The 144,179-nt window shown below is 41.4% G+C and overlaps 1 protein-coding gene across 1 annotated transcript; it reads right to left on the reverse strand.

Annotated features, from left to right (window-relative positions):
- Positions 1-12,092: 12,092 nt before the first annotated feature.
- On the reverse strand, positions 12,093-121,068 carry QRFPR (pyroglutamylated RFamide peptide receptor). The gene is made up of 6 exons (XM_033947373.1): positions 120,726-121,068; positions 46,569-46,727; positions 42,355-42,416; positions 26,072-26,307; positions 25,022-25,119; positions 12,093-12,900 (listed from the first exon to the last, which is right to left on the reverse strand). Exons 1-6 carry the CDS (start codon positions 121,066-121,068, stop codon positions 12,494-12,496), a joined length of 1,305 nt encoding a protein of 434 aa, XP_033803264.1. The 3' UTR covers positions 12,093-12,493.
- Between the last annotated feature and the right edge of the window lie 23,111 nt (positions 121,069-144,179).

The following is a 144,179-nucleotide window of genomic DNA, read 5'->3' on the forward strand; positions in this document are numbered from 1 at the left end:
CCTCTCTCTCCCTTGTGTGTAACCAATCCATAACCCTACTCCCCACTGCCCACCAACCTAGCCAGCTAATTAACCATTCCCCTTAACTGTATCCATGACATCCTGTTTGTCTGCCTTGCCTGTTTAGATTGTAAGCTCCTGAGCAGGGGCTGTCTTCTTCGTGACTCTGTACAGCGCAGCGTACATCTGGTAGCGCTATAGAATAGTAGTAACCAGATGGCCTTCTTTAGGATTTCCAGACAGGCTAAAATACTGAGTACTCCAGCAAAATAGGAGGGTTAAGATCCCTGTTAGGAGAAGAGAGAATATATTCCTCTAGGGACCTTAAATAAGCATGACAGTTAATAATGATGATTTGGACCACTAGAGATCTTGTTTTGGCTGGGGGGAGGGGGCAGGCAGGGGGGGTCAAGGGGTCTGTGGCACAGTGGTTAAAGATACAGCCTCAGCACCCTGGGGTTGTGGGTTCAACTTGTTTTTAAGATACTTTTTTATTTTGTACACCGCTTAGAAATTTATTAAAATATTTTTTTATACCGCTTAATCAAACTTGAAACTTCAAACCCACGCTGCTCCTTGTGACCCTGAGTAAGTCACTTAATCTCCCCATTGCCCCACTGGGACAGACAGGGAAAAATGCTTGAGTACCTGAATAAACTCATGTAAACCATTCTGAGCTCTCCTGGGAGAACAGTATAGAAAATTGAATAAATAAATCTGCTGGACCACTAGGGATCTTTTGGGTCTGGGGGAAGGATCGGGAGGGGGCAGGCAGGGGGGTCAAGAGGTCTGCTGGACCATTAGGGATCTTTTTTGGCTGGGGGAAGGTCCGGGAGGGGGAGGCAGAATGGGTCAAGGGGTCAGATCACCAGAGATCTTTTTTGGCTGGGGAGGGTTCGGGAGGGGGCAGGTAGGGGGGGGGTCAAGCGGTCTGATGGACTACCAGGGTTCTTTATTGACTGGGGGAGGGTTCAGGAGGGGACATGCAGGAGGGGGATTTTTTGTGGGTCTGAGCTCTCATATAGCCTTACTTTCCTGCACACACATGTTCAGTGTTAATGACATACATATCTATGTGCACACATAGGCATCTAAATGCCAACATTCTGTTTCAGTGCTATTCTGCAAAGCGTACTGACATAGCACATTTTTGCAAGGGGAGTGCATAGGCATTGAGCATGGACAGGACACAGGTCCTCTTATGTGCATATCTTGCACAATATTCTAAGTTACATGCATTCCTGCTGCATTTAGGCTGGACAGGTACTTAGGTCCAGATTCTTAAAACTTAAGGTTGCCTTTAACGCGGTCGCTAAACCGGGATCCAGCCGGTTTAGCGTGCATGTATTTTAGCAGCGGATTATCAAAACAGCTTACAGTAGCCTTTTCCGAGCTTCCTAGAAGTCTCCGATTCTGCCATGCAAATGGACTCATCAATATTTAAACGAGCACTCCAGCGGATTATTCAACATCGCTGAGTGATTTTCCAAGCACGGTGTTGGCTGTGAGTAAAATCAGCGACTAGTCCGAGGATGCCAGTACTGTGCCAGCACTCTGAAAAGTGCAACTGTGGCGTGTGTTATGACTGTAGCTAATGAAACAAAATAAAAATGACAATTCACATAAATTATATAGTCTTTTTTGGGGGGAGGGGGGAGTAGACAAAAGCACGCTGCTTGGGTGTATTATAGCCGTGTCATATGTGTTTCTGGCTGAGGTTCATGATTAAATTTTACATTAAAAACAAATTACAAGGTTTACATGAATTACAGTAGTTTTTTTTATCTGTTTTTGCGACATGAGCGCCCAACGGCTACAGCCGCATATGTCGTGCGCCTATGACATGTGTCTATATTATGCTCAAATACGACACACAGGCGATACGTGTGCTTACGGCGTTGCTTTTCCCGGCACATGCGCACATTTACGCCTCTTTCGCGGTGTAGTCTGCATGCGTGCCGATCACTTTCCCCGGCGACTCATCTCATGTAAATTTAGCGAACCTTCACTACTCTCCGCCAACATCATTTGCGTGCGTGGTTTTTATGAGAATGACTCGCCCTTTTGAAATTGCTACAGTCATGGCTGCGACAGCGGACCATCGGTTTTTACCACAAAGTTTTGAGAATCTAGCCCTTGGAGTTTAGGCATGTCGATACTGGATTACACTAGGCTCCTACTGTGTAGCCTCAGGGTGCCTACATGAAGATATCCAGTTATAGAAATGGCACACCGACAAATGCGCGCACGAAAATGGTGCGCCGTCATAGAAACATAGAAACATAGAAGATGACGGCAGAAAAAGGGCTATAGCCCATCAAGTCTGCCCACCGTACTGTCCCTTCCTCTTAAGTCTATACCCAGTGACTATTTATTCAGATTGACTCTCTTAGGGATCCCCTCTTTCCTCCTCTGACCCTCGTAGGGATCCATTCTTTCCTCCACTGACCCTCGTAGGGATCCCACATATGTATCCCATTTATTCTTGAAGTCCAACACGCTATTGGCCTCGATCACCTGCGCTGGAAGCTCATTCCAACGGTCAACCACTCTTTCTGTGAAGAAGTACTTCCTTATGTCTCCACGAAATTTCCCGCCCCTGAGTTTGAGCGGATGCCCTCTGGTGGCAGAGGGTCCCCTGAGAATGAAGATATCATCTTCCACCTCGATACGTCCTGTGATGTATTTAAATGTCTCAATCATGTCTCCCCTCTCCCTACGTTCTTCTAGAGTGTAAAGCTGTAGTTTGTTTAGTCTCTCCTCGTATGAGAGACCTTTGAGACCCAAGATCCTCCTGGTGGCCATCCATTGAACCGACTCGATTCTGAGCACATCTTTACGGTAATGAGGTCTCCAGAATTGTACACAGTATTCCAGATGAGGTCTCACCATGGTTCTGTACAATGGCATTATGACTTCAGGCTTCTTGCTGACAATCGCAATCGGAACCCTTTAGAGTTCCCATAATCCTCATCTTAACCTTACCCTAATATTAGATACCAAGTGAATATTATAAGTGTAATAGGGGGGGGGGTTCCCCCCCTCCTCAAAAAAGAGGGTGACTTTGTAACCCTCAAAAAGGCAAAATATTATCCGCTGTATGGAACATATTTGTCAGGGCACCACTGTCGTGCACGCACTTGTCGGTGCGTGCATTTGATGGGGCGCATTTATCGGGGCATCATTGTCATGCGCACATTTGACGGGTCTCGATAGAAATTGCCTCCATAGAAGGTAATTATATAAGTGCACCCAGGATAACAGGGTAAGCAAATGCCCGTTTCAAACCCATTTTATACAGAAAAGTAGGCACCTACTTTTCTTTATGGAATACTAGTGCAAGTGTCAGAAAACTTGCTTTTGTTTAAGGCGTGATCACGCGCATCAGCCCTATGGCTAGTGTAAAAGCTCTCGTCTAGATATTAGCCAGGCTACGTCAAAATTATAAAGTACTCTAATTTACATGTATATTTATGCTTAAGAATGCCTGACCTGGGATCACAGCTCTCAGATATGTCACATCCCATTGCATTAGGACAAATGGGCATGAGAATAGTCTCTACCTGTCTTACCAAGAAAACATTTTACATTTTTGCTGTGCTTTTCTATCAAAAAAAAAAACACAAGACATTAAATAAGTCTAGAGGTGGATTGCTAAGCAGAGCAGCAAATTTTTTAATAGGTTGTCCACTCAGTCCTCCCTCAGGATAACTCTTGACATTCAAAAGGCATTAGCTTCTGATGCACTTCCAAATGAGACACCACATTAACTAGCAGGAGTCTGTTTTTCTTCTGGCACCCCACTGACCCTGTTTTTAACAGTGGTTTATCCAAGGTGATACAGTTAGTTCACCCTTTATACCTTGTATCAAAAAAGGTTTCAATGCCAGTCTTTTAGCCCTCAGAGACGCCACCAGAAGATCACATTATCATATCTTCTGGCTTTACGCACCTGATCGTCATTGGGTCAATATATGGTGTGTATATCAATTTCTTATTTTTTAATTAATTTAATTTATTTTAAAATAATAAATAGTTTTAAAGAATATTTTATATGAATTTTAAGACTTAGATTGGGTGGTCATGTCGTGAAGAATCGGTACTAAAAAGGGATAGTAGTCCTGAGGAAACCCCCTCTACGGGTGAAACATGTTGGCTCATTAATCCCTTGCTAACCACCAACCAATTTAATTCATATAAAATATTCTTTAAAACTATTTATTGTTTTAAAATAAATTAAATTAATTAAAAAATAAGAAATTGATATACACACCATATATTGACCCAATGACGATCAGGTGCGTAAAGCCAGAAGATATGATAATGTGATCTTCTGGTGGCGTCTCTGAGGGCTAAAAGACTGGCATTGAAACCTTTTTTGATACAAGGTATAAAGGGTGAACTAACTGTATCACCTTGGATAAACCATTGGTATTCTTTTCCTTGTAAAAAATTTTTTTCGTTCTATATAAGCCAGATACACCAACCTATTTTTAACAGAACATATGGGGCCAGACTTCAGCACAGAAAATGAGTCGTTATGACAAGAATATGGTTCCTTAGATAGGAATGAATCATTTCTATCATTAAGCCAACCGGATGCATGACTTTCAGCTCAGTATCGTCACAGTTAAAGGGCTGCGGGCTGAGCTGAGGATGTCAGCCTGGGGTTCAATGGGAATGCCCACAACCTACCCATTCTTTCTCTTGTTTCTCTTTTAAGAACACAAGCATTGCCATACCGAGTCAGACCAAAAGGTCCATCAAGCCCAGTATCCTGTTTCTCCATGTAGCGCCCCCTCGTGGGCATCCTTGATCCTGAGGCTGACCCGGCAACAGTTCTCCTCTGCCAGTCGCTGAATGCATATACTGAAATTCAAACAACAGCAAACGGATCACCTTCTAAATTATCCAACCCACAAGATATTATTGATCAGAGAAAAGGGGGTATAAAGGATAATTTATACAATACCTCCTTTAAGAATTTTTTTTACTCATTAGTGTCTATCTTCTCTTTTATAATTAATAAGCCACTTCTATTAACCCACTATTTTTATCATTCAAATGAAACCCCGTTATAACAACAAACTCAACCTCCCCTCACACATAAATTAAGAGGTTGAAGTATCATAAAAAATGTATTATTCTCAGTAAAGAGACCTCATAACATAGATGTTATTTCAAATCTTCATCCTGAGTACATATAATGTTAATAATTTACTTTGAAACCTCCTTCCTAACCATCCCTTTATTGTTTATTTAATATAAAAACTAAAAATTTCTTAATCATTCTCTAGCACCTCAGGCAGCTTCTCACGAAAAAGAATTTTGATCTTTATTGCTTACTGCTGTTTCCTATAAACACTTTAGAAAGCTCTTTTCTAAATATTTGACTACTTGATTCATTTAATTCCTAATGATGTTTATTGTTTATAATTTTTTGTAAACCGCGTAGAACTTTTTGGTAACGCGGTCTATAAGCACAATATTATGTTATGTAGAAGAAGAAGTATAGGGGAGCAGCTTGCTGAAGGTAGTTCAGATGAAAAGGAAGGTTTTTACTGCTGTTCAGAAGCTCATCAGTGATCTGATCTGGGCAGGCAGCTAGTTCCATAGGCGGACAAAATGGCTATAGGAGCACTTACGAGCAGTTTCCATCTGGAGAGATCTCCCTGGGGGGGGGGATGCATAGCCGCATTTCTGCTTCGGAGCGGAGGGGGCGGGCAGGGGGTGTACTACTGAAGTTTGGAGGTGATGTAGGCTGGTGTAGTGAGATGGAGTCATTTGTGAGCTATTACCAGGGCCTTGAATGTGCAGCGTTTGTACATAACACAGGCCTACCACATGGTACATAGATTCCAGACATGTATGAGCTTTGTTGCCTACTCCACAGGGGTCATGCCTCTGCTAAATAATTCTTTGCCTTTCTGTACATTCAGTGCCAAAGTTCTCTGCTGCTCCTTGAACTCTTCTTCTAAGAAACTTAGGGCTCCTTTTACGAAGGTGCGCAAGAGGAGGCAGTAGCGGCTAGTGCGCGTGGCATTTTTGCGTGCGCTATTCCGCGCGTTAAGGCCTAGCGCGCCTTCGTAAAAGGAGCCCTTATTATCCCACCTTTACAAAAGTTTTTTTAAAAAATCCTACTTCCCTACTCTACAGTATTAGGACCGATGTGGTAAGAAATTGGATTTTCCTTTTCACTTTACTCTAAATTATTTACCCAGAAATTAAAATGATAATATTGTCCCTATCTGTCCTGCCCAAATAGTAATCCCACACTGCTTCTATTTCATACCTTGAGAGATCAACAAATATCAAATGTGATTGACCTCTGCCTTTAATAGCAGTTAATATTTGCCCTTCCTTGCACTACTTTTAATTTTCTAGGCAGTTTGATAAAACTACATCAAACATGTTTTTTAAAGCTTAAAGATAAGAGTCTTCTATATAAAGAAGGCACAGCCCTTGTCTGCTTTAATAAATTTTAAGTAATTTTTTTTCTCTCTTTGAAGCAGTTCAGCTTTGAAGTTCTTCCCCCTGAAAAATATAATTATTCCCTTTTCAATTCAGTGAATCAGAGAATGCAAGAATACTACAATCGGTCTATATTAGTACAATTACCTTTCTGTAAACTGACAGTTGTTTTAAATTATCGCCAAATCATTCCTGTCACCTTAATCCACATTCAGTCAACGTAACGTACTCTGTCAATTACCCTGGCAAAGTTGTCAATTTTGTCTTTATTAAATTTTCTACTTTGCTGTTTCTCTACTCTCATACAACATACACTTTGAGCCAATAAAACCTGTAGGGCTCAGTCATTAATTAATCATTTATACACCCAATTTCCACACCATATCCTGTAATATTTTTCTTTAAAAGATTGTGAACCCACTAGGGACAGAGAAAACATCTGCATATAATGTGTACAGTGCTGTGTGATTTCAGTAGTGTTCTTGAAATGATTAGTAATTAATAGTAAGTTCTTCACACAAACCATCTACAGGCAGGCACAACCCATAATATGTCTGTCTTCAGCCATCAAACTCTCTCATCTACCTAACTCAGCAGTTTAGAATCCTGAGATCTTGCTGCTGGCTTGCCATGCCAAGAGGCTGCTAACATAAGCTATTGCACGTATTTCCCCATATATAGGCCGCGGCTTATACATGGGTTTTACAAACCTATGTAGTGGATGTTCCCTTTTTGACTAATATTATAAGAATGTATCCAGATGTCTGTCGTTCTACCCAGGAGAGAAGGAAACAATTTCTCTTTTTCAGATCCCAGGCAGTTCAGTTAGGGGCAACTTTTGTACTAACTAAGATATCCCTGCAAGTGCGTTTTGACACATAAAGATAATAGATATGTTTTCTTTGAACCGCAGCAATTGTCTAAGTTTATTTCAGATAGCGAGCAATCTGTACCTTCTATATGAGTTCTGCTGTTTTCAAATAGCTCAGAAAAGAAATGTTCATGGGCACTCAGGGCTCCTTTTACAAAGGCGCGTTAGGGCCTTAACGCGGAGAATAGCGCACGCTAGCCACTACCGCCTCCTCTTGAGCAGATGGTAGTTTTTCGGGTAGCGCGCGCTAATCTGGTGCGTGCGCTAAAAACGCTAGCGCACCTTTGTAAAAGGAGCCCTCAGTTCTTCTTGATATATTTCCTAGGTTTTATTTCAGTTTATCTTCAGCTACCTCCCCGAGATATATTGTGGACTAACTATACTTTGTAATAAGGTGTTACCTTTTAAATAATTTGGAGTTCTATTTTCATTTTACATTGTATTTTTTCTTTTTTTTTACTTGTAAAGATTGTCAAATGTTGAAACTTATAAATAAAGAATTTAAAAAACCCCAAAAACCTTGCATAACTAGCTATCAACATGCCTACAATTTAAGCACTTGGGCTTGTGCCAGCCATAGAGCTGGTATAAATGCATGTGATTAACCCCCTCTTCTATTAAACTGTGCTAGCAGTTTTTATCACAGAGAGCCGCGCTGAATGGCCCTTGCTGTTCCCGACGCTCATAGGAACTCTACTTTTTCTACCACTTTAGCAACAAACATTGATTTGGCTTATAATTGGGGGGCTTAGAAAAGTCTGCTGTTGTAGATTTCAAGACCAGATGAACAACCATACGTTTTCAACTGCCAGACATAATTTCTATGGCCAAATATGAAGTAGTAAGGGCAGTAGCCTGTGTCTAGGGAATTTAATCCAATTAGAAGGTATGGAGTCTAATTGACAATTAGTCTTTTTCATGGAAGAGAGCAAGTTAGTTAAAGAGGTCAAAGAGCACAGCTGAAAAAATGCCATTGAGCCATGGCCTCATTTTAAGTTCTTCATCTCCAGACTCACTAGATGGGGATGTCTCCTCAACTGACATACAAGAGACATCTGATGATTTATCATCTACGAGCAAGATGATGTGTAGAGGTATTGACGCTCTTCCTTCAAAGGAGGTCTGTGGAATGGCTACCTTAGAATGAAAATGATTTGCTTACAAATCAACAGAAGGCGCAAAAGCATTGGCAGATAAATCTCTTATCACAAATTTTTTTTTTTTTTTTAAATGAGATTTGTTTGCGCTCTCATTTACAAATCTGGAATAATATGTTCTCTTAGCTAATTTTAATTGCTGGTCATAAAATCTTGTTCGTGAAGATCCATAGACCTACACTTTTGCCAAAGGCACTCAGCCAGCCTAAGCTGTTTTTTTCAACCGTCTAAAACCTTCATAGTACCATTTACTTTATCTTGCCCAGTCTGATGACAGACCCTCCTCCAAACAGGTGCAATTTCGTTCAATTTTTGCCTCAGAATAAGATCCCAAGTGCGAGCCTGGTCTTCCAGAGATCTTGTGAGAAAATCTCCTAGGGACATGATGAAGAAAGGGATTTATTCTGTACAAACTTCTTGTGGATTCAACACCGATCACCAGTTTTATAGTAGCTTTTGACAAGCCTAATATAAATGAGGAGTCATATGAAAATTAGTCAAACCCACCTTCTGACGGTCTATAAAAATTAAATCATTGAGAGTTGATGTTTGTGGTATGTTTATAGAAGAGGGGCATAAATCTGTTTCATGTGCAACAGGAAATTAATGCTTGTTAATGCCAATTAATTATGCTACATGCATAACTGGCCCTATTCTATAAATTTCCAAGTTTATTAAAAATTTGCTATCCTGCTATATTGTTATATCCATCTAAGCGGCTTACAGTCTAACATAAAATTATACGACTTGAGAATAGTGTTTCAATACATTCCAAAAAAGTGGGGATCAGGGAAAGAACTACAATATCAAATAGTAAAGATAGGGAAGGGAAACACATTAGGTGCACTAAGAGTTTTAGCGTGGATTTAGCGAACGCTAAATCAACATGTGCGCTAACCGCTAACACATCCATAGGATAACATGCACGTGTTAGCGTATAGCACTTTAGTGCATGCTAAAAAGCTTTTTCGCACCTTTGTAAAAGAGGGTGTATATGTCTTCGAGAGTTGTCCAGCTTATTAATTAGTAAGTTCTATTTTAACTAAAAGCATCATTATATTAAAAAGTGTTCAGATCTGTCTTAAATGTATCTAAAGATGATTGCAGTCTAATAGACATTTGAAGTGAGTTCCATAGAGAAGGACCCTGTACTGAAAAAATTGACCATCAAATATGTTCATAAATAATTATTTGATAAGATGGCACATGTAATTGATTTTGATTGATTGATTGATTGATCTAAAGGTTCATGTAGGACTATATGGTATTAATAATGAGCTAAATAGATTGGTTCATCAAATTTAAAAACTTTATACACCAGAAAAAGTATCTTATAAGTAATTCAAAATGATAGGGGAAGCCAGTGCTCTTCTTTCAGTACAGGAGTTACATGATATTTCTGAGCATTATGAATCAAACATAGAGTAGTATTTTGTATTAATTGTAATCTACGTAAATCTTTTTGTGGAAGACCATTATAAAGTGAATTACAGTAGTCAATCTGTTGGATTACCAGTGAATGAATAAAAATAGTAAGGGCAGATGGAAAAAAAAGATCTAATAATACGTAATTTGTAAAAAGATCGTATGACTACTTGATCAATTTGTTGTTTAAATTTAAGTTGAGAATCTCAGATGACGCCTAAAACGCAAACAGTATTTACTCTTGAAATTTTTACATTTTGTAACTATTTGCCCAATTGCATGCTTATCTTGGGGGCCATTTATAGAATTTGGGGGTATATGTTGCCATTGGGCAGTGATACATGATGATTATGACTCTCCATTCCCCCTCTATCAGAGGTTGTGACCAGGAATCTAATCCAGGCCCCTTGTATAACAGTGCACAGCAGTTGAACTGAGCCATCAAACCAGCCCTCTTCTATGTTCAAGTACAACCAAATTCTCAGGCATCTACTTATGTGTCTCTTAATACGTGCATGAAGCCTGTAGTGAAATGAGTGTTATATTTTCACCTGTTCTCCACAAGGAGATTAAAACTATCACCCAAGATGAATATTCCTAGCTTTATATCTTCAAAATACACCAACTTTCAAAAGCTGTTAGTGTCGAGAGAGATTTGAAATGGCAGTCATTTCCAAAGTTAGATGGAGCTGATATAGACTTAGATTTGACATCCCTTCTACAATTCATAAAAGAACTGTGTAATTTGTATCATATAGTTGATAACATATCAAAACATCTAATTGATTTGACTGAGAAATAGATCTCATTGCTTTGATGCTGGGACAAATTTGTCCCTGTCCCCGCAGGAACTTAATTTCCCCGTCCTGTCCCCATGAGTTTTGTCGCTGTCCCTGCCCCATTCCTGTAAGTTCTGCCTTAACTGCATAAGCCTCAAACACTTATGATTTTAAAGAGTTTGAGGCATGTACAGATGAGGACAGAGCTTGCAGGAATTGGGCAGGGGCATGGACAGAGTCCGCAGGGACAGGACGGGGAAAAATGTATCCCCATGTTATTCTCTACTCAGGAGTCCCGTTAAATACTGCTCATACCGTTAGTGACTGCTCATGTTCAATCTTATAGAATCGTGAGCAGGAAAAAAAACAAGTTGCACTGAGACATCTGAACTATAATGCTCTACTTTTTTGTATTTTATTAAAGTTTTCATTAAGTTTTTATTTTATTCCTGGTTCCGTCTTGGCATTTGTAGTTTTTTTCCACTTTTTTACGTTTCTGTCTGGACATTTGTATGGTTTGCCACCCTTTTTGGGGGTTTTTTTTAGTATGGTTTGCCACCCTCTTTGGTTTTTTTTATGCGCTAATGTGAGCATTAATCTATGATCTACAAAAAAATAAAAGACTAAAATATATGCCTTGGTAAATCTGGGTTTAGGGAGCTCTAATGCAGGAAAGTCCTACCCAGATTTTTGTAAAAGGGCTTCTTAGGGTACCTTTTTGTTTATCAACTTTCTATTTAAGTGCTCCATAATCTTTTATTGGGAGTCTAAGAAAAGAACTTCAAGTGCCAAGTGATGTTTGATGTTATGATGGGAAGGCAGTTGGATAGCTATGATTGAGCTGTGGTTTTTCATCATTAAACTGCGTGATTGCATTAGCCTGAGAGGTCAAACCGTGACTCCTCCCACTCAACAAAAGTTTCTAGTTTCAAATACTTCTGCCTAATGACTACGGTTCATAGACAACGGCGCGAAAGATAAAGGCGCGCCCAGACAATTGAGCGCAGCGTGGAGGCGCGCGCCGCTCAAAATTACTGTTTTTAGGAGCTCCGCCGGGGGTTTTTGTTGGGGAACCCCCCCCCACTTTACTTAATAGACATCGCGCCGGCGTTATGGGGGGTTTGGGGGATTGTAACCCTCCACATTTTACTGTAAACTTAACTTTTTCCCTAAAAACAGGGAAAAAGTTAAGTTTTCAGTAAAATGTGTGGGGGGGGTTACAACCCCCCACACCCCCCACAACACCCCCACAACGCAGCGCGATGTCTATTAAGTAAAGTGGGGGGGGTCCCCCCCACACACCCCCGTCGGAGCCCTAAAAACATTAATTTTGAGCGGTGTGCGCCTCCGCGCTGTGCTCAATTGTCTGGGCACGCCTTTGTCCCGGCGCGCTTTTCACCTGACACCAATGACTACAGTGGCCAAAATGCATTCTGAGTTTGTAAAACTGGAAATAACTGATCTGTCACATTGAAAAAGTTATATTGAATTTAAAAAAATTGAATGCAGAGAATTTCAAAAGCATCCATTTCCAAGGCCAGACAATTCCTCATTTTCATGCACATCAATTGAACATCAGCAGGATGAACAATATAAAAGGGCATCTGGAAGCTGTCAAGAATTGACAGAAAAGTCAAAATGCCCAAAAGTAAAGCCATTACAATGAATGTATGAAAACAAATCCCAGTGGCAACCCTCGAGGTTCAACCAACACTGAAGGAAAATTAATACTTTAGTGCAAAATTAATCTCTCTGTTCTGTGAAAAACAGGCTTTTTAAATAAGTGGTTTTCATGCCGTCTGTCCATTGGGAAGCCTGTCTTTATGGGTGTTCACCATAGGGTAAATGGCTACTGTTGATGAATGAACGGATTCCAGTTTTGCTGCTGGTAATGGGTCACAGAGTCTCAACTCCAGGTTTTCTGCACTTAAGTGTCCGTGTAAACCTCTGCCTTCCTTCCTTTTTACATGATTTGACGGTCCAAATTTTGGTCGCCCAGACTGCTGGCTCTCCCATTTTTCAGGCTGCTCAGCATTCCAAAATTTGCACAAGAGAATGGCCGCAAAGCTCTTCTTGAAATTCTCGTTCATAAAGGTATATACCACTGGATTGTTGAAGGAGTTGAAGAACCCAACTGCTTGGACAATGGCAAAGATCATTTTCACGGTGACGTCATCATACTCTTCTTCCAAATCATCTGAAAATGCATATTTAAATTAGAATGAGTAAACAGGGACTCACATGCACAGTGAATTCAAGTTTATTATTGTTTGATATGTCAGCTATCAGATGGCCAGCTAAGAGTTTACAGTAAAAAAAAATATATAAAGGAAAAACAGAAATAGAAAAAAATAACAGCCACAAAAAGTTATAACATAATAATTTTGTTCAAAATCAAAACAAAACAAAATACAAAAGTATGTTTATGTTTATTAAAAACTTTATATACCGCATAATAGCCAAAAAAGGATCCAAGCGGTTTACAATATATATTACAAAACAATTTAGAAAAGAACTCCATTCAAGATGATATCCATGTTGTAATATCATCCTTTGATTTCCTGTATTTTTTGCTCCATAAAACACACTTTTTCCACCCCCAAAAAGGGGGTGGAAAAGTGGATGCGTCTTATGGAGTGAATACACCTTCCCCCCCAGTACCTTTTTAAAGCTGTGGTGGTCCATCATGCTCTCCTGCTGGATGGCTGGCTTTGGAGCAGAGCATCGCAACGCAGGAGCATGACCTTTGCACTTCCTGCCTGATCCTGTGCCGCTTAGTGATTGGCTGATGTCAGTTCTCGATGAGTGGTGCGGGACCAGGCAAGAAGCGCAAAGGTCGTGCTCCTGTGTTGCGCCGCTCTGCTACCAAAGCCATCTGTCCTGCAGGAGAGCGCGCTGGACCACTACAACTTTAAAAAGGTACCAGGAGATGGGCTGCGGGCGGCTTTGGGCTGTGGGTGGGCTGCTTTGTCTGCAAGCGGCTTCGTGCTCTGGGCTGTAGGCGGGCTGCATCGTGCTTCCCAGCACCAGACGCACCAGACCACAAGACACACCCCCCGGTAGAGGAGGAAATTTTTTTTCCTTGGTTTTTCCTCATCTACCAGGGGTTGCGTCTAATGGACGGGTGCGTCTTATAGAACGAAAAATATGGTATAACTTCAGCAGTTTTGTTATCATGTATCCGTTAATGCATTCCTATGCTAATGCCTTTCTAATTTACAGATATAATTCTCTGGAATATTCTTTTTTTTTTTTCCATTATATTTTTATTTTCAAATTTTACAAAAAGTGTACATAATAATAAAATACATTTGATATATGCATGGTATCACTTTTATATCTAACACAATGTATGTCTGAATTTGATTTTCCCCTTCACCCTCCCCCCACCCTTTTATTGCCTTAATATAATATTTTCAAATTTTATAAAAGTATACAACATATTGGAATACAATTGATAATTATTCAATAACATATTTATATCTACTACAATATATTCTGGATAAATTTCCCTCCCCCCACCCTTCTATTATTTTTTAATCATTTGTTACATTTTGTATCATATATTATAATATATTATATATAAATTGTTTTCCTTATCCCCCCTATATGTGTGTCATAAAAAAAAAAGAAAATCTCTAAAAGAAGAAAAGAAGAAAAAGTATTCTATTATTTAATCATTGCAGTATTTTGTCAATGGCCCCCATATTTTTATAAATTTATTATATGTCCCCTTTTGTACTGCTATTGTTCTTTCCATTTTAAAAACATGGCATATTGTATTCCACCAAAATGTGTAGTTTAGGTTGTTGTAATTTTTCCAATTATTAGTTATATGTTGAATGGCAACCCCTGTCATAATTAATAAAAGTTTATTATTTTCTGGTGAAATTTGACTTTTTTTTCTCATCATTGTTCCAAATAAAATTGTATCATATGATATTGCAATATGATTTTCCATTAATTTATTAATTTGTGGCCAAATTGAATTCCAAAAAATTTTAATATAAGGACAATGATATAATAAATGATCTAATGTCCCTGGTTCTAGATTACAGTGCCAGCATCTATTAGACTTAGAACTGTCTAGTTTTTGTAAACGAGTAGGGGTCCAAAAAGCTCTATGTAATAAAAAGAACCATGTTTGTCTCATAGACGCTGACACTGTACATCCCATTCTCCAAGACCAAATTAGTGGCCATTGAGATGCATTAATTTGATGTCCAATCTCAATGCTCCAAATGTCTCTTAGACCATTTTTTGGTTTTTTATTCAAATATCCAGATATTAATTTATACCACAATGCGGCTTGATGTCCTAGGAAGTCTGCTTTAAAGCATAAGAACTTTAAACTATATTGATTGTTTAATGATTTCCATTCAGGGAACCCAACCTGAATGGCCTGCTTCAATTGCAACCATTTAAAACTTTGTGTTTTATTAAGACCAAATCTATGTTGCAATTGTGAAAAATCCAGCAGTTTACCTTCTGAAATAATATCATCTAGAGATCTGATTCCTGCAATAATCCAGTTCTTCCAAAGGATTTGAGCTCCGCCTACTTTGATCTTGGAGTTTATCCATATGGATTGATTAGTTGATTTATATATTGGGATGGGTGTTAATTTATCAATAAATCTCAATGTTTTCCAAGTATCCATTATTATTTTATTTTCTCTGTATCTTTTAGGTATATTAATACTTGGTAAATGAACTAAATTTAGGGGAAACATAAGGCGCCATTCCAAATATAACCAATCTGGTGCATTATCTATAAGTTCTGGGAGGATCCAATACATACCCTGACGTAGAATATAGGCTTGATGGTACCTATAGAAATTTGGAAAATTTACCCCTCCCTCCTTAATTGATTTTTGTAAGGTTACTAAAGCTATTCTAGGTGTTTTACCAAGCCAAAGAAATTTTGTTAAAATTCTATTAAGCTTCTTATAAAAGGACCCCTGAAAATAAATAGGTATCATACTCATTTGGTAGCAAACCACAGGCAACATCATCATTTTAATAGTTTGAACTCTGCCCCACCAAGATATATGTAATGGGTTCCATTGTTCACATAACTCCGTTACTTTTTTTAATACATATTTTTCATTTTCTTTTACAGTATCTTCAATTGTTTTTTTAACTTGAATGCCTAGATATTTAAATCCTTCTTCTTTCCATATGAATGGAAAAATATCAAATAATCCTTTTACACAGTAAACATTCAAGGGTATAATTTCAGATTTATTCCAATTAATTTTATAACCTGAAAATTTGCCAAACTTATCAATTAATTCCAATAAAGAAGATAAGGTAGACTCTGGATTTCTCAAATAAAGCAAAATATCATCAGCATAAGCCGAAATTTTATATTCCATATCTGAATATGGAATTCCTTGTATCTCCCTCGTTTGCTGTATTGCTAACAATAAGGGTTCTAATACAACATCAAATAACAAAGGAGATAAAGGACAACCTTGTCTAACTCCCCTTTGCAATTGAAAACCATCAGATATCTTATTATTAATATTTAATCTTGCAATCGGGAAGCTATACAATGTTTTTACCATTTGTATAAATCCAGAACCTATACCAAACCATTCTAAAGCCTGATACATAAAATTCCATTCTACCCTATCAAATGCTTTCTCAGCATCTAATGAAACTGTAAATGCCGGTTCATCCATTTTTTTTGACAAGTTTAGCATGTGAAATAATAGTCTAGAGTTATTGGAGGAATGTCTTTTAGCAACGAAACCCGTTTGATGCATATCTATAATATGTGGGAGAGCTTTGGCTAATCTCAAAGCCAAAATTTTCGCCAAAAGTTTATTATCAACGTTTATCAAAGATATAGGCCTGTAGTTTGAAACCAAAGTAGGATCTTTATTTGGCTTAGGCAAAACAATTATTATTGATTCAGCCATAGTACCTTTTATATTACCTTTTATAAGTTGTGTCTGATATAATTTTAATAAATGTGGGGAGAGGATATTTTGAAATGTTTTATAAAATTCTACTGTGTAACCATCACCACCTGGAGCGGATCCAACTCTAAGAGATCTCAATGCTGTTTCTAATTCTTTTAATGATATAGGTTCTTCTAAACTTCGTTTTATATGATCAGGAATCTTAGGTCCATTTATTAAATCTAAAAATTTTTTTCCATCTTTTTGTTTCTCCAAATAAGGTTCGGAAGAATATAGATCCTTATAAAAATTTAAAAATTGTTTTAATATTATATTTGTTTGATTTGTTATTATACCATTATCATCTTTTATTCCATTAATATTAGTTCTCCTTTTTTTTGTCTTAAGATAATTTGCTAATAATTTTCCCGCCTTATTAGAATTTCCATAATACATCGTTTGTTTGGAAAACAAATCTTTTCTTATCATTTTTGAAGTTAATTCATTATATTTACCTTTTACTTTCAAAAGAGCTTGCAAAACTTCATATTCCCATTTACTTATCAATTTAGCTTCTAATATTTTTATTTCTTTTTCTAATTCTATATATTGTTTTTTAATTTGTTTCCTAATAAAAGCTGAATATGATATGATATTACCCCTCATAGTTGCTTTAAATGCATCCCATACATTCTCTATAGATGTATCTTCCACTAAATTTATTTGAAAAAATTCATTAATTTGTGTTTTAAAATTTTCCAAAAATTTGTCATCCACAAGCAATGCATTATCAAATCTCCAAAGAGGTCTATTATTTTCTAATTGATCTAATTGTAATTCTATCCATATTCCCGCATGATCCGAAATAATAATAGGATCAATGGAGGCTTTAATCACTTGTTGCACTTTATTTGTTGAAACAAAAATATAATCTATTCTTGAAAATGATTTATGAACCTGTGAACAAAATGAATACTCCTGATCATTAAAATGAAGAATACGCCATATATCTTTCAAATCACATGATCGAACTAAATTATCTAGACCTAAAGATTTAATATTTTTACCTGGTTTTTTATCCAATAATGGATCCATTACAGCATTAAAATCTCCAGCCACCACTAAATTAGAGGCAGCCAGTGGTAATAACATATTTTGTAGCTTTTTGAAAAATTCTGATTGATTCGAATTAGGGGCATATATATTAAATAACGTCAGGGTATCATTTCCCATACCTATATCGATATGTATCCATCTACCATGTGGATCTGAATTTTTTACCTTTATATTGGCCATACATTTTTTGTTTATAAGGATTGCAACTCCTGCTTTTTTGCCCACTGCTGGAGCAAAAAAACATTCTTTTATCCATCCACCTGATAATTTCTGTGATTCCTTCATATTAAGATGGGTCTCTTGCAGACAGTAAATATCTGCATTTTGTTTTTTTAAAAATGTTAATATTTTTTTCCTTTTAATTACGTGATTCAGGCCATTGACATTAATAGAATATATTTTAAAAGACATTATATATTTTAATACTTTTCATTATCTTATTCTTCCTCTCCTCTTTCATATTTAATATCCAAAAAATTTTCTTCATGACGCACATATTTAACCCTAATGTATCTCCCTTAATTATTCTAATAAATATTCTCCTTATTCCTCCCTTTCCCACCCAATATATTGGCTGCTTAAGGATACACATTGGAACTGTAATCCTAACATTCTCCCCATTCCAGGCAATCAATATTCAATTGTTTAAACAAATTTCCCTTCTATCTATCTATATTGATCTTTTATGTATATTTAATCATTTTCCATAACATTTTATTAATGTATCATTTTCCATTTAACAATATGTTAATTTGTATTTCCTTAGTATTATGATTTCAACATATAATTATTTTAAACATATATGCAGTGTATTATTTAATAATTTTCCTATATTCTGTTCTTTCTTTCATATAATTATTATTGTCTTTTCTTTGTATTGTTTTCCTCCATTTCTTCAAATATTTCGATATGTTATATTTTCTAATTTTTCATAGAGTCTTCAAAACCATCTTAATATATTATGTTAATATATCATAGGTTCTGGTTTAGAGAAAAACTCTTTTAGTTTTTCGGGATCCTCAAAATATAAGGACTTGTCTCCAGATGACACTCTCATTTTCGCCGGGTAGTATAGACCATATTTAAATCCTTTTTCTTTGAGTAGAGGTCTCATGTCTAGTAGTTTTTTCCTTTTAGTTGCTGTGTTTTTGGCGAAGTCTGGTAAAAACCATAATCTTGATCCTTTATAATTTAAGTTTTTATCTTTTTTTGCAGCATTTAGTATCTCTAGTGCTTGTTGGTATCTCAACATTTTGAAAATGATTGGTCTTGGTCTGTTTTTATTTTCTAGATTTTTTGTTGGGATTCTATGCGCCCTTTCAATTTCAATTGGTTGTTTCAAGTCTAATTGTAGAATTTTTGGAATTAAATTTTCAAGGAAAAGGATAGTATTTTTTCCCTCTAGATTTTCTTGTATTCCAAAGAGTTTGATGTTCTTTCTTCTTCCTCTATTCTCGTAATCCTCCAGTTGATCTTTTAATTTATTTAATTCCAGGCTGTCGTTTTTACATCTTTTTGATTCACATTCTATATTTTCCATTTTTGATTCTAGTTCAGTTGTTCTTTTGTTGTTAACTTCCATTTGTCTATGTATATTTAAAATTTCTTCTTTCATTTCAGACATATTAGTTATAGTTTCTTTAAGCATTTGTTTGATTTGTTTTAATTCTTCCATGACTTCAGCTTTGCTTAATGTGTCTGACTCTTCGATAGGAAGTGGTATTTTGCTTGGTGTTATTTGTTCTTGTTTCTGTCTTTTTGCAGATGTACCAGCCTCATTTTTGTTTTGTCTGGTACTTGTCATGTTGTTGTTTTCTTTTTCTTTGTTATTCTTATTTCTTGTATTTAGTCTTTTAGATTTGGTATTCTTAGGTTTTTAATCTCTTTTCTTCCAAGATTTTGTTCTATCTTTTGAAGTAGATATTTTTCTTTTTAAGCTCTTTTCTTTTTCCTTTACCTATGTCAGTTTGAAAATTCTTTTCTCACTTTCACTTTTTCATTGAAGTAGGGGAACTCTTTTTTTCTCCTCTCACAAGCCCAATCGCAGCCCTGATTGAGGAGAGCAACACTTTTTTAGAGTTATTTTTCCTATTTTGACCAACTTTAAGCAATTTTCTTCTGTTTTTTTCTCAGCGTCTCTCAATTTCCTCAATGTCTTACTGTTCCAGTTTTTTAAAGTTCCGTTGAACCTTTTCTCTGTCTCCTCTCTCACAAGCCCAATCGCAGCTTTGTCAGAGGAAATTAATATTCAATTCAGTATTTATTTTAGTAAGCTGATATTTATTTGTCTTCAGTGCTTCAGCACTTAATTATTGAGAGAAAATGCAAGTATTCCTCTTTCTTAAATTTTTTTTTTTTTTTAATCCCCTTTTTTTTATCAAAGAATAATCTTTTTCCTTTTTTTTTTGGTTTCAATATAGCTGGTCAGAATACAAAATTCTTTCACAATTTTTCCAATCAAACTGTTTGATCTCTCACTTGTACTTCGCGTTTTCAGCGCTGTATTCAAGTTTAATGAAACTACCAAAGATACAAATGGTTCTCTGCCTTCCCGTTTCTTGTCTGCACTTTTCTCACTTCAACTGTAGTAATTCAATTTTTTTTTTTTTTTTTTTGGTTATATCTGATCTGAACACAATCTTTCTTCACAATTTCCCAATCAGATTATATAGTCTTTCACATTCATCTCGCAGTATCAGTACTGCTTTCAAGTCTCTTGAATCCGTTGAAAACACAGACAGCACTCAGCTTTCCTGACTCTTACCAGCTTTTTTTCTGTTTCAGTTATATTTGTTCAGAATATAAACTTTTTCCTATTTTTTTCACAATTTCGCCAAACTGTTTAATCACATCTACTTCGCGGTTTCAGCGCTGCATTCAAACTTCAATAAACCGCCAGTACAAACGGTTCTCTGCCTTCCCGACTCTTATCAGCATGTATCACGCTTCAACTATAGTAATTCGGCTTTTTTTTTTTTTTTTTAGTTATATCTTGTCAGAACACAACCTTTCTTTACATTTTCTCAATCAAACATACAACTCGCAGTCTCTTGAAATCGCCGAAAACACAGACAGCTCTCTGCTTCCCGACTCTTATCAGCTTTTTTTTTTTTTTCAGTTCACGTTCATCTCGTAGTCTCAGCACTGCTTTCAAGCCTCTTAAAACCTCCGAAAACACAGACTGCTTTCCCGACTCTTATCAGTTTTTTGTTATATCTGATCGGAATATAAACATATACTTCAGCGCTGTATTTAATTTTATGTAACCGCCAACACAAACGGCTCTCTGCTTTCCCGATGCAGTGCTGTATAGGGAGTTATTTCCCGACTCTTGTCAGCACATACCTCTCTTTAAATGCCGCAATTTAGGATTTTATCTTGTATCTTTTGTTCAGCTTTTTATATATATATTTTCTATATAATTATTTTGAAGGAAAAATAATTTTTTTTTTATTTCATTGCCTGGATGGTGAGGAGCTTCACGATCACACCTCCATCCGTGCTCGCGTTAAGCCACGCACACCTTCTCTGGAATATTCTGATAGGAACTTAATATTTAATGTTCTTTTGCATTTCTAATTGTTGAAACTTGACCTGATCATGCTTGTATATGACTTCTTGTATATGACATGCTTGTATATGACTTCTACTATGTGAGGGATGATAAAACTGTTCGTTCAGTTATGTTTGTGATACAAGTGTGGTGATCGTAGGGAGTGCAGGATAATATGCATGTAATATATAAACCACATAGTTGTATACAGTATATAAATTTTTAAATAAATAAATGTACCACATAGCTTTACCAACAGGACAGAATTAAAGTGGCATTGTAAGAGGGTCAGTACAGATAAGTGATGAAAGCACAGACAAGTTCTATGCTGCCTGTTGATCCAAGCTCCAACCCCTCCTCTCATTGTTAGTAGAAAATTTTCAAAGCCATGGATAAATGAACATTTACCCATATACCCCAGATTCTATCCCCACCCCCCCTCTTTTACTAAGCCTCAGTAGAGGTTTCTACCGCAGCCTGGAGCGCTAAATGCTCCAAGACATCCATACTATAAACTCATGGCCTGAAAGCTGCTCTTCTCCAAACCACCTAAAATAATACCATGCATAGGTTTAATTGCATTTGGATGGGATCACAAAATAATGCGCTTGGATTGTATTTTCATTAATACGCATTATTTCCGATGAAAGATTTACCCATACCAGAAGCAGAAAATCGGAGTGCTTTGCAGCAAAACCAAAACTTTGAAGGGAAAATATGCACGCATTTTCCTCTTGAAATCTGGTGAACAATCCATGGGCTCATTTGAAAATTTCTCCAGTACTTCATAACTATGAACAAGATATACTGTATGTTTCCCAGTAACCTGTGCCTGCCTCTATATTTCTAGTTATGTTATTGAATCCCAAGGCTGGAAGAATCCTCAAGAGGTCATCTCTGTTATCCCCTACCTACAGCCTGTACCTATAATATCCCAGATAAATATTTCCTCACCTGCTCATTAACTCCTAAGAACATAAGAAATGCGGCTGCTGGGTTAGACCAGTGGTCCATCATGCCCAGTAGTCCGCTTACACGGCAGCCCTCAGGTCAAAGACCAGTGCTCTAAATGAGTCCAGCCTCACCTGCGTACGTTCCAGTTTAGCAGGAACTTGTCCAACTTTGTCTTGAATCCCTTGAGGGTGTTTTCCCCTATAGCACACTCCGGAAGAGCGTTCCAGTTTTCTACCACTCTCTGGGTGAAGAAGAACTTCCTTACGTTTGTACGGAATCTATCCCCTTTCAACTTTAGAAATTGCCCTCTCTTTGGAGAGGGTGAACAATCTGTCTTTGATATATGGATTAATAACTTATTTTTAGTGCACTTTAGTATAAGAGAACTTATAAATGAAAATGAGGAAGCAATTGAATAGCAAACTAGTGCTATTCAGTATTACACTTAAAAAAAATATCTATAATTTACAGTTTATTACACAAGATATACTCCATTTAAGGCCAAACTCATTCTGCGGTTTACATAATAAAAACAGTAAAACCCCAAAAAGGAACTACATAAATAAAACCCCCAAAATACATACCTTAAAATTCCAATATACGCATTCTCTGCCTTCACAACTTTCATCATGCATCACTCTGACCATCTAATCCAGTTTGTTCCCGAAAGCCAACCGAAAGTACTCGTAATAAGCTATCAAATGTTTTCTAAACCAAACTGCAGGCGATTCTTCCCTTAACTCTTGGGGAAGATTATTTCACCAGATAGGAGCTAAATAATAAAAGGTAGCATTACAAGTACAAGTCAGATGAGCCTCTTCTACTGCTGGCACCTGAAGCAAAGAGGCCCAACTCAAACATAGCGTACGGGACGGAACATATCTTATAGGGCCGCATTGGACCTTCCCTCAGTTTGAGTGAACTGGTACTGTTTAATGGAAGTGTCGCTGGGAAGATAGACAGATGATCAGAATGATTTACTATTGTAATGTTTTTGTACCGTGTTAAAAAAAACACTAAAAATAACTTCTGATGTATACATAGGACAAGAGCTGCATTTAGTTGCCTTTTGGATATGAAAACAGTATAAAACGTCTTAATGCTTATGTAATGCTTCTTTAGGCACTATTGTAGATACTGTCATAAAAGTAGTAGTCAAGTTAAGAGGGACTGTATAAAAATGTCTCCATGATGTGCATACTAAGATGATTGTTATACTGCTTACTGCTCATTTATCTTTGTTATTGTAATGTAATGTAATGTAATTTATTTCTTATATACCGCTACATCCGTTAGGTTCTAAGCGGTTTACAGAAAATATACATTAAGATTAGAAATAAGAAAGGTACTTGAAAAATTCCCTTACTGTCCCGAAGGCTCACAATCTAACTAAAGTACCTGGAGGGTAATAGAGAAGTGAAAAGTAGAGTTAGAGGAAAAATAAAAATAAAATAAACATTTTAACAAGACAGCATTGATCTAAATACTTTGGAAGGTAGAAGAGAGGAGAGAAAGGAATAGAAGCAGAAGGGGGAGCCGTTGAACAGTAGAATTCTGGAGAAATTTAAATGATAGAAATAGAACAAAACAAAGACAAAAGGCAAAACAATAGATAAGATTAAAGATAAATCATAAGCTGGAAAGAAAAATAAAATAAAACTTTGTCTTCAATCCACGGTTTCAGCGTCAGTGATGAAGTGGAGCAAGTAAGTTTAAGAGGAGCGATTGACGTTTCCAGAAAGGGCTTCTTCAGGGAAGAGACTTGGCAGACAGTCCCAGGATGCCTATGTCTCCTCCCCTGCGATGTTCTCCCATCCATGCATTCCCTCCCAGACACACTGCCCGTGCCCCAGCCGTTCCAAGGAGGCTGCCCCAGATGAGGCCCTTCTCATTTTGTAATTGGATATACTGGATGGGTGTCATCACCCGGTTTATAACTTGTGCTTCCATGGAAGCTCTTCTATTTTGTTTCTATGTTTTCATGCTTTCTAAAACCAATAAAATTTTCTTGAACTAAAAAAAAAAAAAAAAAAGAAACATGAGAATGCACCAGGAAATTGTCCTTGTACAATCCATCATCCTATCCAAACTCGATTATTGTAACCATCTACTTAGGCCTAACGAAAAAAAGTCTTCGCAGACTCCAGCTTATCCAGAACACTGCGGCTAAGCTGATTTTTGCTAAACGCAAATATGACCACGTCTCCCCTCTACTTACCAATCTTCACTGGCTCCCAGTACTTTCCAGAATTCATTTCAAATGCTCCTGCCTGGCTTTCAAGATCATTCACGAAATCCTTCCGCCCCTAATCCCTCTATCCTTCTTCGCCCCGACACCAACTACCACCAGATCTGCCCACAGACATAAACTATCCTTCCCCTCTCTACACGGCATCCTCCACGCAGGTAAACTGGGTAGATCCCTCCTCTCCAAAATCATCGGCCTCTGGAACGACCTCACTGTCCCGCTGCGGAACCTGGACTCCCTCCAACTATTCCGAAAACAACTGAATACCTGGCTTTTCTCTAGCATATAATAATCTCTTCTCCTGATTACATCCCCTCTTTTTATGCTTTGTAAACTCATTCTCTTCTCGCTTCCCATATTTTTTAAACTCTGTAAACCGTGTCGAGCTCCACTTCAGTGGAGAAGATGCGGTATATAAACCTAAGGCTTAGTTTAGTTTAGTTTAGAAATGGGCCTGTCAGAACAATATTATTAAATGGGGGCCAATCAGGCCGGTCCTGGCTGATACGCCGCTTTAAGACTAACTTGTATCCACTTACTGTATTCAAACAAAATGTGAACAACATGGAAGGGTGCCCAGCAGGCGGCGAAGAAGGTCACCACAATTACCATCATCATGACAGCCCGTTTCTTCTTCCTACAGATGTTATGGAAAGAAAGATGAGAAAATGGCTTCCATGGACATGCCAGAAGGTAGACTAGTTAGATCATTTCAGTGAGTCAGAGTTGCAATATTGGCACCAAGGTAATTAAAGGAGGGTTTACCTTGTTTAGAAAACTTCAAACCAGTTACTCCCTCATTGTAAAGTATAACAGCGTACTTAAATTTAGAGAAAACTAGCACTTATGTGATTACCGTATTTTTTGCTTCATAAGACACAGTTTTTTCTCCAAAAAAGTGGGTGGAAATGTAGGTGCATCTTATGGAGCAAATTTAATCCCCCCGGTACTTTTAAATTCTGCTGGTCCAATGGTGTATCGGCAGGAGCAAACTTTCAGCGCTCATGCCCCTCCCTCCCTGGATGGCTGCCTCATTATGTCGGGGCCACGCTCCAGCCTGGGCCTGCGCCACTCCCTGAATGGCTGGCATCAGTTCTTGCGGGACTCGTGGACCCGCTATTACATTTGCAGGGCTGCCTTTTCATGTCCTGAAAATATGCTATGGCAGGTTTGCTATCTTTAATGACAGTATTTGTATTCCTTCACAATGTGCCCATCAGTAGAGGTAGTTCCTGCCAGCTGTCTTAGGACATAGTACCAATGACAAAGGAAACTCTGGAGGTTCTGGAAGTCAAATGCAGGCTTTTAGGTAGAAAGTTGAAAATCAGAACCTCCAGGGTATCTTTCTCAGAAATGCTGCCTGTTCCATGTGCAGGACCCAAGAGATAAGCAGCGTTCCAGAATCTGAATGCAAGAATGAGATAACTAAAGTATAGGGAAGAAGGATTTAGATTTGTTAGGAGATGACCAACATTCTGGGAAGGGGGGGAGCTTATTTTGAAAGATTAACCCGCACACAAACACACATTAGTTTGCAAACGGAGGAAGGAGAAACACGTCATTGTGTCACTCTGCACAAGTGTACTCACCTGGTTATTTTTGCCATCTCGTTGCGGCTGAGCGTATTGAGCACTGAAGAGTCTCCGATACGTTTTTTGATCCAGAGTTCGTAGCCAATCTTGGAGTAGAGAAGTAGTATAGCAGTAAGAGGGACCAGGAAGAGGGCCACCAAGATAAAGATTGCATAAGCACGGCGGAGTGCGATATTGCTCCAAGACTCTAGACAGCAGACATGGTGAAGATTATATAGAAAGTCAAATTTTACCTAGTAAGGAGGAAAAAAGTAGCACGATCAGTGCATACACCAGTGATGCTTAATTTCAGAAAACAAACAGAGAGAAGCCGTGATGTGCTGCCATTTTGCAATAATATCAAACCCTCGGCATTATGCTGTTATGGTACGTGCCATTTCCTACCTAAAATAACACAAACGTCTAGCAAAGTTTTGTACTAAGTATGTGCGCTGTGAAAGAGTACACACAATTCAGGGGTGTAGCCATGAGGCAGGCCTCACCTGCCCAGTTTGGGTTCAGGTCTGGCTACCTAGCAGTCACAGGCTGCTGGCAGTGGTTACTACATGTTGCTGGCGGCTGACCTAGAAGCCTTCCCTCTGATGCATTTGCATTTTGTGTCACAGGAAAGACTTCTGGGTCATCTGCCAGCAGCGTGTAGGAACTGCTGCTGGCCATCTGAAGAGAACAGAAATGTTACTCGGGTAAGGGGGTGGGAAGGGAGGGAAAGAAAGAGAGAGGCTGCATGGGCTGGGAGAGAGGGGGGGGCATGGGAAGGAAGGAAAAGAGAGAGAGTTGCCTGCCCACTTTGGACTCAGGCCCACTCAAAATTGGCTGTCTGGCTATGCCACTGACACTGACACACATGGTATAAAACATCAAATGAACAAAATATTATACAAAAGAAATCAAAATGCTAAAAAGTTCAAAAATAGAGACTGATATAACAGTATGAAAACAAACGTTCCTTCCATGCATATCCCTACTGATCACCTCCAAAAGCGTTAATGGGCATACTCCACCAGGCAGTCTCTTTGGTATGTAGTGCAATTGTTTGTGTGCTACAAAGCACTGGAGCATTGATGTTACTGGAACACATTTTTTAAAAGATCTATACAGTCCACTACATTTTAATCATTTTTAAATCTTTTTTAAAATAAATTTAAGGTTATTTTTATAACATTTTAGGTGGTTAAGTAGATTACTGAACATCTCAGGATCCATTTTTTTTTTTTTTTGAACTTTTAATTAATGTATTTTGTGTAGTTTTTAATATAAGCATCTTATTATCTCACTCCTTAGAGCAGTGGTTCTTAACCTTGTTGGAGGTACTGAACCCCACCAGTTTCATATGCGTGTTCACCGAACCCTTCTTTATTGGAAAAATAAAATATGATTTTTACAAATTCAAAACATAGGTATACAGTGAGGGGAAAAATAATATCAATTTTGAAAACAAAAAAGTTCTCCTATATTTCGAATAATAATAACATAATAATGAAATTTACTGCAAATCAGTGTGACTTCTGCTGTTGCCTCTCAGAGACCAGTTCAGAAATGTGCGGCTTTACCTTGGCAAGTGCCACTCTCATGTCATTTTCGCAACAAAGTCTGTTCCTTTTCTTCGTTTTTATATCCAGCATCCTTGAAAAGGATTGCTCACAAAGATATGTTGTAACAAACGGTATGAAAATTTCCAGAGCTTTCTTAGCAATAACAGGGTACGTTACCAATTGTTGACACCAAAACGTTGAGAGCGTTGTTGTTCTGAAGAGTTGCTATTGAACCTGGCTCTGCTGAATTTCAATGATTTCATCGAGGTATTCATCATTGACATCTGTTGTCTCAACACTAAACGTGAACGGCTGTCTTACCCATGCTGGATATGACTCTCTTGTAGGGAAGTATCCGTCGAGAGACTTTGCAAGCTCATCTAAGTGCATGGCAATAGTTTGCTTCAGTTCCGCGGGTACAGAAATGTCTCCGATTCCAGATACATCTTCAATCTTACTTACACAGTTGTCTAGCAGGGGAAAGTTTGCGAAGTTATCGTTTTCTGTTCGTCGTTTCCATAATGGTAGCTTTTTTTGGAAAGCTTTCAGGTTTTCTTCCGCTTCGATGATGTTGACTCCACCACCCTGCATCCGCTTATTGAGATGATTGAGAGCTGCAAAGATATCAGCCATGTACGCTAAAATGAGAATGAACTCAGAATTTTTGAAGCAATCTGCATGACAATGTGCTGCTCACTGAATAACTGATAGATGATTGAACATGACCGAAGCGCTATATGAGTCGGAGGTGTGTTTTGACCTCCGCCGAACCCGCGAGACTGACTCACCGAACCCCTGGGGTTCGGTCGAACCCAGGTTAAGAACCACTGCCTTAGAGGATGCTCTTATTGTTTGATCCTCTTTTTACTTTTTTAATTGATTTTCCACCCTGTTTTTAAGAGCTGCACCATTTTTTATTGTTTTCAAATCAGTATTATTCATCACATCAAGCTTCCACTATTTAAGCTTGATTGCACGCACATGTTTGCCTGTTTATCAGTGCGTACCTTCTCTACTTTATTAAACCATGTGGATTTTTTTTATCCATTGTGTTGGAGGTTTTTGCTTTTACCGAGTAGACCTTAATGGTGCATCCCCTAATTAATGAGTATTTTTGATAGATTTTTGATATTGAAGTGAGTTTTGCTGGTTTTTATTGCGGGTAGAAGCTATTTATGATACCAGCAAGGAAAGACATCTTTCTTTGGCTTTTAATTTGTGTGGATTTGTTTCTCAGTTAAAGTGCTTATATTGTTTTTAGTATTTTCCAGCCAGTGCGACAACCATCATTTTAAGCAAGCACTCACCAAAAAGACTTACAATTTTTTTGAATGCCTGTTACTACATTCTTCTTTTAACTATTAAAATTAAGACCTTCCACCTCCCTATCTTCCTCGACAAATATCTCATTCCACATACCCCTTCTAGGGTCCTTAGATCTGCGAATCAAAACTTATTGACAGTACCTTCATTCAAGGACCTATATTATACTAGAAATTCCATCTTTTCTGTAGTCGCACCCTCGTTCTGGAATTCAATGCCTCTCTATCTCCGCAACGAAAACTCCCTAAATAAATTTAAAACGAATCTTAAAACATTTCTTTTTAGAGATGCCTATCAATAAGCGGGGGGGAGGGAAAAAAATTTATTTTATAAGAAATGCCATCCCTATTTTCCTCTCGTTATTCCCTACCCTTCTATCCTTCCTTTTATTTTTATTTATATATTGTAGTTAAAACTTCCCTATCCTTCAGTACCTCTCGTCTCTAATAAGTCTTAATATGTCATAGTATTAGTTTTACCCTTCTTATTTTATTTTAATTAAATTTTTAAATTAGCAGATTCAATTAATTTTTAAAATTGTAAAGCGTCCAGATACATGTGATGGTCGGTATATCAAGCTATAAATAAACTTGAATAAACTTGAAACTTGAAGTACCCCTGAGGAAGGTTTTACAAAGCTGAAACACGGCCTGTGTAGGGTCTGGCTACTATTCATGCAGTGGACTTATTTTGTGTCAATTTGCCTTTTAACATATTGTGATATTTTTGAATTGTTTTTTGTATTAATAAACTTTATAATTTTATACTCTTGGAAGCCCAGGAACTGGTTCCACATTTTGTTTTTAGTATCACCCGATCTTTGTGGTACCCAGGTCCATTTCTGTGGTTGGGATGACCGTTCTTGGGACGCAGACCACCCCACAGCATCGTTTTGTAATTGGAGTATATTATTATTAAATCAGCATTTTGCATAGTGCTTTGCTGTCACAGTTACTCGCCCCTGGAGCAATCTTGTTGATGAAACACATTGGGCATTGTTACTGGGAGCACTCTGAATAAATGTGAATGTATCTCCAGATTGTCTACTGTTTCTTCTGTTCCAAGTTGGCTTCCTTGGTGAAACATTTCTTTCTTGTTTCCTATACCTTTCTCAAGACATATAATTCAGAACATGTTAAATCTGCCAGTGATCTAAAGTATTAACGTTTTGATGTAGAAAAGGTACAGAGTATTATATACAATTAATAACTAAGCTTATGCAAATGTTGGCACACAGCCCTTCCACCCCCCCCTTTCCCTTCCTTGTGCTTTGTTTCGTTGTGTTACTGTGTTGTTTTTCAAATCTGGTTGTAAAGACAAAGCCCTTCATTTTAATGAGATGTAGAAATCCATATCCTGTTAATTCTTTTAAAGCACGTCTATCTTAGACACAAATAGCTTCCCCACTGTGCAAAATTTCTGTTTATGTGAAGCACACATTAAAGGTAGGTACGAGGTTTGGTAAAAAAAAAAAGCAAGTTCAAAAATGTAGTCTACATCAAGGGCTACACTTAGGGGTCGTTTTACTAAGGTGTGCTAACCAATTTAGCATGCTAATCGATTTAGAACACACTAAATGCTAAGGCGCCCATAGAATATAATGGATGCCTTATCATTTAACATGCGCTAAATCAATTAGCACACACTAAATCGGTTGGCACACCTTAGTACAAGGACCCCTTAGTCTAGCAAGTTTCCAGTTTAGTCTAGCAAGTTTCCAGAAAACTGGAAGCTTGCTGAACTAAGTGTCTAGCCCTCGATGGAGACTACGGGCTAGATTCACGAAGCCTACCTTTGCTGGGCGATCCGTGGCCGATCCGTTTGCAAGTCTTCTTGGGCGATCGATTCAGCAAGCCTCCTCATGCAAATTAATGCAATTGAAGGCACGCCCACACAGCCACTGAACGGATCACTGCAGAGCGATCGGGACGCACGCGCGAACCATCTTATTTTCCCGTAGATAGTCCGAGCATGTGTTGGCTCTCAGCACAAGCGTGGGAGGGAGAGGGGGGATCGGGGAGGCTAGAACTGTCAGTATAAGACGTGAAAGAGATCAGCTGGGGCTGGTAGCGAGAAGTGCAGCCCCGCTTTAAAAAAATCTGCGGGTTAAAACCGTGGGTTAAAAACACGTGCTCGCAGAGGGGCATGGCCAAAGAGAGCAGGGCGGCAGAGCGGAATAGGGCAGAGAGGCAAGGGGAGAAGAGAGCAGGGCAGCATGGTGGATGAGAGGAGAGCGGCAGAGAACTGGACGCTTTTTTGATAGTTTCAGGGCTGCAGGACTGGATTTCAGGCAGAGAGCAGGACAGTCGGAAAGGAGGTGAGCGACCGGTCCCCAGCAGTCGCTTCTTTTGATCGGCCAGCCCAATCGGTGTTCCTGAAGTTTTCTTTTGTGAATCGCTCCCTTCCTATATTTGCATGCAATTCCCCCTCATTTGCATGCGCAGATCGGATCGGGCAGGAATCGGATCGGGAGTAAGGTTAGTGAATGGGAGCGGGGTCGCAAAGTGATCGCAAACCGATCAGTACATGATCGGTTTGCTTTGTGAATCTAGCCCTACGTCGTTTTACTTGCTTTTTTACCAGCCTTTTCATACCACCCTCATAGTATCGGCATGACTGCAAAGTTCCCACAGCGCTCAGTAAAAAAGGCAGCCATATGAAACCCCCCCCCCAAAAAAAAAAAAGAAAGCTCCCTTGTTGTTAAGGCTGTCAGGCAGATCAAATTAAATCCAAAATGACAGGAACATTTCTTTGAATGCAGGAAAACAGGTGAGGTGCAGAGAAAATCTCCTGAGAAAAGAACTAAAAGCAACTAGATTGCTTTTTTTTCATTAGCAAATCTCAAGTTTTTGCTCTCTGACTACTATTTTGTAGGAGAGAATTATATTTGAGGCAGATACCAGCAGAGAAGAATCATAAGGCTCATCCAACCCTGCTAATTTGTGTCCCGCTTAATACTGTAATCTGTCACATGGAAAGATCACCATACTTACACGGGGATCTGTCACTTTTTAAATGACGCTATCCTTGAATTTGAATAAATGTTTCGCATTCTAGAAACAGCAAACAAAGGGGAAATTTGGGGAGAGTTGAAGGCAGGGATTGCATTTGCATGTAAATGAATAGAATACCAGCATTTATTCTTACTGCCTAAATTGAGGCGGATCCTTATAGAATTAACCCCCTTAGTGACCCTGTGGTTGCAGGTGTAAAAAATATGCACTTGTATTCCACGCATCTGCTTCAGTGCTCCATAAATGCCTACACACAGATTGCAATACCCACTTATTTGATAAAATATGGGGGTAGATGCGTGGAATACAAGCGCATATTTTTTACACCTGCAACCACAGGGTCACTAAGGGGGTTAATTCTATAAGGATCTGCCTCAATTTAAGCAGCAAGAAAGAACAAGCTCCGATCCCGTATAGGGAGGAGCGAGGCCAAATCGGCCTGAAGCCGGAGCGAATAGATAGGAGGGGGGCGGGGAGGGAGGAGGATAGGAAACGCCAATCAGCGAGGGAGGGGGGAGGGGAGGGTTAGGAGATGAGGGGGAAGCGGAAGGGAGGTCGCCCCTTTTCCCGACGGCGGTCCAGGGAGATCGACGCGACTTGGGTTTGTCTCCCCATGTGCTTCGCCGGCTCGCTCTGCGTGCGCTCGCTCCTGCTGGGTCGCGCGCGGCGCGGGTCGCGTCGCACCCACCCCGACTCTCCCTTGTTGAGCCGCGGCCTGCCACAGCCCGCCGAGACGCTCCCTTGGTTCCTGCGAGGTAGGAGCGTCTCGGGAGGGCCGCCGCGCAGGCTGGCGTCCTTCCCCTCCCTGGGCGGCCCGGCTGTGTGGGAGGGGGGATTGGGGTTTCCGACCTGGATCGACATTCAGCCGGCATGTAAATGATTAATTTCTGATGAAGCGACATTTTGTAAGTATGTTCCATTATGTGAAGGCACACTAACTTTAATGATGGGCATTCACATGGGTGGGTCAAACATTTGCACATATAGATAATAAAATTTGGATTTGACTAACACCTTTTTCAGCAGTAGCTCAAGGTACCCGAGGCATTTCCCTTTCTCTGGAAGGCTTACAGTCATAAAAGGCAATTCTCTAACTGGTGCATGCAGTTACATGGTGACGGGACTAAATCGCGCGAGACAACGGCGCGCCGACAACTGAGCGCAAGGTTGACGGCGTGCCGAAGAAAAGCACTATTTTAAAGGGCTCCGACAGGGGTTGTGGGGGGGGAACCCCCCCCACTTTACTTAACAGACATTGCGATGGCGTTGTGGGGGGGGGGGTTTGGGGGTTGTAACCCCCCACATTATACTTAAAACTGAACTTTTTCCCTAAAAAACAGGCAAAAAGTTCGGTTTCAAGTATAATGAGGGGGGTTACAACCCCCCAAGCCCCCCACAACGCCAGTGCGATGTCTGTTAAGTAAAACCCCCCCCCACCAACACCCCCCGTCGGAACCCTTTAAAATAGTGCTTTTCTTCGGCGCGCCATCAACCTTGCGCTCAGTTGTCTGCGCTCAGTTGTCGGCGCGCCGTTGTCTCGCGTGATTTTGTCTATGAACCCAGTTACATATGCCTTGCACGCTTACGTGCACAGAAGAGCACTACTTATTCTGATGTATTGATTGACCTGCAACACTGATTTCAATGGATGGAATTAGGAACTATACATCCCACATTGTTTTAGAATGCAATCTTAAAACTAGAGAATGACACGGGGACAAATTTTTCCCCATCCCCACAGGAACTCAATTTCCCCATCCTGTCCCCGCGAGTTTTGTTGCTATCCCTGCTCCATTCCTGTAAGCTCTGCCTTAACCGCACAAGCCTTGAACACTTATGATTTGAAAGTGTTTGAGGCTTGTGCAGATGAGGACAGAGCTTAGGCATTGGTGGAATGAGGCATTATGACATCACAGTCTGAGCTCTAGAATGTTGCTACTTATGATTTTAAAGTGTTTGAGGCTTGTGCAGATGAGGACAGAGCTTAGGCATTGGTGGAATGAGGCATTATGACATCACAGTCTGAGCTCTAGAATGTTGCTACTTATGATTTTAAAGTGTTTGAGGCTTGTGCAGATGAGGACAGAGTTTGCAGGAATAGAGCAGGGACAGGAAAAGAATTCACGGGGATGGGACGGGCAGGGGCAGGGAAAAATTTGTCCCCGTGTCATTCTCTACTTAAAACCATGACTAGCTAAAAAAGGCTCCCTCTTGGAATTGGGTAACTTGACAGCTCTAGGGAGGAAATTATAAAAATAAAAAAAAAAGACAGGAGAAACTCCTCAGGTAGGTATGAACGAAGGATCATGGCACTATAACCCAATAGAAGTAAATTTCAATCAAGCTTAGTGCCCAAAGGAGCAAAGGGAAACTGCTAGGTCAAGGGACTAAGGGCTCCTTTTACTAAGCTGTGATAGCGGTTTTAGTGCGTGCTTAGCACACGCAGAATTGCCACGCGTGCTAGATGCTAACGCCAGCATAGATCTAGCGTTAGCTGTAGCCATGTAGCGTGGGTTTAGCACGTGCTAAAATTCTGCGCGCGCTAAAAACGCTATCGCAGCTTGGAAAAAGGAGCCCTAAGTATCAGTGTTTGTTAATAACAGGTTTGTCGCAATTCAGGGAAATTGAATTAAAACCCTGCTATTCAGAAAATTTATCCAGAAAAACTAATACATCTCCTTGACTATTCCCAATCTTGTAAATTTCCCAGCTAAGTGTCAACCATGTAATTAGCAGCCTAATCTGTAATTTTCCTGGAAATGTCCAGTTATCTTCTTTTGTAATTTGCCTAGAACTGCAAGGTATTGGCGGAATAGAAGACACTAATGTAATGTAATGATCCTTATGAATGAGGGATTTGGAGACAGCACAAACATGGCGGCTGGTACACTGCTCGAATGAAAAGCAAGATGCTGTTAGCTAAGATAGGCAGAAAAATAACGCAGATGTCCTGAAGCAAAAATGGAGAGAGAAAATGGCAGCCCAAGGCCTCACTGAGATGAAGCATATGAAGAAAACCATGATTAGAAGTTTGTTTATTAAAATCTGATATACCACCTATTAAGAAATGTCGAAGAGGTTTATGTCTTCATTACTATAAAAAATCCCCAAATAAACACAAGAAAAAGAAAGTATAATAATAACTTAATAATAATAACTTTATTCTTCTATACCGCCATAGTCGAATGACTTCTAGGCGGTTTACATCAAAGAAGGCTGGATAATCAGCGAATTACATTCCAAGGAATAAAGTTGGACACTCTGTAAAATATAGAATAGAGCTGAACAATAAGGCGAATTGCAGAATGAAGTGAATTACAGAATAAAGTGAATTATGGAATAAAGCAAATTACAGAATGAAGCTGGACAGTTGGTGAATTACAGAATGCAAGTAGTGAGGGTATTAACAGGAAATAGATAAAAGGAAAATATGAATCTTAGGTATGTAATATAGGTCTTGTGTAAGCAACCCAAGGAATAATGCTGGAACAATCAGCAAATTTCAGAATGAAGTGAAGGTGTGCCCAGACAAGAAATACCCCTGCTTATGGGAATCCCAGATTAGTGAGAATTGGCTTGCTTGGTAATAGAAATTGGGATCCGAGCATGCAATTCCTATCCTCCCCTAACTGCAACCCATTAGAGAATAGTACATTTTTGAATTATTTGATGGGGGGGGGGGGGAAATGGTTGTACATTAATGTCGGTAAGTTAATGTAAATTAAGTGTAAACTTATGTATATTGAAATTGTTTTTTGCACTATGGTAGTTTGAAAATTTGATAAAGATTTACAAAAAAAATAAATAAATAGTACAACGAAAATGAAAAGATCATAGATGTAAATTTATATTTTGCTGCATTGCAGGCTCTGCTCCAGCCCAATAACAATAAATAATCCCTATAACAGAGAACAAATTCCAAGGAAGGCTGTAGACAGCTTTGTACAAGAGCAAACAGACAACTTCTTTGAGAAGTGCATCTAGGGACCACTGCTACTTTCATCTGATTTATGATGAATTGGGCATTCAATGACAGCACAAATGTTCAACATACAATTCTGAACTTTTCTCTTGATGAGGAGTGAACAAACAAGTTACTAATGAGCTGTTTGATGCACAGACAAAGTTTTAATTGCTTTCATTCCAGCAAATTACTTAAGAAATTTGAGTGGGCCGTGGGAGATGTCATTTCTAATTAACCAGGTAACATATCTGTAACTCTATATAGGGGAGAAGCAGTGCATGAATGGGAAGAATATAAATGCTAAGTACATTTTTTAAATCATTATTCTATAAATGCTATGCTAATTAAATTCTGGAATTCGTGGCCAGAGAATATGGTAAAAGTAGTTAGTTTAGCAGGGTTTAAAAAAGTTTCGCTAATTTGCTATAAGAAAAGTTCATAAGCCATTATCAAAACGGACTTGGGTAAATCCACTCTCTAGTTCTTGGATAAGGGGCACAAAATCTGTTTTATTCTTTTGGGAATTTGCCAGGTATTTGGATATGGATTGGCCACTGTTGGAAATAAGATACCGGGCTTGATGGACCTTTACTCTGTCCTAGTATGTGCTTATGTTCTTGAAAGATAATCAGAATTATAAGTGTTTCTCCAGTTTTTAGTTGGTTAATATTTTTTGATGTGAGCTATTTAAAAAACAGTTTTTGTTAAGATGCTGACTGACCTTATGCAAAGACTAAGGGCCCCATTTATCAAACCACGATGGAACTTTTTACTACAGGTTGGTGAGATAAATGCTCTGATGCTCATAGGAACTGAATGAGCATCAGAGCATTTACCTCGCCGCCCTGTGGTAAAAAGCTACACCACAGTTTGATTAAAATCACCTCAGAGAATACATATTTTTCGTACTAGCAAGATTTTTCATTTGTGTTTCATTTTTGAAGAATATAGATGGAGGTATAAAGAATAACTAATCACTTTTTCCAAGGCATCAAGCAGTTTATTAATTCCTTTCTGAAATGCCATTATTTAGCATCCTATATTTTACTGAAAATATAACAGCGTGTACTAATGACATTCATATTTTTTTGCCTTTCAAAAAAAATATCCATGCATCACCTCCTGATGCATGGGCTGGATTACTACTTCAAAAGGAAATTTACAGCCATCCAGGAACTAAGGGCTAGATTCACTAAGCAAACCGATCAGTTTGTGAGCCCTTTGTAACCCGATTTCCCTCCAACCTGATTCACTAACATCTGTCCTGATCATCCTCCGATTCGCGTAAGCAAATGAGAGGGAACGGCATTCAAATGTAAGCAATTCACTAAAATAAAAAAGCAACACCAGCTGGGCTGCCCGATCCAAAATAAGTGACTGCTGAGGACCAGTCGCTGAGGTCCTTTCCTACTGCCCTGCCTTCTGCCGCCCTGCCCTCTGCCCCGATCTCCTGCCCTGTCTCAGTCCTGATCTCCTGCCTGCCCCAATCTCATGCTCTCGCCCCGAATCTCTCCTGCCGCCTCAACTCGCCGCCCTGCTCTCACCCCAAATCTCTCCTGCCACCCCGACTCTCCTGCCCTTCCCCGCAGTGCAAGCCCGTGGTTTTAACTCATGGGCTTAAAGCGGGTTAAAACCACGGACTCGCAAAAAAGTTAAAAGCAGTCAAAGAAAATTTAGCTCTGCCGGATTTGGAGGGCCAGCACATGCACAGACCATCTACAGATAGTCTGCGCATGCCTTGGGATCGCTATAGAGCGATCTGGGCAGGCGGTTGGGGGTGTGATTCCGATAGCCCTCATTTGCATGAGGGCGATTCGTGAATAAGCCCCCTGGACACGGATCGGTTCCCTCACAGATCAGATCCAATCCGTGCCCTTAGTGAATCTAGCCCTAAGACATTTGGATTTCACAGATGATTTATTACACACTATCGGTTCTCACTGTGAGTTCTTCGACAAGTTTCTTTAGAAGTATGGCTGTCAGTACTTCTTTCAGTATGTTCCTTAAGGTTTTTTTCAAGACTACCTAAAATAGAGATACCACTGTAATATCCTGTTACCAGTGTGGCATGTCCCCTGAGGAAGGCAGTGTTCTGCCGAAACCAGGATCCTAGTTGGAACTTCCCATAGGAACTTACAATAAAATCCCTTGTGTTGTATTGTGACATTGGCTTTGCCTTTCTTTTGTTTTGTTTCTCGAAGGGCCTGCAAGAGAAATCTCACTCATTGGCCCTAAATCTCCAACTTTGGGATGGTCCACCTTGGTGTCTCTGCTAGCCTAACAGAGTATATAGAATGCACTAGTATAAGTATTCACACCTAAGTGTTGATAATAAGCATTTGAGTTCCACCCATGCTTCACCCAGACTCTGCTTATCTGTATGCCCCACCTGCAAATTATGCACCATGGAACATATGAAAAGACAAACAGCGGAGATGTACCAAGATCCAGGTGTGCAACTTTATTTCAAAACTTTATACGTGCGATGGCTCGACACGGCATGTTCTTCGGCCTACACGGCCTGTCTCAGGAGCCTTGTTAGTAATCATCACTATGTAATGTAGTATACATCAAAATCACTCCTAGATGTGGTTTTAATTTGTGTCTTTTGACAGCACCAATATCGCATTGCCTATCTTCAGAGAAGAAGGAGGTATTGTTTGAAAAGATAAGTGCACTTTATTCCCTCCTCTTATAATATTATGTATAACAAGTGTGATGATAGAGAATTGTACTGTCTTGTCTTTGAATAAGAAATTGCACAAAGAGCTACGTTGTAGCCATTTTCTGAGCGCTTTGCACCACTTATTGTGCTTATATGCACAAGAGAAGGTGAGTTTATATCAGCGGAACTGGCATAATTGGAAGCAGATATTATTCTTTAATTATATAAAAAAATTATTCCCATATGCTTATGAAACTATAACATGAATAGAAAGTCACAGCTCTAAACCCATCCCACTGATATAGCAACATGCTGGGAATTTAAATTATAACAACACTAAAGAATTGGCTAACACACCTTGTCCTTGGAAGAAAGAAGTCTAAAGGAGTGAAACAAATCCTCTATCCTGGAATTCCTCAAATCCATTCTTCACTAGATCCACGCAAAAACTAAAATTATCCCTCCCCTCCTTAAAAGGTATCTCCCTCGTTGGTAAACTCGGTTCCTCCCTCCACTTCAGAATCGCTCAGTTATGGAATAGTTTCCCTTCCCCTCTCCGCAACTTGAGCCCCCTTCTACCATTCCGTAAGCTTCTGAAGACCTGGCTCTTCTCCAAAACGTAACCTCATCCCCTCCCTAGTATTATCACACCTAACCTCTCTTCTTACCTACTTCTATAAATCTATTGGAGTTCTGTTCCTTCCCTAACCATGTAAACCGTGTCGAGCTCCACCTGTGGAGATGTTGCGGTATATAAACCCAAGATTTAGTTTAGTTTAGTTTAGTAAATGATGGACATCAATATGAGCCCTTGATGAATCAACGTAAACCTCTGGCTCAGGCAGTATCTCAAAAGGTGACCAGCACCAGACCATAGTCTAAATGAGAATAGCCTCATACATCATGTAGTCCATACGAAATTGATAAATGTGTGAATCAAATCACACTCCCAAAACAAACACAATAGACTTTTGCACCAAGGAGAAGGGGTTGTAGAGGCTTAATACATATATACACTCCCTAAAGAACCACCTAATAAATAAAGACCCACCTAATAAATACAGGAATAAATAGATAAGAGAATAAATAAGTTGTGCTATAAAATAGTAGACCATACAGTAGACAAAAACAGTACCTATGTATAAAGTGCAAGTGATGAAAGGTAAATACTTAGTAGAAAAAATACAAAGTGCACAGTGCTTGCTAATAATCCATAAAATACAAATGTATATATATCAATAAAGTTTGACAAAACAAGGGACAATATAAATATAAAGTGCAAATGCAAGTCCTCACTGAATGTTCATATGGAAAAAGAGGATTATAAAAAATCTCTAGCACCAAATATAAAGGGTTTTTTTTGTTGCTAACATACATAAGACTTTAAAGTGCCACAGTCACACAAATCACACAAACACATCAAGCAATAAATAGCGAATAAATAACTTCAGTCAATAAGCATTCAAAAACGCATAATAGCCAAGGTAAATTACATTGCAAAACTATCCAAACATCACTCATAAATATCACCACTCTGAGATCACTTATAAATATCACCACTCGATAAATCACCACTCGACAGAGCTCTGTTTCGCCACTTCGTCAGGAGCAGAGATTGTTTGAGGGAAAAATAAAGCGGATAAAGGACCGACATAGACTGCTAAGACTGACGGAAGGAAAATCTCAAGGTTCCACAGCGTGCTACAATCAAAAACGCTGGCTATTATCCAATTAGGGTTACATTATTGTGCTGTTTTGGGGAATTTAAATTACCATCTGTGCTACACTGCACACTTTTTACTATGCCATCTTTGTCAGGTTTTTGAAGTGAAAATAAGCACATATTGGTACTTTCTATTTGAAAATTACTCCAGCAAAACTACCCATACACATGAGGAGGGTAAAAAAAACACCATATAAGTGTTTATGGCACTCATTTTCAAAAGAGGCACAGATTGGCAGATGTGCAAAAATATCTAAGTTGCGATATTTTAAACACAGAATTAGGATGTTTTACTTCTTGATTTGTCTAATTCGCAAGAGAGTGTTTGGGCGGAATTGGGTGGGCTTAAAAGCTAGAAATTTTTCAGCGATGATGGAATATAAAAAAGGGTCCAGGCCTTCTCCAGCCCTCCTTCCCTCCCTTTCTCCATGCTATTTCTCCAGGCCCCCCCCTCAATGCTGTTTCTCTATCCCTCCCTCCATGCTGTTTCTCTGGCTCCTCTCCATGCTGTTTCTCCATGCCCTTTAATGCTGTTTCTCTATCCCTCCCTCCCTCCATGCTGTTTCTCCAACTCCCCCCCTCAATGCTGTTTCTCTATCCCTCCCTCCATGCTGTTTCTCTGGCTCCTCTCCATGCTGTTTCTCCATGCCCCTTAATGCTGTTTCTCTATCCCTCCCTCCCTCCATGCTGTTTCTCCAGCCCCCCCTCCATGCTGATTCTCCAGCCCCTCTTCCGACCTCTGATGCTGCTTCCCTTCATAACCTCTCTCTCTAGCTTCTGACTTCCCCCACTTACCTCCTCCACAGCCGCTGTAATTCAGTCTCTGGGCAGCCAGCAGCAGCATCAACAAGGTGAGCCTGCTACTGCTGGCCTGCCTCAGAAGCCACCTCTCTACAGCAACTTCCTGTTCCTGTGTAGGCAGGACTTGCATACACAGGGACTTCTAGCGCAGGCCAGCAGCAGCAAACTCACCTTGTTACTGTTGCTAGCTGCCCAAAAATTGAATTACAGCAGTTGGGGAGGAGGTAGGTGGGAGGAGTTGGGAGAGCCAGCTTAACCCCCATTCTAAAGTGAAATGGTGTGGACAATACATCATGCTCCTTCTCTAGCAGTATGCAAATCCAAACTAAAAGCCCACTTCTTTGAAGCTGCTTTCAACTCCCACTCACTGTCAGATGCTTATGCCCATTGTATCATTCCTTCTACCAGACACTCCCTAACCCTGAGAAGCCCTGTCTGTCCAAATTAGATTGTGAGCTCTTCTGAGCAGGGACCGTCTATTGAATATTAAATGTACAGCACTGCGTACTCCTTTCAGCGCTATAGAAATGCTAAATAGTAGTAGGAGTAGTAGTGACCTTAGATCACTCTTCAAGGTAATATGTTGAAATAAAACAAAAACGTAAAGGAGAAAAATAATACCATTGATTAGCTTTCAAAGGTAACCCCTTCTTCCTCAGATCAACTGCCTGAGGAAGAAGGGATTACCTTCAAAAGCTAATCGTAAATTACATTGTTAGTCCAATAAAAATGGTATTATTTTTTCCTTTGTTTTTGTTTTATTTCTACATATTATCCTATTAAAAAAAATACCTGGATACCCAGACAGTCCTCTAACACTGGTTCCCAACTTTGTCCTGGAGGACCATCAGCCAGTATGGTTTTCAGGTTAGCCCTAATGAATATGCATGAAAGAGATTTACATGTAATGAAGATGATAGGAGTGCAGATCTGAAAACCCGACTGGCTGGTGGTCCTCCAGGACAGGGTTGGGGAACACTGCTCTAAAAAGAGGGCATGTCCAGGTAACCCTAGGTTAAGTGACACTTGTCCAGAATCCCAAGGAGCTGCAGTGGGAATCAAACCCCGTTGCCCTGGTTCTCAGCACTTCCGCTCCAATAAGAAGCAGAATTTGATCCAAAAACACATGCTACTAATAACAATGCAAATGAAACTTGTCAGTTCCTTGAGTCAAGGTCCTTTGCAATGGGAGAGGAGGTGGGGGGAGGTCAAAGAGGGAATACCAATTGAAGCTCTAGTCCACGAACCTTTGCCTTACCTCCAAAGTTTGCACACGCAGCATGGGTGACCCAACAATGATGGCTATTGTCCAAACGAACCCTTAAAGAAGAAATAACATATTACATCATGATTCAGACTGATCGATTTCTCTTTCTTTTTTTTTTTTTTTTCTTCCACCGTTACGCAGCTGTTTCCTTGCTCAGTTTGTCCACTAAAACAGCCACTAGTCTCAGGCATAAAAATTTCTTTCTACAGCAGAAATACATGACCATCAACATCTGTTGTTCCCTCAAGATCTTACGTCTTATGTTAGGAGTAACAAGGTTAAGCAGCACAAAAAAAAAAAAAGAGCTTGCCAAATTTATTATTGATTGATTTGCTGGCTCCCTCTGAAGTAGCAGTAAGAGCAGCAAGGCAATTTTCAGCTCAGAAGTTTGCATTATTGACTTGATTGTGGGACAGTTCTAGAAACAAATTGTAAGGCTGCCTATTATTTACAATACACAACTGCAAATATGAACCCGTTGCATTTTTAGATCTATATTTGTTCCTCCTCGGGTCTTAGGGGGTCTTTTATTAAAGTGCTTTAAGCTGGAAATATGTGCATTAGGGCACCTTTACCTCTACCACAGAAGCGTGCTATCAGTTACCACAGTGGCATGACTATTTGCGTGCACTAATTCACATGCTAACTGCATATTGTGTTAGGAGGCAGGAACTAGATGGGTCATAAGCAGTGACCTGGGTGGACAACAGCGGGTAGACCTGGGTGGGTCTAGGGTGGCCAACAGCGGCACACTGCTATGGTAGCTTGTAGGATCCCCAAGCCTCCCCAGCTGAAGGCACATTTTTTTCAATTGGCTTTTTCCGAACTGAAGAAATGAATTTGGGACTGCAATCTGTATTTATGCAGTTATTGATTTTTTTTTAAAGAAAATTTTCAGTTTGTATGTATTAGTTATGGTTTACTACTGATATTTTGATTGTTATAGATTGAATTTTATGAATAAAAAAAATTATTGCTTTTATTCTTTTTCTAATTTTGAATGGAGTTCTTTTCTTAATAGATGTGAAATATATATTGTAAATCATTTGGATCCTTTTTGGCTGTTATGTGGTATATAAAATTTTAAATAAAACCCAGAAGCACCTGTGCTCAGCTTGGCAGCCGGCAGCTGCTTCCGGAACTGGCAATGCTGGTACTCTGCACATGCTCAGTTTTCACACATGCTCAGAAACTGAATACACAAAGGGTGCTGGTGTTGGCAACTAAAAAAGGCCAGTACTGGGCAGACTTGCACGGTCTGTGTCTGTATATGGCCATTTGGTGGAGGATGGGCTGGGGAGGGCTTCAATGGCTGGGAGGGTTTAGATGGGCTGGAGTAGGTTTTAACTGAGATTTTGGTAGTAGGAACCCAAGCTCAGTACCGGGTAGAGCTTTGGATTCTTGCCCAGAAATAGCTAAGAAGAAAAAATGTAAAAAATTTAAATTGAATCAGGTTGGGCAGACTGGATGGACCATTCGGGTCTTTATCTGCCGTCATCTACTATGTTACTATGTTAGCTGCCGACTTCTGAGCTGAGCACAGATGCTTCTGGGTGCCTTCAGAGAGATCTTCAGCTGGCGGAGTTTGGGTAGGGTTACCAGACGTACGGATTTACTTGGACATATCCTCTTTTTCAAGGACTGTCTGGGAGTCCGGATGGCTTTTCCAGGTTTTGAAAAGCTTCCGGCTCGGGACTGCAGGTGGGCATCTGCACATGCACGGATGCAATGCAGTGATGTCACATGCATGCGCATTTACGTGTGATGTCATCACGTCACATCTGCGCATGCGCAGATGCCCTCCCGACACGGCTCCAAGCACGAGAAGAGGTGGGAGGTGGGGCTAGGGTAGAATGGGGCGTGACTTGGGTGGAACTTGGTGGGCCTGGGGGTGGGGCCATAGGTCCAGTGCTTAAGATCAAAATAGGTGCTTACATACAAAACACACCTACGATTCACTCTCTAACCACGCCTACTTTGTGATAGATGCCTTGGACTAGGTTCCTAACATCCAATTAAGTGCACTTTGCATTAATTATGAGGTGCTAATTGTCAATTATCAACAGTGATTAAGTCTATAACAGCATGGCTCCTAACAGCCAAGATTCCATTTTACAATACTAGTGTAAGGTCAGCATTGGCACGTCCATATGTAGGCACACCCTCTTATGCTATGTCAATGGTAGGCGTAAGTTGGCTTAACTAGGTGCGTCAAGTGATACACATGGTTTACGATATTCTGTAAACTATAAACTTACCTGGGGGGAAAGCCCATGGCATGTCCATGCTGCAGTTAGGTGCTACTTTCTAGAATAGCACTCAGGCCCAGATTCTACCAAAAAAAAAAAAAAGCCTAAAGTTAGGCACCTAGATTTGTGCACCTAGTTGATCTAGGTGCCTAACTTAATTATTTAAAAAGCTTAATTGGAACTGATAACGAGCAATTAGCACCTCATAACTGGCTTAAATTAAAATGAATTGAATGGCAAGTGCCTAACTCAGTAGGCGCCTACCAGAAAGTAGGCATGGTTAGGGGGGCAGATCGCGGACCTGTTTTGGACTTAGGTGCTGGTATTTAGGCCAAGAAAATCCTGGCATACATAGGATGCGCCTACGGTTAGGACGCCTGCTGGCACCTAAGCCCACTTTAGGCGCTGCTAGGTGTGATTCTATAAACGGTGTCTAACTTAGACTGACAGTCTTCCCCTCTTTCCGCATCCTCTGTCTAGTTCAAATTAAGCTGATAAATAATTGAAACTATGTTACTCTGTAATTCTAATAACAAATCTGTAATTCTAATAACAAATCTGTAATTCTAATAACAACTCTGTAATTCTGACAAATAATTGTAAATCTGCCTGTCTATGCAGATCCTAATGTAACTCAATGTAAACCGCCTTGAACTCACATGGGTATGGCGGTATATAAAAATAAACTATTATTATTATTATTATTATTATATGGTATGTGCTGAGTTCCTCAGCGCCTACGTTTTAGATGCTGTTTATAGAATCGGGGCCTTAGTGTCCATAGGCGCCTACCCGTGTCTTTGACGGTGCTCACCTCTAGGCCCCGCTTTATAGAATTCCTTCCATAATTTTCACACGGGGGCACTTTTAATATGCTGCACACTTTCAAAAATGCTGTTTGCTGTCATATGCTAACTTTGTCTTTACTGTAACTACAAACTCTTTAGAGAGGTCTATAGAAATCAAATAATGCCATCTCATAGCTCCAACCTATAGCTGTCGATTGCTGCTGTCAAATGTCTTTTGCTAACATCTTAAAGCATCCCTTGGAAAACTAACTGCCCAACCCAACAAACTTAGACCCTGTTACATCCTGTCGTCTAATGCTCTGCTAATGGGAAGTGGCAACGTATAGTTGAAATAAGGAATCTTTAATCAGTGCTTAGTATATGTGTTCTTGATGGAAGCAATTCTGGGGCAGAGCTGTTAAAACAGGGTTGCAAGGGACTCTGAGAGGCCATCAAAGTTGTCATCCTGCTTCCAGGCAGGGTCTCCTATATCTTGAATCATCCCAGACAGGTACCTCAACCTAATTTTAAAAATCTCCAGTGCCAGATGATCCAGCACCCTGGTCTGTTATTGAGAAAGACATGGGGGAAGCCACTACTTGCCCTGGATTGGTAGCATGGAATATTGCTACTCCTTGGGTTTTGGCCAGGTACTAGTGACCTGGATTGGCCACTGTGAGAACGAGCTACTGGGCTTGATGGACCATTGGTCTGACCCAGTAAGATTATTCTTATGTTCCCAGATAACAAATTCCCAAACCCAGATAACAAATTCCAGTGCTAGACTTATCCTCACAGTCAGAATATTCTTCCTAATGTCAAAACTCTGTCTCTCCTGCTGCCGTTAAAGCCTATGAGTTGATGTACTGTCCTTTCCCCCAGGTGGAAGTATAAAATGACCACCTGCCGTCCTCACTGTAGCCCCCTTAATCCTATCCAGTCATCCTAACTTCAGTCTTCTCAGTATATTCAACTCATCAAACTACCTCATAGATCATATTATCTAGGACTTCGGTTATTTATATTGCTCTACTCTGCATTTTCTCCAGCTTCTGTTAGGTATATGAACATATTTTCCCAAGTCCCTAACTGGTGTAGTCTACAGTGAATCGGAATGTGAATCCACAACCCTATTATATTTTGTTCCACTGGTGATCTGGAGACATACCTAACATTTTGTAGGCTCTCTTACTGGTGTACTTCTTCTTCATCTTCAGTGGGTACACTATTCCCTGGTACCTCTCTACTGCGATGCACGTCATGGTCAGGGTGCTGGCCACGATGGCTGTGGTCTGAATGAAGGGCACCATCTTGCACACAAAGGGGCCTGAGAGAGAAAGGGGCAGGTTTATAGAGAAGAACAACAAGAAAGGTTGACCCTGATCCCTCCACAAAGGAGACACGACCAAAAAGCAAAGGAATTGTGGAGAGCTGATGTCCAAGATGAAGACTTTATTATAACAAATAGATAATCCACATAAAAATGTCTAGGGCCTGAACCTCTGGAAACAGCGCAGAGGTTTACGTTTATTATTTAATCCACAAGTTTGCATTTAGGACCAATAGAGACCCCTGAAGAAGACTTTTGTGTCAAAACATGGACCGTGTTGGGTCCATATGTTTCCAGAGGTTTAGGTATTTTTATTTTAATAAACATAGATAAAAGTATTTATTTATTTATACTATTTATATACCACTTATATCCTAAGTGGTTTACATTCAGGTACTCAAGCATTTTTCCTTATCTGTCCTAGTGGGTTTACACTCTATCTAATGTACCTGGAGCAATGGGGATTAAGTAATTTGCTCAGGGTCACAAGGAGCAGTGTCAGATTTGAACCCACAACCTCAGAGTGCTGAACCACTGCTCCACACTCTCCCCAACTTGTGAGGCATTCTGAGCTGTGCACTGTGCACAGAAAGTCAAACATCTGCTCAATGCCAGTGATATTTTAGTCCCCTTCTTATACTGAAAATTTATCTAATTCCCTATTCACAATCCCGTATACTTCATTCTCTTCAGCAGAACATACGTACAATTCCATCTAATAGACATATTACATATGCATCTATCCAAGATCATATCTTTTCAGACAACGGTCCACAATTCAGGAATGTTCTTCCAAACCACATTTGAATGGAATCTAATCCTGAATGATTTAAAAGTCATTTGAAAACATTTTTATTCATGGATGCTTTTGGCTGACAGATTAATGACTCTGATCATTACAGGCCTTGTTCAAATCAATCTGAATTTAGGCACCCACAATTAATTTCTATACTTCCTTTACTGTTGATTATGTAGTTCTATTTTCCTATTTTATTTAATTTTTTCTTTCATTTTTTTATAAAAATGTAAACTGCATAGATGCTTTTACCAGTGTGGTATATCAAATGTAAAATAAACATGGAAACTAGTTCATACGCAAAACATATCAAGAACAACCTTCAGAATTTCACTCACAAATAACTTAGGGCTCCTTTTACTAAGCTGCGATAGTGGTTTTAGCACGCGCTTAGCACTCACTGAATTTCTGTGCATGCTAGACGCTAATGCCAACATTAAGCTGGCATTTGTTCTAACCGCATAGTGTGGGTTTAGCGCGCAGGGTAATTCCGCATGCACTAATAACGCTATCGCAGGGGGAGGAAGTGACGTCACCACTGTAGATGGCCGCTTAAACTCGGAGCTCTGATGGGGCTCGCGGTTCCAGTTTAATATCTTGCTTAACAAGCTGCGGTGCGCGACGCTGGATGAAAATTTAAAACGCGGATTTTATGGCGAATCGAAGGAGACTAGAGAACTTTAAATTTACAAACACTAAAACAGTGAAAACTCGATCGCACGTCTCCTGCTCCCCGACGGTGTCTCCTAAGATGGCGGATCCGAACGGGTCTTTACTGCCTGCGCTTCCCCGAGCTCACAATCCCCCATCTGACCAGCTTATGGAAGGGAAACTTGAAACGTGGTTCAAAGAGCTGAAAGCTGAAATGGTGGGGCTGAGAACGGATGTAAAAACAGCGCTGGGGGAGCTGCGTACTGAAGTAGGTGAATTGAATGGCAGAGTTCTAGTGGTGGAGGGGAGGATGAACCACGTGGAGACCTCAGTGCAAGAACGCTCAGAGGCAGTAGATTTTGCAGTAACACAATTGGAAGATCTGAAGAAACAGGTTGAAGACCTGGAAAATCGCTCCCGGAGAAACAATTTACGTTTCAAGGGAGTACCGGATCTGGAGAGATATAAAGATGCCAGAGAAGTGGTGACTGATTTCTGTAAGGCCCTACTGGCTGACGAAGGCTCCAGGGTAACATCTGTGATAGAGCTGCAGAGGGTACACAGAAGCCTGGGACAATCAAAAGGTCCAGGCAATCGTGATATAATAGCCTGTTTCAGTGACTTCCAACTGAAGGAAAAAATCTTGCAAGCTGCACGACGTCGCCCTGATTTTGTCTGGCAGGGGCTGAAAGTAGGGGTGTACCAGGATCTGGCCCTGGCAACGCTACAGAAGCGCAGAGCATTTCGTGAAGTTACACAGCTCTTACGGGCTGAAGGATATAGATACCGGTGGCTTTTTCCCTTTGGATTACAATTCACAATAAATGGGACACATAGGAAGGTAGAAACTGTGATGGATGCATGGATAGCTCTGAAAGACTTTGGATGCCGGAGACCTTCAGATTCACCGGACAGAAATCGAAGTGATCTAACACCAGACACGGGAGCGACGGTACCCCTACACACTGTGGATGATAGCCGACCTTCTACCTCAGCTACCTGACGCAAGTAACGGCACAGATCTTAGACATTTGTTTTAGGTCATCTCTGACCTGGTGGCACACAGGGCGCCTATGCTGACAACGGCATTTAGGCGGCCTACTTTTCCACTGAACACTATATGTTGATTCCGTGATTGCGGATACAGATGTTTCAAATGATTTTAGAGGTGGCACTACGTAGAATTTATGGTTTAATTAGATACCTTGTTGTGCATGGGTTAATTATAAAAGTATGCCCTTTACGGGAGGTTAGACTGTATGATAAGGTGAATGAGGAGGTTAAGCAACGAGGGATGTGTATTTAAGGGCCTTTTCGGTATGACTCACTTCTCACTATGGCTGATTCGAAACATGGAGAATCAGCTAATTGGAGGGGGGGAGGGGGGAGGGGAAGGGGTGTTCGAATAACTTCTGGCGGGCGGGGGAACTCGGGTACAGGGAGGTCTCCAGGGATGGATCAGGGGCTGATCATAGGATCATGGAATGTAAATGGGCTTAATAGCCCAGGTAAACGGAGTATAGTCTTCCGTGAACTTTATAGGATGAAATGGGATATTTGCCTTCTCCAGGAAACACATTTAAGGCAGAGGGATGTTTCATTGCTTCATAGGCCTAGGTTTGATATGCTCTGGACCCATCAGGGGGAGGGAGAATCTAAACGGGCAGGGGGATTGGCTATTCTGGTGAGAAAGGGCTTGGGATTGCAGGTGGAAAAAGAATACAAAGATGGAGAGGGAAGGTGTCTTGCAATACAGGGTGTTCTTCAGGGTCGCCCTCTGACCATCATCAATATTTATGGTCCTAATGTGGGTCAGGAGGCTTATTACCAAAAATTGAAAGGTGTCCTGGGAACATTTGTACAGGGAGCGATATATCTGGGAGGAGACTTTAATATCCCTCCAGAACCAACAATTGACCACTCTGGAGGTGGGCGCAGATCGCTTAAAAAACCTGCTGCTGCATTACGGGCTTTAATGGGTTCACTTGGCTTGATAGATGGTTGGCGCCTGCTGCATGGTGTCCAACGATCTTATACATTTTATTCACATGCACAAAATGTTTATACGAGGTTGGATGGGATATGGATTCACAGAAACCAAACAGGTGGACTGCGAGCAGCAGAGATTGAACCGATGCATGTATCAGATCATGCGCCGGTTTGGTTGAAATGCGAAGATCTGATAGATAAAGGGGGAGGTAGATATTGGAGACTTAACGAATCCCTGTTGAGTTCCCCTCAAGTGATATCCGCGGTGGAAAATGTTATTGAGGAGTATTTAACATTGAATGATAATGGGGAAGTATCTGAAGCTATATTGTGGGATGCTCTTAAAGCGGTAGTCAGGGGAGAATTTATTAAATGGGGGCTAGATTCAAAAAGCAGAGAGCCCGAGCCTTTCTCCACTTAAGAACTCAATTGACCCAGTTGGAAATGCACCATCAAACTACAGGGGATTCACAAACATTGACAAAATTGCAGAGAGTTAGAGATGAATTATATCAGATTCAGGTGGAAGAAACAGAACGTATGCGTGAGAGATTTCAAATTAATATATACGAACACAGTAACAAAGCTAGTGCGCAACTCGCTAGATATATCCGGATTAAACAAACACGAAATTCCATTACACGAATTAAAAGAGAAGTGGGAGGGGAGTTGAGAGTCACGGACTCGGCAATTCAAAGAGAATTCAAAGCTTTTTACGCTGAGCTATATGGACGTCCGGAGTCGTGGGAAAGGGGAAAGCAGTCCGTCTTTCTGGACTCATTACAATTACCGGAGTTATCAGAACAGGATAAGGAGTATTTACGGGAACCAATACAACTTTCGGAGATCGTGGGGGTGATAGGCGGGTTGAAGAATGGAAAATCCCCAGGGTTAGACGGGTATACTAGCAGATTCTATAAACAGTTCTCTACGCAACTGGGGCCTCTTCTGGTCAGGATAGCTAACGGTATATCTACGGGAGGCAGGTTACCTCCTACAATGGGAGAGGCAGGGGTAGTTTTACTACCTAAACCGGGACGCGATCCTTTACTCTGTGGATCTTATAGACCCATATCATTATTAAATCAAGATGCAAAGATATTGGCCAAGGTATTAGCTCATAGGTTGGGAAAGGTCTTACCATCTCTGATCCATCAAGACCAAGCGGGATTTATACAGAGGAGACAAGTGAGTGACAATATTAGACGAACTTTAAATTTACTTTGGGAAACGGGTAAGGGTCAAGACAAAGCGGTATTGATATCTGTAGACGCTGAGAAAGCATTTGATAGGGTCATTTGGGGGTTCTTATGGGAAGTGATGGAAAGAATGGGAATAGGAGGCTTGTTTGGAGAAAGGGTTAGAGCCCTTTATGCTGAGCCTAGAGCTTGTTTACGGATAAATCAATCGTATACCGATTTCTTTCCTATCTTTAGGGGAACTCGACAGGGATGCCCACTCTCTCCCTTGCTGTTTGCAGTGTCGCTTGAGCCCCTGGCATTAGCCATTAGACAACATGCATCTCTGGTTGGGATTATTACTGGGGGGGAAGAACATAGAATAGCGATGTTCGCCGATGATATACTCTTATATGTGGGACAGCCTGAGGTTTCTATACCACATCTCCTAAAGATGTTTGATACTTATGGGGAGATCTCAGGGTTTAAAATTAATCTGGAAAAAACTGAAATTTTGAACTTGACACTGACACGGAGCGAAGTAGAGGCGTTGCGGGACACCTTCCCTTTCAGATGGGCTGAGCAAGGAATTAGGTACTTGGGGATCTTTATCCCTTCAGATAGCCGAAAACTATACGACACTAATTATTTGCCTATATATCGTAGAATTAGAACTGATTTACAACGTTGGCACAGTCTGTGGTTGTCTTGGTGGGGCAGGATAGCGGTAATTAAAATGAATATACTTCCTAGGCTATTATTTCTTTTTCAGACCCTGCCTATTTCGGTCCCTTTGGGAGACTTAAGGAGACTGAGTAGGGAAATACGTAGCTTTATTTGGCACCGAAAATCTCCACGACTCTCCCAAACTTTATTGTGGGCATCCAGGGAGGTAGGGGGGAGAGGGTTACCTAATTTGGTGTGGTATTATCAAGCGGCACAAATAAAATTAGTGCTAGACTGGGAAATAGGGGAATATAAAAGTGGGATACGCCTGGAACAACTAAATAGTAAAGAGGAACCCTTGAAAGATAAGTTATGGTCCTCTGGATCGCTGAGCGGATGGGTTCAGAGCATATCAAATCCTTATGTGCAACACTTGGCACGACTATGGAATCAAATGCGAAAACAGATGGGCAGTGGGGCAATGGTCTCATCATTGGCCTGTATAACTGCTGAATCTTTATTTCCAGCAGGCCGAGATAATCGAATTTTTCAAAGCTGGTTTCGAAAAGGGATCCGAGTATTTCGAGATCTGTTGGGGGTTGATGGCATTATGTCCTTTCCTACAATTCAGCAGAAATATAAATTAAAAGATGATGACTATTTTGCATACTTACAAATTAGACATTTTATGATGGCCCAGGGTTGGGGGTCGGGGCGGCACACTGAAAAGGAACCACTGGAAAATCTTTGGCTGGTGTTGCAGAGAGTTCCGAAACCATTGTCAGTGATATACCAATATAGGCGGGGATACCTACCTAATGCTTACTCTTTTCGGAAACGATGGGAGAAGGACTTAGGGATTAGGATGTCGACTAAAGATTGGGAGACGGTCTGTAGGGAGACCTATAAAGCCTCTTCCTGTGCATTGATACAGGAGAATGCTTATAAGGTATTAACAAGATGGTACTATACACCAGACCGTTTACACAAAATGTATCCTGGTACATCTGAACTGTGTTGGAGATGTGGGTTGCAAGAGGGAACCTTTATGCATATTTGGTGGGAATGTGGGATCATTCAAGCATTTTGGAATTATGTGTCTGGTCGTCTATCTGAATGTCTGGGTGAACGGGTGGAGGTGTCTCCTCAGACCTGCCTCTTGGGCTTATATAATGATAGGGGAACATATTGGCAAACAAAAATTTTGAGATGGGGTTTGGCAGCAGCGAAATGTCTTATTGCCAATCATTGGAAGAATGCTGAAGCTCCTTCTCATACTGTATGGGTAAATAGATTGGTTTCGATAGGCAAGATGGAAATAGCCCTGGCCAAGAGGCGACATGTATATATTCCTTACTTGTCTACTTGGAATAAACTGGAGAACATCCTGGAGACCTTATAAGGGTTCTCCTAATGTTATTTGCATTACTGCCTGCCAGAAGTGTGTGGGGATCAAGAAGGGGGGGAATGGGGGACAATGATGATGAGACATTTGATTTTGTGGGAACAGTGGGGGTTTCTTTACTGGGGTTGCTATGTGATAATACACAATGTTGTATGTAGTAGGATTGACTGGTTATTTCACAGACATAGTTCAAATATTGAGTATACTTGATTTTCATAGCTTATGCTGTATAGTTGTTATTGTATCATTTCTACTACGTGTAAAACACAAAAGTTTTTTCAATAAAAATTTAAATATCAAAAAAAAAAAATAACGCTATCGCAGCTTAGTAAAAGGAGCCCTGAGTGCTTTTTTTTTCCAGTGTAAAGGCAAACCAATAGCACATGGCTTAGTGCCTTCCTCAGTGTGAAGGCAAACCAAACAACATAATCAGACAATATCCATTTCTAAGCAACCAAAACAAAGCTAGCAAATAAAGAAAAAAAAAACTCAATTAAGTACAACCCTCAGAATATCACATGTAAATAACAGATCTTTTATCCGTCATTTCCATGAACTTTGAAACCTGTACAGGCAATCTATAACACATGCTTATTGTCTTTTCAGTGAGAAACCAAACAGGACATGCTTCAGAAAAAGGAGGACAAATTGAGACATCCGGGTTTTACTTCTATTGAAAGTATTGAAAGTAAAACCCAGAAGTCTCAATTCATCCTCATTTTTCTGGAGCCATATGGTAACCCTAGGGCAGTGGTCTCCACTAATTTTTAAGTGAGGGCCATTCTGGATTCAAAAGGGCTGAAGGGAGCTGATAAATATCTTCCTACTTGGGGTCATAACACCAATAAATCTTCTCAACCTTCATTCCTATCAGAATACCTAGCTTCGGTCACATATGCAGAACACAGATAAACCCTATGCAAATATCAGACCACACCCCTTTTTACTAAGCCCAACAGTGCAGGCTGGCATGGTAAATGCTCCAAAGCCCATAGAAATTGAATGGACTTTGAAGAATTTGCCACGTGGCTTAGTAAAAGAACCTGTAATTTCTTCCTGAACAGTACAAAATATAGACAGCAGATGTAAATTCTCAAAACTGACACTTCTCAATCACTAAATTGAAAATAAAATCATTTTTCCTACCTTCGTTGTATGGTGATTTTGTTTTTCTATTCATCTTTTCCCAGTCTCTTGTTGGACTTCCTTCTGTCTGTGCTCTTAACTGTTTCCAAGGCCTTCTTATCCAATTGCTGTTTTTCTCTGCTTTATTTTCTGTCCTACATCCATTTTGGCATTGATTTTTAACGTTCAACTTTCTTCCAATTTTCTGATTTCTTCTCAAATCTATCTACTTTTTCCATGTCTTCTCTTCCTATATATCCATGTGCGCCATCTCCTCCCTACCTCTGCCCTTCCATTCCACTACACCACCCATGTGTATCATCTCTTCCTTCTGTTTTCCCCCCTATTTCCATTGTAACAGGAAGATAAAATAATAATAAATTTATAGCACTTACAGGGGAGAGGCAGGAGGGAGCTTCTCAGAGGCTGGGCCCATGCACAGAGCCTGGGAGTTGCAGGGAAATAAAAAAGACAGAGAGGTAGGAAGCTTGGGTGAAGCTACACTTAATAGAAGCTGTCTCACTAAGAGCCCCAGGATTGTTACTGTGTGCTAGAGAGCAGAGAGTACAAGGAATTAGTGAGGAAATGGTGTACGACTGCTGTGAAAATTTCTCTGTCAGCTCTGGAGTTTTGTGTGTGTGTAAGGAGTGAATATTTTTTTAAATAATATTTCTATTACATGTTTGATTTCATGAGAAATGCTGCAAATTAAGCCTGCTCATGGGCTGTTTTGCTGAGGTATGTAATGAGAAGGCTGTGAAGGAGGATACAACTGAATTTGTGAGAGTTGTGGGTCAAGAAGTATCTGATACCTGCTGGTTCTCATGATTTATTGAGATTTCTAAATTAAGTTTGGAGTTATATTTCAGAGGAAAATTGTAATGTAATCCAACCTTGAACTGAATAGGTAAAGGTGGAATAGAAAACCTGATGATCATAACATAACAGCCTACCAGACAAACTGAGCTGCATACTAATTATACTGTTGCATCCTGTTAAAACAGCTTACAAACCTAATGACTGCATTATCCTAAGGGTTGTACTATTGTTAGAAACTAGTTATCCTTTCTCAATATATTTTTGACCCTGAGCCTCAGTGGCATCACAATTGAACATTAGACTGAGTCCATTATCCCTGCTGAGAGACTAAGCATAGCCTCTGTGACCAGGGAAGTTAAAAGTAGTCTGGTGAAAATGAAAGCAAGACTGCCCTTTAAGGTCAGGTTATTTTATTTTGTTTGACTTTCAGGATAAGAATCACTTCTGTTGTAAATGCCAAAACAAAGGCATTAGAAAGGTCAAAGCCGTTCTTTCCTGAAGTGTCCCATGAACTAATATCCAGCTATCGCCAGTCTCCTATTTGCACATCAGTCTGGGTATTACATCCTTTGTGGCTTCTTACTAAACATTTTCTTTAAATTCAAGCTGTAATTCAGACACATATTATCCTTATTCTGTTTACTCTAGCTTAAGTATACATTTATGACGTGTCAGACAGGAGGTATGAAGACCTCTAATCTAGAGGAATAAGGAGCCAACATCTACATGGGAAAGTAGTGATGAGTGACATGTAGGGCTTCTGAAATGGAGAAACTGCAATATCTGATCTCTTTGTAGACCCTGTCAGACACTCAAACATAAGGTAATGGGGAGGCATAAGAAAAGGTTCCAAGAAGAGCGATCAAGATGATAAAGGGGATGGAACTCATTTCGTATGAGGAAAGACTAAAGAAGTTAGGGCTCTTCAACTTGGAAAAGAGATGGCTTAGGGGAAATACGAGCGAAGTCTACAAAATCCTGAGCGGTGTAGAACGGGTACAAATGGATCAATTTTTTACTGCATCAAGTTTTACAAAGACTAGGGGACATGCAATAAAGTTACAGAGTAATATTTTTAAAAACAATAGGAGGAAATATTTTTTCACTCAGAGAATAGTTAAGCTCTGGAATGCGTTGCCAGAGGATGTGGTAAGAGTGGTTAATATAGCTGGTTTTAAAAAAGGTTTGGACAAGTTCCTGGAGGAAAAGTCTAAAAATTGCTGTTGAGACAGATATGGGAGAAGCCACTGCTTGCCCTGGATCAGTGGCATGGAATGCTGCTACTATTTGGGTTTTTGCCTGGTACTTTTGACTTGGATTAGCCTCCGTGAAGATGGGATACTGGACTAGATGGACTATTGGTCTGATCCAGTAAAGCTATTCTTATGTTCTTCTCAACCTTGGAAAACCTGTCATGAATTCTCTGTTGGGAGGGAAGAAAAAAACCTTATCTTTTTAGGGCTTCAGGCGAACTCACTGTTCATATAAATCTCACAGACCTACAAATGGCTTTCCAAAATGGTAACAAATTTCCAAGTTTACTTAGTCTTTGCTACCCTGCTCCATGGGCTAACCTTCTGGGTGGCTTACAGTTTAAGACATTAAGGCCCATAGTCTATAAACAGCATCTTAATTAGGCGCCATTAGGCAGCCTACTGGTGCCTAAGTTAAGTAAAAAATGCCATTTTAAAATGATTTTCTAGGTGCCTACCGGCGCCTAAAAAGATGACACCGGAACTGAGCCTCCAGAGGCACCTACCAGTGCCTAACCCTGGCCTACATTTATGGTGTCTTCCTTTGCTGGAATTGCGATTCTCTAACAAGCGCTGTTACATGATTAACATGCGATCAAACATGTCATCTGAAATAACTTCATACGAATCCTGGTCTATTTATGGCCAAGTTTGCTGAAATCTTTGGAACACTGCAACTTCTGGTCCTCCACTAACTTCATACAGTTGGGTGAAGATGCTTCCAAGCATATAATGTCAACAGGTGAGCTATACTAACTTTTGTCCTACTGATGATTCAATGAAGGTGCATGCACCATTCTTCAGGCCTGTATTACTCACAGCGGTATCAAACAGCAGTCCCCGGACTCACCTCCACAGACTCCACTCATCCAGTAATGTGAGATAGGCTTCAGCTTGCCGTTTGCCAGTTCCTCAGCCAATTTTTGGAACTCCGAATAGCCTCTCTTCTCTATTGCCAGTGACAAGTGCTGCAATTCTGTTGACCATTTCTTTACTTCCAGTAATGTCCAGAAGTTTTCCATCCCAATGCAGCAATAATGCAGTATCTGTTGTTTCGTCAAGGAATTCATCCTTCAGAGTGGCTGCCTCCTCTCAGTTCTTGCAGAGTGAACGTCGGAGTGAGCTTCTTGACAATGTCATTTCATTTACATCATGGCCGAGTGCTTTGGCAATAGCACCAGCGACAAATGTGGCACCCCTGTCTGGCAAATCAACATGATCTAAAGCTCAAGCAACTTCAGGATGTTTTGACCGAGAACTGGAGCAAGGGGTTCTGCTGACTTCAAAATCAGCATCTGGATTTGAACAACTGTCAGTCAACTTCAGCAATATTCTTGGAATCAGATAATCCACTAGTCAGAGGGAGAGAAACAGCAGTTGGCTATATAAAACTACCAGCAATGACATTTTCTGCTTCTCCTTTGCCTGCAAATTTACTAAATCGTTCTTCTCATGCTCTTTTTATCCTTCTTTGCAAGTACACTGTCACTATTGGCCATGTTGCATCGTGAAACATCTTGCCTCTGCATAATTAGAAATTGTCTGTCTTGTTCAATTTTCATTGTGACTAATAAGAACATAAGAAGTTGCCTCCACTGGGTCAGACTCCACTGGGTCCATCTCGCCCAGCGGCCCGCTCCCGCGGCGACCCACCAGGTCCTTGACCTGTGAAGTGAATTTTTGACCTTTATAATCTACCTCTACTTCTATAATCTACCTCTGCTGCTATCTGTATCCCTCAATCCCTTTATCCTTTAGGTACCTATCCAAACCTTCCTTAAACCCCTTTACTGTGCTCTCGCCTACTACAACCTCCGGAAGAGCATTCCATGCGTCCACCACCCTCTGGGTAAAAAAGAACTTCCTAGCATTGGTTCTAAACCTGTCCCCTTTCAATTTCTCCGAGTGACCCCTGTTGCTCGGGGTCCCTCGCAGTTCGAAGAATCTGTCCTTATCCACTTTCTCTATGCCCTTCAGAATCTTGAAGGTTTCTATCATGTCTCCTCTAAGTCTCCTCTTCTCCAGGGAGAACAGCCCCAGCATTTTCAACCTGTCGGCGTATGTATAGCATCACTAATAGCAGCATCAAAAAGATGGACGAGACATTCTTTCAAGGCTTCTCAAATTCATCATAAAGCTTCATCATTATGCAAATCGCTGAGTCTATTTGGTGATGTGGCATTCTTGCATGCTGCCAAATTTCCAAGACCTTGAACATGGCCAGATGAGCTGCTTCTTTCAAAGCAGCCTTTTTTGTCAGTATGTAAGTACATCATCAATCGAAGAACATCTCCAGTGGTTGGAAGATATCAACTGGACAGTTCTTTAGTGCCCTTCCCTATTAGCCATACTTCAGCACTGCTTCTAGTCTTGACATTCTTACCTCTAAGATTTTATCCTAAAATACGACATCAGCTCGGTTTTGAACTGCCTGTTTATCACTAAACTAACTTCCTGCTTTGCTGCAACTAATGTTAAGTTGTTGTTATTCTAATAACAATAAAAATGTTGTTGTCAATAACAGCTTCAAAGAATAGCTATTTAGTATCCAATCAATATTAACCGTTTATAACCACTTTACCACATTGTTATGAATAGCCAGCTGCATTATATGAGCAACCTCTAAATTTGTCCCAAACTACTTCAAATTTTAACCATATCTTATCTACATGAGGTAGAACATATTCAGACTTGTGGAGGCATGTTCTGATAAGGTTGAATTTTTACCATAGTCTTATGGACCACCCTACTGGACATAGAAGCTAGTTATAACGCATATGTACTATAGACCTGGGAAACCAATCCTTCCGCATAATAAGCCAAGAATCTAACCTAATGTTATCAATTGTTACATTTGTATGCCACCATAGGAACACTCAAAGAGGTTACAGTGCAATTTCTTAAAAACATATGAATTGTACTTACATTATATTTCTATAATCAATAACAGTATATATATATATATATACACACACACACACACACACACTAGATTTTAGCCCATTAGATTAATGGGTGCTAGCAGCCCTTCTCCCTTACTTTTACCTCCCCCCTGTCCAGCAGCACCCTTTCCCTGCTCCCCCCTGTCCAGCAGTAGCCCTTCTCCATTACTTTTACCTCCTCCCTGTCCAGTAATACCCCTTCTCCCCCTATCCAGCATTGGGCCGGTCTAGCAAATGCCCCGTGGCTGCTTGATGAAACCGCGGCTGCTTGTGCTGCTGGGCTGGCCTCGGGCTGGGTAAACGCCACTAGACCCTGTCTGTACAACTGGCAGCAGTGCCTTGACCCCTAGAGGTCTGGACATTTGCTGTTCGTCGAGGCACAGATTGGCTGGGGTGGGGGAGGGGGAAGCCATTGCCACGTATGCGCATGAGAACGGAAGCCGATAGAGAAACCGCCGCAGGGTCCTACTGCGCATGCGGGAGCATGGCACCATGGAGTTTGAAGTGTGTATGCACGCTAAGGGTTTTATTATAGCGGAAGTGAAGAGACGGTAAAACAACAGTGACTTACAAATTTGCAGAAAACAATTTATAGTTAAAATAACAAGAATTTTTAGTTATAAAAATAAAATTACTGGATTTTCAATTATCAATAAATTTGTTAAACGATAATGATTTCAATAATTTTCTGAATTGCAAATATAAAGATGACGTCGATAGCAACTTACGAAATTCAACATCCCAACTAGCAGCCTGAAAAGAGATCAATCGATGTAAAAACTTCTTATAAATACAACCTCTTACCAATGGAAAAATAAAAATAGAAGTAATCTGTAAAGGGCGATTTGTATTTTAAAAAACCTGAATTGGGCCATTAAGTATCCCGGAATTTGTCCCTGAAGAGCTTTATAACAAAAAAGTTCCAAATTTAAACATAACCCTTGCTTCAAAGGGAAGCCAGTGAAGATCTCTATAATATTGTCAGGTGAACAGCAGCATTTTGGATTCTTTGTTACATAAGAACCTAAGAATTGTCGCTGCTGGGTCAGACTAGTGGTCCATTGTGTCCAGCAGTCCACTCCCGTGGCAGCACCTAGGTCAAGGACCTGAGCCCTAACTGAGTCTAGCCTTACCTGCGTACGTTATGGTCTAGCAGGAATTTGTCTAACTTTATCTTGAATCCCTGAAGGGTGTTTTTCCCTATAACAGCCTCTGGAAGAGCATGCCGATTTTCCATCCCTATCTGGGTGAAGAAGAACTTCCTTACGTTTGTATGGAATCTATCCCTTTTTAACTTTAGAGAGTGCCCTGTCTTTATCTACTAAGACTATTCCCTTCATTATTTTGAAAGTTTCAATCATGTCCTCTCTCAATCTCCTCTTTTCAAGGGAGAAGAGGCATAGTTTCTCTAGCCTCTCATTGTACGGCAACTTCTCCAGTCCCTTAACCATTTTTGTCGCTCTTCTCTGGACCCTTTCGAGTAGTACCATGTCCTTCTTCAAGTATGGCGACCAGTGCTGGACAGAGTATTCCAGGTGGGGACGCACCATGGCCCAGTACAACGGCATGATAAACTTCTCCAATCTGTTTGTGATCCTCTTCTTAATCATTCCAAGCATTCTATTCACCCTTTTAACTGCCGCTGCACATTGCGTGGACGGCTTCATCGACTTGTTGACCAGTACTGCACAAGATATCCTGTATTCGTATACAAGATTTTTGTTACTGACATGCATCACCTTACACTTATCCACATTAAACTTCATTTGCCATGTCGCGGCCCATTTCTCGAGTATGTTTATATCACGTTGCAGGTCTTCGCAATCCTCCTGCGTCTTCACTACTCTGAATAACTTCGTATCGTCTGCAAATTTAATCACCTCGCTCATCGTTCCAATTTCCAGGTCGTTTATAAATATGTTGAAGAGCACAGGCTCAAGCACCTGCGGCACTCCACTGGTGACGCTTTTTGAGTCCGAGTATTGTCCATTTATCCCCACTCTCTGTTTTTTTATCTGCCAACCAGTTTTTGATCCACATGAGTATTTCACCCTCAATCCCCTGGCTTGCAATTTTTCGAAGTAGTCATTCATGCGGAACCTTGTCAAACGCTTTCTGAAAATCCAGATATATAATGTCGACCAGTTCACCTTTGTCTATCTGCCTGTTAACTCCCTTGAAGAAGTGCAGCAAGTTTGTCAATCAAGATCTTCCTTTGCTTAAGCCATGCTGGCTGGTCCTCATCAGATTGTGTCAAGGTGGTTATATATATATATATACTGTATATACCTGTATATATATATTTATCTATCTATCTATCTATCTATATATATATATATATATCTATATATATATATATATATATATATATACTGTATATACCTGTATATATATTTATCTATCTATATATATATATATAGATATATATATATATAACTATTTGTATGTTGTGCTCCTCTGGATACCATTCTAGTTTGTAATTACTATACTAGATTTCATCTGGCCAGATGTGTCCAGAAGAGGCATGCTGAATACAACATGGGCAAAATCAGTTGATAGAGCTCGCAAATCACATGCTCATTTTATGACTTTGAAATTCCTAACTATTGAGATCACCTTTTTTTTTTTCTTTTTCAATAATGCATGAGTTCCAGACATTTTGTTTCCTATAAATACAATGTTAAGTGTGAATCTAACCCTAAGTGGAGTTATTTGCAAAGAAATAACCCTGAGCATATGAAAACAAGTCATTTGCATATCAGTGTTTATTAATAAGCTTCATGCAAGTTGTTGCGTGACCATAATCCCTACTGCAGCTGAAAACAGCTCACATTCTATGCTATCCCCATTCAAGTAGTCACTTACTATCACCTTCTAAAGTATCGGTCACCTTGGACATAAGCAAAACGTTCCTTCTCTAATCTCTACCCATCCTCTTCGCCCAGACACATACAGTCAATAAACAGGAGGCCCTAAGCCAGACATGGGCAACTCTGGTCCTCGAGGGCCGGAATCTAGTCGGGTTTTCAGAATTTCCCCCAATGAATATGCATTGAAAGCCATGCATGCAAATAGATCTCATCCATATTCATTGGGGAAATCCTGAAAACTTGACTTGATTCTGGCCCTCGAGGACCGGATTTACCCATGTCTGCCCTAAGCCAAGCTTTTGTCCTCCTATTGTAGAATAAACTGATCTGACCCCATCTGTAAGGGACATACACAGGGAATAGGCAGCAGACCAAAGATTTCTTTCAACTGGGATCAAAGCTAACCGGTATGCTCAGCTTTATAAGAGAAGCTCTTTAAAAAACCAAAAATCTTCTTTTTTTATTGTATTATATAGTAAAAGCTATGGCCATTAATATATGGCGCCTTAACTTGTGCATGCAAATCGGTGTATACAGCCGCTTTGCACACACAACTTGATTAATTGGCCTGATCAGCATCAATAATTGGCAATTAACACCTCATGATTATTTATTTATTGATTGATATACCGCATATTCCAAAATCTATGTGGGTTGTAACTAACATACACAAGCATAAATAGACAGATAGACAAACAGGCACATTAACAAAAAAACATTCCAAAACATTCCCTTATAAATCTCCTAAAAGAATAATAACTTTAAAAAAACCCCTGCAATATCTCCCCTATACGCTAATTAGCACTAATTAAAAGTTACCCGCAGAACTTGGAAAGTGCAATTCTATAAAAAGTATGTGCCAGTTTCAGGGCATGAATTTGAAAAGGGGCATGACCAGGAGTGGACCGTGGGCATTCCTAAAAGTTATGTGCATTGTTATAGAATAAACTTGATCCACGCACTACTTAGATGTGGACATTTAGGCTTGGTTTTAGCTGGCCTAAGTAGGTGCGCCTAAAGGTTATGTGATGTGAAGCACCAGCGCTTAAGGCTCCTTTTACAAAGGTGCGCTAGCGTTTTTAGCACACGCACCAGATTAGCGTGCGCTACCTGAAAAACTACCACCTGTTCAGGAGGAGGCGGTAGTGGCTAGCGCGTGGGGCCTTAACGCACCTTTGTAAAAGGAGCCCTTATTGTTATATATAGAATCAGGCCTAGACTGTGTAATTCTTTGTGCGTGTAACAGGTTTTCTAGTCTTTTTGTCACTTAAGAGTCGTTACCACAGAATAGGCACATATGCAAATGGAGTGGCACATACAACATAACATAAGAACATAATTGCCGCTGCTGGATCAGACCAGCGGTCCTTTGTGCCCAGCAGTCCGCTCATGCGGCAGCCCTTAGGTCAAAGACCAGTGCCCTATTTGAGTCTAGCCTTACCTGCGTATGTTCTGGTCCAGCAGGAACTTATCTAACCTTTTCTTGAATCCTTGAAGGGTGCTTTCCTCTATAACAGCCTCTAGAAGAGCGATTCAGATTTCTACCACTCTCTGGGTGAAGAAGAACTTCCTGACATTTGTACGGAATTTATCCCCTTTTAACTTTAGCGATTGCCCTCTCGTTCTCTTACCTTGGAGAGAGTGAACAATCTCTCTTTCTGTACTAAGTCAATTCCCTTCAATATCTTGAATGTTTCGATCATGTCCCCTCTCAGTCTCCTCTTTTCAAGGGAGAAGAGGCCCAGTTTCTCTAGCTTCTCATTGTACGGCAACTCCTCCAGTACCTTAACCATTTTTGTCGCTCTTCTCTGAACCCTTTCGAGTAGTACTATGTCCTTTTTCATGTACGGCAACCAGTGCTGGACGCAGTATTCCAGGTGGAGGCATACCATAGCTCGGTACAGCAGCATGATAACCTTCTCAGATCTGTTTGTGATCCCCTTAATCATTTCTAGCATTCTGTTGGCCTTTTTGCCGCTGCCATGCACTGCATGGACGGTTTCATTGACTTGTCTACAAGTACTCCCAAGTCTCTTTCCGGAGGGCTCTCTCTGAATAAAGCACCGGACATCCCTCACCCCTCCATCAAATGACCCAACTCTCCCGGTACCCCCCTCTTTTTGATCTCCCCCATCTCACTAACTCCAATGACCTACTCAATCCCCCCCTCGCATGCCCACCTTCATCACCTCATTGCTTGTAATTATGATCAATTGTAACTATGATCAATTGTAATTTCGTGTTAACTTTGTTCCAATATCTTCATTACTTGTAAATATAGTTAACTGTAATTTCTTATTAAGTTTTGTTTAATTGATGTGAACCGCCTAGAACTCCCTGGGTATGGCGGTATACAAAAATAAAGTTATTATTATTATTACTATCCTGTATTCGTGCATAGGATTTCCATTACCGACATGCATCACCTTGCACTTATCCACGTTGAACCTCATTTGCCATTTCACAGCCCATTCTTCGAGTGTGTTTATGTCTCATTGTAGGTCTTGGCAATCTTTCTGTGTTCTCACTACTCTGAACAACTTTGTATCATCTGCAAATTTAATCACTTCACTCGTCGTTCCAATTTCTAGAGAAGGTGTGAGATATTACTAAAAGAAGTGGGGTATTTCCAGCGTTTATCCAATAAACACTCATTCTAGAATATTTTTGCATTGGGGTATTTTACTTGCTCCCACAGTGTCCACATGTAAAAATAGATTACTAATTAGATTAATATTAACTGGTATTTGTTGTAATCAAAAGGGCAAAAATGTCCAACTTATCTTTGCAATGGCACCTCTTCCAACGTGATACACGTTTTGATAACTTTCTTCAGGGACGAGGTGATTGAAATTTGTAGGCTCATTTAGTGCTAACCCGTCTGTCTATGTGTTGCAAGATTGCTGCATTCATTGCATAGACAGACGGTTAGCGCTAAATGCGACTACAAATTTCAATCACCTCGTCTGTTGGAGGCACCCTGGAGTAGGGTGGCTAACCCTGTTGGGTAGGCGGGGGCATTCCCTCTTAAGATCTTAAAGGCAATGAGGCCTAGTTTAAACTTGATCCTTGCAGTTATGGGCAGCCAATTTAGTTTCATATAGTAGGCAGTGGCATAGGAAGGGGGATTCGGGGGGGGGGGCAGTCCGCACTGGGTTCGGTCTTACTAAGGGTGCAGCAGCTCCTCCTCTTCACCCCCTCCTCTCATTGCCATCCCCCTTTGCCCCTTGACTTCCCCTGTATCTTTTTTATTTCCACGGCACGAGGTTGCTGCCCGCGTCTGGATCGGCGCTCTCTCTGACATCACTTCCAGGACCCGCGCCTAGGATGTGACATGAAAGGGCAAGCCGACACCGACGTGGGCATGCTGCTCACGCTGGAGAAGTTAAAAAGGGAAGAGGAAAAGGAAGGGGGCACGCACGCAGCGGGGGAGGGGTGCCACTGCCCCAGGTGTCGCCCACCCTTACTACACCACTCATAGTAGGCCTGTAGGCGTTCTGATTTACATAATCCATATATGAGTCTTACCGCTGCATTTTGAACAGTTGAAGATGTGACAGTAAAGTTTTAGAGCAGAGAACTAGAGTTACGTTACAGTAGTCTAGTTGAGATAGGATTAGGGATTGCACTAAAATTTGGAAGGCCTCCATTTTGAAGTATTTTCTGACTGATCTTAGCTTTCTCATCACAAAGAAAGATTGTTTTATTATTCATTGTACATGGCTCTTCAGGGATAGGTGGTTATCAGTTTCTACTCCCAAGATTCGGAATTGTAGTTCCAATAGTCTGCATTGTCTATTGCGATTAGGCTCGTGTTAGATTTGGCGCAGCTTAGTAAAAAGGCCCTTGTTAAGGTTGCCTGTGCATATTGGGCAGCAAGTGCTTTCCACCATGTTCAATCGGCTGCATGAGTTTCCATTTCTTCCCAGTTGGTACCAAGAAGAGCGAGGAGGTGTTGAAAACGTCCCCTCAGTAAAAGTCATAATATATTTAGGAAATGCAGATTTTGACCTGCCAATGGTTTAGTTCAGGGGTAGGCAATTCCAGTCCTCAAGAGCCGGAGCCAGGTCAGGTTTTCAGGATATCCACAATGAATATGTATGAGATGGATTTGCACGCACTGCCTCCTTGAGATGCAAATCTATCTCATGCATATTTATTGTGGATATCTTGAAAACCTGACCTGGCTCCGGCTCTCGAGGACCGGAATTGCCTACCCCTGGTTCAGTTCTACATTTTTCCATAAGAGCTCAGAACGGGTTATTATACACTCAAGCCATCTCTGAAAGCAGAAAATAATTCTTCCCCCTCCATGCAAATGTTGCTTCTCCCTCCTTGTTTCAGTTCAGTTTCAGTGCCATTAAAAGCCTGAGCACAGATTTATGGACCTTTTCCCTGTGCAAGGCAGATGTTGTTTACATTGGCAAAGATTACGGGATGAACAGAAGGGAGCATTGAACCAGTCAATTCAGGTACCAGATCTTTATTGTTTGGCTGGGTCAAATCTGTCTGCTAGTTATAGTGTGACTGGTTTCCTTGCTGTGGGCAGCTTGCATATTGCAGATTAACACATGCTTTTTCAATATTACTTGTTTCTTTTCAAATTACTTTGCAGCTATAACCTAATTGTTTTAGCCTGTGAAGGTTCAATGTTCACAAAATCATTCTGCATTGCTGCAGAGACACCGAGTCTGGCTACAGAAGCATCTCCTCTCACCTCCAACCCAAGATTGCAAAACATCTCTGGCCACAGGTGTCACTACGTGGTGGCAAGGAGTGGCAAGTGCCACCCTAAAAAAAATAGCTTGCCAAGGGTTACCAGATGTTCAGGAAAGCCCAGATATGTCCTCATTTTAGAGGACTGTCTGGGTGCTGGGGGTATTTCCAAAACTTGGCGGTTTGTCCGGGTTTTGGAAGGCCCCAAGCTCGTGGCATCCACGCACGCTTGGAGGTCCTCCAAACACATCCCCAAGCTCAGGGAAGAAGAGATGAAGTTTGTGTGGGGGCAGGGCTGAGGACGGAACGGGGCAGAGCTGGGGTGGAATGGGGTAGGGCGGGGCATGGGTGGAACAGGGCGGGGCCACATGTCCTCTTTTTTTTTGCTGATGAAGTCTGGTAACCCTGCCATCCCTTTACCACCCCAGTTTTAGGCAGTGCATCCAATACTGGCCTAACTAGTAGGGCAGCACAGTTTGGGGGGTGCCAACATAGCAGCTGCAAACATGCCAAGTCATATGTAAATTAGATTTAAGTAATTTATCTGAAGAGCGTTGAGTTGACATTATTAGTAAAATAATGCCATCTGGAATGACCTCGTCATTCTATCGGTTGTTCCACTTTGGGAGCAGGAAGTATTGTATGAGTTCAGAAAGATTGAGAAAGGGAGGTTTCTTTACCAGACTAACAACGGTAGACTTTTTGGCTATAAAGTCCCTGTTCATCTTTATCAGCATCTATTACTCAGTCCTATACTCTTATCATTGTTCCTCGAGGATATCAATTTAATCTTGGAGGAGCGGAATCACAGAAAACAATCAATGTTGGTCCTATAAGCTTCAGGTATTCTTTGGTTTGATTTATGAATGTGCCAACTTACAAATATTCTGGCATGATGTCTAGCAGAAATTGCTGATGTACTGTATTACATATTAAGAGAAATGTCCTGTAAATTTCTGCTTTGTAGGTCAGTAATGTTACCTGTTCCCTTTCCTGAGTGTGATACACATTTTCTTGACTTTCTAATTTCAGTAGCATTAAAATTGATAGTTAATCACTGGAAGGATAACTCAGTTTTAAATGGAATCATATGGTGGAATTAGATACTACCACCTAATGAACCAATTGGGATGCATGGTTTTTTCCAGAATCAGGCCCTAAATATCACCTAAACTCCAAATGTTCAGAAAATGGAAAAGGCGGGATTGATATATGTCATCTGCTGTTTCAGAGAGGCATCTCTTGTATAGATATCTCTTTTAAATGCCAGTGGAGGGGAGGTAGGGACAGCTGGGAGCAGAGGTAAGCACAAGAATCTTACAGTCTACAAGTTCCGAGTTACCTACAAATCCAACTTAAGAACAGCTATAAAAACATAACTCGTTCTTAACCTGTAAAAAGATTTAAACTTAAACCAGTCAATATTAAGCCCATGATGATCAGACCCCCCAGATATTCAATGTTCATTGAATATCTGGTGCTCATTCCTAGTGATTTATTAACTACATTTATGAAGAGATTCATCTGTAGTGTGCAAAACTACCACTAGATGTCACAGTAGCCATTTGTAAGGAAGAACTGTTAAAGCAGAGGTCTCAAACTCAAACCATTTGCAGGGCCACATTTTGAATTTGTAGGTACTTGGAGGACCGCAGAAAAAAATAGTTAATGTCTTATTAAAGAAAGTACAATTTTGCATGAGGTAAAACTCTTTATAGTTTATAAATCTTTCCTTTAACTGTTAAAGTAATGATTTATAAATATAAAGAGTTTTACCTCATGCAAAATTGTACTTTTTTTAATAAGACATTATTTTTTCTGCGGCCCTCCAAATACCCTATTTTTTCTGTGGCCCTCACAGTTAAAGTTTAACATCTTTCCTTTCTCAGAACTGACACATTTCAATCACTATATTGAAAATAAAATATTTTCCCTACCTTTGTTGTCTGCTGACTTAATTTTTCTGTGCTTTTAACTATGTTTCCAGGGCCTTCTTGTCCTTTGACTGTTTTTCTCTCCGTCTTCACATTCTGCCTTGCATCCATCTTTGTCAATAACGTAACTTTCAATTTTTCCCTTTTTCTGCTTTCTTCTCAAAATCTACATTTCCATGTCTTCCCTTCCCTTCCTATCTCTCTCTCCTTCCCTCCCTAATTCCATGGTCTGACATCTCTCTCCTTCCCTCCTTCCCCTCCAGTGTAACATTTCTATTTTCCTTCCTCCTTTCTGCCCCCTGCAGTCCATCTTCCTTCCCTTCCTCCTTTCTGGCCCCCCTCCCAGTCCAACATTTCTCCCTCCTTTCCACCAGTCCAACATTTTTTTCTCTCTTCCTCCTGCATGCTTCTCCTCTGATCCTCCTTCCCTCAACCAAACATCTCTCTCTCTCTCCCTCTATAAGTCCAACTTTTCACTCTCTGCCCTCTCTCCCTTCCCTAGTGTAACATTTTTCCTTCCCTCCTTTCTGTCCTCCCTATTCATCTTGCTCTCTCCATGAGTCCAACACTTTCTGCCTCCTGCACGCTTTCTCTCTCTGTTCTTGCCTCTTCCCTCAGTGGCATCCCTCCTTCACACCCCCAACCCAACATGCTCTCTCCCTATGCATCATCTTTCTCCCCATGCATCATCCCTCCCCTCCAGTGTGTAGCACCTTTCCTTTCCCTCCCTTTCTGCCAGGACCAGTAGTACCTCTTCTCCCTTCCTTTTACCTCCAGCAGTACCCCTTCCCCCTCCTCCCCTTGTCCAGCAGTACCCCTTCTCCTCCTCCCCTTGTCCATCAGTACCCTTTCTCCCTTCCTTCTTCCCCTCCTCCCCTTGTCCAGCAGTACCCCTTCTCCCTTCCTTCTTCCCCTCTTCCCCTTGTTTAGCAGTACCCCTCATCTCTTCCTTCTTCCCCCTCCTCCCATTGTCCAGCAGTACCCCTTCTCCCTTCCCTGCTCCCCTTATCCAGCAGAACCCCTTCTCCCTTCCTTCTTCCCCTCCTCCCCTTGTCCAGCAGTACCCTTTCTCCCTTCCTTCTTCCCCTTCTCCCCTTGTACAGCAGTACCCCTTCTCCCTTCCTTCTTCCCCTTGTTCAGCAGTACCCCTCCTCCCTTCCTTCTTCCCCCTCCTCACCTTGTCCTGCAGGCAGGAGTCCCAGCATATAATGCGACTGTAGGAAGTTGCTAGTCAGCTGATGCCGACGCCGGAGCTTCTCTTCCTGCCCAGTATGTGAGATTGTGCTGGTGTCAGTTGACTTGCTGTCGCGTATGCTGGGACACCTGCAGACACGCGAAGGCAGGAGTCCCAGCATATAATGCGGCTGTAGGAAGTTGCTAGTCAGCTGATGCTGACGCTGGAGCTTCTCTTCTTGTCCAGTGTGTGAGATCGCGCCGATGTCAGCTGACTTGGAACTGCCTGCTGCAGTCGCATATGTCGGGACTCCTGCCTTCGTGTATCCGGCAGATACGCGAAGGCAGGAGTCCCGGCATATGCGACGACAGCAGGCAGTTGCCCAGATTGCGGGTTTGGGTTTCCCAGTTGCAGTTGCCCAGCTTGCGAGTTCGGGAACTAGACTGAGGGGCCGCAAAATAGCAGCTGGGGGGGGCCGCATGTGACCCATGGGCCGCAAGTTTGAGCTGTGTTAGAGGCAGGAGCAAATGGGGTTTGCCCCTTTTTCCAAGAACCACTAGACTACTAGAGGCAATAAGTAGGTCTAAGGGGCTCTTCTTGGGGGGACAGGAGGAGATTGGAAGCCCTTATGGGGGTAGGAGGGGAGATCAGAGGCTTTTATGGAAGGTGGGAGGGGGGAAATTGGAGGTGCACCAGCACATGACTGACTGCAGTGCAAGTGTCTGCCAATATTTTAAATGTCTCTATCCTTTCACAAAAATAATGTTTTGATAACATTACAGATAAGTATAAATATACTAATCACAGTATATATTTTCTCTTTTTCTGATGTGAAAAAATGTAAGTGTGAATGTGTGTGTTTTTTCTTCAATGTCCTTTACCGGCAGTGGCAAAGTAAGGAGGGAGCATGGGGGGGGAGGGAATTAGCCCAGGCATCTTCCGGGGGGGGGGGGGGGTGCCGGCACCCATCCTCCTCTGTGCCCCCCTGCTCCTTTCTGACACCCCTCCCATGCGCCCCCCTTCCCTCTTCCATTTTCCCAGCGCAAGCAGCATACCAAACTTACTGCTCGCATCGGTGCTGACTCTCTCTGATGTCACTTCCGAGTTTTGCGCCTAGAAAGTGACGTCGGAGGGAGAGCTCACATGATGCGGGCAGAAAGTTTGACACGCCGTTTGCGACAGGAAAATTCAAGAAATATGGGCAGGGGGGTCGGGAAGGAGTGGGGAGGGTGATGAGGGCGGGGGAGGGGTGCTGCCACCCCGGATGCCACTCACCCTCTCTATGCCATTGTAATTGCAGGTAGAGTCTTTTTCCTGCTTCGGGCACTTGTCAGCAGATCTTCTGGTATCATATCGCCTCATAGTCTCTTTTATTGATTTGTTAAAGATAAAAAATTTCTGGGTTTCTGGCTACTTTCTAATACTCCCTCTGTATGTGCATCTGTATAATGTCTCTTTGTTTTTACGGTGTTTACAGCTTTTCCCACAAATATAAACTTAAAGATAGGAATCGCTTACTAGAATCCTTTTCTAACCCTTGCTATTATCTGAGTAAGACTGCTTATTGCCTTCTGACTAATTGAAATTGTAAACACTTTAAAATGAATTACCAAATTTAATTAGAGGTGCCACTAATGGGAATAATAATTTTTTCAAAAAATCCTCATTAATTCACTCACGCTGAACTTACACTCAGCAATAATGTCAGTTTCAGTTAAATTCATTCTCTCTTAATGCTATAAGCACCTTTTTTTTGAAGCTATATTTCAGAGATTTTCACTTAAAATCTTAGGACATAGCACAGTCATGTTGAAATTCGTATGATTTCACCTGTTTGGGATTTTATCATACAGAGCAGAGCCTAATCATATAGGAGCCCTTTTACAAGCTCTGTTAAACAGTCAATGTGGGTCTGCACTACTGTCTCCTGCATTAAAACCATCAGAAAGTGGTAGAAATCCTATGTTTAAATCAAATTAACTTGTCTCTTCTTTGATATTTCTGGGCCGTTGACTGAAGTCCACCTGGTATTGTCCTAGGTTCCAACTGTTGAAGTTGCCATCTAAGCTCACTCCAGCCTATCCAACCATCCCGTTGTTTGCAGGATATCTACTGTAAAGTCTGGCAGTAACATCCTTGTTCCAAGTTAGTGGAGTTCCCATCGATGCCCTCCCCAGCCCATCCTACATTGAATCACCATTTATGGGACTCAAACCGTACAAGTCTGTCCAATACCGGCCTTAAGAGTCAGACATAACATTCGTGGGTAGAGGTGTGGCCAGTTATGACAGCTGGTGCATGAGTTGGTACCACGTACTAGCAGTCACAATTGTCAATACAACGACTGAGCTACGCTACTGTAAGCCTGGTAGCAGAGTGCCCCATCGACCCAACACATTAACCATGCTCCCAACACAGATCCCGCCCTTGATATAAGCAGTTTGGGCTCAGCTCACCCAAAATTTCATCTCCTTTAGTGTGACTGCCCTGCCAGCCAACAACTTCCGCCCCACTGAAAGAGTATACACATTGGGCAGCTGCTGGCACTGTTGCCAAGCCTCTGCCACTGCTGCCAGCTGCAGGTTAGTCTCTCCCTCGCGTGCATGCTCAGTCTTCATGCTTGCGCGAAACTTATCATATGTGCATGGAAGCTAGAGGCCGCAGATCAAGGAAAGTGCTGGTGGCTGCCTGCAGCCCAACATGTAAACTCTTTTAGCAGGGAGGCTAGCAGGGCTTAGGGATCCCCACCAGCACAGGTATGCCATTTACTTTAGGGGGACAGAGATTACGATCTTAAAAAAATCAGATCATGTAAGCCCTTATTACAGAAAACTGCACTGGCTGCCGATGGAGGAAAGGATCATCTTCAAATTTGCTTGCCTCTGCTTCAAAACCTTAACAGGCTCTTCCCCTAGCTACCTGTCAGATCATTTTGAATTCTCAGGCCCCTCCCGCACACGTAATGCCTACCTGTTTGCCTTCCCGTCCTTAAAAGGCTGCATCTATCTACAAGAGATTCTTTGATAGATCTCTGTCATTCCAAGCAGGCAAATGGAATAAATGTTTAACCGCCCTCATTTCAAATTCACCCTCCTACCAAACTTTCAGGAAATCAATTAAAACCTATCTCTTTGACAAATTTTTCTGACTCCCTCCCTGCTTTGTATCCCTGCCTCGTATCCCTGATATGCTTCTGGATATACCTGACTAATCCCAACTGCTAAGCTAATCTGAATGTCTTGTATGTAACGTCACTGTTTGTGTACAGTCTCTTCCTCTGTAAACCGCTCTAAACTGTTGTGGTACTGCGGTATACAAAAATAAAGTTATTATTATTATTAAATTTGGTTTTGCTTTTTTTTGGGGGGGAGGGGGAGTGGAGATTAAATTTTTTGCTTACCTACTTTATTCAGTCCCACCCTAAATCGGCTACCAGGCTATGCTACTGGATATAAGGCCCTTGTGTCATCCTGAGCCCTACTCTCTAACATCCCCCAACCTTCCAGGACTTACCCAGAGGTCAGCATTGGTGGAGCAGTGATACCAGGCAGCAGTGATCCTCTTCCACTGCCATGAAAGAATGCTCTCTTGTGGTAGTACCACTACAGTTAGGAGTCATAGCTGCCATTTTGGATTCAGGTGTCAACTCAGACCTGTCACTGCTACTTGAGGCAACTGCTCTACCAATGCTTATCCCTGGGCAAGTCCTGGGGAGGTAGCCGGGAATGGGAGGGTAGAGCTCTGGATTGGACAGGGTTTTCTGTTGCAGGGGATGGGTATTTGTTTTAGGGGCAGAGTCTGCATCAGGGCACCATTTATGTATCAGGGGGATAGGATTGTGTTCTGGGGGAATCAGGTTGATGTCAGAGACATCAGGACTGTGTCCGAGAGAATCAGGATTAGTTAAGGAGCCGTTTAAAGAATATGGGCCCTACATCCTTTACAGACTAGGCTCCAAAGAGTCACCCTTTATAAAACTGCCCTCTACCAGTGGATTTTTGCACCGGCTTTTTGAATAGCTGAAACCTCTTCTTAAATAGCACTCATGGATTTGAAAATATAAATACTTACTGGATAAATACTTACTGAATGTAAGTTTCTTTGAATTGCAACTGAAAAGGATTGTGAGCTAAATCTAAATAAATAAAACAAATCCTGCCCAAATCCCGCTCCCAGGAGTGACACCTCTAATGTAGCTACATTGCTTGGGGGAACAGCATGTGAACACTTAGCTGTGTTCAAAGGCAGTCAATATTCAGACAGGCAATTCTCCGGATAAATGGCTTCTGAAAAGTGTGATTGCAAAATGGACCAGAATGTTCTTTAACCAAACCAGTAAGTAGAAAGAAACATTAAAGCTGCTGATGGAAGCTGTGACTCAAGCTGGCTATTGCACTGCCTTTGTGTTGGCTTCAAAACATCTAGCATTGCCAGTCTGACCATCTGTCTATTACAAACAGCTTAAAAGTGACAAAGGATAAACTAAACTAAGTCCCAATTTTGTGCATCACCGTAGAACTCATTTCTGTTGTAAAAATATAGTTTCCTCCACAGACACTTTCTCAGCAAACACAGGGGCCCTTTTACCAAGCTGCACAGTTAAAAATGAAGTACCGTGGGATGCACGCATGGATTCTCCAGTAACTCCAAAATATGTGAGAACTAAAAAATATCTCTGATGTTTTTTTGGGGCAGAGAGTAGGGTTACCAGATTTCCAAACAGAAAATCTGGACTCCTAGACCCGCCTCCAGGCCCGCCCAGTTCCACCCAGCCCCGCCCCATTATGCCCTAGCCCCGCCCCCTGCTGCCTGCCTAACGGCGATTTGTTGGAAGCTTTTCAAAACCTGGACAAAGTGCCAGGTTTTGAAAAGCCGTCCGGACCCCCGGACATGTCCTCAAAAGGAGGACATATCCAGGGAAATCCGGACGTCTGGTAACCCTACGAGAGTCGGCATTCTTGCACTTATCAGTTAGTGCAGCTATATTGCTGTGCACTAACTGGTTAGCGCAGGAATACCGTGAGCCCTTACTGCCAACATAATGGGCAGCGGTAAGTGCCCATGTGGTACAGTGATTTTTTTAAATGGCAGCGCACTAGTGGCAACATTAGCACATGACTTTTTTTGTGAATAATTTGGGTGACAGGTCAATTGCGCGCAAGACAATCGTGCGCCGACAAAAACTTGAAGACAACTCAGCGCAAAGACTACACTGCGCAAAGACAATAGCGCGCGAGACAATTGAGCGCAAGGATAACTCAACGCAAGACAATTGAGCGTAACGATAACTGAGCGCCAATTGAGTGCAACGATAACTCAGCGCAATGACAGTTCAGCGCACTTCTAGATGGCGCCTGCCAAACAAAGGCCACGCGCACGTTCATCACGTTAACACGTGATCACATCACCACGTTGTCAGTATGGTTCCTTTGACTTTTTGCGTTTTCAATATAAGTCACGTGAATGCATTTTCGTTACTATGGTTACATTTCCTCTTTATATATGTGCTCCGAACAGCCCGCCTTCCTTTCGCTGCCTGACTTTGTCCATTATAGGTAAAGATCTGGTTTTGCTAGTACTTCATCTATAACGAATATTTGTCTTGCGCGGATTTTTCTCACCTCTGGTGAGAGCGAACGTACTTCCACATTTCTTCATTTACAGGTATGTTTATATTTTCGGTATGTTTATATTTTAAGTTCACGCGCAAGCGGACCGTATTTTTTAATGTCGCTCTCTTTGCAAGCTTGTCTTCGCGCTCAGTTGTCCTCGCACTCAATTGACTAGCGCTCACTTGTCTTGCGCTCAGTTGTCCGCGCATGATTGTCTTGCGCGCAATTGTCTATGAACCAATAATTTGTATTAGTTCGCTCAGCTGGCTCACACAACAGAAAAAACTTACATATACCAAGCTGGGCACATTAAAAACAACAAGAAGCCTGTACAGCGCGTTTAAACAGAGATGAACCATAGCACACCAGTGAAAATATGTAAAATGAAATGATGGCAAGTACCCCGGACAAAAGAGACTATATTTACAATCTATATATATAAAATCGGAGGTATGTATGTGTGTATGTATGTGTGTATGTGCCGCGATCACGCAAAAACGGCTTGACCGATTTGAACGAAACTTGGTATGCAGATCCCTCACTACCTGGGATGATATGTTCTGGGGGTCTCGCGGCCCACCTGCACACGTGGGCGGAGCTACAAACATAAAATCAGATTTCACCCATTCATGTCAATGGAAAAAATGTAAAAAGCTGCCATTCTCACAGTAATTCAAAAACGGCTTGACCGATTTGAACGAAACTTGGTATGCAGATCCCTCACTACCTGGGGTGATATGTTCTGGGGGTCTCGCGGCCCACCTGCACACGTGGGCGGAGCTACAAACAGAAAATCAGATTTCACCCATTCATGTCAATGGAAAAAATGTAAAAAGCTGCCATTCTCACAGTAATTCAAAAACGGCTTGACCGATTTGAACGAAACTTGGTATGCAGATCCCTCACTACCTGGGGTGATATGTTCTGGGGGTCTCGCGGCCCACAACTCTATGTTGCTTGCTCAGGGCTGGGTTCACCCAAGAATTTATATGTTCCTGCTCCAGGAGGTGAAACTAAAAATGTTGTTTATAATCACGTTTTGCGTTAGTTGTATTGTATTCATTTTGTCAAATATTTCACATTATAATTTGAATATTGTACTTTTTATTAAGCTGTAAAAAACTAATTTCATTCACCACTTTAAAGTATCTTTATTTGAATCCATTTACAGTGTTATTGCTATAATTAAATACCCGTGCAACGCCGGGGCATCAGCTAGTATAGTAATGAACTAGAAACTAAAATTCCCTACCCCTCCCCTCCTCAGCTTGCTCTTGAGTATAAAACTCCAAAAACCGTTTCCACAATTCCCCATACAAAACTCTCTTTTGATCCACAGATGGATTAATCATCCTCAACTGCCATTTAGCCAGTTCAGTCATACTTTCCAGCCATCCTTTAAAAACCAGAGTACCGGTAGTATCCTCCATCCAGCATCTCATAATAGCACTGGCGGTGGCCAAAAAGGGTAATACAACTTTACTGCCATTCACCTCTAACCCAGTACAGTAAAACACTTGGTTTGTGAGCATAATTTGTTCCAGAAGCATGCTTGTAATCCAAAGCACTCTTATATCAAAGCGAATTTCCCCTTAGGAAATCATGGAACCTCAGACGATTTGTTCCAAAAACCAAAAACTTTAATACAAAATACTATACGTACTCGTATTGCAAGACCTCGCTCGTTTAGAACAGTCACTACATTCCCGCAGCGTCAGAGAGAGAAGAACCATTGGCTCAGTTGTGATGATGTGATGCGTGTATACTGTATGTATTTGTATTGCAAGACTTTGCTCATTTAGAACAGTCACTACATTCCCGCAGCGTCAGAGAGAGAAGAACCATCGGCTCAGTTGTGATGATGTGACGCATGTAGACTGTATGTACTCGTATTGTAAGACTTCGCTCGTTTAGAACAGTCACTACATTCCTGCAGCGTCATAGAGAGAAGAACCATCGGCTCAGTTGTGATGTGTGTATACTGTATGTACTTGTATTGCAAGACATTGCTTGTATATCAAGTTAAAATTTAATAAAATGTTTTCCTTGTCTTGTAAAACACTTGCAAACCAAGTTACTTGCAATCCAAGGTTTTACTGTATTCTCATGTAAGTGACTATCTCCTAAGACCAGAGTGGCATAAAACGAACTCCAAGAGGAATGCACTATGGACTGTATAGTGGCCAGGATCCTTGTCTAGTATGTTGTAAGGCTGGAGCAGTCTATGAGCATATGAATGAGTGGACCCTTCAAGCATTTACATTTAGGGCAAATATCAGTCTTCCGCAATTTCATTTGTACCCTTTGGCTGCAGAAAATGTAAACACTATGCAGAGTTTTAAATTATGCATTTTCTATAAACTAAAGGTAACAAACTAATTAGGTAACACATATCTTCTTTTGTAAGGGACTCACCCATATCCACAGCCCAAGCACTAGCAAGAGTGCTAAGAGTCGGTTGTTCTTTCAAAACTCTTAGTATCCTGTACCACAGTGAGACTTTATTCATGGAGGGCAGGGGCTGTAAAAATAGCTTCTCTACTTGCAAGAAATGACCCTCTGTTCAACTTGTCTATATGTGGGACAGGTAATAATGTCTAGCCTGCATATAAGAAAGAAAGGTTTGATTGGAGGTTCTCCAGTTTTGTTTTAAAAGGTCGAAGGTTGGAAAACTGCCAACCTCAAGCTCAGTAAAGTATCCCAATTTGTGGCCCCCCAGTTTGTGCCCAAGCCCTAAATACACTACTCTCCAATCCAGGTTTGAAATTAGAGTTTCTGGCTAGACAATAAAGCCCAGGTTTGTTTTTTTTGCTCCACCCCCCCCCCCCCCCCAATTTATTTAGTGCACTACCATCTCCAAGCCTTCTTTAGAGAAGAGGCCAAGTCCACCTCAGGTAACATAAGATTTTGCACATAAAACAGTAAAATGGTCAAGAGAATTAGTGCAAGATTGCATCATCCCTTGGAGAGAAAAATGCTTAGCACTTGTGTGGAACTCCTGAAGCAAGTACTTCAGAGCTATCCAATCCCCCTTTCTCTCTGTTGGCACTAAGTTTAGTTTATTCGTATTTGACTTGAACATCAAAAGACAGTAGGAGTCGGTTTCTACCTACCTCAAATCCAACTACTGTGTTTTCTTTTACTGCACATCTCGGATGTATTTCATACTGGTTAGGATTTACAATAAACTCTTCAAGGTGGTCAAAGATGGCATAGAACATAGAATATGACGGTAGAAAAGGGCTATAGCCCGTCAAGTCTGCCCACCTAGTGACCCATCCTCAGACTTTATCCCGCTAGAGATCCCACATGCATATCCCATTTCTTTTTAAAATCTAGCACGCTGCTGGCGTTAATCACCTGCAGTGGAAGTCCATTCCAATGATCGACCACCCTTTCGGTGAAGAAATACTTCCTGGCGTCACCATGAAATTGCCCGCCTTGGATTTTCAGCGGTTGACCTCTTGTGGTTGAAGGTTCTTTAAGAAAGAAGATATTGTCTTCCACCCCGATGCGGCCCGTGATATATTTAAATGTCTCAATCATGTCCCTCCTCTCTCTACGTTCCTCGAGCGAGTATAGCTGCAATTTATTCAGTCTTTCCTCATATGGGAGGTTCTTGAGTCCTGAAACTCAAGAACTGGCTGATGAAGAACAGAATAGCAATTACTTCAGCTTATACAGTAATATTCTAGTAGATAATAAATAGATTAAAGAATCTTGGAACTTCAGAGGTGACACTCATAGGACCAGGTTAGGTTGTGAGTGAACTTCCACCCTTTCTCTTCACTAGTACCGTTTGTGTTGTTGTTTTTCTCTTATTTTTTGTATTTTGTTTTTCAAAGTGCATTAGAGTGCAGTAAAGTGCATAAAAATATATAGTATTTTCAAAAGATATAGCAGTTTCCAGAGTTGTATATAAATACTTAAGACTTTAAATCCAGAAAAAAATTTATTTATCAGTGACTTAGCTTTTAGCCACGTCGGGGAGGGAAGACGATGCCGCCGACATGATCATGTTTCGCTGGGTAGGCTGTTTCAAGATTCATTCCCCCTATACTTATCACAACTAGTAGAAGATCTTTTCTCCCCGACGCAACTAAAAGCTAAGAGGGGCATAATCGAAAGGGACGTCTAAGTCCATTTGCGTCTAAGTCGCAAGTCCTCCAAAGTAAAAAAACAGCCTAGGACACATTTTTGAAAAATACATCCAAAATTTTTTTTGTTTTGAAAATCGTCTAATTATACGTCCTGCCGATCTGATCGTCCAAGTCACTAAATCGTCAATCTTTATATCACATTTCCGTCCAACTTATCGTTCAAGTCAAAAACGCCTAGAACAAGCCCCATTGGAAGTGGGAGGGGTCTGTAAAGTAATGGACTGAACACCCAGACATGCCACCTAAATAGTGGGGTACCTTACAGGGCACAGCTGTGAACTTCACAAAAAGGGTGCCATGTCTTCTCCTCACTACAGCTCCCTTATAGGTCATGGTGAGCCCCCCAAACCACTTCCAGAATCTCCTAGATCCACTTATCTACCACCCCAATAGCCTTTATGGCTGCAGGAGCCACTTATATGTCAGTACATAAGGGTTTTGGGGGTGTATAGGGGAGTGCACATGTTTAAGTATCAATACAGTGATTACAGGGGCTTATGGGCATGGGTCCTCCTATGCATGAGTCCCTAACCCACCCCAAGACTGCTTAAGCCGCCTCTGTGCTGGATGACTCGGCTTTCCTATGCCAGGCGGCCAGGTGATGATAGTCTGGAAGCTGAATTTTAAAGGTGTGATTAATATTTTTAGGGGTGGGGGGTCGGTGATCACTGGGGTAGTGTGTGGAGGTCTGTTTTATGTGTTTGCAGTGCTTATCTAGTGACTTTAGGTGGGTTTTTGTAACTTAGACCATATTTTACATGGTCTAAGTCACAACGTCCAAGTTCCGTCGATCCTGGGCTGTATAACTGTCTAAGTCTAAGCCGGCCCACATCCCGCCCAACTCCCACCCTCGACATTCCTCTCGAAACGCTCCGTTTAGCTTTGGTCATTCAGCGGCACTATGAAGGCCTAGGTCGTTTAGAAATACGTCCAAAACTCGTTTTTATTGTTGGCACTTGGACGTATTTGGGAAATGTTCGTCCAAGTGCTGACTTAGGCCGGTTTTTGGATGTTTTTCTCTTTCGATTATGAGCCCTTAAGTCACTGATATATAAAGTTTTTTCTGGATTTAAAGTCCTAAGTATTTATATACGACTGTGGAAATGTGCAATATCTTTTGCAAATACTATGTATTTTTTATGCACTTTACTGCACTCTAATGCACTTTGAAAAACAAAAAATAAGAGAAAAACAACAACACAAACGGAACTAGTGAAGAGAAATGGTGGAAGTTCACTCACAACCTAACCTGATCCTATGAGTGTCACCTCTGAAGTTCCAAGATTCTTTAATCTATTTATTATCTACTAGAATATTACTCTATAAGCTGAAGTAATTGCTATTTTGGCTTTTTAGCTTATCTTGGAAATACTTTGAAATAACTGTGCTTTCAAAGCTCTATTTAGATTTATGATGAAGAACAGAACCAGGAAAATGTGAAGATCTGAGTTCAGATTTGAGGCTCTGATTTGCATGTTCTGATTTAGTGGCCACAACAAAAAAAGGGAACTAAGTAGTATTAGGATGACGCAGGAAAAAATAAAAATATAAACATACTCTTTTTATATCTTAATTTCTTCCTGCGTCATCCTTATACTACTTAGTTCCCACTTTTTTGTTGTGGTTCTTTTTCTGTAGTTATTGTTTACCCCTCTTTTCGTTTTGCTCTGATTTTGTGGTCTGTATTTTTTTTTTTTTTCATTATTTATTATTTAATTCTTTTTATTAATTTTTCAAATGACATGTCAATTATTCACTTGTACAGAAAGTAAGTTTATACTTTGGAGTCCATTAGGGCCTTAATACGTGGAAAAGCGCGTTCTAAATTGCTGCATGCACTAGACCTTAACACCAGCATTGAGCTGGCGTTATTCTAGAAGCGTGCCGCGCGGTTTAGCGTTTGGTAATTTTGTGCATGCGCTAAAAATGCTAGTGCACCTTAGTAAAAGGAACCCTAAGGTGCGCTAACCGATTTAGCACGTGCTAATTGATTTAGCGCACGCTAAATGCTAAGGCGCCCATTATATTTTATGGGCGCCTTAGCATTTAGCGTGCCCTAAATCGGTTAGCGCGCCTTAGTAAAAGGACCCCTTTGTTGAACATTTTAAAGTAGAAAATAAACCAAGAGAATCCCAAGATGTAAGTTAAAAGGAAAAAGAGTTATGCCCTTTAGTATAAAGAGACATATTTAAATTAAATTAACAATAGCTTTCACCATTCAGAGTACAATCCAGCAACTCAGAGTGGCCCCCATTTCAATTATGATCATCTGAACTGCTCCCATCACGCCCCTGTTTCAGGCTTCATATGAGTTGCTTCTCCCAGCCCTGATTAATTTTGACTGTTCCTAAAATGCATTAAGCTGTGATTTAATAGGAGCTGCAACTGCCAAACAGTAATTAAAGCATCTCATGCTGATAATTCTGTTTTTGTGACACAGAGCTTCCACTTGCCTGTCTGCAGATGTTCTAGGGTTCATTTTCACCCCTTGTTAGCATGTTAATATACTGAACAATGGTCGCTGAGGACCTTACCAGCCTAGCGCAAAACAGATTTCTTTTTAGCTCTATAATTTGTCAAGCCACTAGGACTCGAACATGAGTCAATGGCACCTAACAACAAAGTGTTAAGTGGAGCTTAAGAGTCCTTTGAGACAATGCCATCCAGTTGTTTGAGGATTCAGATTCTATTGCAATAACTTTAAAAAAATTGAAGTAAATATTGCTTACTCAGGTGTTTAGTTTTGAACTATTTTGTTGTGATTTTACAATTTTTTGTTAAATTGTCAAATGTATTGGAATTGCCATGACAAGTCCACTTGAGCATGTTGACCTTCAATTGGATCACCAGTAAGATTGATGAGTTCCCTAGTAAAGCACAATAAAGACCTTTGTGTTTGATCTTGCCTATGGCATAGGCCAGGGCTGCCCAAGTCCAGTCCTCGAGATCTACTGGCAGGCCAGGTTTTCAGGATATCCACGATGAATATGCATGTGAGAGATTTGCATACGAAGAAGGCAGTGCAGGCAAATCTTTCTCATGCATATTCATTTTGGATATCCTGAAAACCTGGCCTGCCAGTAGATCTCGAGGACCGGACTTGGCCAGCCCTGGCATAGGCAATACCTGTGATATCACTGGACAACAAATTTTTACAAAAGTTTTGCTTCCTTAAAACAAACTAGTGATTATGATAGACCCCCTTCAAAAGAAATACAAATATAATTTCCCCACTCACTGTATCACGTAGGAATTTTGAGAATCTTTAATTTTGGCATCTTTAATTGACTATAGCATGTTTTAATACACATAATTTCTGATACGCTGTGATAGTTTGCCGTGGCTAAAAGTATTTTCCTGCTGATTTTCATTTGTGCTCAGTGTCCAGTGCATCTCGTTGCAGTGTCCAACAACTGTCAGCAAGTATTGATGGATTCCAGTTGCCCTGATATCTTTTTTCCATAGTGGCAATGTCATGATGAAACCTTTCGGCATGTTCGTCACCGATTGCCCCAAGATTTGCGGGGAAGAAGTCCAAGTGTGAATGTAGAAAGTGCATCTTCAGTGACATGTTGCATTTCATGGTTTTGTATGCTCTGAGAAAATTGTCAATCAGCGGCTTCTTAATGTGATCCGCCTAGAACTTTTGGTAATGGAAGTATAAAAGAATAAAGTAAATGTAACTGCCAAGAAAATTCTCGACGACATCCTTTCCAGGCGATTTTCTGTGGCTCAACTAACAGATCTTCAACTCTCTCGTCATTGATGATGTGTCTGATCTGTGGACTGACAAAAATGCCTTCCTTAATCTTGGCATCAGTTATTAATTATTAATTGTATTAGCCTGAAAGTATAACAAGAAATTATAAAAAATGTACTTTTTTTGTTAAAACGGTACGTGATACATAATTTTGAACGTGATTTTTGTGATAAGCAGCCAAAAATCTTGAAGGCCTCATTCTAATAGGGTTTTCAGGATTTCCCCAATGACTATGCAAATAGATCTCATGCATATTCATTGAGGAATACCGATAACCTGACTGGGTTGTGGTCCTTGATGATCAAAGTTTTGTCTATAGTAGGGGTGGGCAACCTGAATCAGACCAGCACAAAACTGAGGATTATCATCTACTTCCACCTGCAATGTTTGATCTCAGGTCTAGTGGACTCTCACAGATATATCAAATTCAAAATAATGAAATGACACCAAAACAATGGATTCTCACCCAGTGTTGTAATGGAAATGATATTCTCCTTTCATCAAACTATTAAGAGAGTTCAGAGAATGTGGCTGACAGTTCAAAGAAGCTATTTTCAAGCAAAAGTGCTAAAACAGATCAGAACCACTTCTATGGTCAGCATATTTCTTGATGAAATCCAGCAAGCAGAGAAAATGTAGTCTGAAGTGAACAATCCATTTTCCCACAGCAATAACTGAGAAAATGTGTTTCTCTGGAATACTGAGAAAAATATGAACTTAAGATCTGGCTATACCCCAAATCACTAATGTGATGTAATGTAATAAAGATGCAAAGGTGTTTATGATGCTTATTTTAGAAGCCCCATTTGTGATCTAGACATTTGAATCCTAGATCATTAAGGGGTCCTTTTATTAAGGCATGCTAATGCGTCTTAGCACGCGCTAATTGCTAACACGTCCGTAGGATATAATGGGTGCGCAGGCGCACGTTAGCATTTAGCAGGCGCTAATATTTAGCGCCTATGTAAAAGAAGGGGTAAGTTTAGCTATAATAACAATTTTATTCCAGTTCTGGGAAGGCAGAATTTAAATGTTTAAATCATCTGGCAAGGGAGCATGGTCTGGGGGGACTGGGTAAAACACGGACCTCACAGAGCCCATGGACCTCATGGATCTCTTACACATCTGCAAAGGTACAAGTTAAAAAGAGGATCTCACGCCCCCCCCCCCTCCCAGAACTAAAAGCACACGGCTTTAAAAAGAAAGTGAGCAATGGAATCCTTTACATCTTTCATGGTAGGGGAGAGTCCAAAATATTAAGATGATGATTTTGCCTGTGGTTTGTTATCAGATGGGTATGTTACCGGTTTATTTTCAAGGGTCCTTTTATAAAAAATTAAATAGCATTCCTTTAAAATTTATTTGGCTGGGTAAAACTCCTAGAGTGGCCTTGGTATCTTTACAAAGACCAATTTCAGAGGGAGGGGTAAATTTTCCCAATTTTTATAGGTATCATCAAGCCTATATTTTGCGCCAGAATATGTATTGGGTCCTCCCAGAGCTTATGGAAAAACTCCCAGATTTGTTGTGGTTAGAATGGCAACTCATGTCTCCATTGCGCCTTTGCTATGTGCTCAGTATCAAAATGCCTAGTTACAGTAAAGATAACAGAATATTAGCTGATACATGGAAAACATTGCGTTATGTAAGCAATTTAACAACTATTCCAATTTACAAATCTACAAATCAATCTATATGGGTGAACTTCAAGATTCAAATTGGCGGAGAAAGGCTCGTCTGGAAGCATTGGATGATAGCAGGAATACGTATATTAGATGATGTTATTTCCAATGGTAATATGCTTGAATTTTCACAGTTGCAACATAAATATGGACTTAATAAATCAGAAAGTTTTAGATGGTTGCAACTGAAGCAGGCCATTCAGGTGGGGTTCCCTGACTGGAAAAACCTTAATATTCAATATAGTATGGAGTTCCTGTGTTTTCAGGCAGACTTCTTGGGTCACCAGGCCGCCCAGTGGTATAAATTATTAAATGGACTTATTAAAAAGAAATTAAACACTGGTCTAAGAGACATTTGGAGCATTGAGATTAAGCATCAAATTACTGCATCTCAATGGCCACGAATTTGGTCTTGGAGGATGAGATGTACAGTGTCGGCATCTATGAGACAAACTTGGTTTTTTCTGTTACATAGAGCATTATGGACCCCTGTTCAGTTACAAAAATTGGATAGCTCTATGTCTAATAAATGTTGGCACTGTCATCTAGAAGCAGGGACTTTAGATCATTTATTAATCTATTGCCCATTTATTATGAATTTCTGGAAATCAATTTGGGACCAAATTAATTGTTTATTAGATAACCCAGTGGCATTATCATATGATACTGTGCTATTTGGTATGGCAATGAGAGCAAAAAGTCAGATTTCTACAAACAATAATAAATTATTACTCATAATGACTGGTGTTGCCATTCAACAAATTACGTATAATTGGAAAGATTGGAGTAGATTAAATTATAATTTCTGGTGGAATTCTTTATGTCATGTTTATAAAATGGAGAGATTTATTGCAATACAGCGGGGATGTTTCAGGAAATTTCAAGATGTGTGGGAGCCATTAACAAAATATTGTACGGTTTAGATGAAATTGTTTCCCTTAAATTTACAAGTTGGTCATTAGATTACAAGTGAGGGGGGAGGGGGGTTATTTTACTATTACATATTCTATAAGATATTTGATTATATGGTAGGAAAGGGTGGGAAGGGGGGGAGGTGATAATAGTTTTATGTTTTGTACCAATGATGATTATTAAGTGATGTATTTATTGTTAATTTAATTGAACATATGCCACACTTATTGTAAGTTTGAAAATTAATAAAGAATTAAAAAAAAAAAAGAAAGTGGCCATGGCGTCGGGTCTGCAGGGATCTTCCTTTTAATACCTACAGACCTCAAGGATCCTTAACTCCCATGGACCTCACGATTGGAGGGGTGGGGAAGGAGAAGGGAAGAGATGGGATGAGATGGGATGGGTGGGGGAAGGAGAAGGGGAGAGAAAGGGAGGAAATGGAGCATAGGGATGGGAGGAGTAGGGAATGGAAGAAATGCTGTTTATGGATAGATGGGAATAGGGGAGAAGAAAGAGGGAGAAAATGGTACACATGGATAGATGAGAAGAAAAGACATGGAAAAGTAGATAGGTTTGAGGAGGAAGCAGAAAAATTGAAGAAAGTTAAATGTTAAAAGTTAATGCCAAAGATGGGTGGAGGGTAGAAAATGAAGAAAGAGAGAAAACCAGCAGTTGGATAAGAATGCCATGGAAACACAATTAAGAGCACAGATAGAAGGAAGTGCAACCAGAGACTGGGAAACGATGAATAGAAAAATAAAATCACCAGACAACAAAGGTAGGAAAAGTGATTTTATTTTCAATTTAGTGATTGAAATGTGTCATCTTTCAGAATTTAAATCTGCTTTCCATATTTTGCACTGCTCAGGAAGAAAGATATTTCTTTCTATTTCTCTGGTGTTGTACTTTTAGTTTGTGGTCCTATATTTACAAAGGGTTTATCTGTGTTCTGCACGTGTGACCAAGACAAGGTGTTCTGGTAGGAATGAATGTCGTGAAGCGTTATTGGTGTCATAGCCCCAAGTTGCAAGATATTAGTTGGCAGTTTGTCCAGCTTTTGGAAGGCCCCGAGCTCGGGACTGTGGCTGGAGGGCCTCTGTGCATGTGTAGATGTAAATGTGAATAATATGTCAAATAGTAGCTATTATATACAAAGGATATCCTTATTGGCTATGATTGTTCTTTTGTGTTATTTATTTTTTTAGATTAAACATTGGGAGCCTCAACCCTGACGAAAGTTGTTTGAAACATGGACATGTTGGTAGAGGCGCTCCCTTAATCATTTGCTGCTACAATAAAGTTAAGTACTACTCTTAAGCTATTAAGCTGAATATTAACTGGAGAACTAATAATAATAATAATTTTATTTCTTATATACCGCTATACCATAAGTTCAAAGCGGTTTACAACAAGATATATACAATGAGGGTATGAGATGTAAGGGGAAAAGAAAAAAGTACTTTCTGGGATACAGATTACAAATGGAAGAGAACCAAGTTGGTTTGAATCAAAAGGATGTATCTAGTCAGAGATTGGGGTGCAAGGGGAAAACAATTTGGGTGGAATACAATTACAAATGGGAAGAGCATGAGTTAATCTAAAATCAAGACAATTGGGGATTGGGATGAGGATAGCTGAGGGGGATTGGACAAGAATTAAACTAATGAATGATTGCAAAGAAAAAAATAGTATAAATTAAAAAAAAACAGATATATACTATAAAATAGAATAAAATTATTAATTGATCCAATGAAGATCGGGTTTTGTGATTTATTTCACAACAACCATCGGGGCAACTTAGCCCTCTAAGGATCATTATTAACCTATATGGTCTTATCTGAATATACTTTGATTAAGGTGCCGGAATTTTGGTCTTGTATTAGATATAGTGGATTCCGGCGATTGGATAGCCAGTTCTTTGATTGCTATACATAGATGTAAATGTGATGACATCACATGCATACGCACACGGAGGCCCTCTAGACTTGGTTTGGAGCTTGCGGAAAGAAATATGAGGTTCATGAGGGTGGGGCCAGGGGCAGAATGGGGCATGGCTGGGGCAGAACTAAGGGTCCTCTTTTTTTTAAAGAGGAAATCTGGTAACCCTACTCTCACCCCCCCAATATATAAATGAAACAGTGTATACTTGTCTGTATGATAGCTTCAGATGTTATGGCCAGTCCTAGTAGAACAGCAAGCAGATTCCTGGATTATGTGTGGACAGTGCAATGAACCATAGTGATGGGGACTCAAGCCCATACCCCACTCTGTCTATTACACTTATGGTGGAATATGTGAGTCTTCCAAAATACGCTCGGATCCCATTGCACCTACATATAAGTTAATAGAAGCACTTATTAGGTCCATGGGATATCGTCGCATGCTCTTTAATCAAAAAAAGAAGAACCCTACCTACCTTTTTTTTTTTTTTTTCTTCTATTTCTATTTCTTACTTTTATTACTCAACTAATTGTTAATTTTCCAGGTACTTCAGTTAGATTGTGAGCCTTCGGGACAGTAAGGGAAGTTCTAAGTACCTATTCTTTATTTATTTATTTATCTTTATTTATTCATCTTATTTTTATTGTATCCTTTAATGTATATTTTCTCTGTAAACCTATATTACTTATAATTTTAATGCATACTATTGTCTATTTTCTGTAAACCGCTTAGAATCCTAACGGAGTTTAGCGGTATATAAGAAATAAATTACATTACATTACATTACATATAGGCGACACTTGCAGGCATAAGGACTATTGGTGTGGTTTACAGTTGGGTCCAGTATAGGGTTATCATATTTGTAAAGACAATAAAGAGGACACATTATACCGCCCACAGCCCCATCCACACTCCACCTATTTCCTTGGCCACCCTTCTAATCCTCTGTACCCTTTTAGTACTTCTCTCTCTCTCCCTTCCTCCCCCATGGCTGCTTCTCTCTCTCTCTCCTTCCAACCCTCCTCTCCTGTGGGTGCTACTTCCTTTCTCTCTCTCTCTCCTTCTAACCCCCAACTGGCCCCCCCCTTTCATGGTGCCCCTCTCTCTCCTTCAAACCTCCTCTCCTGCTGTTTCTGTCTCTCACCTTCCATCCAGCACTACCCTACTCCATGCTTTTTTCTCCAGCACTCTCTCCTTTCCATAATGCTTCTCTAGCCCTCCCTCCATGCTGTTTCTTCGACCCTTATTCTTCCCTCAATGATGTTTCTACAGTCCACCTCCATGCTTTTTCTCCCTCCCTCTTCCATGCTGCTTTTCCAGCCCCCTTTCTCCCTCCCTCCTTCTCTTCATGTTGTTTTTCCAGCCTCTCTCCATCCCTCTCTATCCCTCTCTCTGTCCCTCCATGCTGTTTTACCAGCTCTTTTCCATGTTGTTTCTCAAGCCCTCTACCTCCCTTCCTTCATACTGTTAATCCATCCCTCCCTCTCTCACTTCTTTCATGCTGTTTCTCAAGCTCCCCTCCATGTCATTTCTCCAGCCCACTCACATCTCTGACACCACTCTCTAGCTCCCGACTCCCCCACCTACCTCTTCCCCGGGCTGGCCGCTGTAATTTAATCTTCGAACAGCCGGCAGTAACAACAAGGAGAGCCTGCCCCCGAAGCTGCCTCTGTGTAGCGACTTCCTGTTCCCACGGAGGCAGAGAGGGGACTTCTGGGGCAGGCCAGCAACAGCAGGCTCTCCTTGTTGCTACTGCTGGCTGCATGAAGATTCAGTTACGAGGAAGAGGTAGATGGGGGAGCCGGGAAAGCTGGCTAAACCTGGACAGACTCCCCCATTTAAAAAAAAAACCATCCGGGCACCCGGACAGCCTTGATAAAGAGGACATGTCCGGGTGTTCATGGACGGACGTCTGGTAACCCTACCCAGTAGGTTTTGGAGGGCTAGGGAGTTATGGTGAGATGTATGCATGGGCCTTTTATGTGAACTTCACTACAGCACCCCCTAAGATGCCCCACTGCTTGGCTGGGATATCTGTGAGGCCAGCGTATGAAAAATGCTGGCCCCTCCTGCATCTCAATGGCTTGCTTTGTGTGTTATTCTTTTGGATGTGTTTTTTTTATTTTTATAAATCTTTATTCATTTTAAAGCCAAAAATAAGTGCATCATATTATACAGTCATTTTATACTTTAACATCAAAATTATATTCTATGACAAATACATATATCACCCCCCTCCCACTATATATCTAATAATTTGCACTCAAATTAAAAATATATCTTCCCACCCACCCTGGATGTGTATTATCAATGGGCAAAATCAACAATCACTCCTTACAGAATTTTGTCAATGGCTCCCAAATATCCATAAACTTCCTATAATGTCCCTGTTGTATGGCCATCATACATTTCATTTTAAAAGTGTAACATAGAAATTCCTACCAAAAAGTATAACTTAATCGATCCCAGTTTTTCCAGTTCCTCAAAATGGATGTTTTTTTTTCAAAAATGATCAGAAAAGATAGACATGCTATGGGCTCCTTTTACGAAGGTGCACTACAGGTTTTACTGCACGCACCGGATAGCACACACTAGCCAAAAATCTACCGCCTGCTCAAAAGGAGGCTAGCGCACACGGCATTTTAGCGCACACTGTTCCACGCGACAAGGTCCTAGCGCACCTTTTTAAAAGCACCACCAGGTTCTCCCTTATCCCCCACTTTGTTTAACATTTATTTAGCCCCATTAGGAAGACTATTGCATAGTTTGAAAGTTAAGTTCTTCATTTATGCAGATGATATTACTATAGTGCTTCCACTTACATCTTTTTCAGTGGAAATAAAAAATCAAATTTCTTCTATGTTGGTTCATATTGAGCAATGGACAATCAGGGCCAAACTTAAACTTAATCCTGAAAAAACAAAATTTTTCTGGCTAATCCTTCTGATAATATCAGCGATAAGGTACTTCACCTGTATGGTCAAACTTTTTTAATATTCACCTCCATTAAAATCTTAGGAGTTATTTTGGATCGCCACCTAACTTTGGATGGCCATATAAATTTATTGACTAAAAAATGTTTTTCAATTTTGTGGAAACTTCTAACAATAAAAAATTTTTTGGACAGTGTATCTTTTAGGTTATTAGTACAATCTTCCATCCTGTCCGTTCTGGATTATTGCAACATAATATATTTGGGATCTCATAAAAAACTTCTAAAAAGATTAAAACTTACTCAGAACACAGCGATTTATTTGATTTTTGGCCTGAAAAAACATGACCATGTTACTCCATTTTACCAGCAGTTCCATTGGTTGCCTTTTGAGGCAAAAATATTGTTTTAAGTTCGGTTGCATTTGTTTTAAGGCCTTATTTGGTCTGGCTCCTACTTGAATGATATAAACCAAGCAGGACCACTCGAGGAAATTATCTGTTTGTTTATCCAACCATAAAATCTTGCCGATATAAGAGATTTCTTGACAAACTATTTGCATTTCAGGCAGGCAAAATGAATTCATGGTTATGTACCATTATTCCTCAGGCTTATTCTTATGTGTTTTTTAGGAAGCTGTTGAAAACTGACCTGTTTGGTAAATTTGTAAATTGATGTTTTTATCTTCATTGGTAAACTGCAAATTGATATTTTTAATGTTTATTTTAATTTGATCTTAATGTATTTCTAAGCCAATTGTATTCTATTCACTGATTGTACAGTTCTTCTAGATGTGAACCGCCTAGAACGATGTGGTGTGGCGGTATATAAAAATAAAAATTATTTTTTATTATTATTATAATTGAAATTTTTTTTAAAAAATTGGCCAACAGGCCAATAAAAGGTAGCCTAATGCCCAAGGGGCCATGTTTGGTGGTGGAGACAGACATAGGCACTGCTAGGCGTGATGGACTCAGTCCAGAGGAAGGCTACTAAAATGGTGTGTGATCTTCATGATAAGGTGTATGGGACAGTCTTAAAGATCTCAATCTGTATACTTTGGAGGAAAGGCAGGAGAGGGGAGATATGATAAAGATGTTTAAATACCTATGTAATGTAAATGCGCATGAGTCGAGTCTCTTTCATTTGAAAGGAAACTCTGCAATGAGAGGGCATAAGATGAAGTTAAGAGGTGATAGGCTCCGGAGTGATCTAAGCAAATACTTTTTTACGGAAAGGGTGGTAGATGCGTGGAACAGTCTCCCGGAAGAGATGGTAGAGACAGAGACTGTGTCTGAATTCAAGAGGGCCTGGGATAGGCACGTGGGATCTCTTAAAGAGAGGAAAAGATAATGGTTACTGCAGATGGGCAGACTAGATGGACCATTTGGCCTTTATCTGTTACAATGTTTCTATAACCATAAAGTTCTATGACATCACAATGCAGGTGTACAGAGCCTTAGCCTATAGGAAGAGGAGATGCAAATGTTAAGAGCCTTAGCCAATAGGGAGAAGAGGAGATAGTAGATGCTGTGGATGGGCAGACTAGATGGACCATTTGGCATTTATCTGCCATCATGTTTCAATGTGATTCTCTAAAGAACTTAGGTGCCTATGATGTAGACCAGTAAAACCCTGGCCTACATTACTGGCACCTAAGTTTTGCAATAGGTGCCAATAGGCGCGATTCTGTAAATGCCACCTAAGCATGAATGACTCACGGCTGGCACCAGTTTTCTAGGTGCCTGCTGATTTAGGTGCCATTTACAGAATCTGGCCCTAAGGGTGAACACAAATAGAAATGGTCATTTTTTTTTTGGGGGGGGGGAAAGAAAGAAAGAGATAGACGTATTGCTGTTTCAAAAATGGCCATTATCTTTACCTGATTTTGGTCATACTTTCGAAAACATCTACTCTTGGATTTAGATGTCACAACAAAAATGCCCCTCCATGTCAGTGTGTGCCTTCTACAAGGCCTGATCAGCCTAAGGCATAGGTTTGAAATGTTCAGAAAGGTATTCTTTTTGAATAAAGACCATTTGGGTAGTTTAACATAAGAACATAAGCAATGCCTCTGCCGGGTCAGACCTGAGGTCCTTCGTGCCCAGCAGTCCGCTCACGCGGCGGCCCAACAGGTCCAGGACCTGTGCAGTAATCCTCTATCTATACCCCTCTATCCCCTTTTCCAACAGGAAATTGTCCAATCCTTTCTTAAACCCCAGTACCGTACTCTGCCCTATTACGTCCTCTGGAAGCGCATTCCAGGTGTCCACCACCCGCTGAGTAAAGAAAAACTTCCTAGCATTTGTTTTGAATCTATCCCCTTCCAATTTTTCACATCCTAAAGTCATCCAGAAGCCCCTTTAGACTCATCACAGCGAAATGAAAAAAATATGGAGGCAATTCTATAACTGGGTATCCTTTTTAAGGTTCTTCAATGCTGTATGAGGAGCGCCTATTCCTATACCATTAACTGTAAACCTTATTTTGTTATAGAATACTAGTGTAAACACACAGGTGGTATACCTACTGTATATGTAGTCATGCCCGTTTATACCAGGTCAATGACAGGTGGAAATGGGTGTACCTAAGTGTGGTATGCAACGGTCATAACTTACAGCAGAGTATACTCAGTGTCATTTCTCAAGGTCACAACCCAGTTGGATTTTCAGGGTCTCCACAATGAATATGTATGAGATCTATTTGCATACAGTATAGACAGTAGTATGCAAATACATTGGGAAAATCCTGACAATTTGACTGGGTTGCAGCCCTCGAAGACCGACATTGAGCACCTCTGACTTATAGTATTCTGACAATTGCATGTGCAAGTTGTAACCCTTCCAATGCCCCTTGCAGTTATGAGCACCCTTATAGAATATGCATAGTGCATATATAGTATATAGTTGTCTTTTCTATGCACAAGACACATGCAATTTCACATGCTACTACTACTACTATTTATCATTTCTACAGTGCTGAAAGGCGTACGAAGTGATGTACATTTAACATTCAATAGAAGGTCCCTGCTTAGAAGAGCTTACAATCTAATTTGGACAGAGACTGGACATCTCAGGGCTGGGGAGTTTCTAGCAGAAGGAATAATACTATGGGTATAGGTATCTGACGGTGAGTGGGAGTTAAGAGTTGAAAGCAGCTTCAAAAAAGTGGGCATTTGGCTTGGATTTGAATACTGCTAGAGACGGAGCATGATGTATTGACTCTGGCAGCTTGTTCCAGGCATAGCAAATGGCAAGAAAGAAGGGACAGAGTTATAAAATTGATTTTCCCATATATAAATGACAGTTCTATGACACATACCAGTGGGATATAGACTTTATAGGAACTAGGTGCCATGCAGTGTTGGAAATGTGCTGATTTCCCCATGGAGACTCGGAAGGTGTCTGATGCATCCTTCATAAGCTGTTCAATAACCTCAATCAGAAATGCAGGTATTAGCATCATGGAAGGGAGAGAAGAGAACTGACCATTGCATGCTGTCGGCCATTAATGAGTGAAGAGTATTTCTACCTGTCTTTATCTTTCTTTAAATTTGAATAGCTTAATTGCATTTGTTCATTTATAAAGCCATTGCCCTTGGATACGAGCCCTGAGGGATGCCAATAGACATTCTTTTTTTAGAGAAAATGAAAGCTTTCTTTTAACAGATCATCACCTTGGTGGCTGACATCAAGATTATTATAAACAGCTTGTCACTCAAGCTATTCCATCGGGAGGCATGAGCTGTCCTTCCACATCCTCCCTTGTCTCAAGCATTTGATTCCTAGGGGCTTTGGGTAGTCAATACGCATTCAAGCAACAAAATAACTGGCTGGCTGTTACATGGGCTCTAACTATCCAGAAAAAGTAGTAAAAAAAAATAAGCAGTACCAAATGGAAAGGGACAAGGGGATGAGAAGTCACCTTTCTACGGTTACAATCAAATCAGTTTACGTACTATATGCTGGGGCAATCGAGTGATATGCGACTTAACCAGAGTCGCATGGAGCCGCAATGGCTCTCAGACCACTGTGCTAATCATTAGGCTACCTTTCCACTTCATAATTCACGCCATTCTGTGAGACTCCTTGAGGACGCCTACAGGTACATACACAAAATCGCCAGAGTCCAATTCATGGTGCTTGAATGTTATGAGCCCAAATGCTGACAAAAATCTGACAATAAAAAAACCCTGAAGAAGCTGCAGGCTGCGGCGAAACGGGATCCGTCGGTTTTTGCAGAATTTGTCAATTACTATTATGCAGTTTGGGCCAGCATAAGTCATCAAGCGAATGGCGAGATAAGTAACAAACTCTTTGTGCTCATAAAAATCAGTACTTTGACTATAGCGCTCTGCGCGGCAGCTGCAAAAAGGGTGAATAGAATGTTAGGAATGATTAAGGGGATCACGAGTAGATCGGAAAAGGTTATCATGCCGCTGTACCGGGCAATGGTACGCCCCCACCTGGAATATTGCATCCAGCACTGGTCGCCGTACATGAATGACACAGTACTACTCGAAAGGGTTCAGAGAAGAGCAACTAAAATGGTTAAGGGACTGGAGAAGTTTCCGTAAAGCGAGAGATTAGAGAAACTGGGCCTCTTCTCCCTTGAAAAGAGGAGACTGAGAGGGAACATAATAGAAACATTCAAGATAATGAAGGGAATAGACTTTGTAGATAAAGACAGGCTGTTCACCCTCTCCAAGGTAGAGAGAACGAGAGGGCACTCTCTAAAGTTGAAAGGGGATAGATTCCGTACAAACGTAAGGAAGGTCTTCTTCACCCAGTAAAGAAAATGTCTGTTATTTCCATAAAACTTTGCCTTTGTGACCAGGATAGTCAAATTTTGCAATTTATCTGTTTATAACACGAAAACACTGAATTTTCATCTATCCATTTATATAAAGTCATTAAAACAACATATGAATCATAATTAACATGTATTCATATTGAAGTTATACAAAGATGACCACAGAAGATGTAGAAGTGAACAGTTTTTTGAGATATGTGATTATATGGTAAGTCACTTTCATGAATCAGCCCCAAGATGTACTGTAGTCTCCTATCATGTTCTCATTATATTGTTCTTGGTAGTGGCGTTCAAAGTCCAGTATATCCTGGTGGAAGTGCTCACCTTGCCCCTCTGACTATGCTCCTATGTTCTCCTTGAATGTCTCAAGATGAGCATCAAGGACATGGACTTTGAGAGACATCCTACAACCCATTTTACTGTAATTCTTCACCAGATTCTCAGCCAATTCCATGTAGTTTTTGGCCTTGAGATTGCCCAGGAAGCCCCGAACCACTGCGACAAAGCTGTTCCAAGCCGCTTTCTCCTTCCTAGTTTGCTTCTTGGGAAATTCCTTGTACTCCAGGATCTTCTTTATCAGTGGTCCAACGAAGACACCAGCTTTGACCTTTGCCTCAGACAGATTTGGGAAGATGTCTTGAAGGTACTTGAAGGCTGCCAACTCCTTATCTAGAGCTCTGCCAAGTTGTTGCATTAGGCCCAATCTGATGTGAAGTGGTGGCATCAGCACCTTCCAGGGGTCCACCAGTGGTTCCCATTTAATACTGTTTCTCCCCACAGAGTCTACTGTGGCTAGTCCTGCCTTTGGTAGTGCGCCTTTATGTCCCTGCTGTCCCAAAGGCAAAGATAGCAGGGAAACTAGGTAAAACTGCTTTGGAGACCTATTAGGAATGCCGATATTTTGAAGTCTCTGATGACCTCCCAGCCGTACTCATTATACTTCAAGGTGATGCTGTTGTAATCCTCCTTGAGGTGCACTGAGTGAACCAGTGGAAGAGACAGGTACTCGTTGCTGTTATGGAGCAGCATGGCTTTGATGCTCCTGGATGAGCTGTTAATAAAGAGATGCCACTCTTTCAGGTTACTGGTGATTCCAATTGCCTCAAACAAATTGATCACATTGTGGCAGAAGCATAGCCCATCTTGATGAATGAAGGAGGTACATAAAGCCTGGTGACACTTCCTCTGATCTGTGACTTGTACACTTTCATCCAGCAAAAGTTCCAATGCTTGAGCCTAGATGTCAAAAGCTCAGCATTGAATCTCTGAGGTTTTTTTGGCTTGGATAGTATGGGTTTCTCTCATCAGCTGTACCACTGATATTGTAAATTGGAACTACAACATCTCCCTCACTCTCTGACTTGCTGCTCTCTCTCTCTCTCTCTCTGGGTGAGTGGGTATGAGGAGCTCAGGGCAATGTGGCACCAGGACATTCATTCATCCATCCAGGACGATGGATGAAGGAATGTCTGGATACGTGATTGCAGTTGCATGCTTGCCAGTTGGACGTTTGGCAGGATCTACAATGCAGAAGTAGCAGTTGCTTAAATGTTCAGTGGGTTCCCACTAAATTCTTGAGATAGCAAGCTTCATGGCTCTCTTTGAAATGAAATTGTTGTAATGAAAACAATAAATTTATTTCACCTATGTCTAATGTGTAAGAGGTTCTTGCAACATACTTCATATATGATATATTTTCAAATAATATTGAAAATGTTAAAAAAAAAAAATTTTTTAAGTTCAATAGATTTTTATTAGATTTTCAAGAAAAGAAGAAAAAAGAGAAACAGAAATGACAACTGGTCAAATACATAACATTTCACAATCTTGCAGGATTATACAATAAGAGATAGAGATGCACTCTAACAATATTCAAGGACAAATGATATAATGACTAACATATCAGATATGTATATGTTAGTCATTATATCATTTGTCCTTGAAAATGTTAAAATTTAAATATTTTTAAAAATTAAACATTCTATAAAATTTTATAACAGAAAATTCCGCCATCCTAGTGAGAAACAAAATTGTCTTATCTTCCAGAATTTTGTGGCAGTGCTCATATGTGAAGTGAGGTACCCAAGGTTTGTCTTGATCCCCAACAGGCATGCCAAAATATGCTTTGTAGGCATCACACATCTTAGCAAATGCTTCTATGGAGTATTTTTTCCCTCTTGTCTTGATAAATTGACTGCATAGATAGCAAAATGCATCTGCCGGATGTTTGCATCCTCTGGATGCCATCTAAAACAATGCAGATCTGTTACCACTTAGGCAGTTGGAACTGAACTGAGTTGGTGGGCTTAAGATCTCTATAGTTATACTGTACTATTATTTATATTGTGGAAAGTTCTAGAAAGTTCTTAAAGTTACTTTAAGGGGTCCTTTTACTAAGGCCTATGGCCACAATTAGCGCAGCAGGTGCCTACAACCTGCAAAAAAAGGTTCATTTCAAAATATTAATGTCCTGGTCACAAAAGCAAAGTATGAAGGGAATGATAGTCATTTTCCATACTTTTTTGGCAAAGGCAATTAAGAAAGAACACTTATTACTAAAAAAAACCAAATGTTACATAGTATAATCTTTTCTCCAAGGTACCTATTTTATGCTTGGAAGTCTTTTAGCTCCAAGTTCAAATCCCAAGGACTATATACTGTACAAAACCTGGCATAGACATTCTCCATTTTAAGCACTCAAAAATGCTGGGGTCAATATTCAAAGTGATTTAATTGGCCAGAAGTGGGTCCTGCATGGTTAAATTGATTGGATGGGGCTATCTGCTGATATTCAGTGGCACTTAAAGGATGGGGGATAGAAGAGGGAAGGGGGATGGGATTTGATATACTGCCTGTCTATAGTTATAATGTTAGGGGGGGGGAGTTATCACTGTCTGCTGCAGTAAAAGCTCCAATGCTCATGGAATTCCTATGAGTGTCAGAGCTTTTACTGCAGAGGCCGGCGATAAAAACCCCTAATGTGGCTTGATAAAAGCGGGCCTTATTTTGTACCTGGGGCAAAAGAGGGTTAAGTGACTTGCCCAGAATCACATGGAGCTGCAGTGGGAGTCGAATCCAGTTCCCCTGGTTCTCAGGCTGCTGCACTAACTGCTGAATATTACCAGAGATGACTAAAGAGAAAGCCAACTTTTGTGTAGGTGGTCCAGGAGCCTATCAGGTCATACGGCAGGCCTGGTGGAGGCCTGCAAGACATCGGGGAAGAGGGGGGACAGGGCAGGGAGGATGGCTGGGTGCAGAGCCTGGCAGGAAGCAGGGGGCTGGGAACAAAGCCTGGCAGGGAGGGGGATAGGGTGGAGAGCCTGGCAGGGAGGGAGGGGGGCTGGGTATTATAGATCCAGGCAGGGAGGAAGGGGGGACAGGGTGGAGTCTGGGGGCTGAGTGCAGAGTCTGGCAGGGGAGAGAGTGAGGAGAGGGGGGCAAGGCACAGATCCTGGCAGGGCACATGAATTTTAATCCCTCCCCCCATCTTATATTCAAATCAACTTTTTTTCCTCCTTTTGTGGGGACAAAGGGTACCTCGTCTTATACTCGGATCGATTTATATTTGAGTATACTGTATATGCTATTTTATTTATTTATTTTAAAAATGCATATCCTGCAATATCTATAATGTGTGGCTTACAGCATTATACATAACAAATCACACATCCACAAACAGATAAAGCAACATAAATCAGAGTAAATACTGTCATGTGTGGTGAACATCTATCACCCATTACCCCAAACCCAAGGATCTTAGGTACTATAGGCCCTTTTTACAAAGCTGCGGTAAATGCAACGCAGTCCATTGAATTTCTATGGGCTGCGTTGCATTTGATGCTCCAGAACTCACTACTGTGGCTTTGTAAAAGGAGCCCTATGAGAACTGAGAGAGGGGAACTCTCAAACAGACTCCTAGGATATCATCAGTTACATTTCGCCTGTCCTGTTGAGGATAGGGATCCAAGTGAAGGGGAAGCCATACATGTGGAGCCACACATGCTTGTCGGAGCCATCTGACAGGGGAGGGAGAATTCTACTTGGGCAAGCTGAGCAGTAAGTTGCTCGAGGAACCTTGCAAGCAGAACCCAGGAAGGTGGAGATGTTTTGGAAGTCACCTGCAACTCAATGTTTGGATACAAAGGTAGGCTTATCATATGACTCCAGAAAAAGGAGGACGGATTGAGACATCCGGGTTTTACTTCCATTGAAAGCAATGAGGACAGATGAGATATCTGGGGTTTATTCCCATTGCTTTCAATGGAAGTAAAACCCGGATGTCTCAATCCGTCCTCCTTTTTCTTGAGCCATATGGAAGTAGCAAACTCCTGTCTGAAAGAGTGGTATTTCCATGGAATGCAAGCAGATGAACAGTTTTACTGGTTTGTTTTCAATTCACAAAACAGCATGGTATGCAAGTCTGATTTTTCTGAGGGGAAGCAGCTGTTTAGGCAGAGCAGCTTCAAGTTGTTTGTGGGGAAAAGCCAGACTTTTAAGCACTGCATTGCTAGGAAAATTACTGACTGAATTGTCAGAGAACCTGAGACCCGAATTATCTATTCACAGTGTAGGAACAGAAAAGCTGATTCATGGGAACTATTAGAAGTTTAATTAGCAGAGCCTGAGGTGGCTACTGAAGCTACACTAATTTGCATATGTGCTGATACCAATGTGTCTTTATTTTGTTCCTCTTTCTGAGAGAAAAGAGTGGAAACTCTTAAGGACTGAGAAATACCTTAAAATTATTTTAATAGCATTTTTTCAAGTCTACAGTTGAAGGTCTGATGTTGTTGATTTTCACCCTGACAAGAAAAAGAACCAAAATGAAAGACTACTGCAGTCTGGACTGTATAGAGGTTGTTTGTTTTTTTAGATCCATGAAGCTGAACTGAGATCTTTTTTTTCTCCACATTTAAATTGTTATTCCTTCCCCCTTGTGAATGGTAGAATGGATTTAAATGATAATTGTTGGTCAGGATGCTAATGTGATGAGCTTTACCAAACTAGTGCTAGCACATGTTTTTTCTATTATATTTATGGTATTGTAAGTGTGCTGCCTAGATACTGAGAGTAATTGAAATCACCCGTTATAATACCGTTGCCCAGTTTTCCAGCTTTCCTAATCTCTGAAAACATTTCTTCGTCTGTCTGCTCATTTTGTCCCGGGCGACGGTAGTATAATCCCATCTTTATATTCCTTTCCTTCACGCATGGAATTTCTATCCATTTGGATTCCACACTGCTATCTATGTCATGCAGAATGTTTATTTGGTTTGATTCAGTTCCCTCTTTAACATATAGCGCAACTCCCCCCTCCCCCATCCAATTTGATCTACTCTATCCTTGACATGGCTGCCTTGAGCTCCCGTAGTCTCTCGAACCATTTCCTGTGAGCGATCTGCATGGGGCAGGAACGTGGGAAGATCGCTCCTGCCCCGAAAACCCGCTAGACCACCAGATAAGGCTTAAAGGGGGGGGAGGGCCTTACAGGGCTTAAAATAGCCTGAAAAATGAAAATGCTTTTTTTTTTTTTAAACCGCAAATAAGCGATTCCGCAGATACGGAATTCGCGAATACGGAGGGGGAATGGTATGACTGATTCTGTGTCCTGTCACTACCAGCTTTTATTGATAAGCTACTGATTCCGCACACTCCAGCTAGAATTCTAAGATCCTCTTCTCGGAATCTACTTATTGCTCCCTCCCTCAAAACTTTTCATATGCGACGTACCACTTCATTTGCCGTTACAGCACCTCAAACCTGGAACTCTCTGCCCTCTTATCTGAGGGGAAAAATCAAATATTGATAAATTTAAAGGGGCATTAAAAAGCTTCCTCTACAGAGACGCTTTTACTCCATAATTCATGACTCTTTTACAATCTATGAAAAAGCAGCGCTTTTTCTCTACCCCTCTGTGTTATCCTTAACTGTTTTCTTTTCCAAAATATTGTACTTCACCCTCTACCGTTTGCCCATGGGTCTTGTCTGTGTTTTGGTTCTTGTTAATTATTTTAATTTTGATCCCCTCAATTTTAATTGTATTGTACATCGCCTAGCATGTTGATAGGCGAGTTATCAAATTTTGAATGAACCTTGAAACCTTAAACCCTGTATGTAGTAGGGCTGGCGTGGATAGCAGTGAACACTTGGTACTCTGCCCTGTTTTCTATCCCTGCTAAAGTATGCACAGTGTGTACCTATGCAGGGGGAAAATAATAGACTGCTAACTTAGAGACATTTTTCTTGATTGTAAAAGACTTGAAAGATAATTAGGATAAATGGTCCTCTCTCTCAATACTGTAGTACATGGTGCGTAATTTTTCTGTGTCCAGTTTTGGGTTTTGGTCATGGGCATTTAGCTGCATTTCAAAAGTTCTAAAGAATTGATTTTTTTTTTTCTTTTCAAACGTTGAAATGTGGGAGGAAGTTAATTGAAAGCCCTTTATTTAATTTTGCTTTATGTTTCCTGCTATTCAATGTCGGACCAATTACCCGCATGCTGCAGGACTCAAAATCAAAGTCATACATTTCAACGGGGACTCAATTCATTGCAGTCAAATCATCCCACTCTATTGTTTGCTCTGAAAACCAAGGTGTTATTTTGGTTTGGCTCTTGGTGGGTGTTGCACCAATTCAGAGTGTCTGTGGAATATTCCATGCCATGCCATATTGTTTCGTGTACCCCGCAAATGCCAACTGGGAATCATTGCGGCTTACATAAGATTAATAAGGTTAGCAACATAGACATTTTGAATCATAGCAAAACTATAATGAAAACAGATGCATTTTTAGCACCTTCCTAAACTGAAGACAGGAGGAGGTCTGACGTAAACAGGTTGGGAAGCAGTTCCAAATTTTGGGGCCTTGAAACTTGAAGGTGGATTCGAAGAGTGAACCATTGCAGCTGCATATGGGACAAAAATCATTCTCTGTCCATGGTCTACCCTGTGATGGCCATGGCTCAGTGGGTGAGGTGTGTGGGTGCCAGGAAATCTGTTGCACAAGGTGAGATTCTAGGCTTGGAACAATCCTTCTGTTAGACACTGGGGCAGTGCCAGTGATTCAAAATGCCAGGGGGGAAATTAAGCTTTGTAGTTTATTGAAGATCCAGGCTGGATCTCAAATGGTAGAAACTTAAACAATGTGTTTGCGCCAGCGAAGAACTAGAGGTACTTTGGGGGGAAGTGAAAGGGTGTTTGATAGGAGGAGAGGTGCCGGTGACCCAACAACACAGCTCCTGGGCGTTCCTCCCCCCCCAACACTTACTATGCCACTGTCTCCAGTATAGTTTCAAGTTTATTAAAAATTTGATATACCTTATGTATTTCAAGGTGGTTGTACAATTAAAAATTAGGGTAATATAAACAGTATATCAAAACAATTAACAACAAACAGAATATCTGGACAATTTATAAAAAGACTAAACAAACAGGTACAAAAGGGAAAAGGCAGAACTACAATGTAATGTTAAGGAAAGAGAAGATGTCAGGAGAAATACAAGAAGGCAGGATAACAATGTGTAAGTCCAAAAGAAATGGACCAAAAAAAGTTTAAAAATCCTTATAAGGACAGACACACTTGAAAATCATCCTTAAAAAGTAATGTCTTAAGAGAAGACTTGAAATTATCGAGTGTTGTCTCTCTTAACGAGTTTGGGGCTGAATTCCAAAGAGGCGGAGCAACCACAGAGAAGATATTATTTCTCCTGGTATTTATATGGCTCAGTGATGGAATGACTAGTAAATTTTGATCAGAGGATCAAAGAGTGTGTGATGAAATGTATTGGAATCAAAAGTCTATTGATAAATTCAGGCTGAGCTGGTTTTCTAGTTTTAAAAGTCAACAGTAGTGTTTTATATGTAACTCGATGATTGATAGGGAGCCAGTGAGCTTTAATTAAAAGAGGAGTTACATGGTCAAATTTCCCAGTAAGGAATGAAGTAGGCTAGAGCAGTGTTCTTCAACCACCGGTCCATGGACCAGTGCCGGTCCACAGAAATTTCCTGCCGGTCCACAGGGCCAGCACGTGCATCAGGCCCAAAACAGTGTTCTTCAACCGCCAGTCCACGGTGCGATCGATGCGACGTTATCTTCAAGCCAGCTCCCTCTTCCTAACTGATTCAGTGCACAAAGCCACGGGTAGTGACTCCTAAGGGCATCCTGCGCCTGAACCGGATGCCTTCTCTCTGACGTTGCAACGTCAGAGGGAAGGCTTCCAGATGAGGCATGGGACATGCAAGGTGCAATTAGTACTAGTATGGGGCGAGGTCTGGGGTGGAGATTGGGTAGAGATGGGCGGGGTCTGGCCCACGACTTAGCCCCGTGTTCTTCAACCGTTGGTCCACGGACCGATGCCGGTCCACAGAATAATTCTTTTATTTCTGCCGGTCCATAGGTGTAAAAAGGTTGAAAAACACTGGGCTAGAACACAATTAAGACACTTCCCCTTACTACTCACAAAGCATAATAGAACAAACACATTTTGGTGTTATCTCAGTAACAGTGACAAAAACTCCCTCCACTACCAAGCATCCTGTGAAGTAACACAAAATCCTAGTACAAACCTACCTTAAAACCTACGTTAAAACACCTAGAACCTAAACAGTAACAATTATGTCTATGAAAACCAAGCAATCAAAGCACTACAATGTGTCTTAGAACACCAGTACACCTACTATTGGGCGACTCTGGGAGCCAACTTGGAAGTAACTGAAATGGAAATTGTAAAAGCCTAATTCTAAACTGTCCAATGCAACTTCTGGGACATAACGAAGAGCCAAAGATGACCTACTTAAACTATAACCTAACTGTATTAATAACTGTACTGATCTACCTGTACTAGCAACTCTATTGAATGTCCACTGGCTACCTATTTCACATAGAATAACATATAAAATCGCATTGTTAACATTCAAAATTCAGAAAACTAATACGCCAATATTCTTATAGCGATATTTAATACCCTACTCCCCAGTTGGATCTCTTAGATCAACAGATCAGTATTTGTTGACCATTCCATCATTGAAAGTAATTGGCACCAGAAGAACCACAACCTTTTCTATTTTCGGACCTCAGCTTTGGAACAAACTTCCAATCTATTTGCGCGCTGAAACCTCCTTAGAAAAATTTAAAAGCAATCTAAAAAGCTATCTTTATGAATCTTAGATCAGACAATCCTTTTGATTCTCCTATTTACTTTTAGATCAGGTCTCACCTTAACAATTACTCTTAGACTAAGTCTTCATAAAAATTGTTCTTCCCTAATTGTTCTTCTATTTTAATTGTTTATTTTAAATCAAATGTAATTTAACCTCTAATTCTTTACATATCTTTAATGTAACTATGGATAAAATTGTATGTATATGGTTTTAAACTGTTTTATTTGTCCCCCCCCCAAAAAATTATTATTGTTATACGCATTGAAAATACTTGATATTGCGTTTAAATCAAAATCTCAATAAACTTGAAACTGTCCATTGTAACTTTCGGGGTAACTGACACAACCTCTTGTAATGAAATCTGACCTTGAACTGAATAGGTAAAGATGTAGGGTTACCAGATGTCCGGGGGGGGGGGGGGGGGGTCCGACAGTTTTTCAAAACCCAGCACTTTGTCCAGTTTTTGGAAAGCTGACATCGTTTCAGCATCCGCAAATGTGCATCCGCAATGTGGTGACATCACGCGCGACCTCATTACGTTGCATGTATGCATGCCCATGTCATTGCATCGCATCTGCACATGTGCGGATGCTGTCCCGATGCACAAACAGGTTAAGGGGGGTGAGGCTGGGGGGAAGGCTGGGGGCGGGGCGTGACACGGGTGGAAAAGGGCGGGCCTGGGGGGTTTGGCCATGGGTCCGGATTTTCCTTCGGGAAAATCTGATAACCCTATAAAGATGGAATAGAAAACCTAATTAACATAACATAGATCCAAAACCGAAGCTGCTGTTGATTCCTGCACAGAAACTACACACTAGCCGAATACCTGATCTCAGTCACATATGGAAAACACTGATAGACCTTCACCAAATATAGAATAAGACCTGGATTCTTGAACAGTCGCCGATATCGGTGGCCGCCTTACAAGCGGCCGCTGACTGCATGCCAATCATGCATCGGCGCCGGTTTTGGGATCGCGTCACCATGAAAGATAGGCACCGGAAATGTAGGCCGGGGTTTTCTGGGCCCACATTTCTGGTGCCTATCTTCGTGTGAATCACACCTATGTAGGCACTTTGGTATTTGGCGGCCTAAAGAGCCTGCATTGGCGCGATTCTGGCACCGATTTTCTAGGTGCCGGCATGCGCCTTAAATCTGTTTGGCACCTAGAAAATTGGTGCCTGTTCGAGAATCTGGTCCTAAGTGATTATAAACCTTTTTAGCATTTAGACATTTTAAAAACAGGTCTAGCTCCAAACATCTTAAAAAAAAAAAAAAAAAAAGCCCAGGAACTTTTGTTAAAGGTTTGATTATGTCTGCCGAGTATCCAAGTCCTATGCCTGCTCAAAACACTCCTCTAAATGCCCCCTTAAGATTTGGATGCACTGGAGACAAAATGACCAGAAAGACGTCTAGAAAGTTTGTTTTGAGAATGCCCACTTGGATGTTTTGACTAGTAAGACATCCAAGTGCTGGTTTATGCTGTCTTTTGAACATCTATCTTTTTTTAAAATGAGCCCCATATTCTCACAGAGCGTGAAGGATATAGAAGTGATATGAAGACATGCAAATAGCGTTTGCTCAGTGCCTTTGGCTATATTGACTGATTTTACAATTGCTATTGTTTCATTCAGGACTTGTAAATGTATTTATTTATTAAATTTCTATACCGTTTTTATCCAAAACGGTTTACAATGAGTTACATACATAAAAGTTGGTTCAGAGCATAACTGTTGGAGAGACTGGGAAATTGACTGACTGAAGAATACATCAGTAATTTCCTATGGCCTCCTGGTTTATACCAGTCCTGCCCAGGTCCCAGCCAAATAAATATTATGTGAGCAGTCCCACCAACTGTATCTGGACTTACAACAGGATGGCATTTAGAAAACTGTCTGATATCTTCATCTGATATAGCTTTCTATGTGCAGTACTTGTTTGACATGCATAGCCTGCCTTCATAATTTAGGAAACCCCGGATGGGCATAGAGCAGGGCTGCCCAAGTCCGGTCCTCGAGATCTACTGGCAAGCCAGGTTTTCTGGAAATCCACAATGAACATGCATGAGAGAGATTTGCATAGCAAGAAGGCAGTGCAGGCAAATCTCTCTCATGCATATTCATTGCGGATATCCAGAAAACCTGGCCTGCCAGTAGATCTCGAGGACCGGACTTGGGCAGCCCTGGCATAGAGGATCCTCAGCTGATGAGAAAGAAATGAGGGGAAATCAAAGACCATGAAGAATGAAATTGGACAGCCAGAATGGGCTTTTTGACCCTTGTTTGCTGTATATTCTATGTTTCTGTCCACTTGGCATACTGCCCTTCATCTAGGAAGAAATTTCAGTTGGATCTGTCACTGGGGAAAGCACACTGAGCCATTCAGAAATGTAAATAAACATGACAGCGAATGCCACTAAATTGGGTCATTTATCTGGTAATAATTCTGCTAGGGTCTGATGCTGGAAGCAATGGTCTACTCTACACAGTGTATTTAAACTATACTCAGCCATTATTTCAGCATAATTAGGTTTTATGATTTATTATTACAACCTGAACTTAGCACTCACCTTTTCTCTTTGCTTATTTTCAGTATGTTTTTTTTTTTAGAAGAAATATGGTATATATGTATGAATAGAAAAGGAAAGGGGGTAAATTTATTGGAAATATATTGTTATGGAATTTTAGGGTATATATGTAATATGATGAGTTATATTTGTTGTGCATTTAATTTATATAATAAAATGAACAAAGAGTTTGAGGAAGAAAGTGTGGGGGGAGGGAAAGGTTAATGTAAGATTAATTGTAATATAGAAGAGGGATGTCTAGGTATGTATATGTTTGGATAGATTATTTTGTTGATATGGGGAGGGATGGGAGGGGGGTGGGGGGAATTAAAAGATGTATAATAACGTTGTTCAAGAATGTCAAGTGAGTTATGTGAATCAATTGTAATAATATTGTACACTTGTTGAAAGAAATAAAATGAATAAAGATTTAAAAAAAAAAAAAAAGACCATGCATTAATCAGTGGATTTAATTAGAGTTTGATCTGTTCATTAAGGATGTGTCAATTGAAACATACACGAAAAGGTTCTCGTAAATATGTTGCTGTGGTCAATAAGAATACTCACGCAATGGTAGTTTTCTGAAAAACTAAAAAAATTAAATGCCTAGTCGGAGCCTGCAAAAGGGTTTCCATGTTCTACCTTTCATTCCAGTTGCAATAGACACAAGGAAGCAAGTTTATTTATTAAAATAAAAAATTATAGCCAGCACATCCAACAATTCTATGCAGGTAACAAAAAAAATACATAATAAAACTGACAAATAAACACATAGAGGGACATCATCAAAAATGTGCCTAAGTCTGAGGTTGGACTTTTTGTACAAGACATCCACAAACCCATCAGGAAAAATGTCCATTTTCAAAGCTGCCAAACATCTATCTTTTATTTTTGAAAATGAGCTAGGTATAAGTTTTGCTCCTTAGGACATCTACGTTTATTGCCCATTGTCATAAATAAAAACGTCCATGTGAAAAACATACAAAAGCAAGTTTTGTAGACGTACCCACCAACTACCTTGTCTGATTGTGGCAGAAGGAATCCCCATCTGCTGAGATGGTTTTGGGGGATTCCTGGTAACTCAGCTGATGGGGATTCTTTCTGCCACAATAAGACAAGGTAGTTGATGAGTACGTCTACAAAACCTGCTTTTGTATGTTTTTCACATGGACATTTTTATTTATGACAATGGGCCCTACACCCCTTCCCCTGACATCCCAACATTGCCCTGACATCTCCAAAATCACCCCCCCCCCCCCCGACATCCCTATATCACCCTGATAGCTCCCAGATTCCCTCTCACATCCTGCCATCCCCTGATATCCAAAAACTCCCCTGGCATTCCCTAACATCTCTACCCCCCACCCCCGGTACCTTTGGAAGAGCAAAAGGTAGGAGGGAAGTAAGGATGACAATGAGGCATCTGGATTTTAGTTCCATTGCTTTAAATGGAAGAAAAACTTGGATGTCTCAATCCGTCCTCTTTTTTCTGGAGCCATATGATAACCCTATGCTGATATTCAGTGGCATTTAAACTTTAGTGCCTTTGCACTGACTGCTAAAGTCAGTCGGCTATTTTGTTGGCAGGCAGAGTTTGGAGTCAGCACTTATGTGGTTAAGTGCCATTATTCAGGACATAATTGCATATGTCTGGTGGTGAAATTGGACCGCATAAGAGATAGCTGGCTGCATAAACCCGGATATTTAAAGACGATGCCTGGCACTGAACATCCAGGAATAACGCCAGCAGCAGCTAAGATGAGGCTCACCACTACAGGCAGTTGATGCTTCAGTATGTTGCAATCCTGCTGTATCCGCCTGCCAGTTTTGATTGCACTTCTAATAAAGGTAATAGTTCTACTGCGATTACTGGACTCCTTCCTTTCGACAACAAAGAATCCATTTTTCATTGACCTGAGTGGACCTGAAATCTGATCTGCAGCAAATGTGAGAGTTTTCATCTCTTTGATCTAATCCATTGGGGTGTTTATTACTCCTAGTGTTCTATATAAAAAGAGAAAAATCCTGAAATAATGCAGGAAGCAGGCATGTCCATTCCAGGAACAAAAAAATGTTTGAAATAATATTTAAGCTGTGGTAACTATTGCTGGGTTTTACTAAACCACGGAAGAGCTCATTCAATTCCTATAAGCGTCAGAGCATTTACCTCACCGGCCCGCGGTAAGAAGCTCTTCCGTGGTTTAGTAAAAGGAGCCCTATGATAATATGAAGTGCTAAGATACACTACAATTTCTTCAAGTCCCATCAATAACATATTATTTTATAATACAAGAAAATATATTTGCTTCCCTAGCATTTCATATTAAATACAGTATTACGGTCAAACCTTGGATAGCGAGTAACGTGGTTTGCGAGTGTTTTGCAAGATGAGCAAAACATTTGATGAAATTTTAACTTGATAAACGAGCGTTTTCATGCAGTACGAGCACGTATATGCGTGTCACGTCAAGTATGCACAATATACGCGCATCGCACTGCTGATTGCATTGCTGAGCGCGGCTGAACATAATACAAGCACCCGCAGTTCAAGCACGCACAACATACGCACATCTCACGCTGAGCCCGGCTGAACGTAATAAAAGCATCACGCCCAATTCACCCGCAGTGTAATGACTGTTCAAAACGAGCGAGGCCTTACAATACAAGTACGTACAGTACTGTATTTTGTATTAAAGTTTTTGGGTTGTGGAACGATTCGTCTGAGTTTGCACTATTTCCTATGGGGAAATTTGCTTTGAAATACGAGTGTTTTGGATTACGAGCATGCATCCGGAACGAATTATGCTCACAAACCAAGGTTTTACTGTATTGTCATTGGCATAGATTAAACCTCAACTGCAAATTCCTCCTAGTGGGTCTGCTCATCCATTGCCTTGCAGAGGACCTGGGTTCAGAGTGGCTTAGTGATTAATGCAGCAAGCTGAGAAGCAGGGTTTATTTATATTTGTTTACCTGGATTCAGTAGGCTGCTATACAAGTAATCATCATAGCCAATAAGTAAGTTATTACAATACAGTAGACATTCCATACATTGACCTTGGGGTGGGGTGAGGGGGGAGACAATATGGCTGAGAGTAGTCTGTGGTTACCTTGTGCGTTCCTGGTTGTTGGAAATTTTTCCATGCTGTTGGTTGATATGCTGTCTAAACAGGGAAGGAAGGTGTCAGTCTTTCCCACTTTGATCCGAACTTCCTCTACTTCAAAGCAGCAGCAAGTCAATCATTTCACCATTAGCCGCATAGTTTTATGCGGTATATAAATTTTTAAATAAATAAATAAATTAGGACCTCAGTAACAAGAACCGGTGGCTCATTTGGGAGCATCCTTGCATCTAAATCTGGAAATGTCATTGTCCCTGCCAGATCTTTAACCCTCCACTGTGTCTAGCCCTTTGGAAAGAGGCGGAGAGAATGTTTCTGCTGGACTAGGAATCCCCGAGATGGAGAATCGGGTCAAAAGAACAACAAAGGGGGAAGGAACTCCTGCCCTAAAGGTGAGAGCTGTTGAAATCAACCCAAATGGAAATAGACCAATTGCAAGAACCACCGCTTCTGTGCTGTTAAGAGGGGATAATGTTGTGACTCACACGTCCCACACTGTGATGGCATTAGAAGCTTTTTGGACAATGTTAACTAAGTTGGATAAAGCTGTGGATAACTCTTCAGCCATCTTACCAGCTTTAGTAGAAAAAGTAGATACTATTGCTGAAAGCCAGGGGGACGTTAAGTCTGCTTGCTTGAAGAAGATATCAAGTTCCTCAAAGAAATTAATCTTAAAATAATTCAGGATAAAACTTTGATTCATTAAAAAAAAAAAAAAACCAACAGAACAGAACAGAAAACTATAATAATCACCAGAACTTGTGGACTGTAAGTTTTCCAAAGTCTTCTAATATAACACCATGTGATTTATTTATGAAATATTTAATGAAGGCCCTCCAATTTTCCTCTGATAATATTTCTTCTATAAATAAGATTTATTATTTACCTATGAAGTATCAGGAGAATGTTCAGCAGGGTCTGAATTTGGAAAATTTCACTAATATTTTGGAAAGTACTACCATAGAGGAAGAGGTTCAAAGAGCTACTTTGTTGGTCTCATTTGTATTTGAACAGGATCTGAGTAGCATTTTGAGGCTTTATTTCAAGGATTCTCCGGGAAGGGGAGGGGGGGTTTATGGTCAGGAATTATGGATTTATCCTGATATGTTGAAGGTCATGCAAGAAGGACAAAAATAATTTCTCCAAATGAGACAAGAGATTATGGATCCCTATAGTAGATGCCTAGAATGCACAGAAGTGGTGAAGATGAAAATGTAATGGAATTCAAAAATGCATGGGATAAACATAAAGGACTCCTGTATGGAAGGCATGACACCAAACAAACTTAGTGAAATTAATGACACTAGTTATTGAGAAGCAAAACTAGTGATGGGTAGACTTCTATGATCTGTGCCCTGAAAATGGCAAAGATAAATCAAGTAGGCATATGTAATATCACATCATACCTTATGAGTTTATCATGTTGGACAGATTGGATGAACCATACAGGTCTTTATTTGCCATCACCTACTATGTTACTATGGGGCTCATTTTCAAAACAGGAAGACAATGGCATCTAGACTTTTTAACAGCCAAAACGTCTGAATGGTGATTTTTGAAATTGACTTTTTAGATGTCTTAAGGGTCATTTTCCCTCCGGTATGTCTAAATCTTAAGGGGGCATATTTTGGGTGAGATTAGGGCAGCCGTAGACCTCTTTCAGGAATAATGAAACCTTTTTTGAAGACGCCCAGGGTGTCATTTAGATGTTTGGAGTTAGACCTGTTTTAGAAGCACTGGAAGTGGCCAGATCCCCTAGGGGCAGGTCAGGTGTGGTATAGTGGGTGACAGTTAGGCAGATGCCATCAATATTCAATTCCAGCACCTGCATAACTAAGTGGGCAAATCTAGTTCAGCTCAAAAACTTCTAATTCAGCCCACTTAGCTATTCCGGTGCTGGTGCAGGTGCCAAATACTGCTGACTCCTGCATAACTTTTTTTTTTCCTTAGTCTTCATGATCCTCCTTCCGGTCCCCCCGAAAACTCCTCTCCTGCTTTCTTCCCTCCCTCCCCTCAGCCCCCCTCCCTCCCACCATCCACAATCGATTTCACAGTCTAGGCTGGGCCTACCTTTACTCCCTGGTGGTTCAGTGGGAGTGTTGTGGGCAGGAGTGAAGCCCTCTTACTCCTGCCCCTTGCGGCTGACTGTAGAAAATGGCTTCTGTGACCTCTTGCCTCTCCATCCAGGTTTGGGGAGGAGGATTATACTTTCATTTATCCTGTCTCCAACCAGTCCCAATCCAATACCACCCTAGTGATTCCTATGTATGCTCTGTCTTCCATCCTAAGGTCTTTGAGACAGTGAAATCCTCTGTGTGCTTAGATCTTTTGCGTCCCTTTAAATTCACAGTACTATACTGTATACATGATCATGATTAAAGTGAATAACCAAAAAGCATCAACAATAATTAAAAAAAAACAGACAAGAAATAACAAATAAGTCAAAAGAAATAAAGGAAAAAAATCAACAAGAGAAAATGTGTTTGGCAAGCATTTGTTTTTTAAAAAATGACTTTTTGTCCATTAAAAGAGGCAACTCTAGGGACTTGAATATTTAACATAGGCCTTACATCTTCTCCATGTGCTACAGGATCAGCTTTGGAAGGAAGAGTGCAAGCTTCCATCATGTATGTGTTAATGCGAGTGGCAAATATGTGACCATCTCTGGGAACAGGTGACTAAAGTAGCAGATCCAAAATATTGAGGATGGCCAATTTTTTTCAGGTCATGGGTCCATAAGCAGTCTGAAAAAGTTGCATGTTTCAACTTCTGTAAAACGTTTTTATTTTTTCACATAAAATGATGGGGTTGAGACTGTTGCATTACAAATTATTTGCTCTCATTAAAACCTTATTTTGGTGTTGTTTCTGGTGACTTTAGGCACCTTCTTACAAGATGGTCACATAATTTGATATCCCTAGATCAGGGGTGGGCAACTCCGGTCCTTAAGGGTCGGAATCCAGTCGGGTTTTCAGGATTTTCCCAATGAATATGCATTGAAAACAGTGCACGCAAATAGATCTTATGCATATTCGCGGGAGCCAGTAAGGATGCCTCTCAGTACTGAGCAGCAGTGCCAAATCGCTTTCCTTCCCGTGTCGCTCAGCGACCGAAGGAACTCGCAGCAGCTGGTTAGCAGCAGCGCAGGAACTTGGAAAGTTCGCTCCTGCCTGCTGCACCTCCACCACGTATCGCCAAAATGAGGTACTGTATGAGGCTAGGGCAGGGAGGGAGGGAGGCAGGGGCAGAGCCTGGGAGGGAAGAAGGGGGCAGAGTCTGACGGGGAAAGGAAGGAAGGGTGCTGGGTGCAGAGTCTGACAGGGGAGGGGGGAAGGGGGCTGGTGCAATGCCTGACAGGGGAGGGGGGAAATAAGGAAGGAAGGGGGCTGGTGCAATGCCTGACAGGGGAGAGAGGGAAGGGTGCTGGGTGCATAGCCTGACAGGGAAGGGAAGGATGGAAGTGTGCTGGGCGCAGAGCCTGACAGGGGAGGGGAGGATAGAAGGGTGCTAGGCGCAGAGCCTGATAGGGGAGGGGAGGATGGAAGGGGGCTGGGCGCAGAGCCTGACAGGGGAGGGGAGGATGGAAGGGGGCTTGGTGCAGAGCCTGACGGGGCAGGACACTTGAATATTAAGCCGCCTAACATATATTCGAGTCAACCATTTTTCCTCCTTTTTTGGGGGAAAAAGGGGGTCTTGACTTATATTCGGATCGACTTATATTCGAGTATATACAGTATGTTAAAATTTTCTGATTTTGTTAGCCTCCCTTCTTTTAAATCAATGTTTTTCAACCTTTTTACACCTATGGACCGGCAGAAATAAAAGAATTATTCTGTGGACCTGCATCGGTCCGTGGACCGGCAGTTGAAGAACACTGGGCTAAGTCGTGGGCCAGACCCCACCCATCTCTACCCAATCTCCACCCCAGACCACGCCCCCATAATAGTACTAATTGCACCTTGCACGTCCAGTGCCTCATCTGGAAGCCTTCCCTCTGACGTTGCAATGTTAGAGAGAAGGCTTCCGGTTCAGGCGCAGGATGCCCGTAGGAGCCACTGCCCGTGGCTTTGTGCACTGAATCAGTTAGGAAGAGGGAGCTGGCTTGAAGATAACGCTGCATCGATTGCACCGTGGACTGTTTTGGGCCTGATACACATGCTGGCCCTGTGGACCGGCAGGAAATTTCTGTGGACCGGCACTGGACCATGGACCGGTGGTTGAAGAACACTGTCTTAAATAGAAAGAAAGCTTCTATAATATATAGAAAACTGCAGGAATATAGTATAAATGATAATTCCTTAATTGAAACCTCCTGGTCTTCTAAGTTTAATCTAGATGCTAATGTTATTGATTGATCTGAATTCTGGGTACATTCTGCCCATCCTACTATGTCTGCCTCACCTTCTCAGACCACTTTTCTTTTATTATACATAGATCTTACTGGACACCAATTAAACCCCTCCTTTAAGAATGCATAGCACGGGTTTTAGCGCTGGCAGCGGCGGTAACTACTCCAACACTGCTGGCGCTAAAACCCGCACTACACATTAGTAAAGGAGGGGGTACGCTTGCCAGAATTGCATCCCGATTCTCTTCAAATCTATGCTGGTCTTCTAAAAGTGAACCTGGTACACTTTCTCATCTCTTAATGCTTTAACCCAACGTGCAAATTTATTGGAACTTAATATGGCGTAGAATTAGAAAAGTATTGAATACTGACAATTCTCTATCTTTATCTTATGAAACTCTTATCTTGCGTTCTTCAAATGCTAAGATTACCATTCCTGCTAAACCAAAGAAACTTTTTAACATCCACCTCTCTGCTGCCACTCATCTTATAATTTGTAATTGGAAGGATAACACTAAGCTCAACTTTAGTGAATGGTGGAGTTATGTGTGTTCTGTACGTAAATATGAAAGTGTTATCGCTATAAAATCATGAACAATAGCACACTTTTGTAAAACTTGGGCACCACTAGATAAATATTGTAACCATTTATGAGAGTTTGTCTTTGATCTATAGCTTCAGCTTGGCTATATATTTAAGTACAGTGGAACTTTGGTTTACGAGCATAATTCGTTCCAGAAGCATGCTCGTAAACCAAATTGCTCGTATATCAAAGCGAGTTTCCCCATAGGAAGTAAGGGAAACTCGCTTTGATTCGTTCCACCTCCTCCTCCCCCCCCCCCCCCGAGGTTACCGGCGCTGCTCCATCCCCCCCCCTTAAGGCCACAGATGCTGCTCCATACCCCCCCCCCGCGATCCAGCATCCCCCCCTGCGAACCGGCATCCTCCCCCCCGCTCGCGTTGCCCCCGCTCCCCCGCGATCTTACATCCTCTCCCCGAGCACCGCAACGACATCGTTTACCCCATTGGGCACCAGCATCAGCACCAATGCACAGGAGGTGCCGGTGCCCGAAGATCCTCCCTCTTCTGGCCTGGGCTGGGCTGTGCAACAGAGATCCTCCCTCTTCCCTGTGCTGGGCTGGACTGGGCTTTGTGCATTGGTGCTGGTGCCGGTGCCCAATTGGGGTAAGCGATGTTGTTGTGGTGCTCGGGGAGGGATGTAGGATCGCAGGGGGTGGCGCTCGTAAACCGAGTCAAACTCGGTTTCCGAAGCGCCGATTTTGCGAATGTTTTGATTGTCTTGCAAAACACTCGCAAACCGATGCACTCGTAAACCGAGGTTTGACTGTATACATATTTATAGGTACTTTCACGTAATTGTTATTTATTGCTTTGTATACAGTAAAACCTTGGATTGGGAGTAACTTGGTGTGCGAGTGTTTCACAAAATGTTTTATTAAATTTTAACTTGATAAATGAGTGAGGTCTTGCAATACGAGTACGTATAGTATTTTGTATTAAAAGTTTTGGGGTTGTGGAACAAATTGGTCGAGTTTCCATTATTTCTTATAGGGAAATTTGCTTTGCTTTACAAGTTTCAAGTTTCAAGTTTTTTATTTTGTTTGATAAATCGCTTATTAAAATTTACTAAGCGATGTACAGTTTATAAAATCAAGAATAGGAGACTAACAGGGTAAAACATGTATTTTTCGACTCAAAAAGACTGACGTGAAACATAAGGAAAGCGGGGAAAAGTTACAATTTATTAAATTAAAATTAAAAGAGAAAAACAAAAAAAGGGAGTGTTTTGGATTACAAGCATGTTTCTGGAACGAATTATGCTCGCAAACCAAGGTTTTACTGTATGTTTATATATTTCTATTGTTAACTTTGTAAATGCAATTAAATTTTTTATGTGTGGGGGGGGGGGGAAGATGGTCACATTGTCCAATTCCTCTGTCCTCTTTTTCAACTTTCTATGTTAAAAGTCAAGTTGTAGACTAATGAGGAGTGAGGCTGCCGACTGCATGGCTCCATCTCTTATTGCACTGGGGCTAGGTCACATCCAGCTGTTTCATAACCCCAGGCAGAGGATAAGAGGTAAAAGAAGCAGCCAGCCTTTCCCCAGGCAACAAAGTGAGTCAGCAGCTCAGTATCTCTGGTAACTGACATTTTCAGAAGGAAGAAAGAAGTGGTTTTTCAGGACACAATGTGCTCAGAATGCCTGGACAATAGTATAACGCATCTCATAAAATAAATTCCGCTGGCTGCAGCTAATTTTTATGGGTTCCAAAGCCTCGGAGGATCTATAACTTCAGCTCATTAAACCAATAATAATTAATGGTTCCTGGGAATTAAGTATCAGTTAAAACCTAGCCCAAAGCTGTTTATATTAATACCGTATAATTCTTTAAGTTGTTCTTCTTAAAGATCTGCATAACAACGTATTTATCTGGATAACCAATCAAGGGCTTCCTTTTTATTCTGAAGGCATGGCTAGGGTCACCATGGCTGGCTTAACAATTAGAACCTGAGGCAGTTGCCTAAAGCAGCTTTGGGAAGAGGACACAGTAGCTGCAGGTTAAGCAAATGAGCAGATCGGACTACAATACGACTCAAAGCTTCATTAGCACAGGCTTTAATCTGTAGTGAGAGAAAGCATCTTTTAAATAGTCTCTTTACCTGGATACATACCGTGTTTCCCTGAAAATAAGACACTGTTTTACATTATTTTTGGGCCCCGAAAATTCACTAGGTCTTATTTTCGGGGAAACTGCCCAATCACAAAACTACAGCATCTTTCTATCCCCCCTGCCACGCAGCCGAACCCCCACCAACCCTTCCATCTCTCCCTCCCCACGCCAACCGCGAGACTGACATATCATTACCTACTTCCAAAAGTCAGCGTCGTGGCAGCAATCTAAACGGCTGCTTCGGGCCTTCTCATGTCGCGACGTTCCACTGCCGCGTTGCTAATGACATCATCAGTGATGCTGCAGAGGAATGACCCAATGTGAAAAGGACCGAAGCAGCTCGTTTAGATTGCTTCTGCGACATTACCTTTTGGAAGTAGGTAATGATATGTCAGTCTCGCGGGCGTGGGGAGGGAGAGATGGAAGGGTCTGCTGCGGCATTTAAGAAGATCCCGGTACCAGCAGTGGACTTTTATTTTGCTTTCTCCTACCCCCAAAATAAGCACTTCAACTAGGGCTTATTTTCAGGGTAGGTCTTATTTTCGGGGAACCACAGTAGCGTTTTTGAACCTGCCCCAAATATAGGTATACAAACTGTACAAAGCATACTATAATACAGTATTTAAACATATGATGTCTTCAATTATGTTTTTACTGTAGTTTTCTGGGCGAGGCAATGTTAAAGTGCTCATGATAGTTAAGTTTAATTATCAAAATATTGGAATGGAGGTTGGAGAAATGCCTAAAGGCCTGAAAGTTTAGGGGGGGGCCACAAAGCTGAAGGCTCTAGAGCAGTGGTTTCCAACCCTGTCCTGGAGGATCACCAGGCCAATTGGGTTTTCAGGATCACCCTAATGAATATGCATGGAGCAGATTTGCATATCTGCCACTTCCATTATATGCAAATCTCTCTCATGCATATTCATTAGGGCTAGCCTGAAAACCCAATTGGCCTGGTGGTCCTCCAGGACAGGGTTAGGAACCACTGCTCTAGAGTATCAATACTCTTGCACCGTTTCTGAGCACAGCATTAACTCTGAGCAGGAGTGAAAAGAGTTAATCCTTTTTCATATTTAGAGTTTCACAATTAATGGTAAAAATGCAATGACATTTCCAGGAATTCTATTTCAACTATTATCCTATATTATGTAAGTACTGTAGATTGAATGACGCCTGGCACAGTTTCTGTGCAAGTATGGGTAATACTACCACATCTGTGAATATGAGTCCTGCCTCATCTTATCAAAGTTTGTACCCCAACTTCTCCCTTACTTGCCTCCTCATTTCCCCCCCCCCTTCACAATTATAATTTAGATATCTGCTTTTATTTGAGTCTGAGGCTGGCAACGCACGTCTTTGATGGCAGCAGTATTCAAGGAGGGGGTGCTGAAAAGTTCTCAGCCCAACCAAGGAGAGAATGATGTGGATATAATTCAATCAATGATCTGAAACAATGGGAAAAAAAATTTGAATTTCGTTTCTACAAATTGGCACCGAACGAAATAAGATAACACTCTTTTCAGCTACAGTGGCAAAATAACACTCAGAATTTAGGAAGTTGGTTGGTTGGGCTGAGAACTTTTCAGCACCCCCAAATATGTAATAAAAGTGAGCCAAGTATAGGACAATCAAGCCATTGTGAAATCACTGATGAGGTTGGCTCTTATTGGTGGAATGAGGCACTATGACATCACAATCTCAGCTTTGGAATGTTGCTACAAGGGGGTGCTGAAAAGTTCTCAGCCCAACCAAGGCGAGAATGATGTAGATATGATTTAATCGATGATCTCAAACAATATGAAAAACAACAACCCCATAGAATTTCGTTTCTGCAAACTGGCAGTTAACAAAATAAGAAAGCATTCTTTTCAGCTACAATTGCAAAATAAGCTCGGAATTTAGGAAGTTGGTTGATTGGGCTGAGAACTTTTTCAGCACCCCCTTCTATGTAATAAAAGTGAGCCAAGTACAGGACAATCAAGCCATTGTGATATCACTGATGAGGTTGGCTCTTATTGGTGGAATGAGGCATTATGGCATCACAATCTCAGCTCTGGAATGTTGCTACAGGGGGTGCTGTAGATTGAATGACGCCTGGCACAGTTTCTCTTCAAGTATGGGTAATATGCTGAAACAATGTTTAACAAAAAAAAAACCCAACCCATAGAATTTTGTTTCTGCAAACTGGCACTTAACCAAATAAGATAGCATTCTTTTCAGCTACAGTGGCAAAACTACGCTCAGAATTTAGGAAGTTGGTTGGTTGGGCTGAGAACTTTTCAGCACCCCCAAATATGTAATAAAAGTGAGCCAAGTATAGGACAATCAAGCCACTGTGAAATCACTGATGAGGTTGGCTCTTATTGGTGGAATGAGGCACTATGACATCACAATCTCAGCTTTGGAATGTTGCTACAAGGCTGAAAAGTTCTCAGCCCAACCAAGGAGAGAATGCTGTGGATATGATTCAATCAATGATCTCAAACAATGTAAAAAAAAACAACCACCCCATAGAATTTTGTTTCTGCAAACTGGCACTTGACCAAATAAGATAGCATTCTTTTCAGCTACAGTGGCAAAACTACGCTCAGAATTTAGGAAGTTGGTTGGTTGGGCTGAGAACTTTTCAGCGTCTCTTGAAAGAGCTATCAGCACTTTGAAAGGCCTTGTCTGGACAGCTCCTTCCACTCTCTCTTGCCCATCTTTTTGCAAGCTCCTCGCTCTCTGCGTGACCTGGGGGATGACGAGAGGCCCAGCCCCTCCCCCACCCTCGACTCACCTCCCAGCCACTCGGAGGAAACGTTCTGCAGGAGCGTGAAGGGGACGCAGAAGAAAGTTACCAGCAGGTCGCTGCACGCCAGGGAGCAGATGAACAGGTCGGTGGCCGTCCTCGTCGCCTTCTTCCACACGATGATGTAAACCACCAGGCTGTTGCCCGAGAGAGCCAGGACGAAGATGAAGACGTAGAGCGCCAGGAAGACGAGCTTGGCGTTGAGGGGCAGCTCGGGGATGTAGACCAAGGGCTTGAGCCTGTAGGCTGCGATGAACTCCTCCCTGGTCATGTTATGCTCCCGCAGGAGCCGGTTCAGCGCTTCGGGGGTCACGTTGAGTCTCCGATCCATACCTTCTCCCCTCCCCCCCCCCCAAAAAAAAAAAACAACAACACCTGCGAGATTTGGCTGTCCTCTTGCTTCGCGCTTTCTTCACCGCCAAATGCTTCACGGAACTGCATTCAGCTTCCACCTTTGCAGGGCTTCTTAAACCTCCCCCCCCCCCCCGCCACCACCACCAAACACCCCCTCCCCCATCTTGCTGGAGTTTCACGCAGATGGGAGTCGCTGCTCTAGGTGAGACGCCCTCCCACTGCCCCCTTTTGCCTACCGGGGACTAAGAAAGAGCGGAGCCGGTGCACCACGCTGCGCGCTATACTGAGGCGCTAGCAAACGCTCTTCGGTGCGGGAACCCTTAGGTCTGATTCACTTGCACAGCATCAGCGACGTCTCCATGAGTGCAAGCAATCGAGAAGAGACGAGATCGCCTTTCCCGCCAGTTTAATACGATTTCCAGGCTAATATAAATATTTGAATATTTATAAATATTTTGTTGGCTGTCACTCCCTCGCATCTGCATACTTTCCCCCTCGTTAATTCGCCAGTTACTGGCAGGGAGCATCCACTCAGCAGTTTTATGTCTGAATATTTTTATTGACCAAAAGGTGAAACACCTATGTTAGTGTTCAAACCACAAATTCTCCAAAATACCAAATAATGTAGAACTGTCTGATATTTTATTGAAACTTTTTCAATAAACACACAACCAAAAACAGCACAAAAAAATTACACAAGGCAAGTACAGCGCAGCCCCTACCTTCCCTACCACTCCCCTCCCCAGAGCCCCCTTCCCACCCAAATACCCCAAACATCCCATTCAGCAGTTTTATTTTAGTGTTTGGAAGTATTGCCTGGGAAGCTGAGTAAAGATATTGACACATTTAAGCTACCTCCAGTATTTCTGTGTCTTATCTGCCTGGCTTCCCATTCTTTTAATCTAGATCAGGGGAAGGGGTAAAACGCGGACCTCGCGGATCTAAACCCGTACGGCCTTAAAAATCTGAGGCCCGTGTCCCTGCCGCTTGTAGTTTCTGTCGCTGACAGACCTTGATTGAGATTTGAGCGCTGACGGATCCGTCTCAGCATAGGGAGGGAAAAGTGTTAGGATCCGTCAGCGCTAAAAATCTCTTCGAGGTCTGTCAGAGCCAGAGACTAGTGCTGGAGTGGCAGAGCAGAAGCCAAGAGAACGGGGACATAGGTTTTGGACGTGCGTTATGGAAAAGAAGTCTCCGAACTCCAGCACTAGTCTCTGGCTCTGACAGACCTCGAAGAGATTTTTAGCGCTGACGGATCCTAACACTTTTCCCTCCCTATGCTGAGACGGATCCGTCAGCGCTCAAATCTCAATCAAGGTCTGTCAGCGACAGAAACTACAAGCGGCAGGGACACGGACCGACACGGACCTCAGATTTTTAAGGCCGTACGGGTTTAGATCCGCGAGGTCCGTGTTTTACCCCTTCCCCTAGATCAGTGGTCTCAAACTCAAACCCTTTGCAGGGCCACATTTTGGATTTGTAGGTACTTGGAGGGCCTCAGAAAAAATTGTTAATGTCTTATTAAAAGAAATGACAATTTTGCATGAGGTAAAACTCTTTATAGTTTATAAATCTTTCTTTTTGGCTGTCTTAATAATAATATTGTAATTTATCGCTAAAGAGACATATGATCAAGAAACTGTTTTTTACTTTTGTGATTATGATAAACATACCGAGGGCCGTGAGTTTGAGACCACTGATCTAGATTTTATTCTTTAATTTGTGCAAAATAATGCTCCATTTTGTTTCTTTTCCATCTTACTGAAAGAAGCAGACGTATTTTGTTTCTTAACCCAAAGCAGTGTTGGTTTTGTGTGCAAAGATAGGACACCTTTGCTATGGAAACACAAGATATTGACAGCCAATGATCAATTGGTCCAGGATCTGCCCCTATGTGCTCTCACAGGTCTTATTCATCTTTGTTTCTCGCTCCTTCCCTCTGTCTCTGCATGCTTGGAAATTTACAGCTGTTTTGCTCCTATAACCTTGGCTGTGGACTACCATCCTCTCTGTAAAAGCCTATTATTTTTCACATTTTGTTAGAGACTTCCTCTATGATCTGTTGTCTGAGAATCTCATTTCATGAAAAATGCCACATTCTTGTACCTTTATTTTGTAATTCAAAGTTTGTTGATTTTCTTTATTTATAGAAACATGATGGCAGATAAAGGCCAAATGGCCGGTCTAGTCTGCCCCTCCACAGTTATCATTATCTCTTCCTCTCTCCAAGAGATCCCACGTGCCTATCCCAGAAATAGAGAAAATAGCATACACAATTCACAAAGATCACAATGAAAGAATACAATCCAATTATAAAGAAATGAAAGTTATATGTAAATCTGCACTTTCACTCAAAGATCTCCATAACCCAGGTTGATCGAACCCCATGAGAAAATAAATGCGGATTTATTAGGACAGGGGTCATATATTTAAAGTGGTGTAGGAACCATTGACATCTTTTATGAATGCAGTATAATTGGCTTGTTTCTTTAATATGATATACTTTTATTCACATCCAGGGTGGGTGGGAGGAAGGAGGGAATACTTTAGTATTATATAAGACAAAGATTTTGAAAGTGTAAATATATATTCAGTATTGATTACTTAATGGAAGGGTGGGTGGGATAAAGATATTGTATGTATATATTTATAAAATGAAAATGTGTTTTGTGCTTTATTCTTTGATTGTTAAAATGTACATTGCATTGTTAAGTTTTTTGAAAAATTAATAAAATATTTTTAAAAACCCCAAAACTGTTCTTTGACCACCCATTCTCATCCTACAGTCTCAGTTTGAATAGGCTTGCCACGTCCTCACAAGGCCTGACACACATTTGACAGAATTGACAAAGCATCTTACCGCCACTAAGTTTTCAGTTCACACACTGGTACATTAAAATTGTATCTTAAATCAGACTGGATTAATGTATTAGTAGCACTACAAGTGGAGGGGCCTAGGTTTGATTCCTTGGTCAGATGTTGCATTCCCTGGACCAGCCCAGGATACTGTACATTCTCCTAAGAGATTCAAAACCATTAATTTATTACAATTACTATTACTTATCACTTATATAGCGTTAAAAGGCGTATGCAGCGCTGTACATTTTCACATTTATTGACAGTCCCTGCTCAGAAGAGCTTACAATCTAACTTGGACAGACAGACACGACATATAAGATTGGGGAAACTGCATTAAAAAGGATTGTGGTTCTGGGCTCCACGACAGTGGCCACTTCTGCTGCTGGGTTGGCATCAGGAGCCCGAAGTTGAGGAGCCGCTTTACTGACTCCAGTGGAGGAACAGCGCACATCCGTTCCCAGGCCCTTGTCCAGCGGCAGGAGGGAGAGGACCATCAGCGTGGTTGCCGGGTGCAGCGCAGCCCTGGCATGATCACCAGTGGTGGATTGATGCCGGCATCGAGGGGAGAGGGGATCTCCTGTGGTCCACCTTCCCTCCCCTCTCCTCTGCGGACTTGCACTCCTGTTTCAGTTTTGAGAGGTGCCTGCCTTCGGGTGCCATGGGACCCAGAAATTGGCTTCATCCCCTTATGCATCGCTGAACCTTCTTTAATTGGCTGTTTAACGGCAAAATTCCTCCATCTGACCGTAGCCGTGCACTGATCAGAGATGGACGTATCTCTTCACTGGATTGACCTGATTTCAAGTTGGACTTTATTTGATTTTTCTGCTAGGTTTCGATTTATTTTGATTTCAGTTTTTTATCCTCCTATACTTTCTATTTTGGTTTAATTCTTATCTTTTTTTTAAATTTAATTTTATTGTTTTTTTCCACTAGGGTTTATTTAGAGCCATTTGGTGTGACAATCTAAGGTACCTGATTAGCAGTGTACTAATAGATTGTATGAGTGGGACTTTGCTTGTCATTACCATGGGAGCCATTGCCCTGAATCTCTAATTGATATAGGGAGATCTGACCCAGACAAGTTAAAAAGACAAATTTATGGTGGCATGACGAACCTCGTTGCATTGCTCAGAGATTTACAGCTAGCATTGTGCTGAATGAGCTTTTGTATATTATATATTGTAACTAGTTTTTCAGCCCGTTACATTAACGGGTGCTAGAATAGATGTATGTGTCTGTCTTTCTTTCTTTCTTTATTTTTCCTCGGCTGTCCAGCATCACCCCTTGTCTGCTTCCCCTGTCCATTCTCCCTTCCTTTTACCTCCCCTGTGTCCACCACCACCCCTTCACTGCTCCCCTTATCCAGCAGCAGCCCTTCTCCCTTTGTTTTATCTCCCCCCTGTCCAGCAGCAGTAAGCCTCCCTTCCTTTTTATTCCTCGCCCTCCCCAGTTCAGGAGCAGCTTCCACTAAATCACATGAGCTCCCTTTGCTCTCCTCTGCTTCCTCCTCCCCCCCTATGCACCTGTGACAGTCTGGGCGCTCTCTCCCCTCTACAATCCCAGCTGGAGCTGGCCAGGATTAGGAAAGGCTGCTGGACCCGCTGATCTCCACCGGGCGAGAACAAACTGGAAAGAGAGCAAAAGAAGAATTAAAAAAAAACCAAAACAAAAAACCCGGCACTTTATTTACTGATGGACAGCTGGACATAACTTGATTTTGAATTTCTCTCTGGGTTGTATTTTTAATCTCTTTGCCAGTTTGTCTGTGTATGGGGCTTTTTTTTTTTACCCCCCCCCTTTCCCTTCCCACGGTCTGGTTGGCTCCCTTAGTCCCTTTCCGCCCCCCCCCCTTCCCTTCCCGCGGTCCCGACAAACCTGCTACACCAGCAGCGTCTGCAGCACTGTACAAACGCTGCTTCGGGGCCTTCTACTGCCCTGATTTGCTCTGCTGCTTTGCCAGAGTAAATCAGGGCAGTAGAAGGCCCCGAAGCAGCCTGTGTACAGTGCTGCTGGAGTCGGGACCGTGGGAAGGGTTCGAGAGAGTAGCTGAACAGATCACGGGGCGGAGCGGCGGCAGGAGTTTGAATTCACAGTTTGAGGGCGGGCGGCTGTCCTCGCGCTCCGTCCACCGTGCGCGCGGGCTGCCTCTGCCCTCGGGTGCGCTCTGCGGCGATGCTTGTGGCAGCCGTTGTGAAGGGGCCGCATGGTGCGGTCTGCTCCGAGGGAAGGGGGAAAGTCTGCTCCAGTTTCGCTGCACCTGTGGTGACTTACGCATGCGCACTCACGCAGCAGTTCCCGACAGAGCGGCGGCGAAGGGTGCGTGAGAGAAGCCTGCTGCCCGAAGAGGAGGAGCGGCGGGGTCTGAAGAGGCTGAGCTGCGGCTCCCCGAGCTGAGATTTCTGCCTTTGGCTCCTTCGGTCCCGGCTTAGAAACTTTGGCCAGTAGGGCCGTATTGTGATGTGGAGAGCAGGAAAGGGCGCGCATGCGCACTTGTCTTGCCACATCCCGACAGAAAAGGGATCAGGGAACACGCTTGAGGCAAGTGCGCATGCGCGGCTAGCATTTTATTATTTAAGATGCCCAGTACATAATAAAACAGATTTGTCTGATAAGCAACCTCAGTTTCTATGCAGTGCTGCATTATGGTATAGCAATGTGGATATTTTACTGCTGAATCAATTATGCCCATTGAATTATGGATATGAGGGTGTATCACAAGTAGGATATCGAGGAAGTGGATAGTTCATGTTTACCAAACTTACTCTGCTCCAATAGAGAACATAAGAACATAAGAATTGCCGCTGCTGGGTCAGACCAGTGGTCCATTCTGCCCGGCAGTCTGCTCACGCGGCGGCCCCCAGGTCAAAGACCAGAGCCCAGCCTCACCTGCTTACGTCCCAGTTTAGCAGGAACTTGACCAGCTTAATCTTGAAACCCTGGAGGTTGTTTTCCCTACAACAGACTCCAGAAGAGCGTTCCAGCTCTCCACCACTCTCTGGGTGATGAAGAACTTCCTTACGTTTGTACAGAATCTATCCCTTTTCAACTTTAGAGAGTGCCCTCTCGTTCTCTCTACCTTGGAGAGTGTAAACAGTCTTTATAGGAAAAGAGCTAGGAAGATAAAGAGGGACAGGGAACCAAAAAGCGGGAAGTGTAAGATTTTTGAAAAGAGCCAAGTTTTCAGGTGTTTGCGGAAGGATTGGAGGGAACTTGAAACTCTGAGCGGGGATGTGAGGTTATTCCAGAGTTCTGTGGTTCTAAAGGGGAGGGATGTTCCTAGTTTTCCTACGTGGGATATACCTTTTGTAGAGGGGAATGAAAGTTTCAGTTTTGGGGAGTTTTTAAGGGAGAAGAGGCCCAGCTTCTCCAATCTCTCACTGTATGGCAACTCCTCCAGCCCCTTAACCATTTTAGTCGCTCTTCTCTGGACCCTTTCGAGTAGTACCGTGTCCTTCATGTACGGCGACCAGTGCTGGACGCAGTACTCCAGGTGAGGGCGCACCATGGCCCAGTACAGCGGCATGATAACCTCCGATCTGTTCGTGATCCATTCAGTTCAAGTTGTGAAAGTATCTTGCTCAAATTCATCTCTTGGTCAATATGTTTCATTTATCAAGTACCAGACTCTACAGCCATTAGCAGTTTAGAATTAGTCAAATGTTTTGCATCCTTAAATGTAGCTTTGAAATGGAATTTTTAGGCAATTTAATTCTACACTTTGAAGACTTTTTGTTAGCTGCTATGTCCTCCCTGCGATTTCAACAATGTATTGATTGTCTAAGGGTGGGCATAATGCTAACTTGTTATTTCTACAAATTTATTTTGCTGGAAGGACTGCTTTAGCTAATCTACGTGTTACAGCAGTCTCATGATCAGATCAGATTGCCTGACTACCCTCATCTCATCTGCCCCATCTCACTCATCCTTCAGAAAATCTCTCAAATCTTACCTCTATGATAAATTTCTCGAACCCCTCCCCTCCAAATAACCAAACTCTACCACCTCTCCTTCCCCCAATCTCTCCTTTCCTCCCCCTCAATCCAATACTTCCATCCTTCCTACTTACCCCTCCCCCTCGGCACCCTCCCGTAACTATACTGGTTGCATTCTCTTGTCATTCACCACTCTGTACCCTCGCTATATATGTAACTATCTTTGCATAGTAATCCACTTAACCACATTATACAGTCTCTTGCATCGTATCTTGCTCTACAAGTCTCTCGCACTGTATTTTCACTGTATAAATATCTCCGCCGTATATGTACAGTCTCTTGCATTGTAAATCTGCATTGTATCTTCGCTGTATAAACACCTATGCTGAATATGTACAGCCCCCTGCATTGTAAACTGCTCTCAGCTGCATAGTACATTCCCTTGCATTGTATCTTCGCTGTGTATGTACAGTCTCTTGCATTGTAAACCGCTCTGAACTGTTTGTGGTATTGCGGTATACAAAAATAAAGTTATTATTATTATTATTATTATCATTTTGTCAGTTTCTCTCTCAACTTGCTGACTTGGAGACGAAGAGCTGAAATGAGTATTACTCTTTTATAAGCCACCCTAAAATTGTTTCTGATTTATTTCTCAGTGATGGGCCACTAGAGACAACATTGACGAGGCTATTACAGCGACCTAGTTGACCTTTGGAACTCTTCAATAATAAATGAACTGAACGCTGGTGCCTTTGTTAAGGTATGCTATCGAGCAGCAGGAAATTCTCATGTTCCTTGATATACACCTTTTTTGCAGAAATACATAAGGTCGATGTGGAGGGCCAAAAGGTCTTTAATGTTGATTATTAATAAATTCTTGATATGCAGGGCTCCTTTTACAAAGGTGCGCAAGCAGTTTTAGCGTGCGCTAGCTGCTACCACGCGCGCACGCTAATCTTGTGCGTGCGCTAAAAACGCTAGCGCATCTTAGTAAAAGGAGCCTTCCAATGGTTCAATCAAATTGGTTTATATAGTACATAAAAGTACTTTTTCTGTCCTTAGTGGGCTCTTAGGGGTCCTTTTACAAAGGTGCGGTAGCGGTTTAATGCGCGGAATACTGCACGTTAAACCGCCTGCCGCGCTAGTACCTAACACTTCCATTGACGAGGCGTTAGGATTATAGGCTGTCGCGCCTTGATAAAAGGAGCCCTTAGTCTAAGTAGAAAACTTTTGAGGCCAGATAATAAGGAAATATTTGATGCTGTGTTTAAGATCCCCCTTGAAATGGTACAGAAAGTTAAGAAAAAGTATGTTTGTAACAGAATGTATGACTCCCTATGTAAGCCTAAAGAATGACCATATATTCATGCACATAACACACGTGATCCCTTGGATTCTATATATGGTGCTCAAAATTCCACATGCAAATTTAATGGAGTAAGAAGTCAATTAGTGTCAATAACTGGATGCAAGCAAATCGATTTGCATGCACATCCTTCTAAGTTTTATTCTATAAAGAGGTGCATTCTAAGTTTATCTCCCTCATCCCCCTTTTACAAAGCTGCATTAGGCTTTTTTCTTCCCTTCTTTGATAGATGCACACCATCCCTGCCCAGCAGGGGTCTCAAAGTCCCTCCTTGAGGGCCGCAATCCAGTCGGGTGTTCAGGATTTCCCCCATGAATATGCATGAGATCTATGTCCATGCACTGCTTTCAGTGCATATTCATGGGGGAAATCCTGAAAACCCGACTGGATTGCGGCCCTCAAGGAGGGACTTTGAGATCCCTGGTCTAGGGGATCCAGATTTTCCAAATGGAAAACCCAGTAACCCTAAAAGGGTCTGAAACTGTTTTAAAATCATTATGCAGGTCTCAATATTCAGATGGCCTCGCCAAACTGTCTTGTGTGGGCCCCAGATGAATATCTGCCAGGCCTGCATAAGCTCCAGCAGTCTGTAGGTCCACATTTAGCCTCAGTCTTCAGTGCTAGTGCCTGGCAATGAATACTGGTGGCTAATTCAGCCAGTGAAGGTTAGCATTTAAAAAAATGCTGACTGATGCTAGCTGATTTCAGAAGGCTTGTCTCTGTGTTCTCAATATTGTGGATTCCTTTTCCTTGGCACTAACCCAGGAACCTGCTGCTTGTTAGAGCAGCTGACAGTTAATTTGTTGTTGTGATGTGCTAAAAGGGGGTTGCTGGGGACTACCATCAATCACCGGAAATTACCATGGGAATACTCAGATAAATGAAGCAAGCTGTTGTAGAATACTGTGCTGGAGTTGAGGCCAGAAAGATGTCTTTTCAGCGTTTTCTCCAGAGGTAATTAAATATATAGAAAATTCACAGATATAGCTCATGCTGTCCGAGTGACTGGTTTATACCATGAGGGGAGGGGGAAGCAGTGAGGTTAAAAATGATCATGATTTAAAACAGAATGACGGAGCATCTCTGTTCCCCAAAATATCCAAAGATGCACTCACTGAGTGACAAATTAGTCAGCAGAATTTAGAATGTTCTATTTTTAATTTAACCAAAATGAATTCTATCAGGAATTTCACCAGAAGATAGTGTGTGGGGGGGGGGGGAGGGGGAAAGTATATAAGGCTTCCCATCTTGTTTATTTTCTACTATGTTGTGGCATGTGTCCCTTATAACAAAGATGCAGCTGATTAGCATAAGTAGGACACATGCTTTGCATTGCTCAAGTGAGCCAAGGTGACCAGGAATCCCGGTGCAGCCTATTTAACCTTCCTCAGCTACAGGTAATTCAAGTCCTGGTTGATATGCTATGTCCCAAGTCACTATAAATTGTCCTTGCATAATAAAAGTGATATATGTAAGTCTTTTATGTTTAGTGAAGGTTTATTTTATGTTTAACAACCTGCTTTTTTCAAAAGTAGTTCAAGACAAGTTGCATTCAGGTATAGTAGGAATTTCCCTCTCTGTAGAGAGCTAACAATTTCTTTGCATCTGAAGCAATGGAGGGTTAAGTGATTTGCCCAAGGTCAGAACCCATATGTAATTTTCTTGGAGGTGATTGTTAAGGTTTGAGCCTTTTTGTTTTGACAGATTTCAGGTACACTTCTCCCTCCGCATTCGCTGTTTCAGCAATCGCGGTTTCGATTATTCGTGGTTTTTAGCTTGCTGGCTCCTCCCCCAAAAAAATTACGGCAGCATGCGAAATCGCTGATTCCAAGCATTTGCAGAGAAAATCGCTGATTCCCAGCACTTTCTTCACCGTGTTTTGCCTCTCCTTCCGGAACAGGACCAGGTCTCCCACCATGTTATTTGCGGTTTCACCCTATTCACAATGGTTTTTAATAGAAAACAGCGACTAACATAAGAAAAAGTTATATGCGGTTTTTCTGTATTTGCGGTTCTGTTAATCCCCTATCACAGTGAATACAGAGGGAGAAGTATACTTATCTCTAACTTAAAACATAAGAATTGCCATACTTGGAAAGACTGAAGGTCCATCAAGCCCAGCATCCTGTTTCCAACAGTGGCCAACCCAGGTCCCAAGCACCTACCTAGCTAGATCCCAAGGAGCAAAACAGATTTTATACTGCTTATCCTAGGAATAAACAATGGATTTCTCCAAGCCATCTCAGTAATGGCCTATGAACTTCTCATTTAGGAAATTATCCAAACTTTTTTTTTAAACCCTGCTAAGCTAATTGATTTCACCACATTATCCAGCAACAAATTCCAAAGTTTAATTACACGTTGTGTGAGAAATATTTTCTCTGGTCTGTTTTAAATAAAAGAACATAAGAATTGTCATGCTGAGACAGACCAAAGGAAAAGTGATATGTTGAGTTGCTTACAGTTACTTCTATTAAAGCTGTTAAATGTATTTTGCCTTTACTCTTTGATTTACCCTTGAAGGCTAGTTAGTTAGTTACTTAGGCCTAGATTCACTAATGTGCCCAATTCACTCCGCTCCATGTCCGATCTGATGCAGGCTGACTGATTCACAACGGGCCTGTTTTCAAATGGGGCTGATCAGAGGAATGCCCCCTCACCGACTACACGGATCGCTCTTCAGTGATCCAGACGCATGCGCAGACCATCTATTTTGCCTGTAGATGCATGCGTTTGATGTCCATGTTTTGTTTTTTTTAAAATTTTTTTACTTTTTACTTGCAAGACACGGGATCGCGCTGCAGGGAAGGGCAGAGAATCGGGGCAGAGAGCAGGGCTGGAAGATCAGGGCAAAGAGCAGGGTTGGAAGTTGGCAGGGATTTCAGGGCGGCAATGGAGCATGAGAGTCGGCAGGGTCCTCAGCAGTCGCTTGTTTTGGGATCGGCCAGCCCAGTTGGTTTTCCTCTTTTTTTTTTTTTTTAGTGAATTGCTGCCTGCTTATATTTGCATGCCATTCCCCCTCATTTGCATGTGTGGATCAGAATCGGATCGGGAGGCAGGTTAGTGAATCGAGTCCGGGTTGCAAAGGGGTCAGGACTTGATCGGTGGGCTTAGTGAATCGAGCCTTTAGTTGATACTGGGCTACTAGAAGGGAGGGCTTATGTACATACTGACATAGAAAATGACAACAGATAAAGACCTGAATGATAGGTACATCCAGTCTGCCTAATAGTTAATTCATGAATAAATTGTCTTTCTTTGACATTTCTTGGAAAAGGAAAGAAGGTGCCAAGCCTCAAACGATAGCGGAGCAAACAACAAAAGAGGTACTGGAGATGTCAAATCCAATGTATGGCAAGGAACAATGATCAATCCTAAAAGTGCTAAACAAACAAAGTCCCAACTAGGATCTAAGTTTCGGCGACTCCGTCGCCTTCCTCAGGGGACAATAGTGAACTTATAACATACTACAAACAGTGCGTGTGAACGTGTCAGCGCCTCTTTTGTTGTTTGCTTTGGCATTTCTGGGACATATGACTATGGAAGTCCACCCGGTGCTGTCCTTAAATTCCAACTATTGGTGTTGCCGTGGAAGCTCACTCCAGCTTTTCAAACCATCTTTTTCATTGACAGAATACAGACTGTAAAAGTCTGCCCAGCAGTGTCCTCACATTCCAAATTGCTGGAGTTTCCATCCAAGCCTTCCCCAGCCCATCCTAAACCGAACTGCAATATACAGGACAAAGACCATGCAAGTTTGCCCAGTACTGGCCTTAGTTCTTCACAGTTGGAGTTGCCATCTAAGCACCATTTGACACATCAAACACACATGCAACCATTGAAGTTTAGTTTTTTATACCATTCATTTTCTAATTAGAGATGCTCTGCATTCTTTTTTGAATTGTCACCGTTTTCATCTCCACTACCTCCCTTCATAAAAAAAAATTTCCTGACATTACTCCAAAGTTTGTCACCCCACAACTTCAATTTGTATCCTCTAGTTTTACCATTTTCCTGTCTCTGGAAAAGATTTGTTTCTATATTAATACCTTTCAAGTATTTAAATGTCTGTATCATATCTCCCCTGTCCCTCCTCTCCTCTAGAGTATAAATATTCTAATCTTTTCAATCTTCTGGCGCAAACCCTATACCATTTTCAGCACCTTCCACTGGACCACTTCAAGTCTTTTTACATCTTTAACCGTAGGATCCATGAAATTTTTGTTCTGATTGTGGTATTTGACTCTCATGCATGCTGGGTAGAAAATGCTGAATCATACATTCATGTCTTTCAATTTTTCCTCATGTGGGCTGTAGTGTGCTAAGATATGGAACAAAGAGAATGGTATGTCCTTCAAACTTTATGGAAGATTTACTTCTCGCTTTTTGCATTATTTTTAGTACTTGCGTATATCTTAGCACTTTTAAAATGATTGGCCAGGGATATTTTTTGTCATCAGGCAGTTGGTGTGAGGGAGATCTGTAAGCCTTTTCAATTTCAAACTCTTGTAAATTTAATTTTAAGAAGGGAATGAATCCATTTTTTAAATCATATCTTTGCTTTCCCTACTTTCCAGTAAATCAAGTATTCTTATATTGTTTCATCATGATTAGTTGTTGGATTCTTCAAGATCACATTCTATTTGCGTCAGCCATTTAAGATAGTGCTGGATGTCTTTTATGTTTTCTTTGTTAGCAAATGTTTTATTTCTAAGCGTCTCAACTCTGTGAATTGTTAATGTCGCCAGTTCTTCTTTGATGTCAGCAGTATCTTCTTTGGTTTCACACATTAGCTCTTTCAGAGCTTAATTTCATTGAGACTTATTCAATGAGATTTTGGTAGGGGAAGTAGGTTCGGGTTTATGTCTTTTACCTGTTTTTCCGGATGACATGGTGCTTAAAAGATGATCTCTAGAAGAATTATTTATATTGTTGTTTTTTGTTATCATAATCTGACTTGATGCAGATGTGGGAGCTTAAGAACTATGTTACCATTATTGTTGAGCTCACCAACGTCCCTCAAGATTTCACATTTATGAGTATGTAGAATATATTGCCACCAGAAGTGAATATTAAGAAAAGAGTTACTTTTCTAATTTGTAGCTTTTTGAGATCCGGGCAGGTTTCCTACATCTGCGCTGAGGTATGTATTTTAACAGGATTTTTGTGTTACTTCACAGGGTGCCTGGTAGTGAAAGGAGTTTGTGTGACAGTTGTTAAGATGACACCAGAACTCCAATAAAAAAATATGTCACCTTAGCTTTAGTTTATTTGTATTCATCATTATATTTCTGTGCATTCAAGTAGATTAGCACTAGTTATCCTCCCTTAGTTTTAAAATATCATTAGGCCAGTAGATTGTTTTAGTTGTATCCTATGTGGTGTTCAGCTTTGTACTAATTTGGAGTATCAGGCCTGAGTCCAAGGCCTTTCATGAGCCTTGTTATGTAGAAAGGGGTTGGGAAAAAGGGGGTTGTAGGGAGGGGTGTGAGGGAGTTTCTTTGATCTCTCTCTTTGCTCTGATGTTGATGAATGCAATGGTTTATGTTATTCAGCATGATTTAAACTCTTGATAAAATAGATTTAACATAAATAAAGGAAGGCTGTTTTTCTTCTTTGCCCATGTAATTTTGTCTATCCTAGATAGTATTAATTCATTCCTTATACATTGTGCTAGTAATATCCTTATTATAGACTTAGTGGATCATGCTGATTGTGTCATAAACCACATTGTTCACAAATAAATCATGCCCAAATAGAATAGCATGGGAAGGGTGTAATTCTGAAAATGTATCATGTATAGAAAAAGCTGGTGCCTTCTCTGGTGTATTATTTTTAACTGAATAGGTTGTTCCAATCCACTATGAAAAGGCTTTCTTCTGCCTTTCTTGTGTAAGTGTCAATATAATTCCTACAGGTTACAGATCATCTTTTACGAGAAGGGAGGCAAAGATGCAGTACATGAGAATAAGAAGCCTGAACACTATACAGCTTTCTCACTTAAGAATGGATACTGGAAAAAGCTTATTGTTCTTGGTTATGAGCCACTGTGACCTTTTATTGTCATCTGTAATCAAATTACATTCACCAAGCGAGTTGTGAAGCAAGAGGCCAGCAGCTGATGACTTCAAACGGCCCCCCTCCAAGCGTCTAAGAAGTATTAATGTAGGCCAGTTATACCAGCCCTAGGTCCTTGGCATCTGTTTATATACCAGCATGCTCTTGGTAAAGTTTGAGAAGAGTTTTCCTTACTAGCGGCAGTGGAGGGAATACATAGAGGAAGTGCGTTCACCAATTTATGAGAAAGGCATCAGATTCTAAATGGTTGAGACTGAAAAGTCTGGAGCAATACAGCTGAAGCTTGTGGTTGGTGGGAGAGGCAAAAAGGTCTACTTCGGGAGTCCCCCACAATGCGAAAATCTGGTGTAGAGCTGTTGAGTGGAATGACCACTCAAGAGGTTGTAGTAGTTTGCTCAATTTGTCTGCTAAGTGATTGTGCTTGTCTATTAGATATACTGCCTTGAGTAAAACATTGTGTAGAACTGCCCTCATCCAGAACTGCATGGCTTCATGGCGCCCTGCTGGCCATGTCAACCCCTATTGAAGATATATGTAAAGCAGTCACACACTTTTACTTCTCATTACAACTTAGCAAATGAAAACCCATCGCTCTTCAAATATTTCCAACTCTACTTACTCAGAATGAAGGGTCTCTTCTTCACACCAACTTATGCTCATTAGTGTTCACAGCCTGTCCCAGACGTAGATACTGGTCCACTTTCTACTCCAGTCTTGAATACCATTGCAGCCTTCTACCAGATGCTGTTATTGATTTAAATGGACATGTTTCACTGTCTTGCATGAACTCCATTCCCTGAGTCCAACCACCTGCCCTATATCATCTGTGCTTGACTATCTCCTTCATTTCTCCAATTCTAGACTTCAGACTTCTTCAGTGCGTGTGCACCAGTGTAATTAGTGCATTTCGTGCTCATTTGGACATTAAACCCATCTCCATGCACCTACTGATCACCTGATTCATGAAAAGACTTTACCACACCAAACCCCCGCTTAAACCCCCACCTATTGTTTGGGACTTAAACGTGGTTCTTACCCAGTTGATGAACCTTCCTTTTAAGCCACTCTCGTCCACTTCTCTGAAATATCTCACCTGGAAAATGATATTCCTCATTGCATTTACTGTACGTCTGCACAATGAATCAGCAAACTACAAGCACTAGTCTATGATCTGCCCTACACCAGATTTTATAATAATAGAGTTATCTTATGAACTCATCCAAAGTTTCTGCCAAACATAGTTACAGCATTCCATCTCAACCAAGCTATTGTTCTGCCTGTTTTCTTTCCAAAACCACATGCTCACCCTGGGGAGACAGCACTCCATACTTTGGACTGTAAATGAGTGCTGGCTTACTATCTCAACTGTACCAAAGCACATAGGACCACATCTCAGCTATTTCTCTCCTTTGATCCTAACAAACTGGGTGTTCCAGTAAGTAAATGAACTATTTCATGCTGACTAGCAGACTACACATGTATATCTTTTGCTTGCTCTCAGGCTGGGCTGATGCTAGAGAGTCGTGTCACTGTTCATAAAGTACAAGCTATGGCCACTCCCCCACCCATAACCCACCCATTGAGGACATCTGTAAAGCAGTCACTTAGTCCTTAGACCACACTTTTACTTCTCATTACTGCTTAGATCAATATTTTAGAAGAGGCAATCAGTTTGGTCAGGCAGTTCTCAAAAATGTATTTTCTTTGTAGAAGCCATCTTCCCTCCATCCTCAAGGATTTCACCAACCTCATGACAGTTATATTAAATTTTACGGCATGAGTCTGGCAGCTTGGAAATCCCATAGGTGAGAATATACTGTCTACTTGTCCTCGGAGAAAACATAGTTACCTGTAGCAGGTGTTCTCCAAGCACAGAAGGGACATATTTTCACAACCCGCCCAACTCCCCTGTCTGGTTTCTTAGCTTCTACACAAAACTGATATTCTTGCACTCAGGTGTCAGGCGGGAAGGCACATGTGAACGCGCGATACGGACAGTGCTAAAGTTTTAAAGTGACAGTACACTTTGGTTCATCTCTGTACTGGGCTCTGTGGATGATGTCATCCATATGTGAGAATAGCTGCCTGCTGTTCTCAGAGAACACCTGCTATGGGTAACTATGCTTTATTGATGCTGATTAAGCCTATTAATCAACTAAGTTATGTGTCTACATCACCTAAGCGCTAGTGCTGCCCGATTCAGGAAAAAATTTTGATCCGATTCGATTCAACCTATTGAATCAATTTTTTGATTCGATTCAATTTTCCTACCCAATTGGGTGTTTTTTTTCAAACAGACTGGTGGGTTTATTTTATAACCTCTTCAGCCCTTTTATAGCCTTTCCACCCCCTTTGCCTTCTCCTAACCACACTGGCGCTGTGGTGTAAACAAAATAAACAAACAAAAAAGACTTTTTGTCACTCTGTTAAATCCTAACCCACTTTGCAGTCTAACACCAGCTCTGGCAGGATACAAATCTGACATATTGCAATCACAAAACAGAAAATAAAATTATTTTTTCTACCTTTTGTTGTCTGGTCATTATTCAAATTTTGTTGGTCCTAGGCTCTGGTTGTCTTCTGATAACTTGCTTGCCAGGGTCTCCTTCTTTCTTCTTTCTCCTTTCTCCATGCTAATCATCCATCTTCCATCTCTGTCCTCCCCTTCCATTTCCCTTCCCTCCCCCGGAGGTCTGGCATCTTTCCTTTTTTTTCATCTACATCCACAGATCCACCTTTTCTCAACTACCCTTTCATCCAGCATCTCTCCCTCCTTCCCCACCACCTCAGGGTCCACCATCTCTCCCTTTCTTTTCCCAACTACCCTCCTATCCAGTATCTCTTCCCCCCTCCACACCATCCCTTGTGTCCAACTTCTCTCTCTTTCTGTTTCTTCCCTCCCTAAATCCCATTGTCCACCATCTCTCCCTCTCCTCTGTTTTTAGACCCATTATTTCTTCCCCCTCAAAGTTCGGCATATTCACGTCTCTTTGAACCCCCATTCCCTCCCTACCTCCGTGTACCTCTACATCAGGGCCCCCCTCACCTGAAGATCTGTCCCCCCTTGAAGGCCTGCACCACCCCCTGAAGGCCTGCCTGTCCCCCCTAAAGGCCTGTGCCAACATTCCTGAAGGCCTGTCCCCCCTTGAAGGCCTGCCCCACCCCTGAAGGCCTGCCTGTCCCCCCTAAAGGCCTGTACCACCCCTAAAGGCCTGCACCACCACCCCTAAAGGCCTGCACCCCCCTGAAGGCCTGCACCTCCCCCAAAGGACTGCACTCCCTCCTGAAGGACTGCACACACACATCCCTCCGGAAGGCCTGTGTGTTCCCCCTAACCTCTTGCGCATCCATTTACCTAATTTGACTAGCGGAGCAGCCTGCAGAGATGATCGCTGGTGCTAGCGATCTTTGCAAGCTGCTATAAGACTTCGGAACTATTTCCTCTGCCGCAATCATAGAAACATAGAAGATGACGGCAGATAAGGGCCATAGCCCATCAGGTCTGCCCACTCTACTGACCCACCCCCAAGTCTACTATCCTAGGGATCCCTGGTGACAGGTTCCCTTGGCTTAACCCTCTAAGGCACAGGTGTCAAAGTCGGTCCTCGAGGGCCGGAATCCAGTCGGGTTTTCAGGATTTCCCCAATGAATATGCATGAGATCTATGTGCATGCACTGCTTTCAATGCATATTCATTGGGGAAATCCTGAAAACCCGACTGGATTACGGCCCTCGAGGAGGGACTTTGACACCCCTGCAAGTCTAAGGGACCCCACATGGGCATCCCATTTGCTCTTAAATTCTTGCACGCTGTTTGCTTCGATCACCTGTACCGGGAGCTCGTTCCAAGGATCAACCACTCTTTCGGTGAAGAAATATTTCCTGGTGTCGCCATGAAATTTCCCACCCCTGAGTTTGAGCGGATGCCCTCTTGTGGCTGAGGGTCCTTTGAGAAAGAGAATTTCTTCTTCCATCTCGATACGGCCGGTAATATACTTAAACATCTCGATCATGTCTCCTCTCTCCCTACGTTCCTCGAGTGAGTACAGCCGCAAATTTTTCAGCCTTTCCTCATACGATAGAACCTTGAGCCCCAAGACCATCCGTTGCACCGACTCTACTCTCAGCACATCTTTTCGGTAGTATGGCCTCCAGAATTGCACACAGTATTCCAAATGAGGTCTCACCATGGTTCTGTATAATGACATTATGACTTCAGGCTTCCGGCTGATAAAACTCCTGCGGATGCAACCTAACAACTGTCTTGCCTTAGATGAAGCCTTCTCCACATGATCAGCAGTTTTCATGTCTGCGCTGATGATCACTCCCAAGTCTCGTTTTGTTGAAGTTCTAGCTAAGGTCTCACCATTCAAGGTGTAAGTTCTGCACGGATTTCTGCTGCCGAGGTGCATGATCTTGCATTTCTTAGCGTTGAAGCCCAGCTGCCAGGTCGAGGACCAAAGCTCTGACATCTGACATCAGAGGAGGCAGAGGGAAGACAGCTCTGAAGGCCTATGGCAGCTTGCAAAGATCGCTAGCAAGGGCAATCCTCTCTGCAGGCTTCTCCATTAATGAAATTAGGTAAATGAATGTGTGGGAGGCCATGGGGGAAGCCGAACACCAGCACTTCCCGAAAGACCCTTCCCCCTCGCCCGAAAGACCCTTCCCCCTCGCCCTCTAAAGCAGAAGCGGCAACGGCCGGCCGGCCATAAAGAGGCAGCGCTGCAACTTCTGCTTTAGAGGGCGAGGGGGAAGGGCCAGTCACTGAATCGGTAGGTTAATTTTTTGTTGTTTTAAATTGATTTGAATCGATTCACCCAAAGTGAATCGGTGAATCGATTTGAATCGTGAATCGGGCAGCACTATTAGGTGCACCAATAAAGGCCCCAGAAGTGACCTACTGAAGGCCACAAGAAGTGTCAGTGGGATTTGAGCCAAGGCTTCCCTGGGGAGCAGCCTGCTGCTCTAAAAATTAGGCTTCTTCTCCATTCGGAGGATGAGATCTGTGCATTGTTAGGAATACAGCTACCAGGGGATTGGGGAGAAAAGAAGAAAAATTAAAGTATCAACCACTCCAGTGTCTTTTGACATCTTTGCCTCCCCTCTCCCTAGAATCTTGAAGCTCTAGGCAATTTCTCAGTTTACCATCATTGTACAAAATAAAATACCTGTCTAAAATATGTAAATCGCTTTGATTGTGTAAACCACATAGAAAAAGCATTATACACATCCCATCCCCTTTATGTTTATGTTTATTACAATTTATAGACCGCCCTTCACTTTTATATCAAAGCAGTTTACAAAATTTGAGAAAGAAAGGAACACCATTTCAGAAAGTAAAGACGTGAAAGTGGAAATAGAGGACATATCATTCAAACAAGTAGATTACAGACAATTGTCACCCTACTAGTACTATTTATCATTTCTATAGTGCTGAAAGGCTTACTCAGCGTTGCACATTACACATTCAAGAGGCAGTTCCTGCTCAGAAGAGCTTATAATCTAATTTGAACAAACAGATGCAGGACATCTCAGGGTTGGGGAGGTTCTGGTAGAAGGAATGATACAATGTGTATAGGTATCTTACAGTGACATCATCCCTGGCCTTGCTTCACTCTCTTCCCTCTAAATCAGCTGCATCAAATAAACCAGCCTAACCATCTACCAAGATATAGTGCATGCTAGCTTGCTCTCCTCAGCTAATTATGCTCTGGTGCCACCTTGTGACTAACAGCAACAGCTCCAAGTTTGCTCAGACCCTGAGGAAGAAATTCAGAACCTAAAATTTTCCCGCAGTTTAATATTGATTTCTTATTTCGCTAGAATTATGCCTTACAGCTTAAAAACCAATGATGACTTACCAAATTAATAGTTGCAAATATTTCTTGTGGCTAAAAAGCATCTCTAAAAGCACTTCAGCTTACAACCAACTCCAGACTCCCTTCCTTTCATCATGCTATGCCATATGCATGGAATAGACTAAGTGGGTAAGCCATGCTCTGTCTCTGATCCTATTGAAAGCTAAGCTAAAAGCTCAATTTATTGAGGTTGCTATTAACTTTTAACCCCTTATGCACCTGTCAAGTACCCAAGATTGACATAATCAATATAAACAACTCCCCAGACTCATGATTTGCCTTCTTATTTGCAAGCTCAATTTCAACTGCTGCAAGATGTATCTCTATGAATAAGAAAGTAAAAAATAAATAAATAAATAAATTATTGGGTTTCCGTTCATCAATGCTGTTAAATTTCATGGGATACATACTTGTACATTATCCTATCAAGCAGATGGATGTGGAACTGTCTTCCTTTATCTTTAAGACAAGAGTATAATTATCTTTTATTTCAAAAACTGTTGAAGATATTGTTATACAGGAAGTTTGTACTGCGAATAATTTTATGTTTTGTGCTTTTGTATTTTGGAATTCCTAAATAATATCTAGCTACATTTTTATTGTAGGCCATATTGAACTTCAATTGGCAAATCCTATATAATAAAACCCTAGAGCGCTCATGCGCTCTTGAAATTTCGTGATCCCTGCCGCCGTGATTTCTGATCCGTGGCAGCCAATCCGGCGGCAGGGAACATTCTGGCCACTCCCCTCCTCCTGCCCTCACTCACCATGGAAGCCAGGCAAGCTCTCTCCCTGCCCGTGTCCTCAGCAGGGAACACACCTCCCGCTCTAACTCGCCGCCGCCGCCGCTGCTGCTGATCCTCCTGTAAAGAGCAGCCTGCGATGGTGTCCAGCTTTAGCGAACGGGATCGCGTCAAAGGGAACGTGCTACCGAGTTGGAGAGCGGCCTGCGATGTTCGCTAAAGCCGGACACCATCGCAGGCTGCTCTTTACAGGAGAAACAGCCACCACGGGGATCATGAAAAGAGCCTCCGAAAAAAAAATGCAGCAGGCCAGCCCACGGGAAGGGAAGGGGGAGGGGCAGAACGGAGCAGGGCAGCTCACGGTAAGAGAAGGGAATGTGGGGTGTGGGAAAATGCTGCTACTGCTTCAGCAGGGACCTGGAGGAGAAGGGAAATACCGCTGCTGCTTCTGCAAAGGAAAGTGGGGGGGGGGGGGGGAGAGAAGGGAATGGGGGGTGGATGGGGGAAAATGCTGCTACTACTTCACAGGGATCTGGAGGGGAAGGGAAATATCACTGCTGCTTCTGCAAAGGAAAGTGTGGGGGGGGGGGGGGGGAGACAGAAAGAAATACAGACAGACAAAGGAGGCCAGGGAGAGAAACAGACAGAAATAAAGACAGACAGGGGACCAGAGAGACAGACAGAAAAAAAGACAGACAGACAAAGGGTGCCAGGGAGAGAGAGAGAAAAATAGCAGGAGGGAGAGAGACAGAAAGAAAGGAAGAAAGAGACAGGAGCAGGGAGAGAGACATAAATAAAGAAAGACAGACAGGCATATATTCTAGCACCCGTTAATGTAACGGGCTTAAACTAGTAGGGTTATAATCTAATGGAGGTCGTTGACAGGACTTAGAATACTGTGTTCTGTTCTGGAGGACATTTCTCTTTAAGGATATAAAAAGAGTAAAAGAGGTTCATCAAAAGGTAACAAATATGGTATGTGGTTTATGTGAAAAGACATATGAAATGAAACTTGAAGACCTGAATATGTACACCTTAGACCAGGTACAAGCTGCTTCCCAGTCTCATTAAAGCAGCCTGTGTGAATGCGCTAGTCCTACAAGAGCTGGCGGCAGTGTGTCTCCCCAAGCTTCTGCTGCTCCATCCTTCGCATATGCTATGGTTATGCAACTTGTGCAGAGACTGGCAGGAAAAGGAGCCATGTCGAAATCAGAGCCCTGCCACCACCGATACACGTTCCCTCTGCCGCGGTCCCGCCCCTCCTCTGATGTACAGGACCGCGGCAGAGGGAACATGCTGATGAGGCTACAACAGGGCTCCGATTTCGACGCGGCTCCTTTTCCTGCCAGTTGCACAGCCATAGCTATCGAGACTAAAAGTGAACAAAGCCATGGGACTGGATAATCTACACCCCAGAGAGCTTTGGGAACTGAGAGATGTCCTGGCAGAGCCGTTGACTGCGCTTTTCAATCTTTCCCTAAACAAGGGAAAGGTCCCCTTGGACTGGAAAATTGCTAACGTCATTCCGCTCCACAAAAAGGGATGCAGGTCAGAGGCTGAAAATTACAGACCGGTGAGTCTCACATCAATAGTGTGTAAATTTATGGAAACATTGATTAAAAACAGATTGGATACGATTCTAGATGACGAAGGGAAGGTCTTGTCAGTCCAATCTGATAAGCTTCTTTGACTGGGTAATGAAACAACTGGACAGGGGAGAGTCCCTGGATATCGTGTATTTGGACTTCAGTAAGGCTTTTGATAATATCCCACACTGTAGGTTATTAAACAAGATGAAAACGATGGGACTAGGAGAAACATTGACTGCATGGGTTAAAGACTTGCTCAGTGGTAGACTTCAGAGGGTGGTGGTAAATGGTACCCCCTCAGAAATATCAGAAGTGACCAATGGAGTGCCGCAGGGCTCGGTCTTGGGTCCGATACTGTTTAATATCTTTGTACGAGACCTGCCTCAGGGACTTTGAGATAAAATTACACTATTCGCCGATGACGTTAAGCTATGCAACGTGGTTGACAGCGCAACCGTGCCCAACACAATAAGGCAGGACCTACTTTTACTGGAACAATGGTCTAATACTTGGCAACTGAGTTTTAACGCCAAAAGGTGTAAGATTATGCACCTTGGTAGCGGTAACCCTAGCAGAACATACACCCTGAATGGTGAAACCTTAACAAGAACTGTCGCAGAACGAGACCTGGGTGTAATCATTAGCGAAGATATGAAG

The sequence above is a fragment of the Geotrypetes seraphini genome, chromosome 6 (genome assembly GCF_902459505.1).
Source record: "Geotrypetes seraphini chromosome 6, aGeoSer1.1, whole genome shotgun sequence".
NCBI classification, from domain to species: domain Eukaryota; kingdom Metazoa; phylum Chordata; class Amphibia; order Gymnophiona; family Dermophiidae; genus Geotrypetes; species Geotrypetes seraphini.

Bases quoted from the DNA above. Each gene is read 5' to 3' on its own strand.
- QRFPR (XM_033947373.1), bottom strand. From the start codon at position 121,068: ATGGATCGGAGACTCAACGTGACCCCCGAAGCGCTGAACCGGCTCCTG. The intron at 26,308-42,354 runs GTAAGGCAAAGG...CCTCCTTACTAG, and splicing joins TGCGTGTGCAAACTTTGGAG to GTAAAATTTGACTTTCTATA. The intron at 25,120-26,071 runs GTGAGTACACTT...TAACATCTGTAG, and splicing joins GAGATGGCAAAAATAACCAG to GAAGAAGAAACGGGCTGTCA.